The sequence below is a fragment of the Miniopterus natalensis genome, chromosome 5 (assembly GCF_054644295.1).
Source record: "Miniopterus natalensis isolate mMinNat1 chromosome 5, mMinNat1.hap1, whole genome shotgun sequence".
In the NCBI taxonomy this organism is placed as follows: domain Eukaryota; kingdom Metazoa; phylum Chordata; class Mammalia; order Chiroptera; family Miniopteridae; genus Miniopterus; species Miniopterus natalensis.
Genome location: NC_142085.1, coordinates 84696246 through 84829545, shown reverse-complemented (window position 1 = coordinate 84829545; position 133300 = coordinate 84696246). Strand labels below are relative to the sequence as shown.

The following is a 133300-nucleotide window of genomic DNA, read 5'->3' as shown; positions in this document are numbered from 1 at the left end:
GTGCCTGAGAAGTCTGGAGGCTCCTCTGTCAGGAACGTATGGGTTTGTTCAAGGAGCAGAGTGCTTGGCCTGGTGAGCGATGGGGACAGAAATATTCTCTGGTGCATGTGAAATACACAGCGGACTCCGCACACAGGGGCCTGGCTGAGCCAGCGTTCTTAAAGGGGGCCCGGCCCGTCTTCTACGTGGGTCTTTCACCCCGTCTTTCCTCTACCTGTGCCTGACTCTGTGTCCAAATTTCCCCTTTTTATAAGGACAACAGTCACATTGGAGAAGAGCCTACTCTAATGACATTTAAACTTGATTATCTATGTAAGGACCCAACATCCAAATGGGGTTACATTCTGAGGTACTGGGGGTTAGAACTCCAACATATTATTAATTGGGGGACACAATTCTACCCTTCCCAGGCAGGCCTTCGGGGATTCCAGCTACTGGGAGTTTGGTCTACAAGGGGTTGCGTGGGTTCCAGATGGTCGTGTCCTCCTGGCTCCATCAATGCCTTCCCCTTGGAGGGAGGGCCAGACCCAGAAGAGGACCACAGGGGCCGAGTGTCTCTGGCCCCAGGAGCCTGCTCTGTGCCAGGGAAATTCACACACAACCCACGACTGAGGACTGTCCGGACATCAGTGCCTCTGTTCTCTCCTTGTGAGAAATAATTCTGAGGAAAGGGTAAATGTGTGAGAAAACATCGACGACTTCCCCCCCTTATTTTAAAATTTCATTAAAAGATATTTGTTTAGTGTGAAAAAATTAACACTGAATAGCATATATATATATTTTTTCATTATGTATGTATGTATGTATGCTCTGTCTCCTCCGCATTTAAAAGCAAGCTCCAAGAAGATGGGACTTGTGTTTGCTTGGCTGGCTGCTTATGTCCAGGCCCACACAGGCCTGGCCTGTGCTCGTGAGCAGCGCTGTGGGATGTGGCACAGGAGAGCAGAGAAGGGCAGCACCCATGGGACACGCTCGTTATTATTATGGTTATTTTACATTTGTAGTATTATTGTTATTACTCCACATTTGCATTAGGAGGCAAAGATCGAATTACCTATGACGCCGCATTTCAGCATCTTGTTTTGTTTTACCATGATTTTCCTTCTCCCAGTGTTATGATTATTTGAGAGCTGTTTGTACCTGGCTCATGATGTTTATGGGTATTTAAATTTCCAAAATAATTGGCCGAGGGAGAAATGTGGTTGTTGCCCGACTGGGCCCATCATAGTTACCACCTGACCACATACACATCCCCTAACCTCCTCCCTGCAGTCCCTCTTCCAAACATGAGATCATCCAACAATTGTAATTCTTTCCCCAGGCACCAACAATTCATAAAGAATCAATCATCACTTTTCTATTAAAGGTGGAATCCCCTTATTAAGTCTTTTTTATGTAGCTGACTTATTTGTACACTATCATTTTTCTCTGTTCATTCCCTTTCTTTTTATTTCCAGGATTATTTTCTTCAGGACATGTAAGCCAATCCGGTGTTAGTTCAAACACATGGTACAAGACCTGGCATTAAACTTTTCTCCTTCTGAAGTGTTTATCTACTTCTGATTTCACTGAACTTCTACAGTTTCCAGCCAGAAAGCTGAATTAATAAAAAATTCCCCCAATTCCCTGACAGAAGGTGAGTGTGACTATCTTGTCAGCTACAGTAACATTTTGTGGGGTGGGTTATATTTTCTTTTAGAAAGTATTTTCTAATTTTTCAAATATTATTTCATTTACCTCACCTAAAACAATGGGAGCTTGTAGTAGATACTCAACTCCTTGTTGAACTGCTCATCACAGACCTTCGAAGGCTGTCTTGGGTCTGAATGGTGAAACAGCCTAGCCATTTACTGAGCATTTCTTTAATGTCCAGGGAGTACAAAGAAAGTAAAAGGACACAAAGACTGCCACGGAAGAGCACAGAGGAATTGTATCACTTGGACAAAGGGTCAATTTAGTACAGAAGGATTCAGTTGGACATGGGTGAAAAATAATGAGATTGATTATATGGATCTTTAGATGCAAATAAGAGAGTATCTAAGAACAAAGAAGACCAAGTGACTGACCTATCTGGCTCTGTAGATACATAGCACAGCCCTAGCTTTGCGGTGTGGAAAGTGAACACTGGACTATTTATTTTGGCTCTCAGAAGACTCACCACATTGTACTCTTGTTACGGCCTCTCAGCATTTTCAAGTTATCAATAGAGTTAATCACATGTTTGTGAGAACTTTTAGTCCATTCTCCCACACTAGATTCTGGGCTGTGTGTGTGTGTGCTTGGTTATTATTTTGATTTTTGTTTAATTTTCCATAGAACTCTCTCTCCTCACACTTGTTTGTTGGTTAACAGGATGTGGAGATTTTAGAATTTTATCTCCAGTTGAGTCTTTTCCTTTTGTCAACAAATAGATTTCACAGATACTGTATCTATCTATACAGTAAAATTATCTTAACATCGCTCTAAGTATTATTACCATTTAGCCCCTTCGATGACATTTATTTACTGATGGAACAATAGTTGAAAAAGTTGTTTATTGTCTACTCTTTACCTGATAGAGATGATGACAAACTCATCAAATGATCAGTACATTCAAGAAATGCTTATTGAGCACCTACTCTGTGCGATGCATTGTTTTTCACTGTAAGTGCAAAACACTAAACACAATGCAGACATTTTTTCTTGCAGTTCACAAATGCTAATGGGATGGGATTGGTAGTGGATAAATGATAACGTTGGAGATAGTGACATATTTTGTTTATGTGATCTTAATGTAGAAATGGTTCAAATAGTCTATATTAGTTATCTATTGCTGCAGAGCTTACGTGTCCCCCCCCCCTCAAAATGTAACAGCTAAAAAAAATAACTGTCTATTATCTCACCCACTTTCCATGAGTCAGGGATCCAGGATCAACTTAGCTAATGGCTTGGCTCACGAGATTGTACTCAAGATGCTGGCCAAGGCTGCAGTTATCTGAAGGCTACCTGGGACTGAGGCATTGCTCCCGAGGTGGCTGACTTCCATGGCTGGCAGGTTAGCACTGGTCCTGCAGGGGCCTCAGTTCCTCAGCATGTGGCTGACTCCACAGAGCTGCTTGAGTGTTCTCACAACATGGAGGCTGGTTTCCTCTGCAAGGAGTGATCCAAGAGAAAGAGGCAGAAGCTACATGTCCTTTAAAACATTGTTTCAAAGTCACATGTCTCCACTTCTGCCATATTCTGTTAGAAGGAACTCACTCAAGGGAAGGGGAATTAAGCTCTACTCTTGAAGGGGTGATATCAAGGAATTAGAGATATTTCTAAAAACCACTCTAAGTACTCTGATGCATTAAAAATATATTACACAAATAAAATGGTACATTTCAGAGATATTTAAAAATTAGTTATGCCATGTTTTATATACATTGTTTGTTAGTATATAATTTCTTATTTTATAGCTGTTGTTTTTTTAATTGCTTATTATTATTTTTGGACAAAGAATCATTGAAAATTAGGTTTCTTGAGCTTGACTCTTTTCTTACTGCTTTGGTTTCTTTTCCACTGTGCTGTCAACACTGTTCAGGGCTCCATTAATGAAAACATTTGAGCTTTTACAAATTTTTTTGGTATCAGTTGATGAATTTAAGATCACTTATTATTACTTTACATTGGCATTGAACATGATTTGTCCAATGACCGGGAGACTCAAATTACATGGCTCAGAAGTAAAATAAAATCTCTGGTTCTCAAATAAGTAACTTTTGGTGGGACATCGATAGTCTATAGAAACGTAGCTCCTATGGAACTCAGGCTTGTCTGTACATAAATGCTGTACGATGGAAGGAAAATTTAAGACCGTGGTGGGCTACACATTAGCCGGGAAACCTGGTGAGAAATTGCATGTGGGACATCAGTAGCATATAGAGACATGTGGGTGAACGAGTGGTTCTTTGGCTCTTTGACTATCATATTTGTGTATTGGACTGGAACACATGAGAAGTTCCCCCTTTGTGGCCCACGTGTGATGACAGTTGCCGGGCTTATCTCTGAATGACTGAAATGGTAAACTTGGAATTCATCAGGTCCAACTTTTCTCCATGACTGGCCTTCCCCTCTGGGCAGTCTTCCATGTGAAGCCTTTAGGGAGCTTTAAAAGTACCGCAGCTGGACTGGAGATTGACAGTGATGTAGCCTCTGGACCCTTGAAGATAAATGGCTCTTGTCAACTCTAAAGGCCCCCTTTTCCTAGAAGGGAATGCTTTTAAGTTTCTTAGGAAATTAATTAGTAACTGGAGATAGTACCATTCTTTGAACTGCTCCCACTTTACAGCAAATAACTGCAGAAACACGTGCCAGCAGCAGAAGAAATAAGAAAAAAATATAGAAGATAATCAGTCCAACTTCAGACCTTGTCAGTTATGTGGAGATTTCATCTCAACTCCTCGACTCTGCTGTAAATAGAAGCTGTGGAAGGAGCCAGATGTTGAAAAGAAAGGGGTGCAGGCGAGGTGCTTCTCCCATTGCACTGCTGGGAGTTTAGTGCGTTGAATGCCTGAGACATTTCCACTTGAACGGAGATGCAGACTGAGGACAGAAGCTCATTGTTTCAGAAAGACATCAGATTTTATACGATGGGTGTAAGATGAAGCAACAACAACAACGACAAAACCTCAGTGCTGGTTAGAGCCATGTTTGTATCTGAAAATTCTTTTGGGTTGGAGGAGGCAAACCTCAGATGTATTTATGCTGATTTTTAAACAGTGGTAAGCAGTTAAATTGGTGATGACCTAGAGCCAGGAGAGACCTTATAGGTGGTTTGTTTCCGACCCCAGAGAGATGAAATGACTTGGTGAATCATTCCTTAGTGAAGGGATGTGGGTACAGCTAGGACCAGAACCTTCCAGCATATTATTATTTTTTTTTTTTTTCTGGAAAAACAAAACCACGAACTTTGGATTTTTACTCTTTGTAAAATAGTAACTTAATTAGAGGTCATTTTGTGGATATGTTTTCACCTGAAAAAAAACAAAAACAAAGGAGGAGTGAGGAGAGCCACAGGACTCCAAAGAATGTAAGTCGTAAAAACAACCCAGTGAAATTAACTTTCAGGCTCTATCTGCCTGGGAGACCTTCCGGGGGTGGGGCAGGCAAGGTGAGGGTTGCAAGTGAGTCAGCAGCTTGGGCCCTAAGTGAGATGGGGGCACCTCACTGCACTCCAGGTGACATTTCTCTCTTGGGGAGCTACACCCCCAAGGAAGAGCCGGGGTGGGCTTCTGATGACTAGGAGTAGTAATAAGTGCTTCTCCATGCACGTGACATTTTTATTTATTTCAACTCTGACCTAAGTGACACCCTCAGTTTGACAACCAAGTATGACTTACTGTCATTACATGATTGATAGCCTCTGATAAGCTGCATAACTTCATTTTATTTTAAAATCTATAAACGATACAAAGTATTAAATCTCTTCCTTTTTCTCCCATTATCACTATTCCATTTCCCGCTTTCAAAGCCTATGTCAGCAGGCGAGGCTGTACAACGTGGTGAGCCCTGCGGACTTAACAGCGGACAGAAAGGGATCCATCGAGGCCCGCAAGCAAACCGCGTCCCTCTCTTCTGTGCCCAACAACTGATGTCTCGGGGCTAGAAAGGAGGATTTTGAAGCTACAAGGATTATGAAAGGTCTTTTGAACCTAAACTGTAAGTAGATGGTCCCACGGAGGCTGACTTGGTCAAGGTTACATGGCCAACTTAGAATGGTTAAGACGTTGGGATAACAGAGTTACTTGGGACCTGAAAGAGTCCCCCTTTAAAACATGAATTCTCTGCGAAAAGGGGCACCTGAGTGCAGATGAGGCCATCTGACCACAGGCCATGGGCACAAAGGGGGCCAGGTGGTCCTGGAAGAGGGGTGATGCCGAAGGCACAGCGGGCCTCCTCGGGGGTCGGCGGGGTCCGCACAGCCGAGGTGAGCATCACAGCTGTATTTCTCCTTGCTTCCTGCTCCGCTGGGCTGGCCACTGAGTGGCACCCACAGGGCATGTCATTTGGAGCAGGACAGAAGCGAGGCCTGCGGCTTACCTCCGGGCGTTGCACGCAGCTACGCTCTTTGTTTCCTTCCACCCAGCAGCAGGGGTTTCCTGGGACTCAGGTCACAGCTTCACCACCACAGGACTTTCTATTGGCCTCTGAACTGAGGTTCCTCCAGCTCCTGGAATCTCTCCCACCCCTACCCCTAGCCCTAGCCCTGGCCCTAGCCCTAGCCCTAGCCCTGGCCCTGGCCCTAGCCCTAGCCCTACCCCCACCCCACAACTGGGAGAAAAAGTGGGAAATGAATGGGTATAACCCCCCTTTCTCTGTGACTATAGCAAAACTTGCATGGAACTCAAATGGAAAAAGGAGGTTCGATCTGGGAGTTTTTTCCAGAGCGGAATGAACGCTGTAAACCAGTGGCTGTTGCTATCATTGGTGAGTGGTTGTGGGTTTCAGCAACCATCCTGCTGACTTCCTGGCAACAAGTGTGAGTTTTCCTGTTCAATTAGAGCTCTGGGAGTCTTAAAATCCTGTGGAATCATCTGACCCCCGCAGGAAAGCGCTGCTTGGTATTAACTCGCATCCCTTCCCTCCGCTGTTGGCGTGGGCCGAAGCACTTCCTGCCTTCCTCATCTGTTCGCTTTCTCACCACCTTTCCCCGCCCCCAAATGATTATAGTTTTTCCAAATACAAGGGTCTAGTTGTGGAAAATTAAGCAATACAGGCTCAGATGTCTAAGGATTCCAAATGGGAGGCATAAATGTGCTGTTGGTGAAAATCTGGATGTGTTGATTAGCAGTGGCTGCAGAATTGAAACGCCCTTGATAGAATAATATGAAATTTTCCTTCTCTTTGTGCAATTGTAGCGAAGTAATCAAGAGCAAACATCTTTTAGACCAAACCCAAAGTTCACTAAAGCTGCTGAATTATATAGTCTGGAGCATTTGTATGTACATAATCTATTTGATTTAAAATGGCATCATAAAATACTCCTGTTACACCAAACTCAAATTCAGAAAACACAGACTAGTAAATAAACAATTACTTTTTGTTAACACTTTAGAGAATTTTGTAGAATTTGGGCTTAGTGTGTTCATGATACTCAATTCTGTGTCTTGTTTCTCATGTTACAAATTTACTTGGCCTGATTAAATTATGGTTTTATTTGAGGTTTAGAATGCCTTCTATCAATTTTTTTTTTCCTGCCTGTTATTATCAGCATGGAACTTAGGTCTGAAACAAAAATCGTTGAGTCTGAAACTCTTGGCATTATCTGTACTTGTTTGGAGATTGAGTCCCACAAAGTTAAAGGGACACTGTGAGAACAACTGGTGAGGTAGACTCTATTCTTGTTGGACATTCTGCAACTTGATAGCTGGAACAAAAAGTATTATAAATCCATGGGGGATCTGTAGGCTGGATGGTTCTTCCTTCGTCTATAACGTGCACCTTTGTTAGCTGTTGGAGCACTCGCAGGAAAGGGAGCTCAACTCTTCTGTAATTGCCTCATGGGACCACTCTTCAAAAATACAGCTCTAAATCCTGGAAAATGGGATTTACCAGTGTCAATGTTTCTCTTTTGTGTGAGAACAGTTTAGTCAACTTCTCTTATTCTGATTTAAAATAGGTGAGGTTTTGGAATGTTTGTTGACTTGACATTGATCCTGAGTTACAGATAGGGCTCAGGGGAAAAAATAAAGCCAAATATCAGTTTTCCAAATGTAGGATGACTTCATGAAATGACCTCATGATCAAAAGAATTCAAATAAGTAGGGCAGCCCTTGTGAGATTTAAGAAAACAAAAAAAATGGCAGACTTACCACCTGAATTATCCGATGGGAAAGTTGGCATATTTAGGAAGAAAACTATATTACTGTGGTGTAAAAGTCCAGGCCAAATGGAGTTAAATGAAAGACAGGATCAGCAGCAGCCTGGATAATTTAGTTAACCAATGATTTTGCAGTGAGGTGATGTCATAGATAAGAATGGGTCTCTCTCAAGATAAGAGATAACATAAGGTAAGAGACATACAGGAGACAATCATATGGGAGGCAACTATTACGTAGTTTTGGATGTTCTGAAAATAGTAAAAAAGCAATGCGATGGGAAGAAAATGATAATCTTAGATCGTGAGATAAACAATATTTCATCTTGCTTATTCATATTTTTTTCATTTTGGAAAACATTGTTTTGGACTGGGGAAGGAGACTGGTTCTTTACAGGTTAGTAATTTGTTTAAAAGGTTGCTTATTTTGCTCCTCCGGTGTTTATCAAATAAATTCTAGTCATACCCACTAATCCAAAATGCTCCATTCCTAGTTCTCAAATAAAAGAAATAATAAAATATGGGCTGGTTCAAGATGAGAATATCACCCCCATCCTTGAAATTCCCTTGTCTGAGTCTCCCAGGGTATTTCCTCTCACTGAAGACTGAGAAGACCCCCCCCCCCAAATCACATGACGCCTTTGATCGCTAAGGGCTACTTGCATGTGCTCAGAATCCTCCTTGTGCCTAGTTTATGTCTAACAAGTACTGAATAAATAGTTCATGATTGAATAAATGACCTAAACAGGTAACGAGACCCAAAGTCAGAAAAAGCAGGAAACGAAAGAGAAATCTAGGGTTTCTAGTATCAGTTCTTCTACAAGGTCAATTCTATTTAAAATTCAGCTCCTGGTTAAGCGTCAGGAACGGAGGTGAACATCAAGGTGCCAATGAGGATGCCTGCTCCTGAAGATGGCAGAGCTGGGGCGTGGTGATGTGGGCACATGTACCATGTAACAGCACAGCTACAAACGACAGCTAGAGAAGAGATCTCAGCAAACTATACTCAGCGAAGCTGTAAGTGATCATTTCACATCCACCTTAATTTCTAAAGCTATTTTCCTAAGATTTTGCCTTTGTTATATGCCCTCAGTGACTTTGGATGTCTTCAAGTTTGCCTTGCAGACAGGAAGGCAGGCCTCCCTAAAACTTTCACATGCGAACAGCTGTAATTAAGGTAGAAGGCCTTATTTAAATAGTAATTAGCCTTCAGGACTTGAAGTGTAAACAGGACGCTAATTCATTTAGATAGTTAATTGGTGTTCCCTTTAGAGATCTTAGCACGGCCTTCCTCTTGAGCTATGATGTATTTATGTACCGAGCGCAGACAGTGTATTGACTCATTGGGATAAAGTTCTGCAAACTCTTGCTTGACTCCCAGAGTTTTAGCTTTTAACTCTCCAGTAATGACTAATGCAAATGCACTTGAAAACACTTCGAAAACTTCAAGTAAAATTCTGTAGCAAAATCATTAACACTTGACCTCTCTTCATAATTACTGGACCATATGTCCCAATTTAGTCATGTTTTTCCAATGTAAGTATTGATGGATCCCCTTTCACATTCAGGAATATCTTGGTTTGGAGATAAATTATGTGGTCACTAATCATCATAATAAAAAAAGACACAACATCTAGTGATTTCTGTAACTAAAGGCGTGGGTAAGATTTGTTACTTTTTCCATGGGATCCAATGACAAATGTCAAGGTCCTTCTCCCTACTTACTGCCACAAAGATACTTAACAACTGATGTTATTAAGTTTAAAAGTTGTGTTTTTTTTTAAAGGACTACTCTACCAGAAATTTTATCATTGCCTTTGTAAAGTTTCCAGATCTGCCAATAACTCTTGCTCAAAAAAATAAAAAAATAAATGATTGTATTCTATAGCTGCATATATATGTGTTGTGGTTCCTTAGTCCTATAGATAAGTTTCATGGAAGGTGGGTCTGGAGATTCCTCATAAAATTAAGAATACAGCTACCATACAACCCAGCAATCCCTCTCCTGGGTATATACCCCCAAAACTCAAAAACATGTATTTGCAAAGATATATGCGCCCCTACGTTCATTACAGCATTATTCACGGTGGCCAAGACATGGAAACAACCAAAGTGTCCTGCTATAGAGGCTGGATAAAGAAGATGTGGGACATGCACACAATGGATACTACTCAGCCATCAGAAAGGGTGAAACACTGCCATTTGGGACAACATGGATGGACCTTGAGAATATTATGCTAAGTGAAACAAGTCAGACGGAAAAAGCTAAGAACCATATGATTATACTCACATGTGGGATATAAAACCAAAACTCCTGGACACAACCAGCAGAGTGGTGAGTGCCAGAGGGAAGGGGCTGGGAGGTGAAGGGGGTCTTAATATATGGTGACAGGAGACGATATGACTTTGGGTGGTGGGCACACAGAGCAATATACAGATCTTGGAACACAGAAACCCATGCCTGAAACCTATGTGTTCATATTAACCATTGTCACCTCAATAAATTTAATAAAAAAAGTTTCTTCTTCCTGTTTATTCTAGCTCATCACACCATACAGCAGATGCTCAGGCCTGCAGCTAGCCATTTTTTCAACATGTGCATCCAAACAGACCTGTATAAACAGTGCACATCACACTAATTCAACAAATATTTAATGAGCACAGTGGTTGGCACACAGGAAGAATTCACAGATATTTACTGAATGAATAAGTACCCACCACACCTTTGAGTGCCTACTAGGTGCTACCAGCTGGGTGGCAGGAGGTGGGAGAGGAGAGAAAGCTCTCTATCGGGTAGGGTCTGCCCGCAAGGGGCTAACAGCCTCCGAGGGGGGTGAAGTATGTAACCACAGTTGAATGTGAGAATCATTAGTGCCCAAAGAGTCTCTAACTATGAGTGGGAGGTAGTGCTCCCTGGGGTGGTAGAGGAGATGGGGGGCGCCTTGAAGGAGGAAAGGTAAATATTCCAATTTTGGATTTTGTCTGGGCTCAGGGGTAGCTCGGGGCCCAGATTGAGACCCGTGAATGTGGAAGGGCCCTCCTCCTGTCAGTCGCTGAGTTGTGCACATGCTATTTTTTTTGAGTGGGGGTTAGTGGCTGACTAATCCAAATGTGCATTAGCTCACTTGGCAAATAATATGACTCTATAGCCAGTAGCATTAAAAGAGAAGTGAGTTTAAGTTGTCACTCTGCCATCCACAATATAAAGTAAAATAATTTTACCATAAGAAATTTGAAACGAGGAAGGCCTCATTGCAGAGCAATAGCGATACAAAGAGTTTAAAACGAACAGGACGTGCAGATCCTTTTTGTTTTCTGCCTTCTGTTTTTTTGCGTATTGCTGCTCACACCGAGACAGGCTGTTTCGCTCCGAGTGGGACGCGGGCCTCGCCCCGCCGGCGGGCTCCGGGGGAGGCGCGCGGTCTGCAGCCCGCCCCCGAGGCGGGAAGTGCGGCCCGGGACGCCCGGGGCGCGCGGGCGGAGGGCTCGGGAGGGAAAGTAACCGGAGTCGCGCGCTCGGGGCGGGCCCGCCCGTCCCACGAGTTTCGCCGCGGCTCGGCCCCGCCTCCTCTTTTATTCCAGGAGCGGCGACCGGAGCTGAAACTTTGTAACCCGAGCGCCGGCTCCGCTCAGCTCCCAGGCTCCGCGCGGCCGAGAGGGAGGCGCGGGAGGTGGGACCTGCGGGCGGGAAGGCTCGGGGACGCCGGCGCACGCGGAGCGGGCACCGGGGCGAGCGCGGCGCGGCGCGGGAGGAGGGGCCGGAGCGGGAGCGGAGCGCGGCCCGAGAGCCCGAGGAAGTGGCCCGGCCGCAGGCGCGGAGCCCGAGCGTCCCGCGCGGGAAGACGCCCGGGGTCCGGGGTCGCGTCCCCGCAGCTGCGATCGCCCGGGAGCCGCAGCTGCGCCGGGCTCCCGGCCGCGGGAGGCGGGGGAGGAGGGGCAGCGGCCCTGGACCGTGGCGGCCGGAGGAGCAGCCGCCCCGCCGCCCCGTGTGCCCGGAGAGGGCCGCGCTGCGATGACCCGCTGACCGCGGCCATGCAGCCTTGACGGGGCGCGGGACAGTCGCGGGGCGCGCCCTCCTGGGAAGGACAGCGGACGCGGGCAGCAGGACTTCGCCGCCGACTCCAGCCCAGCTGGGAGCGACCCTTTGACCATGGAGCCCGTGACCAAGTGGAGCCCCAAACAAGTGGTGGACTGGACTCGAGGTGAGCGGCCGGCCCGGCGGGGGAGCCGGGGCAGGGGGTGCGCAGTCCCTTCTGCAGCTGAGAGCGCCGCGCCGACAATGCAAACTTCAGAGTGGCCTGTGCGCCCCTCGCTCTCCTGCGGGCGTGTGGGTTGTGGCAAGCCTAGGGGAGCCCCATCTTTCAACCGGGGAGTAGGGATGGCCTTTCGGTTGAGGGTGAGTGTTGGGGGTGCCGGTGTCGGGACCGGGGGGCGCCCTCTCTGCCCTGCCTGGGTGCGGTGCCCGGAGCGCGGGCTGCCCGTCCGGGAGCTGGAGGCACAGGGCGCCTTTGTGTGGGTGGCTCCCCTCGGACCTCGTAGATGCCCCTGCCCGAGCGGTCGCCGGTCTTCGGTCGCCGGGGCGGCTGGGCAGGTACCGGGAGGCTCGGGCCGCGGGAGCCGCCGCCCAGGCGTCCGCGCCGCCAGGAGCCTTGGGCCAGGCTCGCCGGGACTCGGTAACTTTTGCTCGGGGAAGGCGCCGGTACCGGGGGCGCTGCACGTTTAGGCCACAGTGAACCCTGGGGAGAAGAAATCTGTTTGGAACCGCTCCCCGAGTTACGCTGCGTGCGCGAAGAGGGGAGGCAGTGAGATGGGGGGCGTGCGTCGCGGAGCAGGGGCGCAGGCTTGTCCTCCGGGCTGTCGCGCTGACTTTTTACGCCCTCCCAAGGTTTCCAGAAAAGGGCGATAGAGGTTTCCCAGGCCTCTTTGTACTCTACCAAGAGAGGGAAGCCAACCAAGACCAATCAGTATTTTCTTGGGTCCCTTCCTGCCCCCTCCCCCCTCCGATACCCCCCCCCCAGCTCAGCATCTCTGTTTCAAGTTGCTGCTTTCCCCCCCTTCTATCTGCTCTCCTAGGTGAGGAATGATGCCCTTTCTCAATAATAATGAGAATTGTATAGCGCTTTACAGTTGCTAAGAGCTCTCTCTCTTACTGCCCTTGGTCGTCAGGCTAAGCCTGTGAGGTGGGTGACACTGGTAAGGTGGGGTCACCTTTCAAACTGTCTCGCCCCCGGCTGGGGCGCAGGGAGCCCTGGTCTGCTCTGCACCTCCTTTCTCCCGCCTGCCCTAGGCTGGGCCACGTGGGATGGGGTGCGTGGGATGTGTCAGTGGGGTATGTCTGCCCCTGGCCTGCTGCTCTGGGAAAGGGAAAGGATAGCACCCCTGAGAAGAGGTTTGTCCAGTGACCACAATGTCCTGGGCGCTCACCTAAAATGAAGAGGGAATCAACAAATAGTTGTACACTGGGCAAAAAGTCAGCAAGTCAGTGGCGTTGTCAGTGCTGGGTACCAGACGTGGACTTAAACGCTGTAAATCCCCGAGCCTGTTTTGACGTGGAGTTTGTCCTGCCCTTCAAGGTACCACCAGCTTCCCCACCTAGCGACTGGCCCAGACCGAGGGGTGGGTCTGTTTTACCTGTTCATCTGTCATAGAGACGACCTAGGAAGCTGATGGTCTTGGCAGTCTTTGAATTTGAGAGCCGCTGTCTCCGATATGTGGCCACACGTGCCCATCCCCTTAGTAGTTCTGAATACTCGTTACACGTTGAAATGATGGTATTTTGGAAACATTGGGTTAAATAAAATTTATTACTGAAATTAACTTTACCTTTTTATTTTTACCTTCCTAAGTGTGGCGCCTAAAACTATTACGCATGTGGCTCACGTTTGTGGCTTGCATTTCTGTTGCGCAGTCCTGCTCCCCGGTAAAGAAAGGGTGACCCCTTATCGCTCTGGCTTTCCTGAGCCTCCGCCAGCCTGCTTGATAATGGACAACCAGAAAAATGCTAACAGGCGCACAGGAAGATTATGGAGTGAGATCTTCACACCCTTGAGATCTGTGTCTTTTTTTTTTTTTGGTTCCTCTTGGGATTGGGGGAGAAGTGTAAATCCACATCTTGTTATGTTTGTTTAGCCTTTAAAAGCAAGAGCAGATTAAAGTGATTTTGGCGTCCAGTTGCCTTGACGTTATGACCTGGTCGAGGTTGCTTTCATCCCAGGGAAGTTGCCTACTGACCTGACAGCGATTATAGGTGTTTGACTATCTTGGTGCCCGGAGCATTGGATCCTGATTGGGTTACATACCTGTGGTTAGCACGCGGCTACTTTATACAGAATGTCTGCGCCCTTTTGGACCCTTACGTACAGCCTCGTAGAATGATCGATAATTTCTGTGTTGGAATCTAGGAAAGATAAAAGGAGCAAGTATGTGGCTAGCTCTTAGATGGCAAGAGGCTGCATGCTCCCAAGTTGCATGATACATTTCTGGAATATTTCTCATAAGAGTGATATGAAGGTATTGACTTTTTAACCAACTATTGATGTATGCGAATGTGTGTGCTTATAGGACTATTTTTAACTGTCTTTGCCAACCTCTTTTCTCAACCCCCATTTTATAAATACATCCTACTGATAAGCAGCCCTTCCTGTAGACTTTGCCACTCTCGGTATCGCCCTGAGTGTGGCTGTGGAGATTGTGAGCGCTGTGGAAAGCTATAGATTCAGAACTATCGAAACCCGAGTGCAGTCTGCAGCTTGCCCTCAGTGATGTCATTGGGCAGATACGTGCATTAGGGGAAAGGCTGATGTCTACAGAATGAATGAATTCTCTGGTTTTTATTATTATTATTATTTGTATGAATCTTTAGCTATACTGTCACCAACTTATAACATTAGTATATCCTCACTAAATATGAGCAACGTGTTGGGCACGGGTCTAAGCATTGTGTAAGTATTAGCTCATTTAATATGCACAACCATTCGAGATAGGAACTATAATTTCCATTTTGCAGTTGAGGGAACTGAGGCACAGAAAGGTAAAATGCCTTGACCACTGTCACATAGCTGGGAAGTGACAGAGCCGAGTTTCGCCCCAGGCGGTTTGGCTTCATTCCATCTTCTCAGGAGGCCTTGCCAGGATCATGCCCTATGGGACTCTGGATCTTCACCGCATTCATGACTAGACCTTCAGGATTCCCACGATGCGAGTTACTGATACCATGCGTTAGTGTAGGAGGGTCATCCAGTGTGTGTCTTATCCACATATTTGGTATATATCAGGAAAGTTGTTTGTAAATCAGATTAATTCATAGTTCATGGCACCTTGCCTTTCAAATAATTCAGTAAAGTTTTCTTAATCCTAATGATTGAAAAACACTCACTGAAGCATTTATTATGTGTCAAACACTGGGTTAAGTGCTCTATTTAGACTTCACTTAATCCTCAGAAAACCCAGTGAGGTGTATGAACCATTATGAGTGCATATTAAAGATGAAGAAATGAGGGGCGGGGGAGAGGGAGAGGGAGAGGGAGAGAGAGAGTTTGCCCAGGGTCCCATATTTATAAGTACCCGTGCTCTTAAATGCTGGCCTCCCCGTCACTTTATCACATGGCCTGTACCAGGCAGTGGAATTTAGTGGTGAGAGTGTGGGCTCTGGAATGAGACCCTGGGTTCACACCCCAGTTCTACCCCTGACTGTGTATCTTATGTGAGCTCCCAATAAATTAGCACTCCTTGTTTTTATTGCTTCCTCTCCTCTTTTTCCTATGGCTCCAGGACATAAATTCTTCTCTCTGAGCAGCCAGGCCTGTCATAAGGTTGATTCCTACCATTCAGGGGCACCAGTCAGTGCCCAGGAGATTTTCCTGCCACCTGCCCGCCACGACCACTTGCAGCTGGTCAGGAAGGGTCCTGGTTAGCAGAATGATAGATGCCTCTTGCCAGTATCATAAACCTTCAAAACATATTTTCTCAACTTTTTTCCTTTTAAAATATGTTTTTATTGATGTTTTAGAGAGAGAGGAAGGGAGAGAGAGATAGAAACATCGATGAGAATGAAACATTGATTGGTTGCCTCTTGCACACCCCCTCCTGGGGGTCCAGCCCACAGCCCGGGCATGTGCCCTGACCAGGAATTGAACCAGTGACCTCTTGGTGCACGGGAGGCCACTCATTCAACTGAGCCACACTGGCCAGGGCTCGACTTTTTTCTTATAGTCACTGGACTTCCAGTGAGCGTAGCATTAGACTGGCTCTTGCTGTCATTGGCGACCTGTCTGGCACCTGGTCCGTGACTGGGCATCTGCGTCACCTGGAAGACTGTTAGAGATGCAGAGTCACAGGCCAGTGAATCAGAGTCTGCATGTTAACCCGGGTGATCCATTTGCTCTGTGGTGTTTGAGACGCACTGCTCAGCACACAGCTGCAAACACATCTCACACTTCACTGGTAGGTCCTGCTATCCCATCTGACATGGGCTTAATTTTATCTGTTTTCCAGTGATGCTTGACTGGCCACTAATTAAAGCAAAAAGGCAGTCTTAGGATGTGTCCTTATATTTATAAGCAGCACCCAGCAACAATGTCAGGTAATTCTCAGGAAACTAACTGAGATAGTTCCCCTGAGATTCCTTACACGCTTTGTATTTCTTAGGACTTGAAGAGTTCTCATAATAACTTCTCTAAGACAAATAGTAAGGGCCACGCAGGGTGGTCGGTGGGCACTGTGGTTGAAGTTTGTTCTCGGGATCCACAGCGGGCCAGTCACACTCCTGTCGTCTGTTACCACATGGTGTGCACCACACTTAGCTGATTCTGGGGGGAGATTTCATCGTTGATGGAAAATGACACAATGTCATTTCAGGAATAAATGACCAGGGCGGTTCTCAAAGTGTGGAAGCATGGATTGCACCGAGGTCAGGTGTCTCAGTGCTGTGTCCTTGGAGAGAGGGAGGTGACGCTTTGTGCTCAGGCGTCACCTGCATGCCTCCCTTGGGGTTGGCATCATTGCCTCGAGCTGTGGGGGCCCGTCTCTCTGTCTCACCGCTTCCGTGCCATTGCCTTGATTTTTGACCCTCCCTAGCCAGCTGTGTTCTAGCTCTGGGATGTTCGTGTTCTCACCTTGCTTTCTGTCTTTACTCTCATTTTGTGCTGTTTCTGGAGTTTTCATCGCTGGTGTAGCCACACTCCAGGCCTTCAGTGAATGAAGCGGGTGTTGTTTGCGTGGGCTCAGCAGAGTGCTTTCAACTCTTCACAGGCCCACGAGGTGCACAGGGAAGGCATACCTCCCTCGCGGAGGAGGAGACTGAGGCTTTTGGATATTAAATGAGTTGTCCAAGGTCAAAGGCCAGGAGTGGGGAGCAGACTCCACAGGCTTCCGTCCTGTCGTCCCGTCCAGCCCCTGGTTCCTCCGCTGGCTGAGCTGGGCGCACTCAGTTGTCCCCTAATCACCAAGTGTGGGAAAGGGGTGACCTCAAAGACTTCTGACTTGTGTTTCCTGATGTTCCCTTCAGGATTTACACCCACAGGACACATACCTTTTCTTAATTTTTCTGTCCTTTTTTTTTTTTTTAATTCCACAGCTTAAGCAGGGAGCTGTTTCATTCCCTACATATTTTGGACCTGACCTTTTAGCCTTTGTGATACTGCCAGTTATTTGTTGTTATTGTAGTTTGTTGTGTTTAATTGTTTCAGAATGCATCTCAGGGATGGAGTGAATCATTTCTCTTTTTGGTCATTTTTATTTTGAATGTTATATTACAAGCGTTGTGCCTGATACAGTTCACATTTGCAGTTGGTAGAGTCACACACACACACGCACACACACACTTTCCTAAGCAACATCTGCACCTTTTATGGTCCCACTCCCTGCTGCCTTTGGCTCTTCACAGATTCTTCATTTTAACCATGGGGCGGGGGGGGGGGGGCACTCAGGCGCTTCTGGTGAACAACACGTAGGCTTTGAAATAAGATGGAACTGGGTTCAAATTCTCTATCTGGCACTAACTGGTTCGAAAACTTAGGTAAGAAAATTGCCTTCTCCAAGGCTTCCTTAGTTTTCTCATCTGTAAAAGGAGACTGGTAATAACCAACTCACAGGGTTTTAGTTAGAATTAAAAGAGGTAATTTGGGGACAGCACTTTGCATAATGCACAGCGGATAGTGTTCACAGTGTTAATCAATAATAAGTGTGGCTGACAGTCACCTTTCACATGCTTACTAAAAACTGATGACAATTCCAGCCTCCCTTTTGTTGGTATATAGGTGGTGAGATTTTTCAACTCCATGGTCTGACTTCTCATTGATACTTTCCCTCTCACTTCCTTGGGGACCTTGTGTGTCTCAGGTGAAGGTAGGGTCACAGAAAGATTCAGGGGTAGCTCCCTTGGAAAGGGATGAAGAGAACACTTGTGTTGATGACAGAGTCCGCCCTGTAGTAAAAAGAGAGTTTCATTCACTCAGCATGTAATTCCTGAGGAACCGCTGAGTTCCAGGTATTGTTCTAGGTGCTGGAAATCCAGCTGTGTTCCAGGTGCAGGGGTCGAGCTGGGTCCCTGCTTTAATGTGGTAGATGGGGTGGGAAACCACAACAGAACAGATGAGCAAGAAAATATCAGCTGCTGATAAGCTCAAAGTAAAGCAGAGATGCGAAGGCAGGTGACTGGGGAAGAGGGGGACTTTTTTGGATGATGTCATCAGGGATGCCTCTCTGAGAAGATGACATTGAGGCATGATGACAAGAAGGAACCATCCATTGGAAAACTAGGGGGAAGAGCATCATAGGCAGAAAGACAGGTAGTGCAAAGGCCCTGAGGTGCAAGTGAACTTAGAGCGTGTGGTGGAGTCACGAAGAGCGAGAGTGGTGAGGTGGTGGTGGGTGGAGATGGGGTTAGAGAGACACACAGAGGCCAGATCATGTAGGGTCTTATCTTGGTCAGGCCTTTGCGTTTTTTTCCAGTGGTTTTGGAAAGCAGAGGAGTGACTTGGTCTGATTTGCATTCTTGGGGCAGAAATGAATTCAGGAGTCCAGCTGGAAGGCATTGGGATATTCTGGAGATGATGGTATTGTGGTGGCTCCAGCATTAGAGAAGCCAAGTTCTAGGTACAGTTGGTTCATTGATAGCTTCACAGCCCAGCAATTTTAAAATTATATTTGAAATTGGGATCAATCGTTACATATCTATTTCCTTTCCCTCCAGTGCTGAGAGAGTCCCTGCCCTCCCCTCATCCCGATTACCCTCCTGTCCTTGGAAATCGAGAGCGGCAGCCTGTCTTTTTGCGTTCACACGCTTTGTTCGCGTCATTGTTGTTTTCTGGCACATTTTGCTGGGAGCTATAGTTTCTGAAGCTGTTTATTCAGCTATGAATGGGGTTTTTGTGAAAGTGGACTTAGCCTAGTTTGTTTTCTTTGACATCAAATGGCTGATTGAACAGTTTTTTAACCTGGGATCACAAGGGCAAATGCGGTTGTGTTTACTAGAGCAAAACAGTTCCTTAGAATGCAGATCAGTAGGTTGGAAAAATAAGAGAGTTTTTTCCGTATGAACGCTTGAAAAATGTTTGAATCAAAGGAAGTGCCACAGATCCAGTTTTAAATATTTTGCTCCATTGACAGACTGTCTTAATTTTGCTTTAGAAAATAGAGCCACCGTGCTTTGGGTTGAACGAATCGATGGTATTTTGAGAATTTTCAAGAGGGAAGAGTTGAACACATTTTGAAACAATGCATCACTTCTCAACAGCTTTCACTCACTACACACACCTACTTCCCCTGCCCCCACCCTAAGGATAATTTGTCGGTCCCCTTAGAGGAAAACCCCTAGGAGTTCTCTATCAGCAGAGGCCCTGATTGTGATAATCTGAGTCATGCTTTCCTGAGAGAAACCTTTTTGGTGAAAGGAAACATTCTATTTCCTATTTTCAGAGATTTGCAGCGGAGGGGAAATTCAGTGCTTTTGGGTTTAGGCGTGGATGTGTGTGTGTACGTGCATGCATGTGTGTGTCACTGCGTTTCCAACTTTAACCTGTGTTAATCGAACATTCTTTTATGTTCTCAGAGTGATTTTATAGCACAGCGTCCTAAGGACGACCTGGAGCAAACTAGTTTAGTGTGGGGAGGGCACCAGGCTCCCAGTAATGTAGCACCTGTTACATTGTTACATCCAAGTTGTCAGCACCGACTTAACATGAATTCCAACTGGAGTCTCAAACTAACCATGAGCAGATGACACGACTGTGAGCAGCAATTGTGCAAATGACTGACTACACTAGAGCCTCAAATTGTTTGTAATAAGTATTTGAAAAAACAGAAATATTCCTTGCAAGTAAGATGTCTAGAGACATTGTGGTCTGAAGTGGTTTGGTTATAAGTAGCCCTAGGCCAAATTGAAGAATCTTCTAAAAGGCTGATCTGTAAATGTAAAGAAAGACCCCTCCTCCCCCTTTTTTTTGGTTAATCGTCACCTGAGGATATTTTTTCTATTGATTTTTAGAGAGAGTGGAAGGGAGGGAGGAAGGGGTAGAGAGACAGACAGACAGACATAGATGTAAGAGACACATCGATTGGTTGCCTCCCGCAGGGGCCAAGGATCAAACCTGCAACCCAGGCAAGTGCCCTTGACCAGGAATCTGACCCTCGACCCTTTGGTGCCGGAGCCGTCACTCTAACCCCTGAGTCCCACCGGCCAGGTGGAGTCTTCATTCTTTTTCGGCACCGTCAGATCGGGACACCTAACGAGCACCTATAAATACACCACTGTTGTGCCTGGCCCCTGATGTGTGTCCGCTGAGCTGGTCAAGAGACCCTTTTCCAGCCACACACGTGGTGCCTCCCAGCCCTGACCTTACTTTTTCAGCATCAGCGTCACCGGGGCACTGAGGCGTGGGGATTCCTGGGCCCCCCCAGACCCGCAGAATTGGGAACTCGGCTGTGTCCGAAACTCTGGGGTGGGAACCGGGTGCTGTGTTTTAAAAGGTCCCTCAGGCGATCCTGCTGCTGGCCTAAATGTGGAACCACTGGCCCCTACCACGCTGGTGGCGTAGGTTCGGCCGGCCCCCGTGATTCCTGCCTGCGGCTGGTTTTCAGCTGCTGAACAATGATGGATTGGGACGGGGTCCAGTAGGGATGGTGGTTACATGCTCCAGCGGGTGAGTTCATGCATCCAGGGCTGTAAGTGTCCTTTCCGGAGGGCGGGCAGGGAAGAGTTAAAGCCGTTAGCCCCAGGGGTTCCACCCCAGGCCCCTGGGATCCTCTGTTGTGTTCCTCTGAGTGCTCCGCCCTAGGAAAACCAGGAGGGCAGTGCTTCAGGTCTGCTTAGGTTTTGTGTGGAATCTCCAGACCTGGCCCTGATAGAGGAGCAGAGTGTACCCCCCTCCCCCATTCCATTTTGAGAGAGTGGATAATTCTCTTACTTAGCACTCAGGCTTTGGCTTTGAACAATGCAAGCAGATACAAAGAGAAGTGAGGGAAAGAAAAAGCAGAAAAGGGAAATACTTGGAGTGGCACATGTGTTGCAGCTCCAGGTAAAACGCTCTCTTGTCTTAGTACATGGACATTGAATCCAGGCAGATGGAGTTTGGGAGCTCCCTGCAGTTGACAAAGGCCAAGGGAGTCCAAAATAAAAAAATACGTACAGGAGTGAAGGTTGAAGACCAGGAATGGCACAGAGACTTATAACAAGAGCTGCAAACTCAGAAGGCCAGGCAGGCAATGTCAGAATTTGAAATGTGCGGTATGTGAGACAACAAGGAATGGTGGAGACTGTGGCAAATACAAAGACACATTTATTGCTCAGTTTCTGCTGACTGTGGACCTACAGTTTCTAGGTCTTCAGATTTTTCTTTGTTTTAAAATAAAGCTGGAAATTTGGATTTCTCTGTGACACTTCGCAGTTTTTAGAAAACTGTCTGTAGTTTGGTTTTGGTATAGGACAAACAAAATATGTCTCTTGGCCAGTGTCCTCTGTAGACAGTTGTGATCAGGTGTTAATTTTCCAAGTGAGAAATATACCTGTAAGGTGTGAATGCAGTGAGCTATATAGTAATTCATCAACTATTTAGTAAATCTGTTCATTATTATAATTTCATTTTACTACTTACTAATTCCATTATTTCTAAAATTGCCGTATGCAGTTCCCTGCAGGTATTGTTGAGCCAGAAATACTCATGTACATTGATGAACCCAGCAGACCATTGCGAGTTACTCTTCAGTGCAAAAACAGGAATTTTCAGGTGGCCTGGGAACCACAGTTGGAGAGCCACTGACTTTTAGGAGGTTTATTCGTAATTCACTGGGTAGTGGGGAAATAATATAGCGGTTTGAAAGGAGGCAGATTGCTGCAGAGCTATGGGAAAAGGGGAGTGGTGATTAGAGGCTGAAAGACCAGCCCTAGGAGGCATTTGGGGTGGGCTCTCCGTGGGAGCTGAAGAGGCCTGAGCTACAGCAGAGGCCTTGAGAAAGAGAGGAGGGAGGAAATGCTGAGAGAGGCATGGCCCAGGAGTAGTCTGAAACCCTCGCAGGGTCTGAACATGGGAGTGTGACAGGGCCTAATGTCCAGGTTTCGTGCCTCAGTGCCTTAGCATGGCAGTACCCCTAAAAATGTGTTGACTTCTGAGGGGAGCTGCTTTTCGGGTTCAAGAGCGGGCACACCTTACAGACACCAAGCTCAAAAGCCTCTCTAGTTTGGAGACGATACATCTTGCATGGTACCAACATCTCCCCTGATTTAAATACTTTAAAACCAGCCTTTAGAAAGTACCCTCTCTCCTTGCAGCACTATAATAGTCCCATGTTAATGAAGTGTAAATATCATGCAGTTTGGCACATGGAATGTGTTAAAATAGGATAGTGTGAGCTGAAACTCAGGCCCTCACACTGGGTGTGAAATGATGCAATATGCATGAATGTGACACCCAGAATTATTCCTGTGCGGTGCTTTCTAAGCCATAGGACACAAAATAAAATAGAGGGGATTAGGACAGCCTTTATGGAGACAGAAAGTCAGTGCTGATAAATGAAAAATGCATGTTGGAGTCCTCCCCGAAGTCTCAGTGAGATAAGCGGCCTGGCTAACATGTCTGGCTGCAGTTGCTGTGGGCGGGTGAACCGGTTCCCGGAGATTGGTGCCGCCTTCGGGCTGCCAAGCAAGCGGGTGAGCAGAGGCCCGACCGGAATAGCACCAAGGATGTGCAGGGCCCTTGGAGGGCCTGACGGGACAGGGAGGGGGCGGCAGGTGCTTTCTCAACAGGCATGACGTGGCCGCTTCCGTTTTTATCACGGGCCCAGCCAGCCCTTAGGGACAGGTGTGATTTCTTTTGTGATTTCCCTCAGGCAAAGTTAGCCTGATTCTTTAATTAATAGTAACGAGGTTCTTTATTCAGTAGGATCAGCTATAAAGTGGTAGATTATTTTTCTTAAAAAAGGCTTTCCCAGCGCTCTGCATGGTGACGTTTGCATTGAAACTTGCTAATTTCTCATCTGTGATTTTTAAAATGAGCACCAGCTCCACGTGCCTCGTTTTCTGAAATGGTGCTGCCTGTCTTTCACATCCATTCTGGCTCTGGAAATGGAGTTTTCAATGAAGCGATGTGTCCCTGGGACACATCGGGAGAAATACACTCTCATTCTTTATACCCTCAGTGTGTCGCATAGAGTGACTCATTCACTGACACTTTCCCAAGTCCGCTGAGGGGTGAGAGTCACCACCCATTCATTCAACAGGTATTTATGGAGTGCCCACGGTGTACAGCACTGTTCCAAGAACTGAGGAGACAGCAGAGAGTGAAATGGGCAATAGCTCCCGTCTTCCAGGAGCTGATTTTCCAGTCGGTAGACAGGCAATAAGTAAAATTCGTAGCACAAAGAAAGGCTACATGCAGGGGGAAGGGCTGGAGGTGGGTACAGGAAGGGAGAGGGGATGTAGTTTAACTAGGGTGACCCGGGAACGGTTTCAGTGGGCAATGCAGCTGACTTCTGGAAGAGTGTTCCTGGCAGAGGGAATAGCAGGTGCAAATGTCCTGAGACAGGAGAGTGCCTGACACGTGGAAGGAGCAAGGCTGCCAGTGTGGCTGGAGCGGAGTGAGCAGAAAGGAAGAGCAGCAGGAGAGGGAGACCAGATGGTGCAGAGCCTTAGGGATCTTTCCATATATTTTGCCTTTAACCTGGTGTTCTGGGGAACCGTTGGAGGGCTCTGAGCCAAGGAGTGATGACAGATTTGCATTTCAAGATTACAGCAGCGGCTGTGTTGAGAAGACTGAGGGGGCAAAGGTGGAATCAGGGAACCAGTTAAGACGTGATGGATTAAGATGTGCAAATTGCCAGTTATAAAAACAGGTATGGAGATGTAAAGTACATCATCAGGAACAGAGTCAATAGTGTTATAATAACTGTGCATGGTTCCAGGTGGGTACTGGAAGTACCGGGTGATCACATCTTAAGTTATATAAATGTCTAACCTCTATGTTGTTCACCTGAAACTAATATAATATTGTATGTCAACTATAATTGAAAAATGAAAAAAATTATTTAAAAAGTAAACTGAAGAAAAAAAAAGACACCATGGCAACGATGCTTGGACCGGGGGGTAGCTGTGACCACCGTGAGAGGTGCCGTGTGTTGGGTATTGGAAAAGGCCAGTCGGCTTGCCCAAGAGCGTGCATTGGGGTGAGAGGAGTCCCATAAAGTTTTTGGTCTGGGGGGTTGGAAGGACTGATCTACATACGGAGAGGTAGAAGCATGCCGGGGGAGAAAGTTAGGGAATACCCAGATTTTAGATACGCAACGCCTGTTAGTCCACCAGATGAAGTAGGCCATTGGGTGTGTGTGTCTGGATTAATGGGGGAGGTTGGGACTGGTAGAAATTGGGTGGCCATTCTTTGAGACTGGATGGTGTCACCAAATGAGTAGATACAAGGAGACAGGAAATCTGGGTTGTCCCACCTTTAGAAGTCTGGGAGATGAGCACCCAGCAAAGATTGCTGCAAGGTCGCTTCCAGTGAGTAGAAGGAAACCAGGAGAGGGTGGTGTCCAGGGCGCCAGGGAGGAAGTGCCCCCAGAAGGCGGAGTGATCGGCTGGGCCGGGAGGGGAGGGCTGAGAATTGACCATTGTATTTAGCTGTGTGGAGCACCTTGGTGAACTTGACAAGGTAGTTTTGGTGGGTTGAAGGGGTCAAAGTCTGAGTCAATTCAAGAGCCAGTGGGAGAAGAAGGGGAATTGATGTCCCAAGAGGCCACCCAATGTCAAAGCACCTTCATGAATGAGCACAGAGCTGTTTTTATTCTCAGTAGGACATGTACTGAATGCATTTATTTTAATTCTTTAAAATCTGTAGTCAACTTTTGGAATAGATAACTGATTGGTAATTAGATATTTGATAAATTGGGGCATGTTACGCCCTCTCTGCACTGGGTAACAGTACACTGCAGATTGTGCATTCCCTTATTTTAATGCTAACAAGGGCACTCATTAGTGAATGGCTATACACTGGAAGCTTCCATAGAGAAGAGCTATTCAGCAGAAATGTGCTCTCTCAACTCCATTTTTTTTTGGAAATGAGTGTAAACAGATTTCTGCCTGAGTTCTGTGTTATTCCATACTTTAGCCATTTAGGTAGGAAATTTTTGTTCTGGCAGATGCAAAACCTTGGAAGGATTTCTTGTTGCTGCTGATGTACTTCTTTGTAAGATTTATCTAAAATATTCAGAGTGCCATGAAATCACATATAAATAATATCTGTTATAGCCCATAGGTGGAAGCCATTTGTTAACAGGAAAATTGGTATAGAGATAAACCAGTCAACTCTAAATATAAGTCATCAAATACTGAGCACCTATCAATTGTAATGTCTCTTCCAGGTGCAATGAACAGAAGGGTCCCTGTGTCTTTGGCACTTTCTATCAAGTGGAGTCTACAGACAAGTCCACAGGCATTTAAGCTACAAAGGGCATCCTAGGAGCACCGAAGAGGAGTATTTAACTCATATTTGAACGGGCACAGCCTGGAGGGCTTCTTAGAGGAAGTTCCATCCAAATTGAGACCCCCAGGATGAGGTGGAGGTAGTCAGGTGTAGACTAGGGGAAAGAAAATATTTGTGAGAAAGCTGGGAGGCAAGAGAGAGCATGGCATTTACGAGCAACTGAAAGAACTCGATTGTGCTCAATCGATCATGAGGTGAAGTGAACAGAGATGAGGCGAGAGGAGTGATGTGTGGGGAGGAGGCTAGATCGCCAGGGCCCTGTTCATGCCTCTGAGCAGGTGGAAACCAAGGAAGAACTTTATTTCTTTGAGTGGCCTGCCTTTGTGGAGGAAATGTGTGTGTGTGTATACGTAGATGTACATAATACATATATATATATATGTAAGCTTCTAACTATACATATATGTGTATGTATTTTGTGAGGTTCCTGTATGTGATTTGGTTCAGGGTGCCATTAGGGAGGCACTGTGCCTCTCTCTGTGGAACATCGCATTATACTGGGTTTTAGACCCCAAGTGAATGAGTCCCTCTAAAGCAGAGGAGCCTCTGAATCTCAAGGAGAAATATCAGTTAAAGGCTCTGTGGAAAAATTAACTCGACTTCCTGGGTATTTATTTCCTTTGATCTGTGAAATGTGACACTGATTGGACTTCTCACATCAGGAAACATAAAAACTTCATTAAAAAAAGAAGGAACTATGACTAAAACATTGACCTGAGTTAACAAGGAGATAGGAGTTGGGCTGCCTGGCAGTGGGGGAGACAGGGGGGCAGTGAGGGATGGAGAGAGGAACAGCCTGGGGACAGAGGAAGGGCGTGCGGAGGGGGTGTGCCTAGAGGTTACACCTTGAGCTGTGGGTGTTGTGTGGGTGTTATCTCCTGTAATCTGCTGCCCTGCCTGTGGCTGATTAATGATTAATCACTGTTCCTAGCTCAGCACATAATATAGTCTTTATGTGTTCAGAGCTTTCACTCTATGGGGTGAGCCAGCGTTCAGCGAAGCATTTGTAGGAAGTTACTCTCTAGAAGTGGTCAGAAACCTCATGCAAGGGGGAGGAAGGCCCCCCACCCCCCGACCCCAGAAGCGTGTCCAAGTATGTAAGACACTGCCCCCTCCCCCGGTTTGCATTGTTAGCTTGGTGCAGCCCTGCTTAGTTGTTGAAACCATGAGCATGGACGTAGACCCAGGCCCTGATGAATCACTCGCTGCACCAGCTCCCGAAGCCGCCACGTGGGTTCACCTCTGAGGTCCTGAACTTGGAAAACACGCAGATTATACTTGGAACTAATGAGCTAGATTAGGGGGGAATGAAAAACGACATAAGAGCCCCTCGCAGGGCGTGGCTGCTGGCTCTCCCCCCCCCCCCCCATTGTTTCCCGGCTGCTTGTGGGCGGTAGACGGTGCCACGTCATTCCCAGGCTTAAACACAAGCTCGGGCTTCGGAAGCTTCTATCTTCAGCAGTCCACAGTCGTAATTCAGTGGAATGTGGTATTTAAAATAATTGGACATGGTAAAATTTTAGTTTTTAATAGTTACCATTTAAGACACCAGGCAGTTTTTTCTCCCCCCCCCCCCCCCATGATTTGGAAGTATGTGATCCCTTGGGGGACATTTATAGCTATTACTTTTATCAATTTAATATCCTTCTCTGTATATTGTGGCACTTTGAAATCATGTTTTATAACTTCTTTTTGCATCAGTGGGTTTGTTTCACATCCCGGTAGTGATTTTGTTTACCTTCATCTTTTCTTAAAAAGCACCAGAATGGATATTACAAAAATACTGTATTACGGAAGCACACACATTGGTATCTTTTGTTCTGTTTTTAAAATTCACTTTAACTTGAGATCAAATGTAATGTTCCAGTTCTGCCATAGAAATCCCATCTCCTGAAATCATGTGTTCTAATGAATCAAGGAGTTAAGATAGTTTTCTAAGACTAATACACAAAAGAAAGAGAAGTATAAATGCCTCTAAGCAATCTTAGGAATTCAGGGAGAAATCTAAGGATCCAAGAAAAATCTATCGTATTAAATGCAGTTGTGGTAGACTTCTTGGAAGTGATAAAAGCAGGGAAACCAATGTTTTACAATGACTTTAATTGTCGGGAGAAGATCTGAAAACAATTTTGTGGGTTAAGGTAGGTAATTATCATCCCTGGAGATAACTGTATAACTATAATGTTATAAAAGCATTATAAAACTATTTTTCCTATAAAAGCAGACTGCATGTGGTAGATCCTGTGACTGTAATTGTTGGTTTTATTTGCTTTTTACAAATCCAAAGTTATAATGAAAGTGACATATTGCAATGAGATGTAAGGAATAAAGTTTTATTTTTGTCCCATGTAATTAACATAGTTAACATTTTTTATCTCTTTTTACAAAGATCATTTTCATCCCAAAGCCAAATGATGGGATTAACATTTGCATTCGAGATGGTCAGGGGTGGTGTCTGTGTATCTACTCAAATAGGTTCAGGCTGTGCAATAAAGGCCTTTGATAAACACTTGATAGGGAGGAAGGTAAAATGTGGCCGTCAGTGGCCCGTGTCTGCTTTGGATGAAGATAGGAGCATTTGCTTGTAGTTCATTGACTGTAATGGAGGAACAATTGTTTTTCTCTTAAGAATTTTGCCCGGAAAGAAAATATATTCATGCATTCATTCATAGTCCCCCTTCCCCCTCTCTCATATACTCTGTGTGTGTGGGCCGTTCCTCATGCCGAACATCTGTGGCCACTATAGTGTTACATGGTGGTTAAGACCAGGCTTGGCGCCTGAGTGGGGATTCTTGATCACTTATAGATGTGTGACGTTGGCCAGTTTGTGTACATTGTTTAGCCAGCTAGCTTATTTTTAAATTTGGGGTCACTGTAGTGCTAAACTTTCAGCGTTTCTGTTGAAGATTAAGTGTGAGAATGCAGGTGAAATACTGACCACAATAAATGTCAGTGCTTAATAAAAGTAGCTGTTGTTTTGTTGCGTAGACTAGGGGGATAGCATGGGGGGGAATCACATTTCCAACAGAGTAGTTTCAAATTAAACAAAGATACCCTGCCCTGCACAAATGGTACATTGCACGTCGGTGAGAATGGTGGAGAGAGGATCGGGTCGCCTAACTTTTGGGATGTCTGATGATATATAAACGACTTTAAAAAGAGGAGACGCCAGTCCTCTCCCTTAAACTTCAAGATGTGGATGACTTCTTAGATCTCTCTCGCTGGTTATTCCACTGACAGTGCTCTGAGACCTCACAGATGCTAGTAGTGACCTGTGGAGCACAGTCATTAAAAGGCAGGAGGGAAGGTGTCACCAACTCAGGCCCTTTCTGTTCCTATCTCTCGTTTTATCACAGTTAAAGCTCACGACTTGCTACATTTCCTGCCTCACCGTGGCTGTTGATAACCAGTGGGTGTGACAGTGATCCTTGGGTGTGTCCACGGTGTAGCGCATGTTCCACTGAGTAATCGTCCTCTGTCACCACCTGGCCCGCCAGCCCCGCACGGAAGGCGCTGCTCCTCGCCAGGCCCAATTAAGGAAACCCGCCCGCTTGCTCCCCGGGAGCCAAGTGGTTTCGTAAGACCTGCTTCTGTCCGCGCTGTGGGAACGGCTCTCAGGATGGGGATTATTTATGTTCTTTAGACACCAGAGTGGTTCCCCTCAATTTCAAAATCACAGAAAGTTGCAGACTTCTCAAAGGGCTTTCAGGTTGCACGTGCGGAAGGGAGCACGGTCCCCGCAGGTCCTGAAGAGGCACCTGCGCAGGCCGCCACCTGCGGGGATGGGAAACCTGCCCGCTCGCAGCGGACCTGGGTTCCGAGCGACACTCACACCTGATGTTTGTTTTGGGAGGAGTGCGGATTAAATAAAAAGCTTAAGGGTTTACCTGGTTCGCTTTTCTGTGGATGGAGTAGACGGCGAGGCACCTTTGGGCGGGCACAGGGCTCTGGGGAAGCTTGTGTACCTTGGGCCGGGCGTGCCTGCTTCCTGAGCAGCACTGCAGGAGTCACTGGTGTAGAGAAGTTGTCTTAAAACTGGATAAATCTGCGTTAGCCAAAGAATGCTCTTTTCCCTTGAGAAACTTTCTTCTGGATCAGCGATTTTCCACCTTTTTCACCTCATGCCACATAAACCAATTTCTAAAATTCTGTGGCACGCCAAAAAAATATATTTTTTGCCGACCTGACAAAAACAATAGGTATAATTTTGGCTCATTCGCACCGGAAGGCTATTGTTGTGTTGGCTGTTGTCATTTTTTTCCTTTGTTTGACAATCTAAGGGGAAAGAGGTCAGTGCTCCTGACCAAATAGTCAGGTATTTCATGTTTTCTTTTGTTTGTTTTCTTTAAAATTGACTTGAGAGACAGAGAGACATTGATTGGTTGACCCTGACTGGGGATTGAACCTGCAACCTAGGTATGTGCCCTGACCAGGAATCGAACCTGCTACCTTCAGTGTGTGGGGCGATGCTCCAACCAAGCGAGCCACTCAGCCAGGGCAGGTATTGCATGTTTTCAAAATTCTTGTGGCTTACCAGTATGCCGTGGCACACCAGTTAAAAATTGCTGTTCAAGATCAACTTTTAAGAATATATTTACCTAATTCTTTTATGTTTATACATTACTTTAAAAAATATATTTGTAAGATATCTACACCCTCCCCCCAACAACATTATAGCTTTAGAACTCTGTGTGGGAAGATGTGATCTGTAATGAGTGGTTTAAAGCATAGTATATTTTAGACGCTATTATTAATTTTCAAACTTGTACACCGAATTTAAAAGCTGAAAAAAATCCTTAGAAAATCCTATAAGGAGAGAGTTAAAACCCAAGCTAATTGGAGCACTGTCTTCCTTGGAACTGGCAATTTTGCTTTCTAAGAAAGCAGGGCTGATGAGTCAGGCTAAACCCCCCTCCAGATGCCTGAAACAATCAGGCCAGGAGCTGCCACCAGGCCTGTGTGGCTAATTTACGGCCTGTTTATAAGCCCGAAGGACCCAGGGTTGGCTCTCCATGTCCTTTGCTGCTTAAATTTGCAACAGAGGCCTTTGCCTCAGTCAAGATAACAGCAGCTTCTTTTTTATATGTTTATTCATTTTATTTGGGGGAAGGTATAGGGGAAATCTTACTAGGTTTGAGATCAGGGAGACCAGGAGGAATCTCAATAGTGAAGAAACATTAGGCATGTGGTGGTGCTGGGGTGCTATCCTGTGGAGGTTTGTGAACCGGAAGAGGGCCTGCATTTTAGGAAAATTGGGGTATTTCTTGATCTCTCCCAGGACTGTGGTTCCAGCACTATGATTTCCATGTTTATTCCCTCACTAACTATAACTTTGAGGGTTGGTGATAACCCTAGATCATGAGGTCCCAGTACCTATGCTTTTGAATTAAAAAATTGTTTCATTTTATAAAGCAACTGGCCCAGAGATTTTTGTGGTAGAGTCAGGTCCTAAACTAGAACCAAATTCTCCAGACTCCCAGTTCTGAATGATTCTGATCGTACTGTTTTCCCAGCCTCACCCTCATGGCCCCCACCCCCAAATCCTGTACAATGTACAGCCTTGTAGGTCCCACCCGCCAGCAGTAGTGTGGGCACCGTAGCCCTTTTCCTGCCTGTTCGGTAGCCCAGATCCATAATCCTGTTAACCATCTACGAGGTACTAGACTCAGTATTGGTTTTTGTGGGCCCTGTGACCAGGAGCTGTATGTCAGTGTAGCAGGGAAATGCCAGCACTGATTATTGCACAATAGGATGTGATACATTCCGTAATGGACATGTCTGCAGGTCATGTTGTTCAGAATGCTGTGTGTGTATGTGTGTGTGCGCGCGCGTGTATGTATAGCTTAGGGTCAGTTGTGTGGGGATGGTTTCAGAGGATAAGGGGAATGTGCCAGCCAGAAGGGGGCTGAGGGTAGGGCCTTCTAGGTAAAGAGATTTAGGAAATCTCTGGCAGAGCTGGAGGGGAAGTTAGTAATGGGATCATGGCCAGTTGCAGAAATCAATGGTTGTATTCACATGGTCCCGCTTCCCTGGCCTTCTTCAGAATGGAAAGAGGCATGGAAAGTTCATCAGCGATCCTCTGTTTTCTTTGAGGCTGATGTTGAATGTCTTTGCATATGACGGCTGGTGTCACGGTGAGTGTGGCTTGTCAGGTGTCCAGAGGCTCCGTGGCTGAGATGGGATCAGGGAGGAAGGTTCAGGAATAATGCTTCTCTGGCACTCAGAAATCTAGAGGCAGAAGGTCTGTCGGGAGCCTCCCTGCCCAACCAAGAGGCCACTGGGGTGAAGGTGTGGGTGCAGGTCTCCATGCTCAGCTTCTGAAACCAGACAGAACTTCCTTTCAGGTCTCACGGCCTTGGAGGAAACAGATAGCGAGTGATAGGAAGCAGCTGCCTCTCACGTGGCGGGCGGAGATGCAGCCTCATGGAGCAGCTTGCTCAGCACAGGGATAGTCACGGAAAGTCCTCACTCACTCAGCCTTTGGGGGCTGTGGATTGTGATTTGTTTTCATATATTTACCCTTGTCCCCATTGTCTATCTGTTACCTGCTGATTTTGCTTTTTTTTTCAGCGATACAGAAATTATTTTTCAAAAAATTGAACATTATAACTCTAGATAATTAAACCATTATTTCATTTTCCCCTCTCTGCTAAACCTTCTCGTTTTTCAGAGTTGGGTGTGAGCGCCTAACAGAGCCCTTCCTAGGCATTTGCATAAATGTCCATACACGTCCATGTTTAATTGCTTTCATTTCTGTAAATGGATTCGTGCATAGTTTGAATCTGATCCGTCTTTCTTTTTTACATTTAATACTGTCTTAAAGATCTTTCCGCGTCCCTCCATTTAGTTAAACCTCAAACATTTTAGAAGTGATTTTTTAGACAATCAAACTTAATTAACTTTATCAGTAATTTAGGAACGGCTGTATGAAAATCCAGTACCTCTTAGGAACAGGAGCGGGTCCTGGCCACCCACGTGGGTGCTGAGCAGCAGGCTGAGGCTGTGCTGTGGGGGCCTGGCTGGCACCTGGCAGAGTGTCTTGGGTCAGCCTGACGAGAGAGCACTGATCTCTTGCTCTGAGAGTTTATTACTGTGGCACCAGCTCTGCTTCACACAAACATTCAGCCTTTTCTCATGCCAGGATCACATTAAAGTGAGAGGTGACCCCATATACAGTTGAGATCTCTGGCTAAGAAATCGGGAGAATGTGGGACTTGTATCTTTCTCCAGAGCTTGCTTCATAATTTCGCAAACCCTAAGATAGGTTGATCAAATTTTGACCCGAAGGCCAAGGTGACTTGTTTGACTTTTACCGCTAAGAAGTGGGACCCAGAATTGATAAGGGAAACCCTTTGGAGGAGGGAATGGGTCAGGTCAGTGTTTTGATACATTCACGGGCTGCTGACGTCATGGGAAGCGTTTGATGGCAGCTTGGTAAAATTGTCTTGTACCTCTGAGCTTGCCAAACCCCAGCAGACCGTGGGCATTGGGGGCTGCTCCCCAAAGGGCAGGAGCAGCCGTCCCAGGAGCAGCAGTTGCTGCTGGAATGCTGTCATTATGACCTCAGTGCGTGTTGTTTAGACAAAGGGGGAAGGCGCCTTAATGGCTTGACAATTTGCCAGCCACCTGCTGCCATTCTTTTTCTTCAGTGCTTTCAAAGCCATCGGAACCTGGTCATCAGTTCACTTTTAAAAATAACCCAGGAATGCATAAAATGATAAAATCTTAAAAAATGATGTAATTAGGAAGGACACATGGCAGTAGGTGCAATTTTCCTAATCTTCTTTACTGAAGGCATCCCATTTCTTTTTTTAAAAGATATATTTTTATTGATTTTTTTTTTTTTTTTGAGAGGAAGGGAGAGAGGAATAAAGAGAGAGAAACATTGATGAGAGAGAAACATTGATCGGCTGCCTCCTGCGCCCCCTCCTGGGAATCGAGCCCACGCATGTGCTCTGACCGGGAACTGAACCCGTGAGCTCTCCGTTCGTGGGTCGATGCTCAACCACTCAGTTGCCAGTGGCTGTCTTAAAGAGGGACGTTCTAGAGGGGAGATGGATGTTAATGGTCAGTTACTTAGGTCTTTTATTGGAACTGTTATCAAATAAGCACTAAAGGACCTTCAAATTTCTTGAGGACGTGGGCTTATGTCATGGCCTTCTAAAGAAATCATAGTCTCTAGATGTCATGGCACATACTCAGTTCATTGTTTCAATCTGGCTCTCAAGGAAACGGGGGTCTGTGGGGCATAAAAAAGTTAAGAACATGGTGTAGCTTCTGTTGGATGTGAAATTGCCATTTACCGCCCAGTAGTGTCACCTCTTTGACAGTGGACCACAGGGATGCGCTCGCTCTATGGTGAGTACGGGCTCTTCAGAAATAGATTTACACTCTGCACTTATTCATTTATTAAGCACTAGCCAATCTGATCACACAGAGGACAAATTGAGGAGACAGCTGTTCCCCATATCCATATCCTGCTCATGGGGACCTACCCCCCTCCACCACCACCACTACCACCACCACCACCACCACCACCACCACCACCACCACCACCACCACCACACACACACACACACACACACACACACACACAGTTTTACTTCCCTGGGGAAGTCACACAGGAGAGGAACTTCACCTGCAGTAGAGGGGAGGCAGAGCCAGCTGGGGCAGAGCAGAAAATCTGCACCCCAGTGCTTACTGGTGGTCTGACCTCAAACACAGCTCTCCAGAGCCCCCATCTGCAAAATGGGGCCAGTAACCCATCGTCTGGTTATTATGAGGATGAATGAGACACGGGGAGTGAGAGCCCAGCTCATGTTAGGGAATACAGAAAGGCTTAGGAAAGGTACTTGTGGTTTTCTTCTTTCTTTCTCTTTTGCACTCCTTGCTCGTGAAATGAAATGGCCCCTAGCCCCAGACGTCGGGGTGTTTGGTTCTCAACACCAGGGCTAACTTTCTGTGGCTGAGAGTCAACAAAGAGAAAGTTTCCTTCTCCAAAAATTACTCTCCTGGAGTTGCAGCCTCGCTGTGATTTATTTGCCTCCCCTCCTCCCCCACGGTGATGGCCACCCTGCAGCGAACCCAGAGCTGTTCGAGGGCAGGACTAATCTTAACCGCAGCGAGAAAGAGTCTGGGGGCACCGGCCCTCTGCAGTTACAGTAAGTCGCAAGGACAAAGTCTCCGATTACTTTGGCCCGAGTTTTACATTTGAAAGTCTCTTCCAGGTGCTTCCTCTCGAACCAAAAAATTTAGAATCCCACGGGGAAGGACACATAGTTTCTAAAAATGCCATTTGGAGATACGTAAACAGCAACGCTTCACGGCGGGGCGCCCGTCGCCCTGGTTCCAGGGCGCGCGTCCCCGCGGGATTTTCAGCAGGGCCCGAGTTGCGGGTAATCATTGTCAGCCCTCGTTTGACTCATGCATTCCTCGCTGCTGCAGTAAGACGTGTGTTTATGTGAAATATGGAAACGATTTCCCCTCCTCTGGCTTTTGTGCTGACGTTGGGATGGAGCAGCTGAGTTTTGCCTTCGCTTTGTTTTGAAGGGTCTTCAGTTTCAGAGGCCGGAGGGGGGACAGCTGGCAGCGTGGCCCAGGCCTGTCCTCCTGAGGTCTCGCTGACATGCCCCCAGCTAAAACCCGACTCTGAACCCGGCATCCTTACCCTGGAACGGGAGACCCTCCCTTCCAAAGCCTTGAGTTGCCCAACATTGAAAACAAGATAGAAACTAAAACAATAGCAGAGGAAGGATTTCTTACCCTGGACCTGTCTCCTCTATCAGGAGTCCTGTGTCTTATGTCCTGGTCTCTGCTTTTTAAATTTTTCTTTCAACTGCTCTTCTGCTTGGGTCCCGTGAGGCTGGGGAAGGTGTAGGCTGAGTTTTTAAAAGTCCAGAGTTTAGCTGTAGACAAAGAAAAGCCAAAGAAGAGTGTGTGATCCTCCCCCCCTTTAAACCATGTATCTGCCTAAAAAAAGAACGTGTTGTGAAAATGATCCCAGGCCATAAAATAGAGTCTAAGCGGCTTTCGCTGCGTCCAGCCCGACATTCTCATTATGTCTTGAGCAATCCTTTCAGTGTCTTGGCAGATAGGGTTTCTTCCTTCGCAGCACAGTGTTTTTCCAACTTCTTCATGTGCCGTGACACATGGCCAGGTGTCAAGATCATTTTATAGGGGGGGGAAAAAACCTCAAAAAGACTTTTGAAACATGCAGCTTTCAGAGGGGGAAAAAAAACCCAGTCCGTTTTGCAAGGAGTTTAAATAAAAGGGCATTCATGCGTTTATGCTTCCTTCATGGGCAGATCTCAAAGATGCCATAAAGAGAGGACATGTATTTTATTCATTCATTAACTAGTCCCTAAAGGTGTGGCTGTTGGGCAGGACCTTGAAAGAGCTCCATCTTACTAAGGAGTCAGAGGCATGAATGAAAGCACATGGTCCAGTTGGCAGGAAGGGGCTGGTGAACCTTGCTGGGTGGGAGGTGGTATGGCTGGGGTCCAGAGAAGGCCTCCTCGAGGAGAAGCTCCAGGTGAATCTTAGGGGATCAGGTTGCCAGATCAGATAGGAGTGCAGGAGGCCTTGCAGAGGCATGAAAGTGGGAAGAGCAAGGTGAGTTAGGGGAGCGAATCCTAACTCGGGGAGGCTGCAGCTGGAGAGTGTAAGAGGGAGACAGGCAGGTAAGGCACATGGCCAGGAGCCTAGGGCCGGCTCCGGGAGGCCTTCGCGTGCCATATGGTTGTGCTAGTGCCTTTAGGACTTGGCTCCGCTCGCCTGCGAGGCCTTCTCTGATGAGTGTCATTCCTTATCCCCTTTCCCTAGCACTCAGCACCTGACTGGTTACAGGTTAGTGTGTTTGTTGCCCTGGTCCTGTCACTAGGATGGAAGCCCCACAGGAGCATGGACTTTCTGCTGGTATGATTGTATCCCCAGAGCCTCAAAGTGTCTGGCGTTGAGTGTTGAGTTTGGACTTCATCCTCTGAGTGTTGGGGAACCATTAGTTAGGGGCAGGGGGTGGGTCACATGAGTATATTTGGGTGTCAGAAAGAGTAGAATGAATCACACATTGAGTTGATGACAAGTCTTTCGGAAGGGAGCTCCTTGGTGCACATGGAGGGCCAGGGAGAGAAGCATCTCAGAGGTCCTGCTCCTCAGACAACCTGGGATTGTTGACAAGCTTTGTTGACCTGGTTAATTCTCAATAGCTAGTACCAGTCTCATTCTGAGGTGTTTTAAAACTGTACTAAAAATTATAGGGAAGCTCTGAGAATTATTTTTCCTATTCTACACAGCCCATAGCTACTCAAGCTTTCCAACAAAGGTCATGGTATTATAATGTTGCACAGTCACTTGCCCTATGACTACGTTTTGGTCAACGACAGGCCGCATGTACTATGGTGGCCCCATAAGATTATAATGGAGCTGAAAAATTCCTATCATCTAGTGAAAGTGTAGCCATGGTAATGCTGTAGGGCCACGCATTACTCACGTGTTTGTGGTAGTGCTGTGTAAACAAACCTACTGTGGGCCAGTCCTCTAACTGGCAGTACAGTATATGCAGCTATGTATAGAACATAATACTTGATGATGGCAATAAATGACTATGGTACTGGTTTGTGTATTTACTATACTAAACGTTTTTTTAAAGTGTATTCCTTATACAGATATATAAAGTTTGCTGTAGAACAGCATGCCATGTTATGCCAGCAACAGCCTCATAAATCTCATGTTTATCGGGTCTCTTGAAAGGAGCGTTTTCTCTTGTGCTTGATTCCATCTCGTGGTGTTTTGTGTGGAGCGTGCTGTGCAGGCTTGTAGGCTAGCCCACAGCCTAGGTGTGCAGTGGGCTGTACCAGCTAGGTTTGTGCAAGTGCTCGCTGTGATATTCACGTAAGAGAAATGCCTAATGGTGCATTTCTTGGCACAGATCCCTGTTACGTGGCAGGCACGTGAGTGTGATTATCTTCCTTTATTTCTAGTTCAATGACAGAAAGATTTGAAAAATCTCAATGATCTGTCTTTCGAATGCGTTGAGTGCTTTGATAGATGAGTTCCTTATGTAAAAATAGGTTTTAATAGACTTTAAGACAGCTGATCTCATACCTGTTTCTGTCTTGCAGGTAGGTTGTGTGCAAAATTAAAAAAAGATAAGAAAGTGAACATTCTGCAGTTTTTCTGAGATAACTGATATGATGTATTATCCTGTTTACTGGGCTTGGGGGAATGAACTGTTCCATAAATTTTCCTGATAACTGAACTTGATCACTTTAAGACTTTAAGATTTTTGATTTCCTATTCATTTTGGATAGAAATCTTTCTAAAGCAAATTGTGTTCTTGTGTTCAGAAACAGAGAGTGCATTCATTCAACATTCTGTGAGTTTTGCATAATCACTGAAGCGTATGATTACCTAGGATAGTGTGGTGACCCTTGTGACTGTCTTGGTGAGCGACTCCAGAATGTCATCTATTCTGAGTCTGCCCCTGTTTTTAGGTAGCAGATACTGCTACCTAAAAATGGGGTGCAACCCTGAATTTACTCAACTTGTCTCTTTGAAGGCTGGGAAACAATAACTTGCTTTCTGCAGTGAGAGTAAGCAGGCTCAGGGTTGGGGAGCGCTGAGTGAGAAGTCCCGTGTGAGTTCCATGAATGCACTTATTCATCTAGGCTTAACATTTCAAAGCAAGAGAACTCATGCTTTTCAGTTCTTCCTAATATTAAACCATCCATATCTGAAAAAAATGATAATATTTCTAGTGGCAGTGCTGCTGGGTTTGCAGAGTGAAAGAAAATCCCCAGGCCTCTTACACTGTTGTCTGGAGGGCTCTTGGCTTTCCTTCGGTTCCGAGGTGTGTGAGGTGAGGTCGCTGGAGGTGTTACTATGCTAAAAGTTTGTTTTTCATCATCTTGACAGCAGTGATTGTTTATTGGGCCTCTACCATGGATAAGGTACTGTGAACAAGGCGGGAAATGACTTCTTCCTAGAAATTCACATTCTAGTGTGGAAAACCAGGTAGTGGAAGGGAGTCAATTAGAGCACTGGGAATTTGTCGGAGGGCTCAGCGAGCAGAGCCCTGGATATGCCCATGGCTGCAAGAGTCATCCTCAGTCCAGAGGCTCACCTTCAACTGAGGGGTCAGCTGCCGAGATAATTCAGTTGGAGCTGAGGGGAAGGGGCCCCGGGGAGGGTGCAGCAGTGGGATCAGCCCTGCTCATCAGAGGTGTTGCGTGTGTTGGTGTCCAGGTTAGCATGCCTAAGATCAAGATTGTCTGCACACGCCAGGCGGTGGGGTGGACAGCAGGACCTACGGGGGCTGGGACAGGTGACCACCTCCACGCCGGGAGCGGGAGTGGGGAGGATTGGTATTGGATCTTGACTAATGCTGTATTGCAGAAGGCGAGGGAGGGCTGCCCAAGAGGAGCGTAATGCCCCGGATGGGGGAGGTGGAAAAGGCCAGGTGTGTGTTGTAACTCTGATTTGTTCTGTTCTCAGGAGAGCTTGTTGATTCTCCTGGCTTCTCTGTCTGAGCCTCTGGGTGGGAAGACAGTGGGTTCTGGGGTGGGATGAACTTGGATCTCAAGACCAGTTCTACCACTTTCTAGGGGTGTCATCTTCAGCAATTTTCTTAGTCCCTCTAACATCAACTCCCTCATAAAAGGCAGGGAGATAGTAAGACTGATGGCGTTGACTCTTTAGAAAAACAAATGAGACTTGCATGTGACCGTGTATTGTAGAAACCCAGAGCATGCTCAATAAATGGTAATTTTCCTGGGCAGCCCTTACTCAGGGCCCCTGTCTGGAGCCTCCTGGGGCCCACAGGCTGTGCCCACTTACTGACTCACTCAGTCAGCTCAGCAGGGGCAGGAGGAAACGTGCTACCACATTGTCTCCCTACACTGCTCTCCCTTTTCAGATCTGTTCACCCTTTTATGTTGCCATTTGCAGTCTGGTAAGAGTTTGAATTCTTATAGTTAACCTAGTTCAAACTCTTGTGGTCATCTTTGATTAGTTTTTGCCTTTCATGTGACATTTCTAGTCTGTCATCTGACCCTGTCCATTTCTTTCTCTTGTGATGCCGTAGTTCCCACGTGCACTTCTCAATGGATTGCTCAAGATTCCCTTGTGTGTTGGAATCTCTGACTTGACTCAACCTCTGTATATCTAGCACGTTCCTCAGATACTACCCAAATCCCCTCTCCTTCCATAGTCCTTTGATTTGGCCACACCAGTTCCATCTAACCTTGCTTTTCATTACTTCTGCGCATAATTATACGTAACGTTATTGGTGCTTCCGGTGTGCCCGGTACGTGTTAAGGCCTTTATTTATGTTAGCCCATTGTTCTTTTTAGCAGCCCTATCAGGTACTGTTACTCTTGCCATTTTGTAGTGGGGAAACTGAGGCACAGGGGAAGTAAGTGATTTCCCAAGGTCGCATATCTAATCGGTGTTTGAATGCAGGCAACCTGGCTCCAGACCCTACATTCTTAAGACCTGCTCAGTCTTCCTTGGCTCTCACCCTTATAAACTCCCGAGAGCAGGGGCTGTGTCATTCACCTCCGCTCAGCACACTCCGTGCACCATGTGGTATACAGCAGGCACTTACTAAATGGATGCACTGCATGAGCTCCTCCTTTCTCCTCCGAGACCTAGCTCATGCTGCTCTCTCCCAGCATCATGGTGGGAGGAAGGAAAAGTGCTCTCTTATCGTCTCATGCGGTTTGGGGTTCAGGTCTCAGACATTTACCAGTGACCTGACCTTGGACAGGTTGCGTCCCTTAAGCTACTCTATAAAATGGGGATAGAAGTAGTGCCTGCCTCATAGAGTTTGCAGGAAGCGTGCCCGATGCTTTAGTCCTGTGTCTAGCACGTGGGAGGTGGTCAATAAACATGAGCTTTTACAAGTAGTTGTACCATATGCCCTCCCCTGCCTCCTCAGCTGACTTTTGTCTGTCCTTTTAGGCCTGTCCCAGCTCCTGTGTTCTCTGTGGCACTTGTGTACCTTATTCAACATCCAAAGAGCTCTACACTTGTTCTTGTTTGGCTGCTTCTTAGCTGTGTGCCTTTGAGCCAGTCACTAAATTTTACAAGTCTCAGTGGTATCATGGTGATAACAGAAGGTTTTTGAGGATTAAATAAGGAATATATGACTGATTCTAAGCACTCAACAAACTTCAATTTTCTTGCCTTTTGCCTCCCTTGTCACCAACTCTTCCTCTACCGACCAAAAGAAACTGCGTAACAGCTTATCAGTAGGCTCAAGAATTGAACTTGTTTGGAAACTACATTGAAGAAAGGGAGGCTCCTGTTGTATGGGATGGACCAGACTGTGGCCCATTTGGAGGAAACTCATGAGGTTGAAGAGCTCCTGCCCTGTGTGCTTTTGCCTTTTTGAAAGGTTCTCTTGGTGGCCATTCTAAATACAGCCAACCCTCACACCGAGTGACACAGTTTGATGTCCTTTGAATTCATTCATTCAACAAATAATTCTTGAATATCTATTCAGTGCCAAGAACTATCCTAGATGTTGAGGATATGACAACAGACAAAACCGACGGTTCTGGTTTCCATGGAGCTTGGCGTGTTGGGGAGACAGACACCAGCCACCAGCCGTGCAAATATTAAATTATAAAGTGAGATGTGTTATGAAGAGAAAATGAAGGTGCTGTGACCCATAATAAACCAGAGTTAGGGTCGAGAGCCAGAGAAGTATTCCCATTGGAAGGGATGTGCGAGTTGATGGATGAGCGGGAGTGTCCAGCCAGAGTCAATGGAATACCTTTAAATGCAACACTCGCTCCTTTTCTTTACTATGAGATGCTATTTAGTATTTTATTAAGTTTGGATGATGACAAATGATAATTAGTCTTCAAATCTGGAGGTGCCCAAATATGCCGTCCCTGGTTGTTTTTTATCTAACTTGTATATAAATGGTGTGTGTGTCGGGTCGGGTGAGGGATGCTGAAGCTGAAAGTATTTGATCACAATCACGCATTGTGTTTTTATTACACTCGGGGCCAGTGCTGTCAGTCAAGACCATCCAAGCACTTTGTCGCATTACAGGTTGAGTTGTCTGGGCTTGCTTTACCCAAAGGCAGGTGCTCTTTATTTTAATCTGTATTATGTATATTTGCTCTGAAGGTTGTTTTTGTTGAAACTTGAAGAGCCAGGTGCTTGCAGCTAGAGCATGGTCAGACTTATTGGAAACTTGAACACAAAGAAGGGACACTCCTCAGCCACGTGTAACAGGCTATGGAAATATGACAGCTGTTTCGAGCATTGTCCTTTTACCGCTCCCCTCCCCCCTCCCGCCCCCAGTGTAATTATCACTACAGAGCTCCTTTTCTGACCTTTTTCAGGAAAGCTATTTCCTGAAATGTTACAGCCCTTTTCCAGAGGGAGGAGCCTGTGATAGTCTCAGAGATGAGTTTAGATTGTCTGACTAGGTCAAGGGAAGACCGTAGCCAGCATCTCTTCAACACCCTGTGACTTGCTGTTTCCCTCTTAACACAAAGAAGCAGGCCCCAGGAGGCAACTACATCCAGCTAACTTTGTTTTTTCAATTATATTTATGTTTGTGATACGTTCTATGTATGGCTATACCAATTTATAGCAGTGGTTTAAAGACTAACAATGATGTTTAAAATGAATTTTTAAAAATTAAGTACATAATAGTAGAAATGACACTCAAATTTGGCAAAATCATAGAGTTGGTTCTTGAATGACCGAAGCTTGGCAATACTACCTTGGTGTAATCTAGATTTATTGTCCTGCTATCTGGCATTTGGTTTCTATTTCTGAGGGCCTATTTAAAATTTGGATGTTAAAATCTGATAACGCCATAAAATATGACTTCATACCCACTAGAATGGGTCTAATAAAAAAGATAGCTAATAACAGGTGTTGGTGAAGAGATGAAGCAATTGGAATCCTCGTAAAGTGCTAGTAGGAAGGAAAAGTGGTGCAGACACTTTGGGAAATAGTTGAGTGATTTCTCAAAAAGTTAAACATAGAGTTACCATATGACTCAATTATTCTACTTCTAGGTAGGTATATACTCGAGAGAATTGGAAACATATGTTCACGTAAAAATCTGTACATGAATGCTCATAGCGTCATTATTTATAATAGCCAAAAAGTAGAAACAACCCAAGTGTCTATCCGTTGATGGGTGGATTAAAAAATATGTTATAGTCATACAATGGGAAGGCCATAAAAAAGAGTGAAGTACTGATACATGCTGAAATATGCATAAACTTTGAAAACATTGTGCTAAGTGAAATAAGCCAGACACAAAGGCCATGAACTGTATGATTCCATTTATACAAAATGTCCAGAATAGGCAAACTCATTGAGGTAGAAAGTAGGTCAGTGATTGCAGGGTATGGGCAGAGGGGGGCGGAGAGTGACTGCTGATGGGTGTGGGTTTCTTTTTGGGATGACTAAAATGTTCTCCAGTTAGATACTAGATACTGGTCATACGACTTTGCGAATATACTGAAAATCATGGAATTGTACACTTTAAAAAGGTAAATTTTAGGATATGTGAATTATGTCTTAATAAAAAACCCAGGCAGCATAAAAATGTGTGACTGGCCATAGAAGCCCTTGTGTTGACACCACTGCCAGTGGGATGGGATTCCCGCCATCGCTTTATCCAGTAGTGGCCATGTCGCCGTTGGAGAGGTCCCATAGCTATGCTGTTCTCACAGCCATGCTGTATCACAGTTGAGCTGTTTGCCCTGATTAAGTTCCCTGCTTCGCCACACCCCAAAATGGGGAATTCTTTTGGCATTGCATTCGCTAGAACAATCACCAGTTGATGCATAGATGGAGTTTTTTTAGATTGAATGGGCAGGGAGCCCTTCTCTGAGAGGTGATATTTGAGTTGAGACCAGAAGTACCTAAGAAAGTCAGCCATGAGAAGAAAATGGCATTCTCCGTCGGCCCTCCCCAAGACTACCTATTAACCGTATTTTTCATGGGGATCCCTGAAAGCATTTGTAAGCCCCCTCCTCCCACCGGTGCTATAGGGCAGTGTCTAGTTAATGCTATCATCTATCTATATCTATCTATCTATCTATCTATCTATCTATCTATCTATCTATCTATCTATCTATCATCTATCTATCATCTATCTATATCTATCTATCATCTATCTATCATCTATCTATCTATCTATAATCTATCTATCATCTATCATCTATCATCTATCTATCATCTATCTATCTCTATCTATCTATCTATCTATCTATCTATCTATCTATCTATCTATCTATCTATCTATCTATCTATCATCTATCTATCTATCTATCTATCATCTATCTATCTATCTATCTATCTATCTATCTATCTATCTATCTCTATCTATCTCTATCTATCTATCATCTATCTATCTATCTATCTATCTATCTATCTATCTATCTATCTATCTATCTATCTAGTTGACTCAGATGGAATGAACTCTTTGTTCTGGGGAAAATACTATATTCATAGATTCCCAAGCAGAAAGGTTTTGTTTTGTTGGTGTTGCCATGCCTCTCCAAAACAAGAAACAGGAAGTGAAAGGATGCAGGTGATTTGAGTCTAATACCCTTGAGTCTTGGGGGGGTGGTGGTGGTGGTGGTGGTGGTGGTGGCGGTGGCGGTGGTGGCGGTGGTGTTTGGTGAGGGTGGGGTAGGAGGTTCCATGGAATAGGTTTCAGCACCTGTTGTCTCACTTAAAGACTGGTCTCGGTAATGACTGTCTAGGCTCTTTGGGCTCTCAGTGGAAGCAGAGTAGCCATCTAGTCTGCATTTGCTCTCCCCAAAGCTTCAACCCCTTCCTTGCTGTCCTGTACCCGCTTCCCGCATTCCTACTCTGTTCTCTCTTTGGTCAACCTTTTTCATAGAGCAGCACTCCCACATTTTCTAAGCCTCTGTAAAAAATAAAATACAAGTAGAGGAGAATTGCCTAATGTATCTTTCTTCACACATCCTTTGTCTCTTCCCCACACAAGTTTTCTTTCAGGGAGTTGTCAGTTCATTCTCTTAGGGCAGAGGCCGAGTCCCAGGCCGTGGCAGAGTGGGCCTTCCAGCCTTACCGTGTCCCCAGTTCTGCAGCCCCCTTGCTCGGGTGGGCTCCTGCAGGGCAGGTGCTGCTTTCACCGTTGTTTGTGGTGAGATGCAAGTTGGTACATGAGCCAAGTGAAGTGGACTGTTCTCTACTTAGGGAGCAGACCACAGACAGGGTTTGTTTTTTCTTTTTTCTTTCTTTTTTTTTTTCTTCTTTTTTACAGGTAGGTGTGCACCTGAACTGACAGCCACTTCACATTTTCTCCTTTTCGTAGTATTGTTTCTCTCTGCCTTTGTCTTTTTCTGGGATGTGAGTGGCATAGAGAAAACTTGTCTTTTTCTAAATTCAGGTTTTTAGAAAATAACTTTGGTAATATAGGTGGAGAATTTTGTGAATTCCACAGATATTTAATCCTTTAAAGGCAGCCAATTTTATGGATGTATCACTACCCTCTATGGTCACCACTGACCTAAAGGACCAGTCTTGAGAGCCACGTCCAAGAGTGAAAGAGCCACAAAAGAATTCTATCCAGATTTACTGGGGACAAAATAGAGTCCATCTCACCTGTATTTTAGAGAGTTACTAAGGAACATGGGACACCAAATCCTACAGACTGCTAGTTAATAACGTACTCCCGTGTAGGAGTTGGTGTCCCCAGTTTCTAAATTTTCTCATTTGACCCATCTAGGTGGGAGAGCAATTTGTATTTACATGGCCATTAAAATTTCATTAAAATTTACTGCCAGTAAACCAAGTCAGCTTAATGACTTGTGTAATTTCCTGGTACTTAGAGCTCTACTTTCCTTAGGTCGGTTAAGGGGCCACCTGCGAGCCTTCTACGTTGGAGGACGGACAGGCCGTATCTGGAGGTGAAGAGCCGAGACCCTGGCGCCAGTCCCCATGTGTGTGGGCCCCGGTCCTGTGTGACCTTGGGCAAGTCGCCTCACCTCTCTGTGTCTCAGCTCTTCGTCTCCAGGGTAGGACACTTACGGTCCATGTTTGCGGGGACAGTCGGAGAATGAGGGACTTCTGCACGTTCTGTTTCAGAAAGGGGAGCGTTGGACAGGTTCACTACGTAGGATGTCGGCAGGTTGCAGGGACCATACGGCCTCATCAGTTATAGCTTCTGAACCGTGGTCTTCAACCTCAGCTGGGCTTTCCTGCTCTTTTGCTCTTGTATCCAACCAACATTTCAGTCCCTGCTCTGTGCCATGTAACGCACGAGGTGTAATGGTGACAGGACAGGACGGCCGCGGCCCTGCGCTTTAGAGAGGATAGAGGCACGTGCAGGATGGTGAACACACGCGCGCACACACACACACACACACACACACACACACACACACACACACACACACACACACACACACACACACACACAGAGTCACCGAGCCCCATGAAGGAAGCGAGCAGGACACGCGGGGAGGAAGGGGTTGGGGATCAGCAGGGCCTCCCTGCGATGCCACATGTGAGCTGCGCATGAGAAACGGGGAGGCAGGAGCATGTCAGGGAAGGAACCCTGCAGACAGGCCTTGAGGTGGAAGGAGCTCGAGGTCTCGGAACAGCAGCCATAGCCAGGGCCAGCAGGCTGGGGGAGACTGTGGCCCAGATGGGGCTCCCGAGGCAGGCAGGAGCCAGGCTGGGCCCTGCTGGGTGTAGGTTTCCCCCAAGCGCAGGGGAAGCCAGCAGGGCTTAGGCGGGGAGTAGCATTAAAGCTGGGTGTTACGGCTTTAATGGGCCTTGAAAACATTTATGTGAAGTTCTTTGACTTTTTTCACGCATTCGTTTATTTCACAAATGTTACTGTGCTCCAGGGATGTCTAGATGCTGGGGGAAAAGTAGGAAACACAGAGAAGCCGGCATGTTCATGGCGCTTATGATCTGATATTAATCCTCCAACAGGTTTAGGTGGAATCCATGATTTTGGCAGTTTCCCAAATCTGGGAACACTTTCCAGGGAAGGTAGTACCATGGGCTGTTCAGATTTTGTTTTATCTCCAGTTTTCTCTGGTCCAGAGAGGGCTTCCTAAGGATCTGGGAATTCTGTGTCTCTCTAGTAACTTTTATTCTGAACACTTGGAAAATTGAGGCCCTGAATAAATTACATTTTTTTAATTTCACAAAATGTATAGAGTCTCATGTACTTCATCATGTTCTAAGCTCTTTTATAAATATTAACATTTGATTTTCATTACAGATCTGTGTAGTAGGCGGGATTATTACCCCCATTTTACAAGTGAGGCAGCTGAGGGATTGGCCCCAGGAACCCCGGTGGCAAGAAATGGGACTGGGACTGGAGAGAAGGCTCTTAGCCATTGCCCTGGCATTTTCTGATATAAATCATAAAACAGTGTTTTTTAAAATCATAAAACATGTATTTCCTTTTTGCATTTGGGATTTCTCTGGAGGTTTAGGGCTATTTACAGCCAGATTTAGCGACAGCAGGGGAAGTCGGGTCCTCTCTCACTCTCGCTCTCATTCTGTGGGAGCCCCTGCTTTCTCTTCATGATTCTTTTCACGTTGAATTATCCGCTTAACTTAATTTGTGTAAATGGAATGTGTTTAATTTCATTTTATTTAATTATGTGTTTCTCTCAATCCTGCTAGATTTTCTTTAAGTTTCCCTTGCAGAAAGCAAAGAACTGGCAAATAGGCAAGTAGGTAAAAGTGTATGGTTTTTTGCAAATGCTAAACCCGGTTTACTCGAAATTGGAGATTTTGTTTCCCTCTTTTGTGGGATTGCATAACGGTTTGCTGTAGCTATTTATAAATGTTTAATTGTATTTTAAACAATAGGATAACCAAACAATAGGCCATAACTATTGGAATAATAAAACTGGTAGCAATACTGTTTAAAAGCCAGCATATGCATATATGTGTCCCTTGAGGGAGAAGTCTTTAGCTCACTTTGGATTCTGTTTTTGGGTGGGTAGCAATGGGATTTTTCTGCTTGGTAATTCAACTGCATTTCAGGGATCTTTTGATTAGTTGAGGTTAGGTCATTCATATTCTTTCAGAACCCTCCAGGAGGTTCTGGCCCCCTTTTCGGGAAATGTTCTGTATCCGTCGGTTCTCAGTCTCTGATCATTTGCATCCTTGGGTCCTGTTGGGAATCCTGATCACACCTCCCATCTCCACCTCTTCTCTGTGTCTAAAATATTTCTTTAATGCTCTATAGCTCCTTCTGAAACCCTGTTTCCTCAATGAAGCTTTTTACAGTGAGTTAAAAGAGAAATCTGGCCTCTTCTTTATTTGTACTTCTTACTGTTCAGGGATGAAGTTTAATGAACTTCCATTGCGCATGGGTTCTTCGCTTTAATTGACTTATTTATTCTGCACATGAAAACTAATATGAGTCTCTCAGTTTTATGCTTATATGTGGAGCAATGAACTTGTTTGGCACAGCGAACTTGAATTTCAATTCAGTTGGTCATTGACCCTTGTTTATTTTGTTTAGGAAAGAGTTGATCACATGTGGGTGAGAATATGAATTAAAATGTTACTAAGTTTATGTTGGTTTGCTAGGGCTCTGCCATAACAAAGCCCCATAGACTGGGTAGGGTGAAACAACATAAATTTATTTTCTTGCTGTTCTGGAGGCCAGAAGGTCAAGGTCATAATGTCAGCAGGGTTGGTTTCTTCTGAGGCCTCTCTCCTTGGCTTGCAGACGGCTGCCTTCTCCCTGTGTCTTCACATGGTCTTCACTCTATGTATCCCCTCTTCTTATAAGAATATCAGTCATATTGGATTCGGGTCCATCCATATGACTTCTTTTTAACCTAATCTCCTCTTTAAAAATGCTTCCTCTAAATAGTCATCTTCTGAGCTGCTGGGGGTTAGGACTTCAATATATGAATCTTGGGGAGACTGTTCAGCCATAACAATAGGCAAGGGAAGAAAACATTCTGAAGGAGAGGAGTGTGGGATATTGGCCATGACCTGGCTTAGAACTGGCTAAGTGATTTAGGGTGAAGTTCACAATAATTAGTCTTTTGTTTTGGACTCTGAGATCTGAAGTACCTCTAATATTCTGTGATACTGCTTATTTAGGAAGATGCTTGGAGAGGAGTTTTTATAATCCTGTGTTTGCTGGGTAGAATGCATAAGAAAAGAGCTTTTGTCAATTAGACGTTGCTTTGAATTCAATCTCTTTTCTTCTGTATGAAGCTGAAGAAACTGGCTATAAAAATCCTTCTCTTGGCATTGTACAAGCTCCGTGACTGTGGCCAGGTTATGTAGTATCCACGAGCCCGAATTAAGCTACCGATGTGGTGGGCATAGAGTTGTTAGGAAGTCTCCTTGGCTCTTGGCCATTGTTACTGCTGCATACTGCAGATGGATACTGCCTCTCTGTAGATGCCCTGGGTGGCCCCAGGTGCTGAGACCTAGCCCCTGCAGCCCAGGTGGGACATCGCTGTAAATACCTGCTGACTTGTGTGGCCACCACTGCTTGCATGACTTACATGTCATGGAGACCACTTGTGTGTGGCTCAAGGTGGTCCAAGTGGAGCAAGGTTTATATCAATTTTCCCAACCACACTTCCTGTGTGATGGACCCTTCTGCTAGACAGATGTCATTTCAGGGAAGATGGATTGGTTCCAGCTCATCTGGTTACCATAAATTAATTCTTACCTCTTCTTTCTATATTAAATAGCCCCAAATGGTTATCAGGAAATTGTTTATCTTCCTATATGTTATCATGAGGCAAATGGGGAAACTTTGTGGGGCAGAGATATCGTTTAGCCTAGCACATTAGATTTTAAGATCCATGACCTTTAGTATTGTCAGAAGTAAGGGCTAGACTTTTGTTTACTTTTTCTAGTCCAGAGAGTACCCACATACAGAGTTTTTGTGAGGGGTAAATGAAATACCTGTGTGTGCTTGAGGCAGGGACGGGACACCAGCTTGCCTTTTACATATATTGTTCTAGTTAAAAGTTAAGCTGAGTTTTTATCCTTTGTGTTGGGATTGAGTTTATATAAATCTAGTTGTTCAGAACACTAGGTGGCTTTTGTTACTAGGCTTCAATAGTTCATTTGATTTAGGTAAAATTTTATTTCAGCAAAATCATTAAAACAAGTTGACCAGAGAGTTCTCTGTCCAGGAGTAAAGAATCCCAACTTCTATTTGGCTTACCTAATCATTATATAAGAACATTAGAATATAACTCTGTTGGCAGTGGTATTTGGCCTGGAAAATTCCCCAAAGCTAACCTATTTAACATTTTCTTTCTCTGGTACCATTGCTGGTACCTCCTACTTTGGATTCTGTATGTATCAGAAGTTTTTCAGTTGCAAGGGACAGGCATGTAGGATGTTATTGGGGCATTTTCCCCCCTCTCTCCCATGAATTTATTTCCAGAAACTGATCAGAAGAATGATTGCCAGCATCCCCAAGGTTGTGTCCTTATGACTTCCATTTGGAAAGGAAGAAAGAGCCTCTGTCTTCTGTGTCCATATATCAAATATCAAGGAAGATTTTAATTGGTTCTTCTTAAGTCACATGGTCATCCTGGAACCTAATACTGGCTGGTAGATGAAACATTGTAGCCAAGCATCTTGATTGGCAGGCCCAGTGGGGATCTCAAGGGCTGGGAGAGGGATGAAGTCCCAGAGGAAGAGGTGCTTAGCAAACAGTCACACATGTGTCTAGTCCAGATAATTGGCACTTCAAGTCATCAGGGATTTAGTGTTTATTCTTTGAGTTGAGAGGGAGTGGGAAGGTAACTCATAAAACTTAATGGGATCCATTTAGAAATTTTAAGCATTTAAAATGTCTGAGCTGAGACGATGAGGACACACTTGAAAGGTGCCCATCAGGTGGGATACATGATACATAGACAATCAAATAGTGCAGCACGATTGGTGATTTCTTAAAGGAACAAGATGACATTCATGGCTCTTCTGCTTTTCCGGCAGGGTTAGATGACTGCCTGCAGCAGTACGTCCACAACTTTGAGCGGGAGAAGATCAATGGGGAGCAGCTGCTTCGGATCGCCCATCAGGATCTCGAGGAGCTGGGCGTCACGCGAATCGGACACCAGGAGCTTGTGTTGGAGGCTGTCGACCTTCTCTGTGCACTGGTTAGTTCAGGAAAAGGTGATCTGTGCTGGGATGCTGTTCTCTAGAACTGTGTTCTCTTAAACATGCATTGTTTCCCATTGAGCATATCATGTCTTCTTAATGATCCATTGATGTGAGCTGGAGAAAATGTGAAGAAAAATCATTTTCCAGATTAAGAGTTGGCACATTATAGCCTGTGAGTTAAATCTGGTCCACTCTCTATTTTTGTAAATAAAGTTTTATTGGGACACATTCATGCCCGTTCATTTATGTTCATCTGTGCCTGTTTTTAGGCCACAATGGCAGAGTTGAGTATTTGTAGCAGGGACCAAGGGGTCCCCCAAAGCTTAAAATACTATCTTGCCCTTTACAGGAAAAGTATGCCTATTACAGAAAAACTCTGTATTAGTCTTATTTTTTAAATCTTTTATAAAGATTAAAACGACAGGGATGGTCCTAAGTGAAAATGCGTTTTAAATTGCAGTGACAACTGGGTTCCAATTTCCATGTCTGCTTTTGTTCCTATAAAAAGCATTTTTATGCTTCACGGGTATTTGTGATATTTAAATAACTGATGCCTGTGGTTGAAGTAATCAACCTATGACATGGCAGCTAACTGGGGACAGTGTGAACTTAGTTCCATTTCCCAGATGACTGAGCTTTGGCTTGACCGTGACCGAGTTCAATCCTGCCAGGTTCTGACGCTTGCCTTACACCCGTGGCGGCAGGTGTGGCTCTCAGGTGTGGGCCGAGACACCTGTAAGGGGGATGTATTTATACACTGGCTGGCCCAGGGTGGGAGCCATCTCTGTCCGTCCTGGTGCCGTGCTCAGGATGCAGTTTCCTGACCTGTCAGGGCTGGGCCGGGCTGGGCAGCATGGAGCTGGTTAGTAATGCCATGAGCCCGAGCCAGGGGCATATACAGTGACATCACCGGGGAGGGTGGGAAAGAACGCCTCCCCACGGTCTTGCCGTCGCGGGCCTGCAGTCCCTTGATTATATAACCCTCGCTGCATTGTGCGTATTCTTTTGCTTAAAATGGACAGAGCCTTGTCTCCTGCTCTGGGATGCGCCGCTCTTGTTTAGAAAAGTAATGGGGAAATTATTTGTGGGTGATAAATGAGCTGCCACGAGGGAGTCGCTGTGGCCAAGTGGTGTGAGCGTTGGCCTGGGAGGCAGGCGCTCTGCGTTCTGCTCCTGGCTCTGCTCCTCGCTCTGTCACCTCCAGGGAAGCGGGGTGTCTGCTGTTCCCATCTGCACAGCAACGTCCCCCAGCCGTAGCTGGACTAGCGTGTTTTTGCAGTGCCCAGAAGATGTCTAAGGGCCCTGTTTATTATTAAAACTGCATTTTTAAATACAGTGAAACATGTTTGAGTTCTCGATATTGTGCTCTCCGGGAACAGAACAATGCTTTCCTGTCTTTTCTGCTCTTTTGAAGCATCTCTTTCAACTTTGCAGTGGGAGCCAGAGGCCAGGTAGATCACTCTGGAATCCAGTGTGAGCGGGGAGCGGGAGGGGGCGGAGGCGTGTTGCGCACAGCAGGGGCCGTGACAAGCATACCGGCTGCCTCTCGCCGCTTCCCCCTTCCCTGCGCCTTAAACTATTAGACTGAAGTGAACAAAGCTGGCCCAACGCCAGAGCCAAAAGCTGCGTTTTATCTCCTACAATTTCCTTCTCATTTCCTCTGTAGACAAAGTTCTGACCTCAGACGCATTCTGGACATGCTCAGTGTGCAGCGCGCCAGTGGACGCCTCTGACAGGAGGGTCACGTAGGCCTTCTCCGGGCTGGGGAGGGCTTTAGAGAGTGTGACTAAAATGTCTTTTAGTCTTGAGATCATCTCCTTTTTAAATATTCTTATTACAATGAATATATTAATTATACTATCTATTTAAATGCATTTACACCATATAGATCTTTGTATCTATACATTGGTGATCCTTTTTAAAAAATACATCTGTATTGTTGAAAGTATTATCGATGTCCCCTTTTCCCCCCCATTGACCCCCTCCTCCCCTCTCCCCGCCCCTCCCCAGGCCTTCCCCACACTCTAGCCTGTGTTATGCATATATGCATATAGGTTACTCTCTTCCCCCACCCCTTCCCTCTGAGATCCTCAGGCTGTTGCATGACCACTTTTTGCCTTGTAGAATCCATCCCTTGGGCAGCTAGTTAATGTGTGCTGGCGCTTGGCCCTGGTGTCATAAAAGGGGTTTTTATGTAAACGTAGTTTAGCGGATGTTGATGTTATGATGGACAGGAAATGAATAGAATTGGAAGTGAGGAAGGGAGGCGGGGGAGGAAAAAAACAAAACCATTGGAAAGTTTTGGAAAGGGCAGATAGAATGAATAGGAACCTAAAATAGGGTCCAGCTACTGGTTAAGGTGCCAAAGCCAATGAGCAGATGGACTACAAGTACCTGGTAGGGGGAGAGAGTGAGGAGAGGAACCGCCTTTTGGAGTGTTGACCTTGGCGGGCTGGAGGGGCTTAGGACAGTGACTTGGGTTATGAGACAGAAGCAGGACCATTTCCCAGGACTGAATTCAGAGCCTGAGCCCAGTTCCCTCCCTCTGTCCCTGGGGCAGAGGGCAGCGGGGACAGACCCTACAGCTGCTCTTTCCAATAAGAGAGCTGTTAGCCACATGTGACTATGACTATTTCAATGAAAATGAATTAAAATGAAATACAATTCAGTTCCTCCGTCGCACTGACTGCACTTCAAGTGCTCCGTAGCTGCTGTGGCTACTGGCTCCCCTGTTTGGACAGTGCAGATAGAGAGCATTTTCATCACTGCGGGAAGTTCTGTGGAGCAGCGTGGGCCTGGAGGGTACAGTTGAGAGTCATAGTGTACAATTGTAACCCATTTCCTTGGCCAAATAAAATAGACCCTAGTTACCCAAAGACCAAGGCCCCTAGGGACAGCTGTGTTTTCTTGAGGTTGATGCAGGCAGAGAGAGTGAACAAAGTTGGAATTAGTACACTTGTTAAGTGATGCCCCCTAAGTGTGTGATTGAATGAAATACCTGTAATGTACCTGCCTGCCCAGGGTGCTGCTGTGTACCCTGTACCCCTAAGATCGTTCATTGTTCATTTACCCACGTGCAGATCATTAAAAAACGTTACCCTTTCCTATGGGGACAAATCACGCAGGAGGAGTAATCTTCGCTGGCAGTTGGTATTTAACTCGATCTTGCTTATTTATGAGCTTATTAAATGCCTTTAGGAAACTGTGAAGTGTGTTTCTTAGGTTGTAACCTAATTGACCAAAGTCAGTAAGATGGTTTTCACTATATCTCTGACACTCCTTAATCACGAATGTTTTTAGAGTAGGAATGGGAAAAGAAGGTAGAAGTTGTGGTAAGATTTCCCTTTGCTAAAGTGGGTATAATTTAAGGCATCAGAAGACTGAGAATCTGCCTGTTTTCTTTTCTCCTGTCTCGTGGGTCATTTCTCTTCCAGACCAGGAAATGACTCCTGATGGCTCATTTCTAATGAAGTGACATCTCTGTGGAGTTTTTAGTGTGTATGTAGATTTTCGGAGGCTCATGTCATGTCTTACCTCGTTTGTATTTTCCTGATACCTTCCCTTCAAACAATTTCTGAAGGAGATAGGTTTTAGGGAAAGGATTATTGCAAATAATCAAATCTGGTCTGAGGAATTATTCATTTTCTGTCTTTCCTTGTGGGACACTTACGTCAATAATCCTTTCCGGGTACGTTTCTACAGTAGAGGCCCCTTTGAGCTAATATAATCGGTTTCTTGTTCTCGTGGAGTGGGGTGCGAGGGGACGGGATTTCCCTGCCTCACTTACCTCCTTCCTCCCGTCTTTTAAAAATTATTTTCTGTTATAGCTATATCTATTCATCCTTCCAGACCCATGGTCTGGTGTGGGGGGGGGAGGGGAGAAATAAAAAAAAAACAGAGCAAATTGAGTGGAAATGAAAAGAACCAGTTAATTAGAAGCTACGCGCCCCCTTTATTTTAATATCAAAAGCGGTAGGTTTGTGGGAGATTGAGGTTTAAAACTCCTTGCTACACTAACGTGCACTTAATCCCCTTCGAGTTGGAGAAGTCAACGTTGTGTTGTTGTGAAGGTTCCCAGTAACTTATGGTGAGGCTGATGCACAGCAAGCTGACCTGCCTGCTTTTAGTTCAGAGCTCTTGATACACGTTGGCGGGTCGAGTGACTGAAGGAGGGGACAGTTCCCTTTAAGCGTAGTCACCAGGCCTCCGGGACAAGCTGTGCCTCGTGGCTCCTTTTCCAGTCGCTGATTCTCTGCATTGAAAAACCGTGATGCAGATCCGTCCTTCTGTTTCCGTGTTGATGGAAGGACAACATTATATCCTAGTCTCTACAAAAGGACAGTGAGGGGAAAAATGAATGAACGCACGGTTTAGATAGAACATTTCTGTTAATACAGAGCACCCATTTTTATTACAAATTACAGCTTATGTTTATTTATTTATTTGCTTACTTGAAATTTACAGTTTAAGGTTTGCCAAAGAGTTTTCAGTTCATGGATCTGGAAGTTTTTTTCTTTATATTTGTACTTAACTCTTTTCAAAAATTCTATCTAAATTAAAAAAAAAAAGCTTTTTATTTGACTAGGAAGCAACATAAATTTAAACATCAAATAAAATCTAAAGTTTTTACTAAGGTAAAGTCTTTGATGTTATTGTTACCACTGGCCTTCTTGCCAAAATAAAAATGAAAAGTACTCTCCGTATGTTTATGCTTTGTGTATCTTGATTTCGAGATGTGGCTCACCCTTCCTGGGGCGTTAGGGATTGGGGCTGTAAGGGAGGAGGGGCTGAGGGACAGTCCAGATGCTGGGGACAAAAGCATTGCTCAGATCCAAAGGGGGCCTGCTGGCCCTCAGAAGAGTGAGGTCTGGCTGGCTAAAGGAAAGCCATCCGAGGGAAGCTGCTGACATGGTGGCGGGGGTGGGGCAGGTCAGGGTAGAACTGGGGGGAGTTAACCAGCTTAGCTTGTTGGTTTGCGCTGGATCTAAGATCACTGGCCACTTTCCTCATTTCTTGTCCAGTGCCCATCCTGTTTTCTGTCATATTACTTGGCCCTTCCTTGGGCAGGAAGTGTGGAAGGGGGGGGACATACAGTATCGTGATCAAAAGCTTGTGTCCTTGGTCAGATTGCCCGGATTCGAATCCCACCCCTACCACCGGTTAGCTGTGTAACGCAGGATTTATTTAATGTCTCTGTCTCCCAGTTTTTCCACCTGTGAAATGAGATAATATCATTTCACCTGCACCGGCTGTTTACCTGAAATAATTCTTGCCCAGCGCTTAGCCCAGTTCCTGGCTAGAGGACATGTTCAGTCATGTTGCCATTATTAGCCCCAATGTTTCAATGGTACCACATTCTTGCCTTGGGATGCTGTTGACACAGTATAATATACCCCAGAAAGATCTTTACTTTTTGTTAAAATGATTAAACAGATGATAATATAGAAATTCATCTCCCACCTCCTGCCAGAGTCATCTCAGATTTATGTGTTGTTTGCTGGGATTTGTTCTTTATTTGTGAGCGAATCTAGGCAATATTGTCATATGAAATTGATTTTTTTAAAGCACCCAAGTAAGATGGGCATCATTCAGAAAGAACACAGGTTAGAAGTTCCCATGACAGAAATCATGTTTCAGGTGAATTGACATTTAGTTAGTCCTGCTCTGTTTCTGTGTGCAAGTCTCATCCGATGGAAATTCATCTACTCAATCGCTGTTTTATTGTCTGCTGTCCTGGAGACAGCAGCAAATAAGCTGTTCAGAGAGGTGACAGGTGAGGTGACAGCTGAGGGGATATTTGGCAATGTCTGGAGACATTTTTGGTTGTCACAGCTGGGGAGGGGGTGCTATTGGTATCTCGTGAGCATAGGCCAGCTAAACATTCTCCAACATACAGGAAGCTTCCCCCCAAAATCCACAGAATCATCGGACGTTCAATGTCAGTCGGGCCCAGGTGGAGAAACACGGCTCTAGATAGTCCTGGAAGCCTCAAAGATGGGGGGAGGGTGGCATTTGGTCTCATTTGGATGTTAGTGGAAGGGCGCTGTCCCTTCCAAGATTTGTCAAAGGAGCATTTAGGAAAGAGGAACTAATGAGAACAAAGTCCCCAAGGCAAGAGTAGGCTGTGGGAAGGCCAGTATGGCTATTGTAGGTGAGATCAGCACTGTGGGTAAACGATACAGGGTTTTGTGGCTGTTGTATGAGTTATTCAAGTTACTCAGTGGATTTTGAGTTGTGAGGAGAGTTTGGACATTGCTGATTGTTTTGACCTTTTCCATTTGATTTTATTTTCCACAGAATTATGGCCTTGAAACCGACAACATGAAGAACTTGGTTCTGAAATTGCGAGCGTCTTCCCACAACTTACAGAATTACATAAGTAGCCGGCGGAAAAGTCCAGCTTATGACGGGAACACGTCCCATAAGCCCCCCAACGAGTTCCTGACTTCTGTGGTGGAGCTCATAGGCGCTGCCAAGGCCTTGTTGTCTTGGCTGGACCGGTGAGTTACGGGGGTGCTGTACTGTCCTGTGACAGGAGGGCCCGAGAGGCACAGACGCCTGTACTTTGTCTTAGGAAAATGAACCATTACCCCTTCCTTGGCGCTTCCACTGGACCTCTCCACGAGTTCTGGATCAGTGGGAGATTTTCAGGTCCTTTTGGAAGCTATTGAAAAGTGGCCAGCAGGAACAAACTAACCTCAGTTTAGAGAAGAGAGAAACTGCTAACGTTGTATATTACTGAGGTTAAATATTAATGAATATTTGGTTGTATGAAGGCTGCTAGTTGACTTCTGAAGGGACATTGATTCTAGGCTCATTTTTTAATGTGTTGTTTTTTTTTTTATAAATCTAGCACTTCTCTATTTTCTGTTCAGATTTCCGTTTTGTGTGTTACTTGAGGAAATGGAAACATAACAAATTAAGCTAGCCTGTTGAGGAGCTCTGCTTGTCGGGATAGTGTGGGATCCCCGTGGGTTCCCCTCCCTGACCCCCACACTTTTTAAAGAGAGTTTTTGTTGCTTTCCAGGGCCCCATTCACAGGGATCACCGATTTCTCAGTCACGAAGAACAAAATCATTCAGCTGTGCTTGGATCTGACCACTACAGTCCAGAAGGTCAGTATGGCATTGTCGCCTCTTAACCTGTCTTTCCTCCCTTCCCCCTTTCTTCTCTTCAAAGGGTTTACATGCAGGTATGAAGTATCATGCTTCTCTCTCCATTTCCCCCCATTAGAACTGGGGAGAGATGGAAGCCTTTAAATTAGAGGCATTGCATAGATGTCTTCTGAGCAAATAACTAGTGGCCTTTACCTCTAAGATTACCTTCATTTATTTCAAAACAGTGGAGCTAATTGTCCTATACTTTCTCTAGAATGTTAGAGCACTTAACTTTTTTACAGTAGAAATTCGGGAGTCACTAAATTTCACTATAATCTTTGTTCTTAGTCTTTTCTTTTTGACCTGTGGTGGTTGAGTTTATCAGTCAGGATGAGCTAGGTTATGATGCAGTAACAAATAACCCCCAACCTCAGCTGTTTATTTCTTGATTATCTATATCCAGATGGGCCATCTTGGGGATCTGCTCCAACTCTCCTCACTTCAGGATGTAGGCTGGCAGAACAACCAGTAACTCATGTTTCTTGTCCCTTGGCAGAGGGACAAAGAACCTTGGAGGATTTCACACTGACAAATGTTCTGGTTTGGAAATGACAAGTGTCAATTTCACTCACAGCTCACTGTGAGCAGATTTATATGCATCTGTAACTTAACTAGTTTCTGTAACCTGAACTTTAAAAAAATTTCTTATTAGACGATCAGCTCTTAAGATCACTTCTCGTCATAGTCCCTGGCACCTAGCAGACACTGTAAAACATTTTTGAATTGAATTGAGGCTATAAAATGTAAGGAAGAGATTGTTCTTTTTTCACATTCCACTTGTTTCTAAAATTCTGATTACACATTTGTTCCCACCACTGATTTGGCAGAAAGTAAAGTGTGTCATTTCCTCAGTCCTGTCCATGCCATATGACAGGCGCAGTCCTGAAAGCAGTGTGCTTTCCGTCTGTTCCTGGATCGTGAAGAGTGAAGTTTGGCTTTGCGCAGGGCAGCTGTTTGAGGTCCAGTCCTGAGCAGCCACTGAACTTCAGGCACATGTGATTCATCACATGCTTTCGAGGCCGTGTTCTTAGAAAGGAGCTTGGAACCACTAAAGTGGCCCTGAGTTTTTGCTCTGTTTTATGATGTGTAAAGTAATTTTGACAAAAACAGTCTGATAACCACTTTTGATACATAAATTAGCCAGCCCCCAGCCACCAACACCTTGAGCCTTTTTTTTTTAATTCTTCACCCGAGGATATTTCTTCCATTGCTTTTCAGAGAGTGTGGAAGGGAGAGAGAGTGGACGAGAGAGAGAGAGAAACGTTGATGTAACAGACACATCAATCGGTTGCCTCCCACACGCATCCTGACCAGAGCTGGGGATTGAGCCGGCAACAGAGGTACGTGCTCTTGGTTGGAATCGAACCCTGGACCCTTCAGTCCACAGGCTGACGCTCTAACCCCTGAGCCAAAACCGCCTAGGGCTTGAGCCTTTTTTTCTTCTCGGCTTCCCTCTCTCCACTATATTCTGCCTGTTTTGATTTTTAAAAGAATTTACTTGTGATCAATTAAAATGACAATGTAAGAGTTGAACATTGTAATTAACAAATGGGAAAGTTTTGCTCATGGATGTGTCAACTGATGGTCATTGATGCCAGTTCAATGCCAACAGGAATCACCAATTTGGGGTGTTTTAAAAAAGGAAACTATTCAGTGCAGAACAGCTCAGTTGTGATACAGCTGTGAGGCAGCCCTGGGGCCAGCGCCCTCCGGCTAGACAGCGCTGCTGTGTGCCGCTCGGTTCTGTGCCAGTGTCCTTGGGCCTGCAGGGGTCTGCTGCTCCCCTCTGCTCCAGCCAGACATCTCTGGTGGGTCAGCTCAGCCAGGGAAACTGAGTCTTCAGAGTTCCTTGGAAGGGGAAAGTAGCTCTCCCCCACCACAGGGGAACTGACTTATATAGACAGAAGTCCTTGCCTCTGATCCCTGATTGGTCTTTCTTTATGCAAATGAGGACTCCAAGTCCTTACAGTTTGATTGGTTCAAAAGGCACTGTCCTGATTGGTCAGAATAGCGCTGCTCTGGTTGGTCAGAGCTGTGCAGCTCTGATTGGATGGGGAAAGCCTCAGTCCTGTTGGTTGAAATAAGATTCTAGGAGCTACTTTATAAGGGCTGCTCAGCCAGGGGAAGGCAGGGCAGGGGGGCAGTTCAGTGCAGGCTTTTCCCTAAAGTGCAGGTTGTGTGAGTGACCCCTGTGTAGAAATGGCTGTTGGGCTCCGTTTTTCTTTTTTATGAATTTTTTTTTAAAATATATCTTTATTGATTTCAGAGAGAAGAAGGAAGAGGGAGAGAGAGGAATATCAATGATGAGAGAGTCATTGATTGGCTGCCTCTTGCACGCCCCCTGCTGGGGATCGAGCCTGCAACCCGGGCATATGCCCTGACCGGGAATCGAACCATGATCTCCTGGATCCTAGGTCGATGCTTAACCGCTGAGCCATGCTGGCCAGGCTAATGATGATTTTTAAATGTATGTTTAAGTGAATGAGGTAACACCTCTGATGAATAAGCTGATTGAGAATTTGTCTTTTAGGAGAAATTTAACCTGTATTTAAAGGATACAAGAGGTATTGTTTTTGTTCACTTGTGGTTCATTTTTTTATTTTGTTTTCCCTTTGGTGGTCATTGAGCATAGGCTTCAAGGAAAGAGAGGTTCCAATCCTGTCTCTACCATTAATTGGCCCCGGGACCTCGGACAAGTCACTGAAAACTTATGAATCTCAATTTTTTTCCGTCTGTAAAATGCTGATGTTTACCTCACCAGATGATTTGATGGGATTTCTACAAGGTATTGTTGAGAAAGAAAAAAGGGAAAAAGTGTAATAGGAGGACACATAGTGACCAAAAAACATTTTAATGTATGTATACATGTATTTGGAATATATAGATGCATGCAAAGAACTATACACAAAGGAATATATAAGCACAGCGGGCAATTTGGAAGAAAAATTGAGTTTACCTAAGTAGGGAGAGAAGTGCAGAGAAGCCGTTGATCTATGCTCCCAAAGTTTTGGTGACATGAAAACTGGGAATCACAGTGGTGAGAGGCAGGATGACAGGGGCAGGTGCTGACTTCCAGTGGGAAAGAAATGAGAAAAGTGGAAAGAAAACCGAGTGGAATCAAAGACAGCCATGAAAGCAGGCGAGGAAAAAGCCAGGAGGCCGTTTATTGCATGTGGGTTATGAATCAGTTGTGTACTACATACTTAACGTGTGTTATCACATGTAAGTCTCAACAGTTCCCCGAGGTAGAGTTTAATGACCCCTGATTTACAGGGAAGGAAACAGAGGCATGGAGAGGTTCAGCAGGCTGCCCGGGGCTCCCGTGGTAGTGAGTAGGCCGGGTAAGGAGAGCGTGGAGGGAAGGGGCACCTGATGGCTGCCCGGGCTGGGTCCCTGCCTGCCTGCTGGTCCAGGTGACCAAGCAGTGTGACAGTTCTCAGCCCATTGTCTGGCTCAGGAGGAGGTGACTGGGTCCAGTACTCTTTCCATTCTATGGCCTTCATGCCAGCAGCATGACGTCACGCCTGCAGCTGCTTCCTCCCAGTAGGGATGGGCGTGGGAACCCACGTGCATGACCGCGGAAGCCATGCTCAATGACGTGAGCCATTCGGGGAGGCGGGAGAGATCCCCTCACCCAGTGGCCCTCTCGCCACAGTGAGAAGCCGTTTACTTGGTGGCTTCTCGGCTTCATCAAAGGATCAGTATCATCGAGGTCACACATCCACCTGAGTCTCGGGCCCTGGTGTATGGAGAGGAGCGCTCTGCCTGAGGGTGACTATCTCATGTGACGATGGTGCTCGGTCATTTCGGGATTTGTACTGAGAGATCATAAATACAAAGTATCAGTTCCATCTCCAGCCTGAGACCGCACAAGCGGTTTTCCTGAAGTTGACCTCTGCTGAGCGATTCTGCTCTTCGCTGGTGCTGACAGGTGTGTGCGTGTGCACTGTCATGGTCGTTTCTGTTTTGTGCCACGCTCACTTTGGAGGAGGGAAAGCACATTTCTGCGCTCTAATTACTCATGTTTTGCAGATGCTGTTCCCATCGTTTGAATTTATATCAGACTCACGCATGTAAAAATGCATTTCTGAATTTCTTTTTATAACCCTTTTCTCACCTGGCTGCTCTTTTCCTGAGAGTCAGTGTGAATTTTAGGAGCAGTGAGAAACTATTGTTGTTTCTCTCACATTTGTACCAGGCAGAGAAAATTTTGAAAAATTTTAAGAAGACACTGAAAATCTGATAATAAAATCCCATGGGGTAGAAATTGGTAGCTCTTTCCATCCCCACTCCGGCGTGACCGAAAGTGACTTTTTGATGGAAGGGAAACTCTGACAGTTCCGACAGAGTTGATGAATATCCTTCATGTACATAAAACAGTTAGCATTTCCCCTAGAATGTCCCAGTTTGGGATTATACTGAAGGGCGCTGAGCAGACTGAAGGACGTCGCTGGCCTCCCTTTCCTTCTGCGTGCACCCCGCCTCCTGGACTGGAGTCCTCGGCTGCAGGCAGGTTCCAGAAACTGGGGGAGTTTCTCGCTGGTGGTTTCACTTTGGCTGCTTCTGAACAGGACAATGGCCATTCCTATAATCAGCTCACTGGGTTCATACAGTTTCAAGTCTTTTGTTCTTAAGCTGAGTAAATAATGCTTTGCATTCCAGCCCCTTATTTAATGTCATTAATAGCATACCTCGAGACCACATTTTTGGCACTGTGTTAAATGAATGTTTTGTCGAACCTTTCTCATCTATTAAGGACAGAAATACCTGATTTAATCTCAGTGGTGCTTAAAATAAACTTTTGTGGCTGAGCCCTTATTTGAAAGCTGTTCTTATAGGCAGGCCCAGAGCTAAAGACGCCTGGCTGGTTGGCCCAGTGCTGGCTGAGCCCGGGTCACATTTGGGAGCCATCAGAGGTCCCATGGACTTTGACTTCTGGCTTAGTAGTCTCTGCACAGCCTGGATAGCAGCAGGTGCATTTCAGCTCAGTGATTTTTGTGGGTTTTTGGGTTAATCGGTCAGATGGGTTCCTGGGTTGATAAGCTCCTGGGATCAGGATTGAGCAGAGCCGCAGGAGGAGTCACATGGTCACTCCATTCGCACTCTGTCCTCTCTCTCCCCAGGTCTCTCCGTCCATCCGTCTGTCCGTCCATCCAGGAGTGCTCAGGCTGCAGGGTGGGGGATATGTCAGGGACCATCTTGGCTCCAGGAAATATCTAGAGCGCTTAAGCCAGCAGCTTCTGAAAGTTTCGAGTTCTTGCATTTAGTTTTCATTTTTCGTCTTCTCTAGGATTGTCTTGTAGCAGAAATGGAGGACAACGTTCTCACCGTGGTAAGTACCCGTCTCACCGTTATTTTAAAATTCCCTTTCCCGAAACAGTGAGAATTACATAACGTAAGGTCCATGCCCTGTGGTCAGTTATTTCAGGGTATGCTTTGAAATGTTGGCTTTGGGGATATGGGTCTATTCATTTAGATGGACAGGGAAGAATAAAAGTTATTTAACAACAAGACTGACTACTGTGAAAATTCCTGTGCTGCTGAACTTGGATATATTGGGATCTCTCCTTTGCTTTTTTAAATTTTCCTATGAACATTTCATCCATGTGCAGTTATACTTAAATTGATGGCTAGCCTGTTAATTAGGGTTAAACTGATCTGCAAATTTTGCTTTAGACCGTTTTGATTAAGAAAAAAAAAAATCTTGGCAAAAGCCTTCTGATGGAGGGGAAGGCGGGGGCTGCTCAGCAGTATTTTGTAGCTATTAATCATTGCTTCCTCCTTTTGACAGGAGCCAGCCTGTGCTCTTTTGATAAGGCCTTCCTCCCTCTGATGCTGAGAAATTTAGCAATGAAACTGCTATAAATATATTTTCCATAAATAGGGAGGCCAAACAAACTGGAGGAATTTAAAAAGTGTCACTTGTTGGATTCTCCCCCTTGGGGGGAAAAATCACTCTTTGGAATTTCCTGATTTTTCTGGTGGTTTAATTTTGAAAGGTTAGATGGATCTGATTGGGGGAAGTAACCACATGGAACTACTGTGGTTTCTACACGGAGGCCGTTTAATAGAGATCCTCACATTGTCTCTAGAGTTTTACTTTGTCAGTGTTTGGTATTCAAAGAATGTGAGCATCACCATCATAAAAAGAGATCGTGAGACCTGAATTTGAAATACAAAACTATAAAACTCCTAGAAAAGAAACAGGAGAAAATCTAGGCGACCTTAGGTTTGGTGATGACGTTTTAGATGCAGCACTGAGAGCATGAACCATGAAAGAAAAATCGATGGGGTAGACTTCGTGAAAATTTAAAACCCTGCTCCATGAAATGCAGTGTTAAGAGAAGGAAAAGATAAGCCCCAGACTGGGAAAAACTATTTTAAAACATATCAGGTAAAGGACTTGTATCTAAAATATACAAAGAAGCCTTAACACTCAATAATAAGAAAACACTATTAGAAAGCGGGCAAAAGATCTGAACTGACATCTCACCAGGAAAGATATACAACTGGCAAATAAGTATCTGGAAAGATGTTCCGCATCATGTTTCGTTGGAGAACTGTAAATTAAAACGACACCACTGCACACTTAGTAGAATAACTAAAATTCAGAACATGACAGCACCAAATGCTGGCAAGAATGTGGAACAACGGGAACTCTCTCTCATTGCTGCTGGGAATGCATGGTGCAGCCACTTTGGAGGACGGCCTGGCAATTTCTTAATAAGTCTACACATACTCTTACCTAGGATCTAGCAATTGTAATTCTAGGTATTTACCTAAAAGAATCAAAAACTTACATCTACAAAAACTTTCACAGAATGTTATAGCAGCTTTGTTCATAATTGTTCAAACTTGGAAGCAACCAAGATGTCCTTCAGTAGGTAAATAGATAAACAAGCTGTGGTACATCCAACGATTTATTACTGAATTCAGCAAAAAAGAGAAATAAGCTCTCAAGCCATGAACAGATATGGAGAGACCTTAAGTGCGTCTTACTAAGTGAAAGAAGCCAATCTGAGAAGGCTACATACTGTATAATTATAATTATTTGACATTCTGGAAATGGCAAAACCAGAGAGACCGAAAAATTCAGTGATTGCTGGGGATTCGCAGTGGGGGAGGGGCAGAGAGCTGACCAGGTGGAGCACGGGATTTTCAGGTCGGTGAAATGATTCTGTATTATCTTGCAGTGGTGGATCCATGACATTATGCAGGTGTCAAAGCCCGTAGACCTGTACAGCACAAAGGAGAACCCTAGTGTCAGCTATGGACTTTAGTTAACCTTTATCGGACGAAAGGGAACTTTAGTTCCCGGCAAAATGTAATTTAAATTGTAAATGTAATTTTTATATTTTTTAACATCAGTAACATATATTAAAAGATAACTTTAATAATAAACAATACATTTACTTCTCAAAAAGTAGATAAGATAGAGGCAAAAAGTAAATGCCTGCAGAGCTGAATTTAAATGCCCAAAAAAGCTCCGGCAGGGAGACCCCACTACGGGAATTTAAATGCCGTCTTTTAAAGGTTAATAATCTCTCAGTATTGGTTCATCAGCTGTAACAAATGTAACACACTAATGCAAGATGTCAATAATATCTTGTTATCATTACATTATAATAATATAACTATTGGAAGCTGGTTGGGAAAGAAAGTATATAGGAATTATGCACTTTCTGTTCAATTCTTTTATAAACCTGAAATTGCTTTAAAAAATGAAATTTATTAAAATTAAACAGGCGCAGGCAAAAATTTTTAACCCTGTCAATATTTGATATGCAGCGAATGTGAGTGATCACTGAAAAATCACACATGTTTGGGAATCAGTGATTCTCCTTAACTGCCAAAGGGGGTTCCTGCCCAGCTTGTGCCCTTCAGTGGTTGTAAATGAGATAATATAAAGCTGCACTTGTTAAGCAGAGTGGAAATAGGAACATCATTCCTACGGGTGGCAAACATGGGGTTAAAGTGCCATGTGCGCACCAACCAGCAGTATCAGAATGACTGCTGACCAGAGCTAAAGATTATAGGTGACGTGCATTTCTTTAAAATCCAGCTCGAGATAAACCTGGTTAATGATTGAGCCTGTCCTGACATTTTGCCTCTCCTGCTCTAGGTCAAGGTTTTAAATGGCATCTGTGACAAAATAATCCGCTCTACCACGGACCCTGTCATGAGCCAGTGTGCGTGCCTGGAGGAAGTCCACCTGCCGAACATCAAGCCCGGAGAAGGCCTGGTAAGACCTCCAGCGGCACTCACTTTATTTTCAGATAGTCACACACTCTCATTTACTGAAGCTATTTTCACACTAACTTATTGCTTCCACTATCACTTTGAATGGAATTAAATGAGACCGTCTTCCTTCATGTCCCTAGGAATTTGCCATCTTGAACTGTTTGATAGGTTTTACATCTTCAAAGTATAAAAATAAATACAATTTTAAAACTGCCCACTTGTATCTTGAAGAAATTATCTTAACAGTTTTATATTTAGGACTTAGCAATGCAAGGAAATACAAAACATTTACACAAAGGAAAGATGGTCTCTGGGTACAAAACAGCATGAGCTCTGAGAGTCACTTGTTAGCGCTTAGGATGGAGGTGAGAAGAGGCTGCTTGGAAGAGATGATTGTTGAAAAAACACACTCAGAAATGTTTCACCAGTAATGTGCAAGCTCTGTAATAACAGGCCTTGAAAATACACACAGGTAGGTGCCTGGCTACCTAGATCAGCCCCTAGACACCCAAATCTCCCAGTCCCTAGCATGTGGCCAATGAGATTAATTTGCTGAAATCTAAGGGAAGAAACTGTGAGGCCCATTGACGAGCTTAGAGGCTTTGAGTCCGGGTTTAATTTCAGCCCTCAAGTGACTCAACCTCTTTATGTATCAGTTTCCTCACCTGTCAAAAGTGAATAATAATAATTGCCTCCACGGGGCTGTTGAAAGTATTAAGTTAGATGATGGATGCTGAGCGCCAGATGCCGGACACATAGTACATGTGCAGTATTTGGTGGCTATGGCCACTGTAGCTGCTGTGGACAAGGGGGCGGGGGCGGGGGAGGGAGAGTGCCTTGCAGCTTTGGGGGTGACATCAAGGCAGTCTCTGCTCTCAGAAAACCAAAAAACAACCAAAAGTCGACAAGCCCTCATTCTTAGTAAGTAGAAATATATATACGGAGACGGCTTGGCTTCAAAGTAAGTGATGGATTGTAGCAGACTGGGCAGGAAAGGCTTATAGGGGTGAGTGTTGAAGCAGAGCAGTAGCCCGAGTGGGCAGAAATGGAGTTGCCCTTTCAGATGGTAAAGTTCTGCAAGCAGGTGCTCTGGGCAGAGGAGTACCGCGTGTAGGGAGAAGCCCATCGCTCTGGGCATGAAAGGCACCAGGAAGGAGAGGAAGAGGGAGAACCTCCGAAGGTGTCATATTTGAGGAGATTCTCATTGGACCGTGGTGCGGGTGGCTGAGCAGGGCAAGTTCAGGGTCCAGATGACTTCTTGGGAGAATCTATGTTACTGTGGTATTGGTACCAGGGTGAGCAACGACTCTTTGCTCAGTCTACCCTTTGCTCTCTCTCCCCATCTTATAAAAGTTTAACAAATGTTTTTTATACATGACATGCCAAACTGCAGAAGTGTGTCCTCGATGACACGGCGAACTCCCCTCTGCCTTTCCCTCGCTGGCCTTTCAGGAAGGAGTGTATTTATCTTCTGCTGCCCTCAAAATGGAAGGGTGCCTGCTTCTAAGTTGTGTTATTTACTTCTTAAGTTGTATTATTTAACGATCTCCGTTCACACATGATGGTCTGGGTTGTTAGTGGCTTGGGTCAGTCACCCTGCAATGACGGCTGGTACCAAATTTAACTGAATCTTTTGTGTCACTGGACAAAGAGATGGTCAGGGGAGAACAGCCCTTGTTCGAAAGGCCTCATTCACTCTGCAGGGCCGAGAAGATTCCTTCCGAGTCCCCAGAGTTGTGGCAGAATTCGGTGTGCCTGGCACACAAAGGACAGCATCAAAGAGATGTCGCTTTCTGATTTCTTTCAGGAGCATTTCGGTGGGTTGAGTTGCCCTCCACCGCTCTCAGGATCTTGTTTCACAATGTTTCAGGAGGCTTAACAATGAGTATTGTTCTGCAGGGACTGCCTTTAATGTTTTATAAGTTCAAGTTGCACTTGCGGCTGTATTTCTACACGTTGGAGTAATGAGTTAATATATTTGTGCCTCACTCTAGGGCATGTACATCAAGTCAACCTATGACGGATTGCACGTGATTACGGGAACCACAGAGAACGTAAGTGCCTGTCCGCCAAATGTAAAAGCTGTTGGATGTTTAAACAAATTAGACACAGAGCCCACACTTTCCATTTGAATGTGCGCACGCTGTTTGATTCTCGGTGGTGAGGGTGTGGGTGCCTGTTTTGCTTATTTCTGTTGCTAGCACACTGCTTATCACCAGCTGTTGTCAATTTATTATTTAAATTGTCCCTTATTGCTGTTGTTCACATACGTTGCCCAGTTGTTACCTCCGCCCTTGTGTTAATTATTTCTTTTGCACCCTGGAAGTCTTAATGCATAAATACAAAAACCATGATCTCTTTGCTGTTGAGAATCACTCTTATAAGAACTGGAATTATTAAGCATATGTATAAAATATGGTGTTTTTTTGGTTCAGTGGAATTTATATGTGTCACCAAAGCAGCTGTTTTGGGATTTTTGCCTGACATAGATTCTTTTTGTAGAGTTGTATATGATAATATTTGGCATGATACTGAGATTTAGGAGCTCCCCCCAATCCTTTGAATAGAAAGATCAAGGCTCTTGTCTGCTGTGAGGGACGTTGGACACAGTTGTCTGTCTTTTGGAAATTCTGCTACATGACTGGTATTTCTTTAGCCCCTCAAACATTTTGAATTTGTGGAAAGTAGCGCTAAGGGAAGGCTTTTTTTTCGCAGCCTACACTATGGCTAGCTTCTAAATGACCTTGATATGCAGCTTAAAACGTTCGACTCACTTCCAGGATCTGTATAAAGGAAGCATGTGTCTGTGGAATTAATCTACTATTTAATCAACTAAGATGAGGAAATAAGTTCTTAAAATAGAAGAAATTTGGTAACAAGTTTCCTAATCTCTTTGATGGAAATACATTGGTGAATTTTAAGCTTCAGCTGCTAGGTCTTTTGATAAAATAAATTGGCATGATCTTTGGTGGGGATTTGTGACACACACTTGATTTTTGTAGTAATGCTTAAGGCAGTCAGTGGATTATAAATAAATTGTGTGTTTCTGGCAGACAAATGAGTAAAAGATGGTAGTGTCTTTAAGCATTCTTTGTTGAGCTACGTTGAGAACACACTGAGAACCAGTAGGAATTTTTTAAAACTGATTTTAGTGAGAGAGAAGAAGAGGGGGGGAGAGAGGAAGGGAGACACCGACCTGCTGTGCCACCTATCTATGCATTCTTCGGTTGATTCTTGGTTGAGTCTTGATTGTTGTGTGGACCCTGACCGGCAATCTGACCGCAACCTTGGTGTATCGGGATGACACTCTGACCAACTGAGCTACCCTGCCGGGGCATTGCTAGGAATTCTTATACCACCTCACCTGATAGGCAGTAACAGCGCAGGAAGTTCTGCTTTTAGGCTGGAGCGGGTGCAAAAGAAAAAGTGCATAACGCGTTATACAGTTGGTCCCTTACGCATATCCCAGACTGTACGTTTAGCTGAACCATGACAAGAATATACTCGTGCACCACTCAGCGCATTGTTTTAGACTCGATGGATTCAGAAGGATGGTGAATTTATCTCAGTTTTTAGAGGCGAAGTTTTCACCCTGCAATTTGGTGATCACATTAACCACCAGACCTGTGTGGTTCCAAATTCTCTCTGGTCTTGAAGCAATTTCAATCTTGGATAAATGTGTAGGACACTACAGTATTTATCAGAAGGCACACAGATTTTTCATCTTCAAAATGCACCCCTGTCTTTTGTTTTAAGGATGAGAGTTGAATGAGAGACTAAACAAGCTCCTTTTGAGTCAAATGAAGTGTCAAATGTAACGATACATCTCCTAGAATTCCTACCAGGCTCGTAAGATGGGCTGATTGATTCAGGGTTTTCCTGGATGGAGGTGATCCTAGCAATAGACTCTCTGTAAGTCTTCCCGGAGAGAGGTGGTTTCTGTGCAGTTAAAGATCAGAAAGTGAACGCTTGTCTTACCTATTTGGTAATCCACTGGAGAGCGCCACTCATTCTTTCAGACACTCAGCCGGATTCACTGAGTCCCTGGAATGTGTTGACCCCTCGCTAAGGCTTGTAGATGGGGGTGGAGGTGAGGTAAGAGTCCGCTTCTCATGGGCTTAATCTGGGTGTTTTACAGTTCACACTGGATGAAAATGCCAGCCACAGGGCAGCGTTCCAGCTGTCACTTAAGGTCGCTATGACCTCAGAGTCAGGATGTCTTAATGGAAGCCTAGTGTGGTGGGTGGTAGTGGACGGAAATCACCCATTGCATTGCCAAGTGTCTCTGTATTCCTCTATCTTGGACTCCAGGCTGAAGCAGTGCCAAAGGCCATCTCAGTCCTCCAGTCCTGTTTTCATCTGGGAGGTTATCTGAGAAGCCACTATCATTCCAAGGTCAGACTGACCAGTATCTAGTGATTCTCTATCCAGCTTCTTTCTTGATGTTGTTCAAGACCTTGACAGGATCCCATCCATACTCCTGCTCCCCGCCCCCCCAAGTTGAGGTGGGAATTAGATTAGCTTCTGAAGAATGGCTGCATTCTTCTTCAGGTCATCACCCTGCTACTGCAAACCAGAGTAAGCATCGTTTTCAGCAGCCTGCTCATGGTGGAGATAGGCAAGAGCTATTGCCCAAGGGCGAAGTCTGGTATCAAGCTCTCTCTTTACCGGTGTTCTGCCAAGCACAACTCTTAATCACTTGGTAGGACATTTGAGAAATGAATGCAGGAGGATCCGTAGGAAGGGAAGTCAATTCAGGACATTGGCTTATTTTTTAAGATAGCACATCTGTAAACAGGGACTTCCTGGCCATCTTTTATCATGTGAAGCTTACCTTAAACGAATCTTTAGCCCAGGAAGATGAACTGGACAAGTTGGTCCGTAACTGTGGGTCAAGCATCTGACACACAGGGGCAAAAAGGAGCGTTGATACGTGCATTTATTTTTAAGTGCCTCAAGAGAGAGATTGGAGTTAGGCCATCTCCCTCTGGTACCCACGACGCTAGTCTCTTAGGTGAGGCACCGCTGGTTGTTATGGCAGCATGTTAAATGTTTTTAAAAATAGTGGTCACACCTGTGCTTTGTGTCAGACCTAGATAAATCAAAGGGAATTTTCTATAGCTCAGTGCTGCTTTTGCTCATTCCTGTTGAGCCTATCACAGCAGTTGAGGGTGAAAAAGTTCAGCAGATGTGTCTTGAGTTTAGTTCAGACTCCCCTTGCCGTGTTCAAAGGTGCTGTATGTTTTTTAAGGATAGTTGTAAATTGTTTGAGATTCAGCAAGTTACGTAAAGTTACCAAATAAAACACTTTGGCCTAGATAATATTTAATTATCATTTGAAATCAAAGCTCTGTCTTTTCCTTCTCTTTTGCTCATATAAGATATCTTAATCATAAACAATTCTAGTTCGATTAAATGAGCAAGAATACTATGGCCAAAATATTTGACAAGTAGATTATATCAATATATCTATATACACACATATGTGAATATATCTATGTATTTGCAGATTTTTAGTAATGCATTATTTGGGAAAATAAAGTCTGGGAGTTTTTTCGATATTGGAAATGTGTTTATTTTGAATTCAACCTGAAAATGAAAAAAATTTAAACTCGTCTCTGAAAAAATTTTCTCCTTTCCCCATCTTTCTGTTTTAATACCATTGTGATAACCTGTAAAACAAGGTTGAATAAAAATAAGATTTGGCTTTAATACCTGCTTGGTAGGAGGTGGGATGACAGTTACAGTGATGTTTTACATGTTAAACAGGGTCAGCCTTTACAGGATTAGTTTTGATAAGAGTAAGGTAAGGTGGTTTTTAGATGAACTGATGGCTTTTATCAGCTCATCTTGCAGACAGTGGGTCCCACTCTCTGGCAGGTGACGTGACCCCGGCTGTTGTCACTGACACGATCTGTCCTAACAGACCACTAATGAAGCAGAACACACAGTATTCCTGGGCCAGGTTCCACAGACGCTGTAGCTCAGGGACTCATGGACACTGCGTCATCTTTCTTGGGAAAATATTTCCAATGCTCATTGTCTACAGGAGGAAGGAGAAGTAAAAGCAGAGAGCAATCGAGAGTTTAAAAAATAAGACGGGCCTCTCTGTTTGTTCCCAACAGTCTCCTGCGGACCGATGTCAGAAGATTCATGCCGGCGATGAAGTCATTCAGGTGAATCGGCAAACTGTGGTGAGTTTTTCGTGGCGACTCAAGACTTAATCGTCTCCTAGAACTTTTAACTAAACCCATAGCCATTTTGCTTGAAATTTTAAAATTTGCAGTCTACACCCAGCTTTCCGTAATTGTAAGCAGGGCTAAGGTGAACGCATCCGTATGGGCCTATTTGTATCTATTTGCTCACGACCGGTGTCCTTGAGATACATTCATAGGTTTGCTTATTTCTTCATTCATGAGCAAGTCCCTTCTCCGCATTTTCTTTCTTCGAAGGTGGGATGGCAGCTGAAAAACCTGGTGAGAAAATTGAGAGAGAATCCCACAGGAGTGGTGCTGCTGCTCAAGAAGCGCCCCACGGGCTCTTTCAACTTCACTCCCGCGCCCCTGAAGAACCTGCGGTGGAGGCCGCCTCTCGTGCAGGTGGGTGTCTGGCCTGTCCCACTGCCTGCCAGCTGCTTGGCCCACAGAACAGATGCTGGGCTCTGAGGGAGGGGAGATGGGGGTGGGCCGGGTGGGTGAAGTCGCCCTTTCCGTGGAGGTGGGAGCACTCTGGAGCCTGGAATGCTAGGTGCAGTTTGGCAGATGGGAGGGCATGTCCCAGAGGAGATGAACACTATTCTTGAGACACACCCACAGTGCCCCTGGGGATGGGTGTGTCTAGGCAAGGCTTCCTAGAAGCAGAATGTATGACAGATTCTTGTGAAACTGATTTCTGAGGACGTGTGTTTCAGGTGGAACTTAGGGCGGGAGGGAGACAGATAAGGAGCCAGGAAGCCAGCAAGGTGGTGTCTCAGGGACAGTCTAGCCTTGGCCTGTTGTACAGGTGTAACCACAGAGCCACAGGCGCCTGTAGCTGTGCTCAGGGGAGGAGCTGTCAGCCGAGGGTGGTTCTCCAGGGAAGGGAACAGCCGTGCGCTTCTAGCAACCAACTCCTGGCAGCCCGGTTTGCTAGCTGGCAGAGGGGCTTAATACCTGCATTGGTTTGCTGGCGTTGCCCTAACAAAGGACGACAGACTCGGGGACTAAACCTGAGTTCAGCAGACTAGAAGTCCAAGATCAAAGTGTGTGCAGGGTTCGCTTTTCCTGAGGCCTCTCTCCTTGGCTTGTAGATGGCCGTCTTCTCCCTGTGTCTTCACGTGGCCTTTACTCCATGTGTCTGTGTCCTACTCTCTTCTTGTAGAGACACCAGTCATATTGGATTAGGCCCCAAGTGCATGAGCTCATTTTAACTTAATTATGTCTTAAAGACCTTGTCTGCAAATACAACTACATTCTGTGGTCCTGGGGGTTAGGACTTCAGCACATGGAGTTTAAGGGGACACAGTCCAGCCCATGACACAATCTAACAGCAGAAACACCAGGTGGGAGCTGTTGTATGTCTAGATGGTCGTGATGTGGTTCTGGGAAAGGCTGGTGACGGGTGATTCTAGTGAGAGATGAAGGTGAGAGGCTCTTAGGAAGAAGACACACAAAGCAGCACAGTGTAGGGGTCAGGAGAGGGGCTCCGGAGCTGAACCCCTCGAGTTCAAATCCCAGCTCTGCCCCTTGTTAGCTGTGGGACCTGAGACAAGGTCCTTCATCTTTCTAAACCTCCCTCCTCGCTCATTATTAGTGTTGATGTTAGAAAAGGCTTTGGGGTGAGGGGTGAGGAAAACTGGCAGGGCAGGCGTGAAATGTGACTGTGAACCTGGGTGGCGATATCAGTGACAGAAATTAGACTGTGGAAAGAGCCATTGGGAAAGCAGAGATGATGGGTCTTCTGAGCACCACAGAGCCTGAAGTGATAGAGGGAAGTTCAAGTGGATGTGTTCAGCAGCTAAGCGAAAATTGTGTCTTAAGTTTAGGCTGGGGTTCATCCCTCGACCTCGGGAGATCCACTTAAGACAGGTGCACTGCCCTCTTCTCCGGCTTTGTGTGCCTTCATGCCAAGTTCCACTAACTGTGGGGTGTGGGGGGAGAGGTGAGGGCGAGGGGTGAGACACCCTATTTTGCTTTTGATCCAGGGAGAGAACCGCTGTCGAAATCAGGCAGTTTTACAGATTAGGTGCCACGTGTTCGGCAGAATCTAAACCCTGAGAGATGAGGGCTCCAGAGACATTTTCACCCCTCCCCTTGGGCCAAAAGCAAAATATGTATGTAACACTAAACAGCATAAGGTTGGGCGCCTACCATGTGACAAGCAGAGTGCTAAGCCCCTTACATGGATTCTCTCACTTAATTCTCATAGCTACCCTGTGTTGGTTCTGTTCTTGTCCCCACTTACTTCTAGTTTTAGATAATAGAAAAGTTCAATGATTTACCCAGACAGATGCAGCTAGTGCCCCCTTACCCAAGGTTTCAGTTACCTGTGTTCAATCATGGTCTGAAAAGATTAAGCGGAAAACTGCAGGAATAAGCAATTGTATTGTTATAATTGTTCTAGTTTATTATTACATATTATTAATCTATTACGGTGCCTGATTTAGAAACTAAACTTCATCATAGGTAGGTATGTGTAGGAAAAAAACCTAGTATATGTAGGTTTATCCTAGGTTTCAGACACCCGCAGGGGGTCTTGGAACGGTATCCCCGTGGGTAAGGGGGGCTGCTGCATAGCCTGGTTGGCACCCAGCTCGTCGCCGGTCGGAGCCCACACTCCTGGTGCTGATGGCGATCGCTGGAGATTTGCGTTCACGGACTGGTTTAATCCTCACTGCCACCTGCGCCGTACGCCCTGCGCACTGTCGTGTGGCTGTGCTTCAGAGGAGGAGACCGAGGCACGGGTGTTGCAGTGACTCGCTCAGCGCTAGAGTCTTAAGCCAGCCCCGGCCCCCGAGCCTGTTTCTCACGCAGCGTGTAGCCTCCCGCAGCCACAGGTAACCCTGAGCGTCCGCAAGAGGAACACGCGGGACGCGGCCGACAGTGGAACCGCGCCCCCACCTGGCCGCCTGTTGGCCAGGGGGTGGCGCTGGCTCTGGGGAGGGGCACGAGCCCCAGGAACAGTCCCCGAGGGTCCCTCCACCCTGTCGCCCTTGCTCCTGTTTCAGACCTCGCCTCCGCCCACCACGTCCCAGTCCCCTGGCAGCACCATGGACACCTCGCAGAAGGAGAAGCCGGCCATCCTGGAGCTTTACATCCCCCCGCCGCCCGCCGTGCCCTACTCCCCCCGGTAGGTCCCCGGCGCTTGGCCTGCGCGCCGCCTGGTCCCGGAGCTTCTAAGTGGTGGCGGGAGGACCCCGGGGATCCGCAGAGCAGAAGCTGCGGGATTCCAGCGTGACAGGGTTGGGGGTCTTAAAATTGCTGTTAAAGAGGGTGATTCGGGGTGCAGATTTCCAGCTGTAAGACAAGGCCTGCCCCGCTGGGTGGCTCAGTTGGTTGGAGAGTCGTCCCCTGCACCCAAACAGGGTGGGTCCGATTCCCGGTCAGGGCACATGCCTAGGTGGCGGGTTGGATCCCTGGTCTGGGCACATACACAGGAGGCACCTGATCTCTTGTGTATGCAAGTTGCTGAGAGAGGAGATCTTCAGAACTCTCATCACAAGAAAAAATGAACTTGTAACTATGTGAGGTAATGGATGTCATTTGAACTTACTGTGCATTTCTTATTTGAACTTATTTGAGCATTTCTTTCTATCATCTACCTACCTGTCCGAAATCATTAGGTTCTACACCTTAAACTAATATAATGTTATGTCAGTTATATTTCAGTAAAACTGAGGAGAGAGAACTGGGATCCTTCAGGGGGAAATGGAGGCACAGATCCAGGTTGCACAGGCCTTGCGCCTCTATAGCTGGGTGGGGAAGGGGCTCTTCATGAAAGCACGAGTTCTTGGGAATGCTCTGGCTCCAGCCTGAACATTGGAAGGGGCTGTTTGGAGGTCCCCAAAGCTGAAGTTTCATGAACTGCATGGTAAATTCATCTCTGGGGAGGAAGATAATAAATATTTCTGGGACATTAACTTAAGTTACAGCTTTATTTTGCTAGGAGAGAGATGTTCTTCGTAGCACGTAAAGAGTGTGGGTGTGGGTGTGGGTGAACTGTATTTGCAGCGCTTGTGTGTGCATGTGTGTGTCTATTATAAATTCTCAAACATTGCTTTATGATGGTTATCTTAAATGTATATGGTATAATGAGAATGGCCATACTTGATGTTATATAGGGGATGATTTAGGTACGAAATATAGGCTTATTTGTATCAACTTACATATTTACATATGTTGGTGAAACTAGAGGATCTGGCTCATTCATTCAATATACATTTAATTAGTGTCAGGCCTGGGTTACCACGTTACACAAAACAGATGTGCTTTTTGCCCCCAGACAATGGCCAATGTCTTAGTCAGCTGTTCAAGAATAAGTTGAGAAATACTCATTATGGTATAATATTTCATCAGACAAAGTTCAGGCTGAACTTAGAGTGATGCTTAACTTTATATTGGAGTTTTTCATTCACTTGTTCTGTTGTAAGCCAAACTATTTGCTTCTATTGTAGTTCTTCTGGCACAGAGAAGAATTAATGCCATTTTCCTCTTGAGTCTTGGTTTGCCCAGAACTTACTACAGCACGTAGAGCATTCACCTTAGGTGATCAGGGCGTCTGGCTGGTAGACAGGACTCTTCCTTAGAGTCGCAGACCAGAGTCGGGTGACCATCCTTCATTAATGGGGGGTATGTGTGTGGGGGTGCATGTGTGATATTTTCTGAGGACTGAGCAATGCAAATGGTTACAGAGAACGAATGGTGAGGCAGGAAAGCTTAGTGAAGGGGAAGGTTATGTGCCAGGTTGAAAAGTGTAGAAAGAGACAGGCTCATGGGGGAAGGGGCGCACAGGCTGCCGGCTCGCTGGGAACGCCACACAGGCAGGGCTGACCTTCGGATTGTTTTGGACTCAGTCTATTCTGTATTTTGTCTGGTAGTTTTTACAGGGATCACCTAATGGAATTTACTAAATGCAGAAAACAAACAAACGAACAAAAAAAAAAATGTAACCAACTGGTAACTTGGACTTATTCAAATTAATTTTAAATTTTAGCATAAGCTGACATTTAGAAAGAATTAAGTTGCAATCAAAGATCCAACTTTTGCCTGTTTCTGTACTTAGTTCAGAAAATAAATGCTTTCCACTGGGGACTATAAAGGGCCCTTTGTATTTTTAGACATAATTTTCAAATCTAACAGCTCCATTGCACATCAAGTGTCTTTTTTTCCTGGATCTTGGAAAAGACACTACTCTGGGCATGAGAAAAATGGCCCAACAGATCCCACCTGAACTTGAGATTCCTGTAGTAAGTAGGCGATTCAGCAATGGGACAGATGTACAGGGAAACCAGAGCTGTCTTTTCAAAGGTATATGTGCACCATTTGAATACATATGAAAAAAAAAATTATTTTCCCTATTTAACTCGTAGGACCATGGTATTTACCCTTATTTAATAGGATCTCTATGTATCTGAGGTGCAACTGGGGTGAAAAGTGGTGCTTTCCCCCAGTGGAAAGGTGCTTGACGTTTCTGTATGCGCCTCCTGAGTTCTGCGGGGCAGGGCCTTCGTTACCGCCGCTGTCTGCGGGGCAGGGCCTTCGTTACCGCCGCTGTCTGCGGGGCAGGGCCTTCGTTACCGCCGCTGTCTGCGGGGCAGGGCCTTCGTTACCGCCGCTGTCTTCCAGGGACGAGAAGGGGAGTTTTGTTTACGGAGGACTCAGCAAGTGTAAGCGGCCAGCGCCTGGTCCCAAGGGCTCCGAGTCCCCGAATTCCTTCCTGGACCAGGAGAGCAGAAGGCGGAGGTTCACCATTACCGACCCCGACCAGTTGCCGGGGCACCCCGTGGAAACCAGCATCCTGCCCGCGAAGATGCGGCAGAAAACGCCGTCGTATGGTGCGTCCCCCGGTGTTGGTTTCCTCCCGCCCTGTGCTGCCCTTTTCTTCCCCACCCCCGTCCTTATTTGGAACCGTTGGATGGATTTGGCAGGCTCTGAGGGTGATCCGAGGAAAACATAAACCTCAATGAAATTCTAAGTATGAGACCTTTATTCATCCCTCTAAAGCGAGGCCTTGTTGAGTCATTGCTGCGCCTGGCATGAGAGCCCGGCGGGTGAGATCATGTTCCAGTTTTAACTTTCCGGGCCTGGGTTTTAGCTTCGAGTTGCTTTTCTCTGTATACCCAGGGACTCAAGTTCAGCTCGCCCCTGTCTTGATGGCTTGCTACGGAAATGCGATGCTTTAAAATCCTTTCCTTATTTTAAACTATGTTGCTGCTTCTGCTTAAGTGAGTGTGACATGGTGGGAGTGGGGTAGGGTCTAAGTTTCAAATAAAGGGAAGGATTCTCTGAGCCAAAAAGTCATCCACTGTCATCTTTCTTCTCCCCCCACTCCCCCTGAAGGCAAGCCCCGGCCTTTGTCCATGCCTGCGGATGGGAGCTGGATGGGGATCGTGGACCCTTTTGCCAGACCTCGAAGTCATGGGAAGAAAGGTAACTTTAAGCAAATCACATCAAATAAGGAACTGAAAGACCCAGGCCCAGGTTTCAGCCCTGTTCCTAAATGTATTAGGATAACTGGATGGAGGACTTGGCCTTTCTGAGCCGAATCCTCCCATCTATAAAGTCAGGAATGCTGAGCATCTCAAATCCTACTTAATTCTAGAATGGCAGAATTATGCAGTCCTGTTAGTGATTGTAAATCTACTGTTAGCAGAGTGTGCTTTGAAAAGGCTGTAGACATTAATGGCTGGGTTTCTAAACAAGTCGAAATAAGTTACTCATTAGGTAATCCCATCCTAAATTTTTGACTGTCTTTATTGGAGCCTGTTTGATTTTTTGTGAACAAACATGGATTTTCCCCTCCCAAATCCTCCTTCTGTTAGAGAGGAATTACTAAATTTGTGTTAGAAAATAAATTTGTTTTCCATTCACCCTGGAATTGGTTACTGGTTATTGCACTAGTCTTGAGGGAAATGTTTATACATATTCTTATTTTCTGCCAGTTTATATTTGATATATCAGCACTGGTAGGACATTATAACATTGCTTTTGCAGTGCTAAAGAGCAACGCAGGAGACAGGTTCAAGTCCAGCAGGCTTTATAGTAAAGGGAAGAAGAAAAACATTCTGGAGGCCCCACTTTCAAAGTAATCAACCCCGGGCATCTCCCTGGGTCTTGGTAAAGTTTCTCACCCAAGTACCCATATCACCTGGATTATGCTAATGTGGAAAAGGGAGAAGACACCTGTCTAAAGTCCAAGGCGCTTCTAGCTGACGTGTGAAAATCTGTGGAGCAGTCAGCAGGTGGCAGGCTGTCCTTTGTTTAGATTTAGAAATTCACCATCTTTGTTGCCGTTTTCTGTAGCTTTTTCAGCTCTGATTCAGCCTTTTATTTCCTTTACATACTGAGAGATGGGGTGAGGGCTGTGGCAGGGAGTGTGAAATCAGTAAACGGAAACATACTTGACTACTCCCCTCCCCTCTCCCACATTTTTCTTGCATGATCGTGTTCGAATGAAAGGTGTCTGCACAATGGGCACTTAAAACAACAACACAACTTTATTGAGACGTAACTCACCTTTACATAGAGCTCACCATGTGAAAGTGTACAATTGAGTGCTTCTTAGTATAGTCATAGAATTGTGTGTCCATCACCACTGTCTAATTCTAGAATATTTTATCATCTCAAAAGAACCCTGAGGCCTGTAAACAGTCACCCCTCATTCCTTCCTCCCTCAGCCAACTGTTAATCTACTTTCTGTCTCTATGGATTTGCTTGTTCTGGACAGTTCATATTAATTGACTCATATAATATGTGGCTTTTTGACAATGAGGACTTTTTAAAAGTAACTTTTCCCCTTTGACTACAAAAGCAAAACAAGTACTCAAAGAACATCTAGAAGGTACGAGAAAATAAAACTCAGCTGTAGTCTCCTCCCCAGCCTCACATTTTGTGTATCTTCCAGTTGTTTTCATATCTGTAATTATACACTTAGAAAAATGTGCAGAATGGAAGAAATAGGTGTTCACTAATACTATGTACACGGAATATTATCTAGAACATTTTTTAATAGATGCATTAGTAATCCATCTTACGGTTGTAACACCTACTATTCAAGTCATAGTTGGACATTTAGGTTATTTCTGTTTTTATCTCCACCCCCAGTCATAAATAATGCTTCACTAAGCACCTTGTACATACATCTTTGCATATTTTAGGAGTGGAATTTTATGGTCAAAAGAATGCCAAAGTGCCCTGCATTGTAGGTTTCTATTCAGTTTCATAAATATCCGTCACCAATCCCAGGGCTCTAGTGGCATCTAGGGTGGGGATCAGTCTTCCTTGCTCAGAAATGTCCCGATCATTGTAGAGCATTAAAAGTTTTGGACCCCTTCCATTAAAGATGAATAGTGCCTGCCCTTCATTCAGGGTGACAACCAAAGGCACCCCCACCTTTCTGAATGCCCCTTAGGGTGCTCCAGGGTAAGAACCATGTTCTAGAAGCAGGTGCTGCCTGCTGCAGGCATTGTGGAAGGAGTGATGGGATTATACAGCTTTCTCTTTGGTTTTTGGTCTCAAGTGAAATTATGAAAATTGTTTCACTGGCAGGTTCTCTGTCTCTGCTCTGCCCACTCTCAGAGGGCCTCAGAAGTGTAAGCAGGCTTTGGGCCCACTTCACAGGGTGGCGCGGTGGGCGGTTATTTTAATGGATTTGTCTTTGTCTGAAAACAGGCGAGGACGTCCTTTGCCGGTATTTCAGTAATGAACGGATCCCCCCGATCATCGAAGAAAGCGCCTCTCCCCCGTACCGGTTCTCCAGGCCCACCACGGAGCGGCAGCTGGTCCGAGGCGCAGACTACATCCGAGGCAGCAGGTGCTACCTCAGTGGAGATCTCCATAGCAGTGCCACCATCCCGTTCCAGGAGGAAGGGACCAAAAAGAAAGTGTCCTCCGGGGCCAAGTCCTCGTCTGCAGAGCCCTCCCTGCTGGTCAGCTGGTTCACGCGCCTGAAACTGTTGACTCACTGAGCCCTGCCCTCCCCGACTCCCCACTGCTCCCAAGTGCCTTCCTTCCTCAGCGGACGACCCGTTCTGACTTTCTTGCACAGTATTATGTAGACACCTTTTGCAAGTTCATTATTTTATTTTTGGGAAAGTTGTCTGCCGCCCCTCTTGGAATGTTGAAGTAAGTGGGTGGGAGAAATCCAGAGGGTTCAGGCGCTGGCTTGCGGAGGCAGAAGGAAGAGATGGGTAGAGCCTGCTTCTCTTGCTTCCACGGAGACACTGCAGGCCGCAGCCTCCGCCGGGAACGTTAGGGGCAGGCGGAGGACCTGGGTGTTGCTCATTTTGGGGGCGGGATGAAATCGGTGGCCATTGTCGCACAGATGGGTTGGTTTGTGGTCCAACTTCTTCACCTGAAACAGCCAGAGGAGAAAACATTGTGGGCTTGCCTTTTCCAGCTGCGTATCACATCTGTAAGTGTAGCGGCTTTGACTGGGAAAGAACGCGTTTGGGGAGTGTGCCCAGCGCAGGGGTCCCAGTGCAGCCGGTTCTCTTGGGTGGTCCCCTTTCCCAGCAGCCTCGGTTCAGGTGGGTTGATGCAGAAGCACGTCGGGTAGGGCTTAGCACCCGCCAAGCGGCTTTCGGCTCGGAGGGCGCCCTTGCTTATGTGTCACTGTCCTGGGGAAAAGGCGCTGAGGGTTGGCTGACAGCCGAAGTAGCACTCAGAGAAAGGAGGCAGCGGGACTTAGGTTTGTGAAAGAGACGGCAGTTGGCATTTTGACCTGTTCGGTTCTGTCTGCCAGATAGACGGACGGTTCTTCAATATTACACGTTTTGCTAATTAGAAATATCTCGGGAAGTCTCACGGTCACAGATTTTCAAGTAGCATCAGGCATTTTGGAAAAGTGCGTCTGGGTATTAACTCCTGTTTAAACTGAATGTATGATATTTTGTTAGAATGGAAAAGTGCTATCTTGTTAATTTAAGTGTTTTAAATATAGTTGTATATTTTTCTTATTCTTAGTCCCGTGTGGCTGAAGTCTTTGTTTTGCGCCGCACACAAAGCGAACAGAGAAGAGTTCACGGAGCTTTCAGGTTTACAAGCGCCCACCAGGCCGTGGCCACCGTGGCCGCTACTGTCCAAAAAGAAAAGAAACCCTTGGGACTTTATGGATTAGCAATGGGGGCGTTGAGAAGCGTGTGTAAAGGAACATTCCAGTTCCATTTGGGGAGCTTTCTGGGGCACATTTGTAGGCTGAGCTGGTATCCCCTCCTCAGAAACCCCCCCAAATGGTTCCTCCGCGGAACGTCGTGGAAGGCAGTGGACAGGTGTCACAGGTGTCCTGGCCTTAGCAAACACCTTCCCTTCCGGAGGGCTGTGCTGGGGCGAGGGGCGAGCACCCCGCACCTGTCACCTGTCGGTGTGATTGAATTCAGGCCGCCCTGGCCTGTCACTCTGAGGCAGCTGCAGCCAGAAGACGGGGGTTCCTGGGGGGATGGAAAGGACCTGGCAAACCAAGGGTGGAAGAGGCTGGGCGTGTGACCCGCTGGCATTTGAACAGCACAGTGTGAGGGCCAGGCGTGGGGGCGGGGAGCTCTGGATTGGGCCCTGGTGACTAGGAGGGGGCTGTGGGAAAGGGGGAGCCCCAGCCTTGTCCATTTTACTGTTAGCGTGAGCTGGCCTCATGCCCAGAAGTGGGGAGGCAACGCTTCCTCCCGCTGCCTGGATTTAGGGGCGGACTCAGCGCTGCAGTTGGGCTCAGGAGTGAGTAAAATGGCTCTGGAGGCCTGAGCTGCAGATGAGCCCCTTTGCTGTGGAGAAAGTGCCACTGGTGACTGTTCTCGAGAATTTGCAGAAGTCGGTCTTAACTAGAGGCGGTGCCCAACTTAGACACCTGTAGCCAGTGCTTTTCAGACTGGCCCCTGGAGTCCCAAGGGAAGGCCAGAGGGGTTTCTGGGTTCTCTACCTTCGGCCAGTCTCCGCAGGTGCATTTTTTAAAAATTTGGGGTTTTCTCCTGAATTGTGTTTAAGAGAGTTTTAAAAAAGTTTGTATATATTTTTATACTGTGAAGCTATAGAAACAGTTTAACTTTGACTTCTCAGGAACTAAGGGAAACTGCTTACCTCAGTGATAAACCCGGGTTTCGTGGTGGACAGGTGTTAACATATGAAGATGCAGAATGATCCTTTGTGACGTGTACTTTATTTTTTTGTAGGGGGGAGGCGTATTTTAAAGTTTTGATTAAAGTGAGTCATATAACATAAAGTGAACCATTTTAAAGTGAACAACCCCGTGGCATTTGGTGCACTCACTGTGTTGTGCAGACATCACCTCTGTCTAGTTCAAGACCTCATCGCCCCAAAGGAAACCCCCTGCCGTTAGGTGGGTGTTCGCCGCCTCCTCCTACAGTTGTCCCTGGTGACCACAAATGTGCTTTCTGCCTCCATGGATTACAGGTAAATATATTTATCATTCTATTTTCCTGGTGTACTAGCCTGTTGTTATACATTTTTTATTTATTTTTAAAAATATATCTTTATTGATTTCAGAGAGAGGAAGGGAGAGGGAGAGAGAGAAACATCAGTGATGAGAGAGTCCTTGATCGGCTGCCTCCTGCACGCCCCCGACTGGGGATCGAGCCCACAACCCGGGCATGTGCCCTGACCGGCAATCGAACCCCGATCGCCTGGGTCCTAGGTCGACGCTCAACCGCTGAGCCATGCCCGGCCCGGCGTTATACATTTTTTAAACTCTTCTTTTAGTGGTTACCACAGAGATTACAATACATACTAATAACTGACTAAATTTTACTTTAGTACTTTGATTGCTTCCAGGCCAAGGGAAATGTTTTAGATGCACTTGATACTTTAACATAGAGATTTTTAAAAATACTGCCAGAACAAATTCAGTGCACACCTCGTCTTATAAATATTTTTATAACATCACTGATCATTAAGAAACCAAGGGTGATAAAAGCTGCCTTTGCACATAAACGCTTCACCCCATTTACTATTCCAAAATGAAATTAACAGGCAATTTAACTGGTCTTTATACACACACAGCAATTTAATGTCCTAACTTAAATACAGGGTGTCCCCAAAAAACCATATACATGCTTTGAATAATTATAAAGGCAGTGTTTATAAAAACACATTTCATTTTCAAAATGTAATAGAATCAGCTGTTAAAGTGTGTATATATTTTTTGGGACACTGTATATAAGCATATGTAAATACTTGATAATGAAATAATTATTTTAATATGTAAATGCATGATTATATTTGCTTTTCCTGTTTCTAACCTCCTCAGTCTATTCTATTTTTTTATTTATTAATTTTATCATAAAATTCACCTTATTTTCTGGAAGTTTCTTAACTGCTAGGTTTTGTCTTAGGGCCTTTATTTTTGGTTAGCATTATTGCTGGAGTGTGCTGGTTTGTCAACATTTTGACAAAAGCGAGGTTCAACATAAGGAGAGAGATTACATCGAATTCAGATTTGCCGTAGTGCCATGTGTTTCTCTAGTTTTAGGGATGTGAGGTCTGAACCAAACTCTGCGTGTGTGTGTGTATGTCTGTGTGTGTGTAGAAGAGAATTTCTTCTTACTATAAAATTCCTTCTGCAATATGGCCTACGTCATACTGATTTGGAAAGAGGAGAGAGAAGATTTTGTCAATAATCAAAATAATGTCACTTGTCCCGGAGGCTGTCATACAGTCTTTCAGAAGCTTTGGGGCACCTACTCTGCTCCCCTTACATAGACACGCATGTGGTGTTGGGTTGTTAGGAACTGGATCCTGGTAGTAACCCGATCATCCCTCGGCATATTCTCACATTGCATGGCAGTGTTTAAGAAGCTCACTTTCTGAGCTGATTAACTGTTTATGCATGCTGCCAATTTGCAACAGACCTCAGGGATTACAGTGTGTGAGGCGACAACTGCAGAAGGTGGGTCTTAATCCTACATTCTCTGGGTGCCCACCAACCACTCTGGCGTCTCTGCTCCAAGGAAGAGAGTTTGCAGCCCGAGGGCTCCTGTGAGGCCCACAGCCAAGTATCATACACACTCTCCTTTACTGAGCTGCTCATTTCTCTGAAAAGCTGTGAGACTGAAGCTGTAGGGGATGATGAAGATATAAACCTCAGAGGTATTTTAAGAAGAAGGGATATAGCCTTCCTGAAATCCTGGTAGCCAAGGATATGAATAATCTCACCATTTTATCTCCTCCATCCTGGAGCAAATGTTTCTGCAGGGGCTAAAAGAGAGAAACCATAGGGGGAAACATAATTTCCCCTTGTTTTTCCACTGGCTTGACCCATTAACAGGGACTTATAATGTAACTTTACTTTCAGGGTGACAAAGACTGGATTTTATGATATTCCTTCACCATTTTGACAGATCGCGGTCTAAACATTTTGATGAATCTTAAACATGAAAGAGCTTTAAAAATGAAGTTGAATGTAAGGTTATAATATTGTCTTTGAAGTAAGAAGTCCTTTCACTTCTGTAGGGTTGGGTTCTGTTTTCTTATAAATACACCTCTCTGTCATTGTAGCCGAGGCCAGGCCAGGATAAGAGTGGATGGATTTCAGGAATTAGTACTAATTTAGAAGTCTTTGATTTTTGGAAGTTGGTCTTCAAGTAGTTAGATGCAGTTGGTGGCTCAGCTTTTGAAGTCAGATAATCCAGCTGTCCCATTTTACCCCTTACAAACTCTGAGACTTGCAGCTGGTTACTTATCTCTGCCCCCAGTTATCTATGAAATGGGCATAATAATAGCATCTACTTCACAGGCTTATAGGATTGAAGGAGCTAATGTTTGTGCGGCCTTTTGTGTAGTTGAGCACCCAGCACTTAAAGATCTTGACTCTTGTTGGAATACTCTAGATGCAGTGTTTATGCCTCTCTACTGCTAATAAATAAGCCATTCAGATCTGGTCAACAGGGAATTGCTCTTTCTTTGTCCCTAATCAGCAAAACAGTGCCAGTGCCATGCTGTCAGGAGGCTGCTATGTAGTCTGTGGCCTGAAGTGTGGATTTTGGTGGTATAAATCTCAGAAGGTTTGGCTGAGTCAGAACTCAAGAAATGAAAAAAGTCTATGATTGGACTCAATCAGAATATAATAGAATATTATTTTAACATTGGCTTGATTTATCATTAGCCTATTTTATCTCTTTAATCTCCCCAACTTTCTTCAACAAAATTATGTCTGAAAACGAAGGGAATCTGTCCATTTTCCCCGTCTTCTAAGTGGCTGAATGACTTTGGCCTCCCATCCCCAACTTGAAGTGGTACCCCCAAACTTACCTCTGTGTTTCATATGGCCAGAAAAAAGGAATCATGTAGAATGGTACGTATTTTTGAAATTCTCATGAAAAAGAACTCTCACATAAAAATAAAATGAATGGATTGTGTTGCCTTCATGGAAGCTGAACAAGACTGTCCTTGGAGATGCCTCCCCCAATGAAAGTTTTGGTGGGTTCAGAGAGAAACAGGTAGAGAAGCTATGGGAGGGACAAAGGGAACTGGAAAATGGTTGTTTGGCTCAGCTTTCATCTGGTTTATCGAGTTGTGCCTGACTTTCAACCATCTGGGCACGTGTAGTATATCAGCCAGGCCGTGAGCACACAGACCCACAGATGCCTACCTAACACAGATGCAGTAGTCATGAGTGTTGTTTCTGGAAAGGCTTTTTTAATATGTTTTTTATTGATTTCAGAGAGAGGAAGGGAGAGGGAGAGAGAGAGAAACATCAATGATGAGAGAGGCATTGATCGGCTGCCTCCTGCACACCCCCTACTGGCGACCGAGCCCAAAGCCTGGGCATGTGCCCTGACCAGGAATCAAACCTGTCTCCTGGATCCTAGGTCGATGCTCAACCGCTGAGCCACGCCGGCCGGGCAGAGTCGGGTCCTGATTGCCCATGAGTTGCTGTTTGTGCCACGGGAATCGGGTAGAGCTGAGGCTGCACTTTTTAAGGTGAATTTCCCAGCCTCTTCCCTGCTGGGCTCGTGTTCGTCTCCCTCCTGAGCGGACCCGCAGGAATGCGTGCGTATTCAGCTGAGATACAAGCGTACCCAATCCACAGTCCCTGCCGTTCAACCTAGCAGGTCGCAGATGCAAGGGGATCAGATTTTTCTCTTCCTTCTTTCTGACAGAACTCAAATCTGTTTTGTCTGGCCTCACAGTTGCATTTTGTGCTAATTGTCTCCCTACCCGGATCTCACCTTCACTCCCTGAACACCGAATGATACCCCCACATTTGGTTTTTCTCATCTGTTTATTTCCTAGAACATAATCTGTTCAATTCCTAGGAAAAAGGGAAGACAATCATGGTGGATTGACTGAACTGACATTTTCTATTACTTGTGTTCACAGCAATGCCAATGATAGACAAGGGTAGCCGTGGGCATTCAAATCAGGTAAGCAATTAAAACAACAACAGCAACACACACACACAAATAGCAAAGCTAACAACAAAATCTAGAACCCAGTTTTTGGAGAAGAAAATAATTAAACCAAGGCCTCCCAGTTTGGTTCTTCTTTTACTCTTAGGGCATTTAAATAAGTGAAGAACATTCACTCTAATCTTGTTTAGGGGACTGTTACTTGGAGGTGCCACCCATTCAGGTTTCTCCTCAGTGAAGTCAGTCAGCTGAAGCCCGCGTAGAGTGCATTCTACTTGATGATAATAATTGAATTATAATCTTTAGATGATATAAAATACAAATGCCTGGGTGCAAGATTTGGTTTGTATGCTAGTTTCAACTGACACACAACTAGATAATTTTAGCTAATGCTCTTCCTTACACCCCTTCCTTGGCACTTAGTTCTGTATTTTTAAGTCCTGAGGACGGGCTCATCCTTCTTTGTCCCATCTCCGAGGTGACTCCCAAGGTCATCCCTATGAGGCTCTCCTTAATTCTGCTCTAGACAGAATCCATTGGTCTCTCCTGTTTTTCTATGGCATCCACTCATCCTGCTAGTTAGATGTTTGCCTCTCCAGCTTGGATTAGGAGCCTTTCTAAAGTCTTTCTTTGTAGCTCACATGGTAGGTAGAGCAAATATTATTAAAGTAACTAGATGGTAAAATTAATGACCGAGCAGGCAGAAAAAATTAGAAAAAAGTATTAAAGTTTTCTGTGAAAAAAGATTTTATATTTGGGTGTTTTTTCCCCCAGACTACTACATATAGAATTTCATTACATTGGCTCTCATTCTAAAGAAAACATTGTCCCAGGTGTCAGAACTCAACCCTATTTATAGGAAGAATAAACCTTGGCCCTCAACAACAGCTTCTCTGGTTACAGGATTACAGTAACTGCTGAGAATGTAAGCACTTTCAGGAGTCTACAGAGGATTCATTTAGGACTTACAAGGGCAGTTTCAAATTAGACATAGAAAAAGTAGTAGTGGAGAGGAGGGGCACTAGAAAGCGCCTGTGAATTTAGACAAGACCGAGGGCCCTTCCAGTTGTGTGATGTTTGGTTGAAGGAGAGGAATCTGGACCTGAGAAAACCAAGGGTATAAATACTGAGGCTGTTGACTGGATAGTGAAATATTGCTGAGAACCTTCATCCCAAGGGGGTGAGTGATGGAACCACTGAGAATATTGTTGCTGTGTTTCAGAGACAACCAGCTGATACCGTCAGAGACTCGAGAGCCTGGTTTTAAAACAATGTCCTTTGCTCACGGCTACACTGAGCTCCCCTGAGTCTACTTTGTGGGTGTATAAACACAAGCAGAAATTCTGCTCCCCCAGGCACCCTGCACTCCAAAAAGATGACAAGTCGCAGGAGGCATTCAACTCTGATGCAGTTCAACAAAGGAAAAAAAGATAAAAGGAAGAGATATCAGATGATTAAATAAAGAGGCTCCTTTGCAAATTGCAATTAATGATAATGAAGCTTACTGGACCTCTTTATGGTTGTCTTTTCCCAATGAGTAACATCTGGGTACTTTTATCAAAAGCACTCTTGTAGAATTAACTAAAAATGTGAACGACTCTTCCTGTGTGGGGAATGGGACTGGATCCTGTCCTTGGCAGTGGAAACACGCGGCACAAACAGATGACAATACCCTGCTGTCGTGTCTCCTCGCACGGCGGGCGCCGGTCCTGGTGCCCAGGAGCCCCTGCTGCTCGTGTGCCCTCCTTCCTCTTGTCCCTCTTCACCTTCTCTGACTGTCGGCCTCCTGCTCTGCTCTTCTACCCTTTGTCTCCTGATGCCACCCCTGTTCCCCGGACTTGCGCTCTGCTCAGTCTGTCTCCCACCCTTGGACGGGAGAAAATGCGGCACATTTATTTGGCAACTGGAGAACACACAGCAAAGAGTCCAGCCCTTACAGCTGCACAGACGCAGGCTCGCCACGGATTCTTCTTTGGAACAGGGAGGGGAGATGAGAAGACATTTGCCAAGGAGACTATAAACAGTTGGCCAGTTATCTGATGGCTTTTCTAAAGTTCAGGAAGGGACAGCTTTCCCTTTGTTGAGCCCTTTTTACTGCTTGTTTTTCTTTCTTTCTTTTTTTTTTTTTTTTTAATATCTTTATTGGTTTCAGAGAGAGGAAAGGAGAGGGAGAGAAACATCAATGATGAGAGTCACTGATCGAGCCCGCAACCCAGGCCTGTGCCCTGACCGGGAATCGAGCCCCGATCGCCTGGATCCTAGGTTGACGCTCAACCGCTGAGCCACGCCCGGCCGGGCTGTTTTCTATTTCATTGATTTCTGCTCTTTTATTTCCTCCTTCCTTCCCTTTTCTTTGGGTTATTCTGTGTGTGTTTAGACTTGTACGAGGCTCATGCTGTAACAGCCTCAGTATCTCAGTGATACAAGAGTTTAGGTTTCCTTGTGCAAAGTCCGCTGCGGGTGCTCCAGGTTGGGCAATGCTCCGTGACAGCGCTCCGCCAACTGGTGACTTGGGGACTCAGGACACTCCTATCTTATGGTTTCTCCAACTTGGGGCTTCCAGCAACCCTGGCATTCCCCACCTTGTCGGATGGGATGTGGGACATGGAAAAGTGGAACTGCATAACCGACTCGGCCTAGACATGACCGTCGTGGCCACCTTAACTGCAAACGAGGCCGGAAAGGGATATTGGTGAGGACCAGCGGTCTCTGCCATGTGCCTTTTTTTTTTTTTTTTTAAACACAAAAAAGCTTTACCTTTTTCATTAAATTTTTTTTCAATTGCAGCTGACATTCAATATTATTTTATATTAGTTTCAGGTGTACAGCATAGTGGTTAGACACTTATTAATTTATGAAGTGATCCCCCAATAATTCTAGTACCCACCTGACACCATACATTGTTATAACAATATTTTTGACTATATCTACCATGTTTCTTAAGTTGGATACTTAGCTCATTAACATACAACTTTTCTAATAGTAACACTTAAGACTACAAATTGCCCTCAAAACATGTTTACTTTTGCTGCATTTCACAAGGCTTGCCGTGCAGTGTTTTCATTATCACTGAAATCAAGCTAATTTTTAATTTCCATTTTTATTTACTCTGTGGTCCCTGCCTCATTTTTAAGTTTGTTTATTTTTATGATACTGGGATAGGGAAGGATTTCTTACACAAGCCAGTGAAAGGGCCGCCTATAAAAGGAAGGACGGATACATTTAACTACATTAAAGGTAAGTTCTGTTCGCCAGAAGACATTGTAAAGAAAATAAGTGGGCGACAGACAGAGACTAGATAACAGACCAGCACAAAAATGAGCCAAAAGCATTTCACGGAAGGGAATGAAGTGGCCCATATACACAGGGAAGATATTCATTAGTCATCGTGGAAACCTAAATACAGGTCACAGGGACACATTCTTTTGTACCTAGTTGACTGGCAAACATGAAGGAGCTAGAGACTACTAGGAGGGTGTACTTGGAGGGTCAGTGGGACCTCCATGCATTGCTTGTGTAAATTAGCTTTGAATATTCATATATCGTAGGACCCAGCAATTTCACTCCTGGGCATATATTCTGGAGAAGAAAATGCTAACATGCCAAAGACCGATCCATTACAGGATGGTCTCCCAGAAAAGGAGCTGGGCTCCTGCAGAGCTCCATGGAAACTGGCTATGACCCATTATTTAGGGTAATAAAATCTGATTGAATGCAAGACTTAAGTCCTGTTCTTCTGGGGCTAGTCCACCCACTGCAGATGTTAGTGAAGCGAATCCAGCTGCTAGTTGGCAGTGCCACACTCGGCTGCAAACACATCTGCTGGTCACTCCAGGGGAGGGCCTGGTCCTTCCTTCATCCCACAAGGTTTAGGGACGCTCTCCTGGAGTCTGAGTTTGGGCTTTGGTAGGCCTCTGTCGACTGCCTGAGATAACAGGGGACCTGCATTTTCTCTGCTGCTTTTCTTTTGAGTGTCCCCAACAATTAGTCTCTAGGAGGCCTATTTGTGTTGCTTGGCCATTTACATTTGCACCCCGCAACCTAATGTCCATCAACAAAATAACGGATCCATTGTGGCTTATTCTTACAACGCAATAATCTGCAGCAAGTGAGAATGGATGAATTATAGTCATTCACAGCGAAGAGAGAGATGCCCTGGACTGAAGGGTCCTGGGTTCAGTTGCAGCTAAGGGCACGTTCCTTGGTTGCAGGCTCAATCCCCTGCCCTGGCCCTGGCCCTGGCCCTGGCCCTGGCCCTGGCCCTTGTCCCGGCCCCAGCCTGCGTCTCTCTCTCATTAGTGTTCCTCTCACTCTCTCTGAGAAGCAATGGAAAAAAAAAATCTTCAGGGGAGGATTAAAGAAGCAAAAAACAAAACGAAAACAATGTTGAACAGCAAAATTCCTGAATTCAACATGCAGTGTAACACTCTTTGTAACTTTCTAAATCAGGAAAAACTGAAGAAAATATTATTGCCAAAATCTATAAGTAATAAAATGAAGAAAAAGGGAACGATAAGCACCAAGTCCGGGATGTTGGCTGCGTCTGGTGGGTTGGCAAGGGCAGGGGAAAGGAAGGGACCCACAGGTGGGTGGGTGGATGGAGGTGACGGATTGTCGCATTGGCCCGATTCTTGCTGGAGTCAGGATTAAAGAACTGGTGCCTTACCTGGGGGGTGAAAGCCCAGGGCAACAGGAGCGAGAGAAAAGAGAAGTGAGGCCGAACAAGATGGGAGCAATGCAACCGTGATGGGCTGGACTGTGCCCCCCCCCCCCCCCCCCCGCAAATTCTCACGTTGCAGTCCCGACCCGTCGCCTCGGAGTGCCATCGTATTTGGAGACAGGTTCTTTAAAGGAGCAATGAGGTCTTCAGGAGGGGCCCTCGTTCAGTATGACTGGTGCCCTTATGAGGGGAAAGGTGGACACAGACGTGTGTGGACACGTGGAAAGGCACAGGGAGGAGACAGCTATCTGTAAGCTGAGAGAAACCTCAGGAAAAACCAACCTTGCTGACACCTTGACCTCAGACTTCCAGTCTCCAGAACCGTGAGGATACATATTTCTGCTGTTTAAGCCACCCGGCCTGTGCTCCTTGGTTGTGGCAGCCTGAGCAGACTAGGACACAAGGTGACACCTAGCCTGACTGGCCACCACTTCCAGACGAGCCACGAGGAGACACGGTGGCCGCTAGAGAGTTGTGTCCTGCTCAGTGGGGCTTCTCTGGAAAGCTCTCCAGAGGGAAGATGAAGAGGATATTTATCTTTGGGGGGCCTCCCATCTCCGGTTTGCCCTGTGCTTTTGCGTGGTGTCACCTCGCCTCTTTGGAGGCTACTCAAGTTGCTAGAGCCCGTGCCAGGCCTTTCACCTGAGTCCGTAAAGGGCAGAGGGAGCCAGAACCTGGGAGTGCAGGGGGTTGGCCTGGCTGCATGGTTGACCATCAAGGGGACGCCTGGCCCTGCTCAGCCCTGACCAGGGAACCGGGTGGCCCAGGCGACTTGGCCAGGAGCCGGTAAGCGCTGAGGCAGAGCAAGTGGCGAGGGCTTGAGACCTGGGGAATGCCGAGCAGATGGGAGGAGGTTTGTGACGGGCCATGGATGCTCTAGTTCTTGGTTAGGATGGTGGGTATTCGTTTTATTATGTTTAAAACAAAATAAAAACATAAAAGAAGGACAAGCATGACCCAGTGATGATGATGTTTACAGAAGCAAAAATTTAAATTGTGAATCATTCAATTCTGTTTTCCTGAGTTTGTTTTTCTACAAAAGAGAATAGCAGTTGCTTTTCAATTCTGAGAGCCCCTTACTCTTCCTTACCCCCAGGAAATCAACTGGTTATTTCAAAAAGCTCATTTAAACCAGTTTGGTGGAGAGAAAAAAATCTCCTGTAAAAATTCAACAATTACTTCCCTAACCAATTTTGTTCATAAACTATTGTTTCAGAGATTAACAAAATAATGCACAACACATTTGATTATAGAAATCTTTCTTTAAAAATCAGGCCTAATAAAAATAATTGAAAACATGTGTTTCTAATTTCCAAGGCTTGCCAGTTTCCCCTGTTTTATGAAGAGTAGAACTGTTGCATACGCATGCTCATATCTGTCGTGAGTTGCTCGCACGGCTATGACATGCAGCAATCTGTGATTATCAGGGACCCTGAACTTGACAAGCATTCCTGCTTTCTAACATTCCTTTCCTATTGCCTCAATTAAATAATGTGCACAATAAAACATCTTTCTTTCATTTTCTTTGCAGCAATGCCTACATTATTTTATTAGTTATGTAAAGTTGTGCATCCTGTGGTTGGCTTTGCTTTTCTTCTGTAATTTACTTTTCGTTTGGAAAAGAGTGAAATGCCTGATGCATTGATATGAAGGCTAAACATGTCAGTCACCCTCAGTACTGGTCATGGTCACTGCAGGAAGCAGATGGCATCCTCCAAAGGGGTCATGGATGAGAGTCTCGTGAATGGGTAATTCACAAACATGTCAGCAGATGCAGAGATTCCACCAGGGACAGCAAAGCATCTCAGGATCCGCAAGAAGGACTGAAGGTTAGTGGAAGGAGAGGTTCCTGGGACCCAGGAGGGGAGGCCCATTAGGAGTCATGATCTTTGGTAGAAGATCACTACCAATGCACAGAAGCAGGGAGGCAGGGAGGGAGAGAGAGAAAGAGAGAGAGAGGAGAATATGTGTCCTGACTCGTCTCTCCTTATGCCACTATCCTCTCAATTGGTGGGATCCAGCCAGAAGCCAGAGGGCAGGAAAGCCCCTCAGTGGAGAGTCCATGGAGAGCACTTCCTGTGGCCCAAACCGGGGTCGGGTGGTGAGGAGCTTCTGGGGAGTGACAAGTAGATCTGAAGGGACAAACAGAAAACATCTGGCACCCTGACAGGGCAATTGCTAAAATGGTAAACACATTTTAAATCATTCTTTTTCAAATGAAATGAAGGACTTTACCCTCCATGTTTTGATAATTGCCATACAGGGCGGGGCAAAAGTAGGTTTACAGTTGTTCATATGGAAAATAATACAATAATTAATAAATAATAATACAGGAATAAACTGTGTTTCATGTACTCACAACTGCAAACCTACTTTTGCCCCACCCTGTATTTGTTCAGACTTTCCTTTTTCCCTTTAAACTGTTAGGTTTTGACAACTTAGTCCCACTTGAAAAGTGGAAAGCTACGCCGGGCAAAGTTGCCTTTGGACCTTGGGGGACATCTGCTGTCTTTTTTTATCTTAGGAACTGACAGGTGGAAGGAAGGTGTAGGCAAGCGAGCCCCTCATTAGGAAATGGGGACAAAGAAGGGAAGAACTGATGCTAACACCTTTGTAGGAAACTTTGTATTCATGTAATCCGTACATGCTTTAAAGTTGCTTTTAAATGGAAGGTGTTAAGATTGTTAATCCACAAAGATGTCTTTAGCAAATACCATATGATCACACTTACATATGGGATCTTAAAAACAAAAACAAAAAACAAAAAACAACCACAAACTATGCTCATAGATACAAAGAACAGGTTGGTGGTTTTCAGAGGTGGGAGGGGGGCTGTGTGAAATGGGTGAAGGGTGTCAAAAGGTACAGACTTCCAGTTATAAAATAAATAAGTCCTGGGCTGTAATGTGCAGCATGGTGACTATAGTTAATAATACTGTATTGTATATTTTACAGTTGCTAAGAGAGGAGATCTTAAAAGTTCTCATCACTAGAAAAAACACACCTATAACTATGTATGCTATGGATATTAGACTTCTTGTGGTGATGATTTCCCAATACATGCAAATATTGAATCATAATGTTGTATGTATGAAATGAATATAATATTTTATGTCAATTATATCTCAACTGAAAAAAGAAGGATGTCTTTAGGAAATTTAGCTATTTCAAGATGGAATAGACCAAGTGCTCTGCTTTATCAAATGACTTTGTGACTTTGCATTGTGACTTGTTCTTTTTACAAAATTCTGAGGGATTCGAGGGGCAAATAGGGGAAGGAGAGTGCACATAAATAGAATAGGAAAATTTAGTGAGTCTTTAGTTTGGATGGAGTAGGATTCCTTTTTATCTTCCTCAGGAAAAGAAGAAAGTGTCTAGGATGTATGTCAGCTCAAAGAGTCCATTTGAAAAAGCTGTTGCTTCTGCCACTCCTGCTCTCCTTTCCTGGGAAGGCTGTCCTTCTTTGTCCCCAGGATAGACACACCCCTTCTGTGTGAAGTACCAGGGGCCGAGATTTGCTTCTGGTTGCTATTATATCATAAAACTGCAACATCTGCAGGACAAAGAGTCTAAAATATGAAAATAATGCTTGAGCAGGCTTGCACAATACATGTTGAGTGGATTTGGGGAAAAATTAGACAGAATGAGACTCTGAACATGTAAGGTTTGAAAGGAGAAATATTCCTAGAACCAGGCAATAGCTCTCCAAAGGTGTTCTGTTCCCAGAAAGTAGGGGGTGGGGGAGGTAGAAAGGAAAGAGGATGGAAGAGGCTTCTTGGTTCAGTTCCTGTACAACTAGGCTTTATTGCAAGTTGATGTAACAGTGGAAAATTGTAACCCATCCCACCATTACTCTTGACATTGTTTTTGTGAATGCTGACTCTAACTGATATGCATCTTAGAGATAAGTATCATGTTTGCATAAGAATTCTAGGAACTAACTTCAGAAGATACAAACTTGGACCTTCAGTCATCCCAGTTCCAGATTTGCTGACCCTCAGCCATAGAACTGGATGACATACAGCCAGGATGGCAAAGATCTGGATGATACACACCAGACCATCATTTGACCAACTTTGAGGTCCTTGTTGGAATGGACTGTGCTGGCTGCACGTAGAGAACTTTTCAACCCCCTCCTCTTGATTTCTTTGTTCTGCTTTGCCTCTTCCTCCTTATAAAAACCTCTGCCTGCACTGAGATGTTGAGATGGGCTTTGCGACAAGAGTCCCCTATCTCCTCAAGTGACTGGCACTTGAATAAACCTCTTTCCCTTTTCACCAGCATCTGTCTCATGAATTTGGTTTTTTGTGGGCAGCAGGCAGCCGAACTTGGGTTACAATGATAAAGAGGAAGGGGTACTATGAAAACCTACCACTAGACCTAAGAGGTTTCCCACAATGAGCAGAGATCTGCTCACTCCTGGAGGACTGGATCTTTGCTTTCTTGATATCTCCTAGAACCCTAGAAAAATGTTTGGCACATGCTGGTGGGAGATTCTGTCATAATCATCTCTTGAATTTGATTATTCAAGAGAATAGAGGGCTTAGAAAATATTACTTGGTGATGTTGATGAACCTTGTGGAAAAAATCCACCGGTTCTTCAGGTGTTTGGCAACTAAACAAGGTTTTACTGTATATAAATATTTTAAAACCACTGCTTTGTTGAACTTTGGCAGATTTTTGGCTTGCTAACCTAGCAGTGACAAGGCTAACATTGTTTTATAATTAGACATATGGCTTTCTACCTCCTTAGAAGATTGTAAGGAAATTCCAGAAACTCTGTGCTATAATATCAAACATTCCAAAAAGCAAAGCAAAACAAAATGAAATGTAGTCTACTCTTATTTTTTGAGGACAGTTACTATCAGACGTAGAAAGGCAAGAAAATTTTTTATTGAATGGGACTTACTATTTTTTGGAAAATAATTAAACCTAATGGCTCTAGACTGTTCTGCCTTCCCTCAACCAAAGCCCAGGGTGAGTGGCTGCAAATGAGATTTTGTGAGTTGACCTTTTAAGAGAGTGCCTGTGTTTCTAGCAGACTCCTATCTCCTCCTGACAGACAGAATCCCTGCTGATTTTCACAGCCAGATATTATGTGGGCACCTCTTCCTGATATGGTGCTATGGGCTGGGGAGCCTGGCATGGGGTTGAGACCCCACACTCTTCAGTGGGAACCTTTACAGCTGAGATAGCCCTTCAGATTCTCAGCTGCTGCATGTGGTACAGAGCCAGCCCTTTTCATGTGTCTGCCCTTCCTACCAGTCTCGTTGTGGCTGCTTCTGTAAATCCTTAGTTATAAGACTTCTGTTCAGCTAGTCTTCAGTTAGTTATTTAAGTTGATTGTTCTATATTTTAGTTTTAATTCCAGTTTGGTCCTGGGAGGAGGTGAGTGTAACTTCCACCTACTTTACTTAGTCATCTTGGATCTCTCCCCAAATTTCTTAATAGAAACAAGGTAAGGAAATAAATTTTTATTGCTTTTTCAAACTATTAAATTTTAAAGGATTTGTTATACAGTAGTAGCTACTAATATACCAAGTGATGATTATTAACTAGGAGTAAGAATTTGTCATTAAGAATGATCAGAATAGGACATGAGATGAGGCACAAGTTTAAATAATAAAGCGTTTCTTTACTGCATAATTTGCTAGAATTTAGGAAATCAAGGTGATTCAAGGAGCCTGAGTTTGGGGAGGCAGATTTGTAAGCAGTGCATGAGTTACAGCAGAGCATGAATGAATGAAGGATGAGACAAGAGATGGGGTATGCCCAGCCAGCGTGGCTCAGTAGTTGAGCGCTGACCCATGAACCAGGAGATTCCCAGTCAGAGCACATGCCCTGGTTTCGGGCTAGGTCCCCATTAGGGGGCGTCCAGGAGGGAGCTGATCAATGACTCTCTTTCATCATTGATGTTTCTATCTCTCTCCCTTTCCCTTCCTTTCTCTGAAATCAATAAAACATATTAAAAAAAAATAGGGTAGGAAAAGAAAATGTTTGTTTTTAAAATCCCTACAACTTTATTAATGGCTAGGGCTCAGAAGGTAGATGTAACTAATCCTTGAAGAAGAAAATACTAAGCAATATACATTCATTTCAAAAAATGCAGAGGTTGGGTCTCAAGTTGTCAAGGCTAAATTCTTGTTAGGTTGTCACTCATCACATGCCTACTCATGATAGAAATTGAGCATGCATTCCTGAAGAGTTTAGAAAAAATTCTCAACTTCTTCAAGACAGAATTTCAGGGAACCACTACCAGCTACTTGAAACTATCATAGGGTAGAAGCACTTGAAATAGGATCTGTTGTAATCCTTTCTTAGACTATAGCAAGGGAGGGAGATGCTATCGAAAGACCAGAGGCAAGAATTATGAAACCACAGACTTCCACTCCCAGCAGTTTCAGCTACTAGGTACAATGAAGAACCCTCCTGCTACACTACAACGAAATCTCACGTTAATCACAGTGAAGATATTTTATAAGGCATTGATGGGCTTCTAAGAATGTATGAAATTTCCATCAGTGAGTCAAAAATGGGCAGAGCTCTGGTCTGGCGGCTCAGTTGGTTGGAGGTTTGTCCTATACACTAAAAGGGTGAGGGTTAGATTCCCAGTCAGGACACATACTTGGTTGCAGGTTTGATTCCCGGTTGGGGTGCACACAGGAGGCAACCAATTGATGGTTCTTCCTCACATCAATCTCTCTCTCTCTCAAATCAATAAAAACATATTCTCGGGTGAGGGTTTAAAAAAATGGACAGGAAAGTGTTCCTGAGGGCAAATTCTTTCATCAGCTCTGGGATGTGGAGCCTAAGCCTTGCCCATACAAGACAATCTTACTCATTAGGACTCAAAGGAGGTAAAAGTGGCCTAAGTAGTCACCTAACTCTCAGCGATTTGAACACACACCCTCTTTGGAAGAGTCTTGGCAGAAAGGAAGGGGCAGGCTCAAGCAGGAGCACACAGGTAGCTTCAAGGATATTGCACTATTCTGGTTCTTAAGTTGCAGGGTGGATTGTGCTGGTGGCATTGCCTACATGTAGTTTACATATACTTGTAGCAGTTTTATTTAAAGCAAAATTGCAAAATAAATAAGACAACACAATCTGCCTCCCTGACCTGTCCCCTCAAAGAACCCAGAAAACAGATTTAAGGGTTTGGGCAGGTGAAATGCGGTGTAGGAGCTGAGTTACCTGATTCCAACTGTAAAATATGGACATGACTTTGCTGCCTTACTGCGCTTTCAGGGAAAAGCAGGACCCCGGGGGCGGGGGAAAGCAGGAAAGAGCACAATAGGGCCCCTTAACGGAGGGTAAAGATCTTGAAACCTTCCGGGGCAGAAAGAGTTGGTAGCTGTGACATGTGCTTGGGTGTAAAAATGGAGTTGGGGGGCAGAAGAACCTGGAACTAGTAACGATGGGCAATACACACTTAACTCCTTCCACCCCCCCTTACTTGATAGATAAGCTCTCCGCTTCCATAGTTGTCAGGAGAGGTCGTGTGTTTGTCTCCTTCTGGTGCAAAAACAATGGTAGTAAGAAAACCTGTTTGTTCTTCTGGCCTTCGCTATTCATTTAATTCTGATTTTATAATTCAGCCTCTTCATCTCCAACTTCGTAGTCCTTTAATCTTTTTAACTGATTATTTCCCCCCTTCTTTTTCTAATTAACGTTTTTAAAGTTAAATTTATTGGGGTGACAGTGGTTAATAATGTCACATAGCTTTCTGTGATATATTATCTGTATATTGCATTTTGTGCTCACTGCCCAAAGGCAAATCATCTTCTGTCTCCACGGATCTGATCTCTCCACTAGCTTTCCCTTTCGGCGGGTAACAGCGCACCGTTGTCTGTGTCTCTGAGTGTTTGTTTGTTTGTCTTGTTTGGTCATTTGTTGCTTTCAGTTTTATATCCCACACACGAGTGAAATTATATGGTCCTTAACTTTTTCTGTCTGTTAAGTTGTAAAAATGAGTTTTAATCCTTAGAGACATAAGCTGGAGTTATCTTGAAAATCACCCTCTTGATTGCCACATTCCCTTCAATGTCAAGTAATCAAGGTCTCATTGAATTTTGCGAAGTTGAATATGGAAAGCGGAAGGAAAAAAATAACAATTTCTACAGTGAAACTCACCACTATTGTTTTCCCTGCTTTGGTATCAAAATCCTACAAATTGCGTTTCTCACCCTTAGCTCCTCCCTGGGCCCATGAAGGTCTGAGACACATTTTGTGGCCTTCCCTCCACATCTGAGGCTGTGACAGAATGAGAAGAGGCAGCTGTGTCATGTGCTTGCTCGTCCAAGTGACAGCATTTGCCACTTGGTGGCAGCAATCAGTTCAGTCCAGGCTGAGAGGTCAATGACAAACCCCTGTGATTTACCTTCTAAATCTGGGCAATCTAGTACTATCAATATGACTCATGTGAACTAACTCACCAGAGTCATAGGCTTTTTTTACAAAACTGACACATGTAGTAGAAGCAGGTGAAACCCAATCAAAATAATGTCTCACAAACAAGGACTGAGGTAGCAGATCCCAATGCAATCACAAGGATCCTTCCAAGACGGAGGCAGAAAGTCAGAGTCAGCATCTCCAAAATGTCCCGTAGGGAGCGGTACCAGCTCAGTCAGAACAGCTGAGCTGATCATGAACATGCTGATCTCATGAACCTCCTCTCCTGGATAGATTGTCATCCCTGCCCCATCTTTCCTGTCAATATGTCACCTGTGTGTCAAGGACCAGAGCTTATGCTGTCTCCTCAGTGAAGCTGGTCCAAGTAAATCCAACCAGCTTCCTTTCTTCCCGCTCTGAACCTCTCCCAGCCCTTCTATTTGGCATCAGTCCCATGGCATCTACCCTGGGCTTCCTCCTGTTCTCCTTGAATCTTGGGGTCTGAGCTCTCCTCCCATCCTTGCTAAACTGCCTCAGGTTCTAGCACAGTGTCTTGCCCATTGCCACTCAAGAAACATATTCCATAAATACATTGAATATTGAACAAGCAGGTATGGGTTTTTATATGGATTAGTGGAAAAGCTGAAAATGTTTCAGGCATAAATTAGAGATGATGTTACATGGGTTGGAGACAATATACATTTTTCAAAAAGATCTTGAGTATTGATATATTTTCATGTACAACATTAAAATTTTCACTTCACTGCTTTGCAATGGCCAAGGCTCAGGAAGCCATTTGAATGACTTTTGTTCGTGCTTTACCTACATAGTCCCCAATCAGTAGGACAGGTGTGTGTGACACGTTCAGAGTGTGACCTTAAAATGAATTTCCTGCTTTGGAGAAAGGGCTGGTTCTGTCTGAACTAAAAGAATCCTACAGATTCATCTGAGTTAAGGTTCACTAGTGAAGCTTAAATTCTCTCTCCCAGAAGAAATGACAACGCGAGAGAATAAAACCCCTTAAAAAAAGGAATGAAGCTATAATGACGGCATTTCAGGTGTCAGAGAAAGAGCCAGAGATGGTTTATGGATGGTGCGAGAGTGACTCCTGGCGCGCCCCAAACCATAGCTTTTCTGAGGGATGAATTACGTTCCTGGATCTTGGAACATAAAATTACAGCCCTCTCAAGTAAAGTATATCTAAGTGTCGGTTAGGCAAATGGTCATTTACTGAGGGCCCTGTGCTAGTTCATTGGGGTACAGATTTCAAAAATGACTTATCCCTGCTCTCCAAGAGCTGACAGTCCAGTTAGGAGCCAAACTTACAAACAGGGCAGCTGCCTCAGTTGCAGGGCCCAGTTCAAAACGCAAACACGGGGCCCTCCTTCACCGATGATTAAGAATTTCAAAAGGGTAACACCAGAGCCTTAGCCCAAGCACACGCCCTTCTAAGGACAGGGACCTGAGAAGGCACAAGAGACAGGTGCTTATAAACATAATAAGATACGATAATGTTTGTATAGATTTATGTACAGAATGCTGTGCGGCAGAGGAGGGAGTAGCTGGGTCTGCGCGACGGGAATGCTTCTCTGAGGAACTGACTCGGGGCCAGACCTCGAAGGATGGACAGCCTGGGGAGCTGGGGCGATCCAGGCAAGGGAGCTAAGGGACAGCAGCTGTCCTGCCACGACCCTCTCCGCTCCAGCTTGCTCACAGCTTCCCACTTAGTTCTTCCGTTTTTAACCCTTGTGATTTCCATGCACCGTGTTCAGGCTCTTCTTTATCAATTTCACGTGTTATCTAATGACCTTAGGGAACAAGAGATGGGGATTGGGCCCCCTTTAGAATCCCCCTCATCTCCATCCCCTCCCATTATAATGAAATCTTCAGTTTAGGGCTTTCATCAGTCACCCGGGTGGCCTTGTAAATGATATGCTTACACTTGGTATCTTGTCCATAGACTATCTCCCTCCTGACTCCTCACCTTAAGCCTTTCCTTCCACTCCCCAAATTCTCCAGTGCTCCCCAGTGGAGCTTTCGGGACGATTTCAGTGACTTTAGAGCAGAATCTTCCGTGGCGGCGCGGGGTGCGGGGTGCAAGGCTGTGGGAAGGCTGGGCGGGGTCTCCTGCAGGCGTCCTGGGCCTAGTGCTGTGGCTCTGCTGCGGGCCTTGCCTACTCCTCCCCCGTCCTCCCAGCGCCCAGAAACCTGCTGGCATCTCTCGAGCTCTCATTTTTTCCCTCCAACTTTACTTTTGTTATTGTGGGTTTATATAATTTTTATACTTTTCCTATCATTTTAATGGAGTCTTGGGAGGGAGGGAGGGAGGGAAAGGGGCAAAAGAAGAATCTGTGATCAGTCCATCTTTTTAAAAAAAATTTATCTTTATTGTTGAAAGCATTACAGATGTCCCCTTCCCCCACAATTGACCCCCTCCCCAGGCCTTCGCCACACTATCGTCTGTGACCAGTCCATCTTGAACTGAAAGTCCAGCCACCTTGAGGATCATTCCGCTTCTGTAAATCAGGCGATTATGCTCTGAGAATTTAAGTGGCCCCAATCCTGGCCCCATAATTGTAAATTACGTGCCCTTTGAGGATGTTTTCGAGGATGACATCTGATAGCCTGATGAGAAACAAGGCCCTGCGAGGAATGTCCCTGAACACCTTTGATCCCACCTAGTATTTGGGGTGCTCCTAAGGCAGTGGGCAACTCAATGTGGGGACCAGGCGAGGCAGCCCTTTCCAGAGCCAGAAGTTTATGGAAACAAGAAGCCCCCAGAGAACTTTCACCTTATTTCTGGTCAAAGTGTCCAGCGCCTTCTGTTAGCCCTTTCGCCCCTGCCCAGATTTAATTTAATTCTTACCTTCTCATGAGGTGAATCTAAAGACAATGAGGGGAAGTGTGAGCCCAGAGACTGAAGTCGTTTTCAAACATTAACCATTTGCCAAAGGAAAGCTCTCACCCACGTGTAACTTGGTTATATAGCCTCTTTCTCTGCTCCCCCAACAGCATTATTTGTTTGCAGTGTGGTTGTTACTGACATTTGGATGGTGGGGTCTGACATACGCTGGGAGCTAGGCTATGTTTAACCTGTAAGTTTAAAAGCTTCTGAAAAAGCAGAGACACAAAGCATGTCCCACAGAGGATTCTCACTTTGCTTTTGAAAATGTTGCCCTCGCATCTCTGGGCAGTTAAACTGCCAGTCGAATGCCGCTGGTTTTTCTCAGCTCTTATGAGCACAGCTTCAAATCAGGAAGATTTGCAGTCAACCCAACTGTTCACTTCTCTAACCAGAAGGGCCCTTTCCCCTCACCCCCAGTAGTTGGAGGCCAGGAAACAGACCTTCCTTTGCTCTGGTCTAAGCAGTTCGTGCTTGCAGAGGGGTGACCTGCTGTTGCACCGTGTGGGGTTGGTGGGGCTGCCGGCAGGGAGGCCCTGCCTGGAAGGAGCGGGTTCGCTGAGCACCAAGTGGAGAAAAGCCGGTGTCAGGGAGTTCTGATCCTAATGATTAGGGTGGCTACAAAAACTCCCTGAGAAAAGTCCACCTCTGGGTTTGTTCTGAGACTTTCTCATGCTCGTGGTCAGGTGAAAAGTTATTCTTTTTACTGAAATTGCTTCCGCCGCCTTCCAGATTCTAGGCTAGTTTTATGGTGTGCTTTAGGCTTTTGCTTACATGTTCATGTGTCTGTTTCTTGGAGATGGGCTAATGAGGGTCATTAGGTTATCAGGTCTGAGCAGGACAGTCTTGGTAATGACTAGAGTGGCTGCAGGCTAATATAATGCCTAGATGAAAATCTCAGATCTTCTTTTAGTGGTTCAACTATATTTATGATTTTCTCCTTAGATGAGCCTTCCCTTTTGTTACTGTTTGGCTGGACAGGGGCAACTTGAGTTTGGGTAAAGTTTTCTAGACTGGATCTAAACCTGGAAGACAGCCCCCTCTGAGCCCCACCTCCTGGAATGCACACTTCGTGTAATCCCTCCCTCTGGAGTGTAGACTGGACCAAGTGGCTCGCTTCTAAGTAACAGAACGTGGCAGAAGTGATATGATATCACTTCTGAGAATAGGTTACAAAAGACAGTGAACTCTCTCTTGTTCACACTCTCAGACAAAAGGTCAACTGAGTGGGGCAAGGGAGAGCTGAGCTGTCAGGTGCTGGAGCAGCTGATTCAAGTGTGAAACCAATAATGAAAGAGTTAAGCCTTTGCTCACTCACTGTGCGCATAAGCAAGTGCCTGGAGCTGGAGGAAGTGCCCACTCCCCGTTCCATTTTCCCCGTGGAATGGTGCACTCGTGGGGGCTCAGGTAGATCAGCAGGCCTGGGGGTTGCCTCGCTGCTGAGGAAGTCCCCAACCAAAGGCTCCGGCAGCTTTATGGACCCTGAGGTATGTGTCTGTGTGGGAGGGGGCCTAGAATAGAAAAGTGTTGCCTGAGCAGTGGGGCGAAGTGTTTGGTTTCCTGCCTTCCTTTCACAAGGACACCTCAGCAGAGATGCCTGAGGAGGACCGTGGCCCAAGGTCTAAGATGAAGACACCTGGGAATGAAGGCACCGGGGCTGGCAATGTCAATGTACGAAACAGCAGGACTGACCGGGGCGCCCTGACCTTCACTGCACTCCCCTCAGAGACGCTGGCTGCCCCAAGCTTGGCGTGAGGAGGGCAGAGGAAAGCCTCCGTGATGACCGATGGGCAGGTCTGAGAAACCACACGTAGGATTTTCACCGGGAGCTGGACTCTTCGGTCTCCCTTTCACTCCTGTTTTTTCACCCCGAGGTAGCCAGGGCCGTGCTGTGAGCTGTCCTAAGGAGAGACCCTGTGGTAAGAAACAGAGGGTGGCTTCGGGTCAACAGGCAGCATTAAACTCTGGCCCTCGGTCCCATAGCCCCTGAGAAATGAAATCCTCGCAACAACTGTGTGAGCGAGCTTGGAAGATCGCTTTTCCAGCTGAGCCTTCTCATGGCTGCAGTCCCAGCGGACAGTAAGCCCGCGTGAGACCCTGAGCCGGGGAACCCAGCTCAGCTGGGCCCGGATTCCTGACACAGAAACCATGCGGCAGCAGGTGTTTGGTGCTTTGGGCCTCGAGGTGTCCGGGGTAGTCTGTTATGCACCTATAGATAACTGTTACGCAGCTAGAAGTAACTAATACCCATGCTCATGAGGTAGTGACCACATTGTGGAAAATGGCCTTGGTCAGGAACCCGTTTCTAATGATGTTTCATTTTCTTTGAAAGTAGAGTGTAAGCATAGTGAGGTTGTATTGCTTTCCCAAGAAGGTATGAAGAAGCAGGGTGCTGGTTCTGAAAAGGAGAGGTGGGAGGCCAGGAAGCCATTGGTGATGAGTTCCAGTACCTCTAAACTTCAGTCTGCTGTCTTCCCTTCCACACGTCATGGGAAAGAAAAGTTTTGAAGTTAGAGAATCTATTATGTGTGCTGTGAAAGAATGGCAGGCGAGGACTTATTTTTATCCTAAAATACTTTTTGAAAATCTACCTGTGCTCTCTATTTAGTATAGAGTATTATGAACTATGGGGAGGAGAGAAAGAAGGGGAATTTGAATGAAGATTGAGCCTAAAAGAGGTTGATGTTAAAAAGGTGGTATCTCAACGCAACACACCAAGAACAGCTCTGCAAATGACTCACCCTCCGTGCCTGTCATGAAACGTCTTTGCCTGCAAATCAGGAAGGCAAAGGCATGCAACAGTCCCCGCACGCGCCCTGGGGATCGCTACACTGGGGCGTGTGTAGTGATCAACGCAGGCCGTCAGATGGGACGGGCCTGCTTTGCATGGATTGTGCCCTGCACTTTGGAATCAACGTCAGGCTCAATAACAATAAGGAGGAAGAACAATAAAATTGGGGAAGTAGAGATGACACTTCCCCTTCTTTCAAAAGAGCTTTGCTCTCCCAGCAGCTTCTCATGGTAGCCCTGTGCGCACTGCGCTCGGAGGTGTGGCTGCTCAGAGTACTATGAGTTTTCTGAACTCGGGGAGAAAGAGCCAGCTCTCGGATTTACTGTCTTTTTGTTGCATGTAAGTAAAATCACTTCTAAGCTGATGTGTGAGAAGTCATTGCTTGCCGTTTTAAGATGATAAGGCAACCGATGCCCATCCTCTGCAGAACAGTGAGTTCTAAAATGTGACTCGTGGGATATAACATTTGTGCAGGTCTCTGTGAACCTGCTGCTGTGAGGCCCGGTGCTAACGGCACGCCTGCCATCTCCTAGAGGCTGGGAGGAGAGGCTGTGCTCGCTCGGCTCCTTAAAGGGACGTTGTGTTGATGGCTGCTTGGACTGCAGACCACGGGTTTGATTTAGAAAAGAACAATCCAGCGTCTGTTCGGGTGCTGAGGAGTTCATCTGGGGTAACCCTCTGTGGCCTCCCTCCTTTGACAAAGTGTCTTCTCTGTGGAGAATCCCCCTTTGTATGCAGGCAGCTGGAGGGGATTTTACATTTAGGTGAAAGTCACAGGCTTGACAAAATACCTCTCTATGAAAATGAGATCTTAGGTGATGTTGGTTCAAAGCTTTTTGTTTCCCCTGGGCACCTGGAGCATTTTTTGTTTGTTTGTTTGCTTTGCTTGTGTATTGTGTACATGTGAAAAGAATTTACCTGTGGGGGTGCGAGTTGTAACCCACGCAGGCATGCACCCTTCTCTATAGCAGTGGACCTATTAGTCTCTAGGCGCCTGTGCGCTCCTGACACCGCCCAGGGCATGGGACAGTCACGCGTGGAGCCTGATTCCTCTACAGCTCTTTAGTTTACGTAGAAGACAAACAGAAGGAAGACAGGTGCCGTCCTGCTCACATCACGCAAGTGAGGAGGGGAAGGCCTGTGTACTGGTTGGTGTACTCATTCATTAATGGGGTTTTGCATTTTCTTTTGTATACATGAGCGTCTTTTCTGGAGAGGGTTCATGTATGCACTGTTGCAGGCAAGCTGCATTGAGCAAATACGCGTCATCTGCGCGTGAAAACAGGAAGCTCTTTCCTGTGGTCGCTCGCTGTGGCAACGAGCGATAAGAAATTACTTCATGATTATTGCCCGAGACTTTCCTTTTGACTCGTGGATCCTTCTTGGCCGGCTCACTTCTGCTTTCCATGCAGCCTGAAGGCCAGGCACTATGAGCTGGCAACCCGAGCACAGGTTGACAGTTTCCAAGCAGGTGAATATGGCAAGCGGCGTGTGAAAACAAATCCTAAAAAACAAGTTCTTTGGTGTTGAAAAAAAATCCTGCAAGTTGGGGAATTGTACTCTCAGCACTCAGAGCAGCGCCTGCCACAGGGAATGCGCTCAGTTGGTGTTTGCCGAGTGAATGAATGACTGGGATTGCTCAGGAGATGAGTGTGGTAGGGTGGCCTCTGCTTCATCTCTGGGACCCAGGCACGTAGGAAATGAAGGCGGGAGGTGAAGGCTGCAGGAGAAGTGGTGATGATGGGGGGTGTCGAGCTGGAGCTGGGGGTGGAGGCAGAGGCGATGGTGTGGGAAGCATTGGTGACAGGAGTGGTGGTAGAGATGATGGGTGTGGAGGTGGCTTGTGGTGGAGATGATGGTGGAGGTGGTGGAGGTGGTGGTGGTGCAGGTGGTGGAGGTGGCAGAGGCGGGGGCGGAGGTGGTGTTGGGAGTGGTGGTGACAGAAATGGTGACAGTGGTGGAAGATGCGGCGCTGAAGTAGAGGTTATGATGGGGAAGGCAGTGTGATATAATCGAGAGAGAACATAGCTCTGGGGTTAGACACATTTATTCAAAATCTGCATTTACCACTGATTAGCGCTGTGACCTCTGAACCTGCAAAGGGGTGATTATAAAACTGACCTTTTTGTGTTGAGTGGGAATTAGAAATATTGGAGATATGATTGCATGGTGCCTGCCACCTCATGGATCTTCATCACATGGCAGTTATCAATATATTTTCTTCAGTTTTCAAATCACCACAGCCATACTTAAAAATTTAACCACCAATTTATCTTGTCTTCTTTGTGCTTTTTGGTATTTTCTAAATTTCCTGAAGTGAGCATGATTTTTAAAAAAGAATTATTTCTTAAAAGTAAATGTTATAAGACTAATTTATCAGTATGGTTAAGCCTATCGTGGTATATTTATATAAAGGAATACCATCAATTAAATGATATTTGTGGAAATATTATTAGCATTAATGCTAAGTAAAAGAAGCAGAAACACAACATTTTCAACTATGTAAAAATATTGTAGAGAAGCAAGATTGAGGTAAATATGTTAATATGTGACTATATGATCGATGGGTTTATAGCTCATAGTTATATTGGTCTTTGTACTTTCCTATTTTTCCCCCCAAATTTTTTATTAATGGAGCATATCTGGACTACCTTAGTAATCTGGAAACAAAATAAATGTTGAATTAAATAAAATAAGTGAATAAAAATTAACCATCTTTTAATTTTCCACCAAAAATATAACTAGTGTAGCTTTTTAATTATAGTGTACTAAAGTTTGCTGTTCATTGCAATCTAAGAGATGACTTGTGTTATTTAATCTTCATGGGGGATCCCCTTTGAAAGTAAAGACAGGTGCAAAATCATGTGACAGCTCTAAAGTAAGGACACCGAACAAGGTCCCACCTGGGGCTGACTGGTCTAATTAGTTCCTAGAATCACACAAAAATGGCTTATTTTCTCTGGATGATTTATAATTATCTCTAAACCTGTATAGGATGACTTTCTAGCAAGTTCAATAGTCAATTCAATAGTTAGATCGAAATTAAATTTAGATTTGCCATCATAAGAGTAATTAATTTTTTAGGGAATGTTGAGTTATCTTTACCCTCTTGACCTACATGGGGAGAGATCAGAAAACCATTTTTCTGGAGCTAAGAAATAATTCTTGCTGTTAGGGCCTTGGACATCCCACCTCACAGTGCTGTCTGTCACTATGGCGGAGTCCCTTATCAGACACTTAACTGGAATCAAATATTTTGGCTTGTAGGTATTGAAATGAATCTCCTGCCTGTCTCAGATGTGATCAAATGAGAGAGAGTTGGCAGACAAAGAGGCAAAAAGATGAACAGGTGTGAGCAAAAGACAGGGCTCCTAAACCACCACAGATGTTAAAATAAAAGTAGTCAAAGGTGGGAAGTTAGCCAGTTTCAACTCACCCAAATTACTAGAGTGTGGATGAAGTCTTTCAAAAAAGCCTGAATAAAATTAAAAAAAAGACCAGATCTTCAGTGAAAATTAGTTAGAAATGAAAGAATTAATTAAACAAAGTAAATGTTATGCCTAGTGGTAAAAACCAAATTACCGAGAATATGAATTAAACTAGAAATAGCCGCAGAGTAGACTTTGACTAGATAGCCCATAGCAGTTGCTGACTATTTCATGGGTGGAGCATTGAATAAAAACCAATGATATTATTGAACACTTGCTATGTTCCAGGCACTGTAATCAGCACTTTTATTTTTACTTGAACAATTCTCAGAACAATCGCTTCTCAAAACAATCCTGGGAAATAGCACTGTTATTTCCATGAAGGGAAAGCTAAGGGAGGTCAAGTACCCCATCTGAAACCACCCTGTTAGGCAGAAGCAGAGAGGGGATCCAACCCTAGACCTTTGTGTGTCTCCGAGCCTGTGGCCTTAACTACCATCCTACACCTCAACCACCAGAAGCTGAGGAAAAGGAAAGGAAGGATTTTGCCCTACAGGTTTCAGAGGTGCAGGCCCCTCCCGCCCTGCTAACACCTTGACTTCAGACCTCTAGTCTCCACAACTCTGAGAGAATAAATTTCTGTGAGTTTAAGCTACCAGGTTGGTGGTATTTTGTTACTACAGTCCTAGGAAACTAACACAGGGGTTAAAAAATAAAATGCTAGCGATAGACTCATTCATATTTAAAAATGCTAGTGATAGGCTCATTCATATTGCTGGCAAGCACTTCTAGGGACCAAATCTAACATGACTCATTGCTCCGACTTGAACCTGTGGCCTTGAGCCTGCAACAGTAGAGTCAGTTCATCATTAAATGGGGATGAATTAATGACAGCAGACAATGAAACACATTTACAAAATGAAAATCAGGCTATTGTGAAATGGATGGAAGGGTGACCTTTCATAAAATATGAGTCTAGCTAGGGGTTCCAGATTATTATACTGATGCGGTCATTTGCCAGACATGGAACATTAGTGCCTATTTTTTGGGGGGCCAGGCGGTATTTACTTCCTTAAATTGTATATTGAAAGAAAAGTTTAAATATTCTGAGTTGGAAAATGATGGCATTTTGTTCACGCATAGAACCCAACACTCCAGTCAAAGCATACAGCAAATGGAAACTCCCCAGTTAATGGAAACTTGGGTCATTTTAGTGGTTTCATTTATAACCATTGACTCCTTTCAAGCGTAAAGTTAGTCTGCTACCTGCATTGTTACTCTAATGAGAGCATAAACAGCCAGAATTTCAAGCGGGCTCTTAGGTTTCTCTGCAACATGAGAATCTCTTAAATCCCCCTTTCAGAGGCGTTAAAATTACCCTAATTCCTATCACCATAACGATCCCTCGCAGAACAACATTCTTGCAGCAGGAAAACAACATGGTAGTAAAGGCAATTCATTCAGTCTGCTCAAAACTAAAAGCATCTTTTTGCTTCCCCTCTTCATTTTAACTTTCTTTAGTCTTGTTATTAATTTTATATAATATCTTTCAAAATCACAATGGAAATTTGTAACTGGATAGAGTCTTTCAAATTTGAGCAGGGTACAATTTCTTTTTTTCCTGAAAGCATGAAGGAAAATGCTTTCTTGGGAGTCTTGTGCACTGCTCTTTAGTGTCAGAGAGAGGACATTTAACCATTTATGGGCGAATTTACACAGTGATATGGAACCTTGGTCTAAAATACAGGCCTCTCAGGAGGGGAAGAAATGGACCTGACTTGAACTGTTCCCAGGAGCCTCAGTTTCACACTGTTCATACCTGTGGAATGAAATTCGGTGTAAGGTGTCACGACTTGCCCAGAAGACATTTGGCTGCACTTCCACTAAGTCATGTATTAAAGAAGAAACTTTTGATTCTTTCCAAAACTGAGCAAATGTCTATGATCGTGTAAACCATATTTTTTAGGCTTTTAGTTTATGATTATTCTGTTTGGAGAGCTCAGAGTACAGCACAATATGGGGGAAGTTTGCAACAGTCTTTATGGGCCGATGATCACATGGAGTCTCACTGCTTTCAAGAACATGTTTGAAGATTCTACGTTAGTAAATTAATGGTTGCAGCAGGAACATTTTATTCATTCACTTAAAGAGCAGCTCAGTTATGACAGCCTTGTTCTTCCTACCTGTTAAAAGCCTGAAGCAAAATATGGGAAGGCCTTATTTTCTGGCTCCTTGTCAGATCACACATCCCTACCTCTCCTACCATCCTAACAAAACAAGCAAAGAATTGCTCTCAGTCGGGAGGGTGAATGTTAATCATATAATATGACGAATGCCCACTTTTCAACAAATGCCTGTTGAATACCAAACGCTTTCCAGGTATTTCACTGTAAGAAAAAAAACAAGATCTTTAAATTCCCTTGTAATCATGTGAATTAATAACACCTTTTCTTAGTTAGATTTGATTCCAGCCACTCTCTCGAAGGGAAGGATCTGAACTAGAAATCCTGGTCAAATACGGCCAAGGTTTTCCAGCTAGAGCTGGATTTCACCCCAGAACACCAGGTACTAAGATTTCCTGCACTTGGATTTTCAACTTGATTAATCAACTAGAGCGCTTTTGCGTAGGTAAAGGGGACTTAAGAGGGAATTGTCGAGCAAGGTTTGAGACAGGCACTAGAGCGCCGTTTAGTTTTATTTTGTGAACACTCAAAAGCATTCCAGTTACGTACAAATCAGTTGCCTCGACGGAGCGCCAGCTATTTGGAGCCCAGACGCCGGCACAAGGGGACAGACACCAGAGCCTTTGGCAAAGCAGGGTGAGTGAGCGGAGCATTAGGCTCAGCGAATCCCTCCAAAGTGACTTTGCTTTAGGTTGTGGCGCTCCTGGTGGTAGCAGAGTCCCGGGCTCGGGGTATAGCCATTTCCACTCTGCATTAAATCCTTACTCCTGTGTGCTTTGCGTCGGGAGCAGATCAGCAAGGGATTCCCCTCCCTTCCCAATCCTGGCCCGAGTTCAGGCCTGAGCCCTGCTGTCTGGTCCCCACGGGCTCATGTTTCTCGCCATGTGGACGGGAGCCTTGTGCCAGTGGAGGGAGGCCCCTGGCCAGGGAGGAATTGTCATCAGTGCTTGGGGCTTCCTGGGCAAGCCTTCGAGCGAGGGCAGGAAACAGGGCTCCAGAGGGCTCCTGGTTTCGGATCGTGTTTCTCCAACGGGCTGCCTGGGGAAGTTTCACTGTCTGCATCTTAGGAATGGGCAAGCAGGAAGCTGCTTTCCCAAAAGTCTTTTTCCAGACTTTCTGTTTGCTTTTGTTCTATTTGAGAAGGAGACCTCCTTCTAAACCCTGTTCACGTGGAGCCTGTGAGCTACGGCTGCTTTACAGCCTTCCGAGTGCACTTGTGCATGTTTTCCCATGTGGCTGCGAAGGACTCGGTGCTGTCTGCGGGGCAGGTAACGCGCTCATGGAGGGGACTGAGGCTCAGCATGGTTAAGGGCTTGGCCAAGGCCGTACTACGAGCGAATGGCTGAGCTGAGGCTTGACTCTAGTTTGTCTCTTACAGAAGCTTTTCCCTCTTTGGAGTATTCTGTCCTGATCTTTATTAGTAAATTGTCTCTACTGATTTCTCACCGAGGTAAAGTTTGAACTCAAATCCAATCAACTGCTCCTCGGTGTCTCCCAGCCTGGTCCACCCCAGCAGGCACGTGTTCTGAGCCTTACAAGTGGGTGGTTGGCAGGCCCCTGCTCGTGTCTTGGATGTGCGGTGCCACAGCTCACTCCATAGAGTCGGATGCCACGCCGATTTCAGCGAGGAGGGAACCGAGGTCCTTAGGGAGTTTGTGATTCCCCAAATGTGTACAGCTTATTAGAGGTAATGCTCAGCTCACTGCCTAGATTTTCTGACTCCTAGACTCCTTCCATTGTGAAATCGGGGTTAAAATAAACACATCTTGGGCAGGAAAGGTCTTTCAGTTGTTATGAGCTACTAGCACCAGTGTGTGATTTAACCAATCAAGTCTTCCCAACTGAGAGCTGATTGGGATTCGCAAACCGTCTGCTCTACCTGTCCCCCAACGCTGAGCTGATAAGTGCCTAATCTAGGCCCTCTAAATGTTAACTGCCCAACCACAAAGCCGCATCACATCTTTTTGAAGATTCTTTCAGCTTTTCTCATGTAAAAGGTCCTTCTATAATATGACGAGGTATTGTTTGTGTATGAAGATGGAAATGATGTATTTTATTTCATTCTTCCTCTCTCCTAACTTATACTCTCTTCTGCCAAGACTTTGCACGTACAGCATGCCAGGGTTGAGGGGCAGTCAGGCCTGTCCTTCTATAAGGCAGGAGTTCATGGTGGCTTTTCCATTAATCAAATTTATTTAAGTATCCCTAACCACAGTCCCCTCCAGGGTCCCCACCAGGCCTTCAGCTGAGCATTGAGATCTTGTAAGGCTCTTGGGGCATTGAGATGTTGTAAGACAAGTGACAACTTTTTTCTGACCCTGTAATACACCTGTTTGACAACAGAGCCCCTACCCAGCCTCCCTCTCTCTCTTGAGCCTCTCATTAAGTGACAATTTCTGGTGGGCTCAGAGGGTATTTGTGCTGACTTCCTGCCTGCTAGATTCTCCAGTGACTTAAAAGTCTGCATGGGATGGGGGTGGGGAGAGCACGCCTAATGGGCACAGAAGACGTGAGAGTTCAAGCAGAACCTCCACAAAATGCTCCGGTCTCCAGTTCCATTTACCAAAGGACAGAATCTCTTCAACATTTTTCAAGACTTCAAAATGTTTTTAAACACACTCGCACAAAAAACCAATTTTAGCTTCTTGGTGTATTATGTTTAGATTCTCAGATAAATATTTGTCATTCATGGGCTTTCCCCAGAAGGTGAAATTACCTTATAAAAAGTTATCAATAGGTCAAGTGTCTCATAGGGTATGAAGTATGAAAATGTCATGCTCCTTGACTTTTCAGTTGCACTTGACCTACATATGAATTAACAAAATTGTAGCAGGGTTTCCTCAGTGGGAATGACATCTTTTAAATACGGGAGCAAAGGATTCCTTTATTAAGCTCACCTGGAGCTAGTAGACTGTAGAAAATGCTGTGTCAAACTTCAGGATGAAACTAGGATTTTGTGCCCCTGGGAGCCTTGGATGTAAGGAATGGTGATAAAAGTCGAGAGATGGTCAAAATTTAGGAAGACCCAGTTCCATGCTGAACATACTTATGAGGGGCACTGGGAGAGAAAATTCTTGGATCCAATAAGACTTCCTTGGGCAGAGTGTTAGTTGCAAGAGAGGCTATAATTTTAAAAGTCCTGATGGTATTCTGTTAAAAGGAAGGTGGTTTCCCATCACATTTTGATTTGGGGGAGTGGTTTGAATTGGATCTCTTTAGTCCCGTATTAGAAAAACAACACTGGATTTCGCATCTGTTGTTATTGGTTAGAGCTGTGCTCTATCCCAGAGGATTATCCTCGTGAGGGCGTAATTTGGTGGGTAATATTGGATTTCAGTTGTCCTAAACTCACACATACTTAGTCTTTTCACTCTCTTCTTGCCAGGGGACCAAGAGTGTGCTCCTTGCAACAGAGGTATGTTGCGTGTGTTCTTGCATGTGGAAGCTTCATGTTAGCTGGGCGCTAATAGGAAGTTTTTACAGCGCGAATTCCACAGTGGGGCCAGGAAGTCCTCTGGAGTTTACCAAGAGGAAAACAAAGATGCAAAACAGACATTCTGATTTGAGCTCAGGTTATAATTTCCCCTGATGTCGGGAGATTTATTCTTTTTGGTCATTTGCTTCCTCAGTCTTTCTTAGCACAAGACTAGCTACAGAACTTTCTTAACACAGGCCAGAACAGATGTTTGACAGTCAAATGAGCAGGGCCTCCATGAAAAAATAACCTATTTTCTTATTTGCATGCCTGTTTAGGAAGTCATGACAGAGTTAATGTGAAGAGTTACTTAAAAATATTACTTTTAGTTGATTTTAAAAATAGTAATTTTTAACCTTTCCACCCTGTTTCCTAGAAAAATTAGAACCTAAACTCAGATTTTTGTGTGCATGTCTAGTCTGGTGTCTAGGATTATTTCTTTGTGTCACTTTATGAGACTTATGCTTAGTAGCCTTGAAAAAATAATTCAAAATATTATTTCTTGCTATTCATAAGGCACTGGTGAGTGTTTTAGGTTGAGTAGCACTTCATATCACATTAATAAATCATAGAACATACACTGGAATTCAGTAATAGCCGGTTATTATTTATTTGGCTGTGTTTCAAAACAGTAACATTGAATGCTTCGGTTGCTTAATTTTCCTAAAGTGAGACCAAGAATCTAGAGTAATAAAGAAGAATGGGACCTTAAAATGTCACCTGGTCTCAACTCTTAGATTTTAGACATTAGAACGTTAAGGCTAAAGAGGACCTAAGTCTTAAACAAAGTCACAGGGCTAACTTGCGGGAGAGTGACAAAGAGAGAGTTATTCAAAAGTTAAGCAAATTTCTTCACCTAACATACTAATGTAATGTAATATTGCAATATTACAGTGCCAATGTACATTGTAAATCTCAAACGTGGGAAAATTTTTAACTGTGGAGAAATTTAATAAGCAGCATTTCCCAATTCATTGACCAACTAACCCCTTTCTGACAGAGCATTGAGCAAGCCTAGTGTTCATCAACCATACTTTAGAAATATTGTTCTTTAGCTTACCCAATCCTTTAACCAACATATTGTAGTCACTTGAAGCAAAGTCTTAACAGCTGTGCTTTTACATTTTGCTGGCATAGTTGTTCCAGAGATACAATAGAAATGAGAACTTAGGACACTGATGGAAATCTTATGTATATGGATGACAATAAAAGCCTTTGGGATTGTTTTTGTTTTGAATCTTCAGGCCATAAGTTAGATTTGAATCCTAAAGTAATGAAATAAGTGGTAAGGGGGTAAGAGGCTTAACGTTCAATAGGTAAACCATAAAATGAAGGCAGAGAGTTTAGAAATATTTTGTTGTAAGGAGAAAAAATTCTTAAATTATACAGATACATATGGGGGCATGAACCATGGTCTTCTTTTTGCCTCTTCTCACTCAACAAGGCCCATCCAAATTATGATGAATACCATCATGTCAGTTCCAAAGAATGTGTTTCTATAGTTACTATTTTATGTAAACTAAATACATTCACTTCTATGAAAAAATCACATCCAAAAAAAACATTGTTGTTACAGTCAAGACTGTATAGACCTAATAGAATTCATTTGAGATTTTTATTATTCCTCCCCCAGGAGCATGTTAGAGCTGTAAGAACAGAGATTTACGTTGGTCACCCAAGCTGTATTCCCAGCACTTGCAATAGTGATAGGCACAAAGTAGATGCTCAGTAAGTATTTTTTGACTAAAATAATTTATTTTTTATCAAGTAGTTACCTTTTATTGAAAAGGTAATGCAGACATACATTTAAAACTTTAAACATTGTAAAAGGACACACAACGGAAAGTTACATTTACTTTTCACTCGAGACATCCAGGTTCCCACCATAGAAGTAACCACTATAACCTGTTTGTACAATGTGCTTCTAGAATGTTCTATTCAAATATAAGTGTGTATATATAAATATGCATATACATATACGTAGTTATTTTTACAGAGGTAGAGACATAGAATGTAGATTATTCCATCTAAATATCTATCTTAATGACATACATCTGAAAGAATTGCCTTCCGATAAATGAAATATCTCATTGACATTTTACTTTTCATCTCTTTAGGACGGAGGCTGACTTTTCATCTGTCCTAAACTATTTGAGTTTCTCCTCTATGAACTGCTTCTAAGCTCTTTGTTGATTTTCCTATTGGTTTAATGGTCTTTTATAACTGATTTGTAAGAGGTCTTTATATGTTAAAGAAATGAGGTCATTGTCATATGTGTTGAAATATTTTTCCCAGTTGATCATTTTGTCTTTTGACTTTTTATGGTAATTTTTTCTGTGCAGAAAAAAAAACCCTTTTTTAGGTAGTCACATTCACTAATCTTTTTGGAATTTGTCTTTTGTTTATTGCTTTGAAGAGCCTTTTTCTTGCCCCAAAGAGATACATTTTCCTATATTTACTTATAATAGTTTTTAAATTTTATATATTAAAATCTTTGATTCACTTGAAATTTATTTTAATGGAAGATAGCTTTATTAGATACTTGCCACATGGTTAATCAGGTGAATAAGGCACATTGTTTCTACTGATTTGAAATGCTAACTGTTTCATGTTCTAAATTTCAATGCATTTAAAGCATTCATTTAAAAAATTTTAACTTTGTTAGTATGGAAAATTTCAAACTTATAAAAGTAGATAATGAATATCAGTGAGGAAGATGACTCAGTAGGCAAGATTTTTACATTTTTGGCCTTAACCTAAAACTAAAAAATTTCATTTCTTTCAATCTAATAACTTCACCTGTATAACTTGGAAATAGCAAGGGTTTGTACAGGGGTAGGGACTATGTGGATTCTCTCTGTACTTTGTGCTAAATTTTTCTGTGAGCCTAAAATTTCTCAAAAGAACAAAGTTTATTAAAAATATAGTCAATGAAATTTGCATTGATCTTGATATTATGGCATATTGCTGACAAAATTATTTTTATGAAAAATGAGGAAATTTGGTACCTGTCCCATCCATAGTAATTATTCAATAAAAGATTGCTCTATGATGTATTTCATGATAGAATATATCAGAAATCTACTCAGTCCTTCACAAAATTCTATGTGAATTGGAGAACCCATTTCGTGGTGGAAATTGCCACAAGGGATCCTTCTCTCCAATCTTTCTCTATTTTCCACATCCTTGGGCAACCTCTGATTCTTTTATATTACTATAGATTATTTTGTATTTCCTAGGATTTTATGTAATCTTTTTTGTCTGGCTTATTTTACTCATTATAATTATTTTGAGATTTATCCATGTTGCTACATGTATCTATATTGTATTTAATTTATATAATGGAGCAATATTCCATTATATGGGTTATACAATAATTTGTTTTTCCTTTCATCTGAACAACAGCCTTCTGATCCATGGACATGGTATAGCTCTCAATTTATTTAGGTCTCATTTAGATCTTTTCTCAGCAATGCTTTGCAGTGTAGAGATCTTGCATGCTTTTGCTAAACTTATCCCTAAATATTGTTCGATGATATTATAAAGGGAATTACATTTAAATTTTATTTTCAAATTAAGTTTTTGCTATGAAATAGAGCTATAATTGAATTTTATATTAATCTTTTATCTTGTGACTATGCTAAGTTCAATGATTAATTCAAAGATTTTGTTGTTGTTGTTGTTGTTGTTGTACTCTAGGTGAAACTTCTCTAAATATACAATGTAATAGCTGGATTTGAGCAACTTTTTTTATTATTTCATAAAAAGGGCATGTCTAAAAATGTACTGTTATGCTTTTTAATCCGTGTGATAAGAGTTAAGAACATTAAGGGTTACTTAAGTTCTCATATGCACCAAGCGGTTTATTAGAGCCAGGGTTTCTGGGCTTCTTGAGAACGGAGCTCTTCCTCAGGTCTGTTGCAGCAGTTGCACTTGCTTTTCTTTTACCCAGTCACTTTCTCCTCTAGAGTGTGATGAGCTGTGAGTGGCCAGAAGATAACCAAGAATAAAAAAGAAAAAAAATCAAGATCTTGAATTAGGCAAAAACTGGAAAAATAAGTCCCCAAATTGTTGAAAAGGATTATTCCTTTTATTTTTGCTCCTTTGATACATATGAATTCCGGTCAGTTTTAGGATGTATAATCACTCAGGAGTTTTTGTTTTTGTTTTCATTCTTTCAAATTTTGCTTTGTTACTTGCCTGTGAGAACAACATACAAATAAAAATGAGAAAACAGATGTGTGGATTGAAACCCAAAACAACAAATGAAAGTCAGACAAGGTCAATTTATTCTAAATTAGAATTTTGAAGAGAACATTCTTATGATTTAATTATGCTTTATATGTCTGGAAAAAAGTCTGAATTTAAAATATGATTGAGTTAGTTTGAAGTCAGAGTTAGAACAGATGTTTGTGTTGTGACTGGAAATTTTGGGGACCTAGGAATGGTGAGCCTCTTGAGAGCCAGGAATTTTCTGTTCTTGTGTTTGGAAAGCCCGTGCTGGAAGTTGGGCACTGGGGGCCTGAAATGGACTTCAGACATGTTTGTATCAGCATACACTTTCTTCAGATGCAGCCTTGACCTTGGAGTAGCATGCCCAAAGCCAGTTGTTGCTTTTGCAGGCGTTTTTATTTAAAAAGCCTATTTCCCCCCTTCGCGTCTCAATTTAATTTTGTGCTTCTCACACACTGATAAAAAGAAGACCTGACCCATGCTTTGGTTTGACTTGGAAAGTAATGACTGATAGCAAGAGAGAATCCTGAAGCCAGAGAAGGAACCAGCCTGAGAGGGGGCATCTTATCTTATGTTTTCTTTAAATAGAAATGTCTCAAGACAAGAGTAAAAACAATGTTTGGGACAAATCTATTAAAAATGTTTAGTAGGCACATTTTCCAGTCATGTTATGATGAGAACCAGATGTGGGTGCTGTTAAATCATGTCAACTATGAACTGCCTGTGTACCCCGCGTATATGTGCAAATATTTAACTAGAAAAACAGTCACATGAGAACTATGGAGTAATCTTGGAAGCAGGAAGCCACAAATTATAGGTCTGGAGTTTACCATGCATGGCTTATGAGTCCAGATAAGTAAAACCAAATGAAGAGACAATGAAGGTTTTATAAATAGATCATGTTTTTTAGTGTGGTGAGGGGGTTGGGGGAGAGGAAGAACTGGGGGGAATTTTAATATACTTCAAGTACAATCAATATATTTAATTATAACCAGAGCTCTAAGAACCACATGATAGACATTTAGTTATACATTCGAATCTAGAGTATATTATCCACTTACATAGGAAAAATTACTGTGGAGTCATAGCTTATCCTTAATTAGGTTCCAAAGTCAGCATGTAAGTTAAGCATCATCTATATTCAGATGTATCCTTGAACCTCTCCCTGGAAGGCATTTGTTGGAGACATTCATAGTTCTACTAACACAGCTAGTGTAGGGACAGATCCCTAAATCGTCAGTAGGTCCTCGGTAATGAATGAGGTGGGCTTTAGTTTATGGGGCAAATGGGAAAAGAAAAGGTAATTATGGTCATCAGGAGCACGTCGTATGGAAAATATGTATCTTTAAAACTAGAAGCACACTGTGATTCCAGTCAGGTGGAAATGAAAACAGATTTGTGCCTCCATCTCACCCACATCTGGGATTTATGTTTCTTGAGGGGATGGATGGAATGAATGTACCCTATTTAATTGCCTTATATGTTTTCAGGTTTAATTTTCATTTCATCAAAATAATACTGTCTCATTACCTTCTATGCTTTAAGTTATTTTACTGAAGAGTAGTCTCCATATAGTGAAACGCACAAGTCGTGAGTTTTGACAAATGCATATACTCATGTAACCCACACTGTTACCAAGATACAAAATATTTCCCTCCATGCCCTGTTATAGTCACTCCCGCCACCCTCTGAGGCAACCTTGGCTCTGATTTCTTTCTCCACAAGTTAGTTTGTGTTCCAGAATTTCCTACCGATGGCATCCCGTGGCCTGTACTATTATGAATTTGGCTTCTTTTGTTCAGCATAATGAGATGAATTGATACTTTGTAGGGATCACTACTAGTTAATAGACTGCTGTCTATTCTAGCACACGACAATACCACAATTTGTTTTCCTCTTTTCCTGTTGATGGATCCTTGGGTGGTTTCCAGTTTGAGACTATTATAAAGTCACTATGGATATTCATGTATGAGTCTCTGTGTGGATACGTGATTCTCCTCTTAGGTAAATACTATAGAACAGAGCTGGTGGTCATAGGATACTTGTGTTTAACTTTATTATTATTATTATTATTTTTTAAATACATCTTTATTGATTTCAGAGAGAGGAAAGGAGAGGGAGAGAGAGAGAGAGATAGAAACATCAATGATGAGAGAGTCATTGATCGGCTGCAGCCTGCAACCCGGGCCTGTGCCCTGACCGGGAATCGAACCCCGATCGCCTGGATCCTAGGTTGACGCTCAACCGCTGAGCCACGCCCGGCCGGGCTTGTGTTTAACTTTATAAAAAACTGCTAAACATTAAAAACAATGGCTGTAGCCTTTCACATGCCCATCAGTAATGCCTGAGCGTTCCAGTTGCTCTTCATCTCGCCAACATCTCTTCATTTTTGACACTATTGTGGTATCTCATCCTGGTTTTGTTACGTTTTTCTGAGTTGAACACTATCTTATGTACTTATTGGCCATTTGTACATATTTTGTGTAGTTCAGATCATGTGCCCTCTTTAAATTGGTTGATTTGTCATTTTATTATTGAGTTGGAAGAATTCTTTATATATTCTGGATATAGGTCCTTTGCCAGATACATGTTTTGTGAATATTTTCTCCCAGTCTGCGGTTTGCTGATTTTATTAATGTCATTTTTGATGGGCAGAAATTTTCCGTTTTTTTTTCCTTTTTTTTCTTTTTACTTAGTGCTTTCATTATCCTGGGTAAGAAGTTAATTTTTTTTTTTTTTCAAATGGATATCCACTCGTTTGAGAAGTATTATCGAAAAATCTTTTTTTCTGCATTGATTTGTTTTGGTGCTTTTTCAAAAATCAATTGACTATAAAAGAGTGTATTGATTTTTTAACGCTCTCTTTTCTTCCATTGTTTATTTGTATATTTTTATTCAAACGTCATGATGTCTTGACTGTTACAGCTTTAGTGTATATCTCTTTTAGTACTTCTTAGCCATGTTTTGTAGTTTTTATATAGAGGTTTTAGGTATTTTGCTAGATTTTTCCATATATATTTTGTGCTTTTTGATGCTATTGTAAAGGGTATTATTTTTTAAATACTGTTGTTTTTGCATATTGACATTGTTTCCTGAGGCCTTGATAAATTCACTTCTTAGTTGAGTAGTTGTTTTGTAGATTTCTTTGGATTTTTCTGTGTACGTAACAATGCTGTCAGTAAATAAAATTTTTTTTCTTTTTAAAGATTTATACTTTCTATTATTCTTCTTGCATTATGACACTGCCTAAACCTATCAGAAAATTTTGAATAGAATAAGAGTGAACATTCTCGTGTTGTTTCTGATCTTAATTGATGAGTGGTCAGCCTTCCACCATTAAGTATGATATTAGCTGTAGCTTTTCGTACATGTCATTTTTCATATTGAAGAAATTTCCTCTAGTAATAATTTGCTGACAGTCTTTTTAAAAATGTTCTAATAAATGGCTGAGTTTTGTGAAATGCTTTTTTTCTGAATTTATTACAGTGATTATATAAGTATTCTCTTTTATTTTGTCAAGGTGCAAATTAAATTGATTAGTTTTCAAAAGTAAAAACAAATGTGCTGCTGGGATATATTATAGTTTTATATATTGCTGAATTTTACTTGCTAATATTTTCAATGGACTTTTGTGTTTGTGTTCACGGGGAATATTTGTGTATAACATTCTTTTCTCATAACTTCCTTCTCTGTTTTGGTAACAGGGCTATACTAGCCTCATAAAAATAGTTTAAAACTGTTTCCTCTATCTTTTCCTAGAAAATAGAGTTAGTAACCCTGTCTATATCACAGCGTTATTTTGCAAATCAATTGAACAAATGTATATTAAAATCTTTAAAACACATGTGACATACTATACACAATTAAAGCATAATTTTATCATTTTTGTTAACCTTATAGTAGTATACCACATAAGCATTCTATTAAATGAAATTCTGTATTCTGATATTTCTAAACTGTGGCAACATCATTTATTTTTTTATTTAACATAGTTAATTAGAAGACAGCATATTTAGTTCCAGGGTAATAAAAAATAAATCAGATATGGTCTACTCTTTATAAAACTTTTCATAATTACACGTAGAGACATTATGAAATCCAAAGTTCATTCTGAAATATCAAATGTATCTCCAATATGGTTTCATATTAATATTTAAATGTATTCTAATTATTTAAATTGGTGGCCCATGTGTGGAGGGATTTATGGCCATTATCTTCCAGCAGATTATCTTACTGCCTCATACTCCCCCCGTTCCTCGATGGAAAGTAGAGTTCATACTGGCTGTATGGCTGGAATATACATACTTGGTTACATAGACATTTCCAGAAAACATTCTAGAATCGTACGTACTCTCTCCAAAAGGTGATGATTAAAGCACAACTTTATTTGAAAGCCAATGCACCCCACTCTCATTTCAATAAAATGAAAACTATTTTGTTAGTGTGGCGCGATTTTCACAGGGGCTGGTGGGGGAGGAGAGGATTGTGTTTGCACCTAGCATCTGAAATGCAAATAAATATATATTAATTAATCTGAAATTATTTATTTCTTCATCTAGAGACACCTTTGAATCAGTTAACAATCTGTTTTCTCACCTAAGGTCACAGTTTTTCCAGAGTGGAAGCACAAGGCGGTGGCAGGACTTGCCAAAGATAAAGGGACCTCCCCTCACTGCAGGACAGGGCCCGCATTGGGGCAGCCCAGCCAGCATTGTCCTAGCGCTGCCTACAGTAAACGTTAAGAATTTAGACATTTTAATCTTGATCCTATGTTTCTGTATTTTGATTTTCATTAATTTCCCACTAAATATTTAGTTTAAAAACTTGAAATTGACTCTGCCTTCCCTATCTGAAGGCGTATAGGGGAATCAGTATCCTGTGGCCAAACGCAGGGCCTGGTGGGCCCGAGCTTGGTGCAGATACACAGGATTGCGACATGAAATATGGGACTTAGGACACTGTCATCATCAGTGGTGGGTACCGGCCCCTTCCCATCTGTGATCCTTGCCCCAAAGGAAATTGGCTTAGGCTTTATCCCTTGCTCTTCACTTTGCCTTATGCTTTAAATAATAATTTTGTTTGAAGTAAAGACCTTGTCATTTGAGCTCCACACTGGGCATCTGAGGCACTTGTAACTCCCAGTTTATTCATATTAATGAAAAAGCTGTCATTAGAGAAAACCCTTGGTTTGCAATATGTAGAAATCTTCCGATGCCTGAGGATTCCCACTCTCAGAACCTCACCTCTGTACTTTTCATGGGCACTCTCTTTCCCTGTGGAAAGGTCACATGCACAAGAATGCTTTGTCCCCTGTCCCACAGACGTGTCCTATAAATATTTACTGAACACTGACTATTAAGTGCTTAGGGTAAAAGCAAAAACACTCACTGCTTCTGTTCCCCTGAGGCTTTCAGGCTGATGTGACAGCTGTGAGTCAAATAACCAAAAAACTTGATGCTCCTGCTGTCACTGACCCAGGCGAGGTCCCCACACTCTACTCAGCTTCTCCAGCTCTAAGATGAGCTGGTCATGCTCCAAGGGCTTGTTTTTATGATCAAAATAAAATCAGATGAACTTTGTATAGAATATACAAAGGTACGTGGTGTGATGACTGGCAGAGGGCGGGTTAGCTCCCTTGGTAACATCAGAGGCATGCCGAGAAGCGGCCAAGGCCACCTCGCGAGCTGGCAGGCACGGGCCCAGGTGAGGCTGCGGCTCCCAGGGCTTTCTGGCCGCTGGCTCTTTGACACGTGTGCACACACAGTGACACACTGTCCTGGGACTTGTTTGCTTACGTAATAGTACAGAAACACGTTAGTGACTGGAACAGGGATCGGGCTTCGCAGGGGCTGGATTTAACTCAAAATATCTTCCCTTAATAGATGCAATGGTATGGGCAAGTAATAAAGGGAAATGTTTCAAATACTGAACAGAACAGGCCTTTCTAACCCCTTAAAACGTTTTGGAGGCATAATTTACAGAGCGTTAATTTAAAATACCATCTATCTATTCCTTAGATTCTTTGAGACATTTTTGTGGCATTGCTTTGTTTATGTAAGGTAAATAAAAATAGATGCTTAAAAGTAATTTAAATATGATTTTCACAGTTTAATTGGATAAGTTATTTTTATATTTAGAAATCCCTATATCAATTTATTGATAATGTAAAAATAAAGAAAATAAGGAGATATTGGATTAGGGGATGGGGTTCATCAAGAAGGGGACAAAGAGCACATTTTTAAGGGAAGATAATGAGTGTTTTTTTTACATATTTAGGAAACTGTGTTACGTAGAAATGGGGGATGGCCAGTGGGCCATTGGATGGATATCTCTGGAGCTCAGAATGTAACTCTGGCTTGAAATGTAGTTGGGGGGCTTATTGAGACTGGTGATAAATAAGATGTCACATGAGAAAGTAAGAGCATGACCAGGACCCCCCAAAATACCAATATTTAAGAGATGAAAGGAGACAAGAGGGGCAGGAAGTCTGGAGACCACAGGGAGGTGGGGAGAAGACTGGGAGAGCGTGGATTCCTGAGAGCCCAGCAAGGGGCAAGGAGACGGGCGCTCGTGCTGCGGGGGGCGGGGGTTAGTGACGGGGGTGGGAAGTACCCACTGAGCTCAGCGTGAGGAGCTGCCCGCCAGCTCTGAGGGGGACCCCGCAGCCACGGGCCTGAGGCCACTTGCAGCTCTTTGGGAAACAAGTATGTGGTGAGAACTGGAGCGAAAAGAGCAAATTCTTTCAAGAAGTTTGACTGAAGGGAAGGTTAAAAAACGAGCAGTGAGAGAACCTGGCTTTAGCAGGAGTTTATTTTAGAGGTAAGTGGGATTTAAAAATGGTTGTGCACTGAGAGGAAAGAGTAGAAAGGGATACATAATGTCTAATAAACATTAGTTTTTCATTTTTGCAAATCATATTATTTGCAGAAAGCAACAGTACATTGTAGCAAACATTAACTTTCCCCATATGTCCCTTTTCAAACTTTCCTCATCGAAGATGACTTGACGTACTTGTAAGGCACTTCCTTATTTTTTTAAAAAAATAAACGTACATGTTTACACTTTTAAAATGAGAACTATGGAGAATCACGTAGCCCATCTCTAATGGACTGTCCTTGTGTCCCTGAGTCACAGATATCCCAACTAACCTTAAATTGAAAATATTCTCACCCTATAAAACTGACAACAAATTAGAACATTCCAAAGTATTACCACCTTATGAATAATCTAGAAATTACAAGTGCATATTACCTTCCCAATGTATTACAATAGGGTCTGGTATATTTATAATTCTTTTAGTAATGTCTTTTTTCAGAATGTCTGAAATTCAGCTAAAGTATGCCTTGCTCTTTGTCAGGTATGAAAGTCACTGATTTGGGAAGGAAAGTTGACTTCTGGATAAGTTTTGGAAAAAGAATGAATTAAGTGGTAAATTTTTAAATTTGTGGACCTCATGATAATATTTTAGAAAGGACTATAAGCACATTCATCGTACCTTTTGGCCCCTCCTCATTTCTTCCCACAATTCACTACCCTTTCTTTTCATGCCTCTCCCCTAAAAATTGCTGAAGCTCCTGGAGAGCTCTTTATATACTTAAGAAGTAGCGATTTTCCAGGAACCATGGGGCCTTTCCTTTTTCATTGGAGGGATCTTATGAGAAGTGTTTTGTTTGCTTGCTTGTGGTTCTATTTGCCCATGAGTTGATGTGAGAGTGGTGAGTTCGGAAGAGTAACTCAGGATCTAACAGTCTAATGGTGTAGTACTTAGCACACAGATGGAGCTCAATGCTGTCAGCAGACATTAATTTTCACTCACTGATTTCAGAGAGTGTCTGAAGTAAAGAACAGGGTTTAGAGACATGGCACGTGCATATCCAGATTCTTCTCACATTATTACATTAGTGATGCTAATAGAGTATATTATTAATAATGTCAATATAATAATACATTATTAAATGTAGATCTGCAAAAGATCTACATACTAATTTGGGTGATTTTCATTATAATTTGGTGAAAGAGATGACTTGGGAGGGGGTGAGATTAAGGGTAACAAGTAGAAGATAAAGTTCTGCACAAGTGCTATGGGCTGAATTGTGCCCCCCCCCCCAAATTTACATATTGAGGACCTAGCCCCTCTCTCAGAATGTGACTGTGTTTGGAGATAGGGCCTTTAAAGGGATTACTGAGTTAAAATGGGGATGTGAGGATGTGCCTTAAACCAAACCTGGATCTTAGACTTGAGCTTCTAGAACTGTGGGAAAATAAACTTATGTAGTTTAAGCCACCCAGCCAGTGTTTTTTGTTATGGCAGCCCCAGAAAACTACATGAGCACCCATGTAAAATAACATACACAGAGGGACATAAATACAAATGTGACTTTTATAGAGTGTCTGCAGGAGGAGGGAACAGTGAGATGTAGAAATAAAGTGAGCTTTGAGGGCTTACACAAACCTAGTTCTGAAAACAGTCTGACATTTGCCTTGCATTCTTGGACTCAAACCCAAGCATATATTTTTAACTCCAAAATGTTATAGTTTTAAGAACTTTAAGGAAACAGGTTTGGATGAAAAGGTGAGAAAGGAGATTCTGGGTAAGAAGCGCAGTGTATATGAGAGTATTAAGAAATAGTGAGGAAAGAGGCATGGGTGAGGCCAATTTGACTGCCCTGGAGAGCTTGCTAGAGTTAGAGGCAGGAGCCGGCAGAGAGAGAAGGAAGCTGGGGATGGTTTCACCTGCTGAAAAGGAGTGCTAGAGACAGAGAACTATGGCAGATTTTGTTAAACCAGCGAGATGTAATTTTTGTGAGAAAGTGTTCTGATAATTATGTGTGGGATGGATAGGTGCAGAAAGAGGCAGAGGCAGAAATGAAGGGAGAAGGGAGGTGGTGGTGGAAATAAAAAACGCCTGGTGAAGAAAGCACTGCAGATGTTGCTAAGAGGTGGGTGTTGTAGGTGAAGGCGGCAGGAGCCCAAGTAACTGACAGGCAAGTGTGCTGAACCAGGCTACTCGGTAGCAGCTGGTTTTTTCTCCTAGGAAAGCCACCAGACTGGGCCAAGGTTGAGATGGGGAGGCTGAGTGGACAGCCAGGGGGCACCAGTCCTCTCATTTATTTTCTTATAATTTAAAATAGACTAATTTAGACATAGACAGATGGACTGTCTCGAAATGCAGGCGAAGATTTTTTCTTTTCCGAGTTGAAGATCAGTGGGGATTTTCCCAGGTTAAGGTTATCAACTGAGTATGGCGCTAGGTGGTCAGCAGAGAGCCATTGGTAGGTGACTGTCTATGGATTTGGTCACTTTGGCCTCTTGGTTTTTCAGGATTTCTGGCTGCCAATTCAAATTTTTACTATATCAGGTAAGGGGTCTTCTAATATAAGCAAACTTTCATTTAAGATATCCAAATAGCAATTCACTCTTTCATTCATTTATGAAATGCTTGCTAATGTCCTGAGGGTTGGAAATGCAAAGATAAATGAGATGCCAATCCTCCCCTCAAGAAACTCCTGGTCTGGAGGCTGACAGATGTGAACACGAACGTGTTCATGAGACAGTGTGACCGTGCCATCCTTATACAGCTCCATTCACAAATTATTAAGCATCTACTCAGTGCCTGCCATGGAAACGATGTCATTTAATCCTTACACACACCCTGGTCCTAAGTTACGTTCACTTTACAGATGAGAAAGCTGAGACTTGCTAGAACAATGGCTAGTTGGAGGCAGAAGCAGGATTTCAATAGGTGTCCACAGTCCTTCCACCACATCGTGTGGTTACGACTAAATGAGACAAATAAAGCGCGAGGGAAAGAGGAAGTGGGTACGCTTGGCTTTGCTGCCTCTATGAAAATGAGTGTATGACTCAGAGATTTCTGACAGTGGGACCTAGTGGTTTGGGTAGTCAGGTCTGTAAATATTTCAGTTACTAGATTCAGGAGATTTAAACTCAACAACAGAGCTTGCTGTTGGCCAAAACCTGGGATAAACATTTCTTTGAGTTGGTATGTAGACGCACCTATGAGAGCAGAGAAGCCTCTCTGGAGAATTTCCACAGAAAAACAAGTATAGCTGGATCTCATTCATTTGGAAGTTGCCTGCACTGTAAACTCACACATTTAGCACATAACAGAATCAGCAAATAAGTGAAGTTCTATGGACACTCAAAAGATGTCATGAACAACAAATGATAAAGGTCATGCATTGTACCATTTAGGCCATTCAAAATGCCTTCAAGCCCTCAGTCTATTCATTATTTTATATTTGGCTTCCAAATCTATTGCAGGATAAAAGAAACTCATTGTTAGGATTACTGAAAACAGTGGGAAGTGGTGTCTGATGAGAAAAGATTGAACAAAAAATAAAAACGTAGCCGTAGGAACTCAAAGGCGTCAGCATCAGCTCCTGTCAGGCTCAAATACTCTCAGTGCATCTTGGCCTTACCCTTGTAACACACCCATGCAAGAGAGCAGATGTTTTCAGTGTTGGCCCAGAGTCATCCATATAAGATGAAACTAATTTCAGGGAACTTTTCTAAGTATGTAGGAGGTAGATAGTGTATTTATCATGCATTCGGTTGTGTAAAATAGCTACATGAAAGAAGTGTCATTGCTTAAAGGGGTAAGAACTCAGTCACCTGGAAAACGTAGTAGTTATACAAAGTGGTATATAGTCGAGGGTTGTGGATGGTCTGGTGACTTTTCCTTTAATCACGACCTCCAGTTTCCAATTACAGCTTTCATGGGAGGAGAGGCAGGTGGCCCAGGGATGGCGTCCTCCTGTTGGCCTGAAGGAGAGAGAGGAGGGGCTCCACCACCCAGGATCCACTGTCCCTCCTTGCTCCCTACAGCTTCCCACTGTAGTCACAGGTGCTTAGAGAAAATCTCCCCAGTCAGTCTTTGCTTCTTCTCCTGGAACTTGGGAAGCAGGAACAGGGGCCCTTCTTGGGGTGGTCTCACCATATGCATGCTGTACCCCCAACACACCCACACAAACACGCACACTCCTTTGTACCAGTTCCTATTCGCAAATATAACAGAAATAACTAGAAATACATGTTCAGCGTGTGGGAAGTAATTATACGGACAGCCTTTTGTTCTACTTCCTTTTTCTTGCCCTATCCCAACTGTGTTAAAAGTGACAAAGTGTCTGACAAAAACTTAAAAGAAGCCCAACACAACAGGGGAGAAAATAGATGAAAGAAAGGGGCTTGGATAATTTGTAAAACAGATAATGAGTTTTTACACGACTGAGTCTTGAACCAAACTACACTAAGTCTGGAGGCAGATGTCGGGGTGAGGATTTGGAGAAGAGCTGACGTAGGATCGGAGCCAGCAGATGTCAGAAAAAATAAGGAAGGTTGAAGGAGATCACCCAGAATGGCTTTGTTCTCTTTCAGTGATAGAGGTGCAGACCCACAGTTTTTTTGTTCTTTAAAATTTGTATTGGATTTATTGGGGTGACCTTGGTTAATAAAATTATATAGGTTTCAGGTGTACAGTTCTATAATATATCATCTGTTTTATTGTATTGTGTGTTCACCACCCCAATTCAAGTTTCTTTCCGTCGCCATTTATTCCCCCTTTACTCTCTCCTACCTCCTCCCACCCCCCCTTTCCCTCTGGTAATCACCATATGATCTCACTTATATATGAAATCTAATGAACAAATAAAGTAGCAAACAAAACAGGAACAGACTCATAGATACCAAGACAGACTGACAGCTGTCAGAGGGAGGGCTGTTGGGGGCTGGGTGAAAAAGGTGAAGGGATTAAGCAAAGGAAAAAAACCTCATAGACCCAAAGTTTCACACAGCTGTTAAATGCCTTTTCAGAAGTACAAACACAGACTTAAGAAATAGACTTATTGCGTGTGAATTTACTGTGACCATATATTGTCAAAGGGACTGCGAAGAGTCATGCAGCTCCTTATAGTCCCTTTATTTAAAAGAGAATGCCAATCACGAGAAACCACCCTTCCCAAGTCATAGTACAGATCTAAGTAAGACATTTGGAAGCACTCTGTGAAATGCTACCTAAACAGTTTGTGTTTGTCAGAGTTTTACTTTCTTTTATGCCCTGGGTGCCCTTGGCAGTCTGAGGAAGCCTACAGACCCCTTTTCAGAAGTATAAAACAAAATATAAAGGATTTTAAAGAAATAAAATATATAAAAATATTTAAAAATGTGTGGTATAGTAATATATGTGTCTCTTTATTGATGCATTAAGTAACAATGTAGCAGCAAGTCTAATGACATTTTAATGGTGATGATGAGCATAAATGACATTGGAAAATAGTTACAGCAACCATAATGGGAGATGAGAACACTTGTAATTTCTACAGGAAGCAGAATCACAGATACTGCTAGTGCTTCTATAGTTTGTGGCCAATACTTATATTTGAAGTTAAGTTTCAGTTAGAGATCAGTGAAAATGAAAATGTGTTTTCCCCATTCAACTGTATAGTCTCCTTGATTTCTGCCCACAGGCCCCTTGTTGGGCCCATGAGCCCTAAGTTAGGACCCCTGGAATTGGAAAATTGTTCTAATAGGGTTATGAGCATGGCTGAGATAAATTCAGTTTCTTCCAGTGAATATTTGTTTATGATTCCAAATGCAGTTATGAACATTTATATTTTTAATTCTGAAATGGAAACACATTCATTCATCATTCATTTATATTCTTACTTATTACAAAGGACTTGAGGTGACTTGCAATATATGCACATAGCAAAATATAGTAAAATTATAAGTAAATGGAGAGGAAATAAAGAATTTGTATGAAAAGTGAGAGGTGTCTTAAGATACAAAGTGTATGTGGGAAGGTTCTGACCTTTACTAGGGTACAAGGACAAATTTGGTTCTAAATTTAAGACATTCAGTGCAAAGGGTAGGAAAAAATTAGTTATAGACTCATGACTACATCTTCTGTAAAATAAAATGACATTCCCAAATCTTTCTCTACTAAACTAGAGAGAAATCTCTTCCATAGGCCTTACCTCATAATGACTGCCTTAATCAGCTCAAGCTGCTATAGCAGAATACAACAGGCATTTATTTCTCACAGTTTTGGAAGGTTCCAGGGTGCCAGCATGGTCAGGTTCTGGTGGGGATTCTCTTTCTGGTTTACAGATGGCCGTCTTGCTGTGTCAGTACAGGGTGGAGAGAGAATGATCTCCCTTATTTCTTCTCTAAGGGCACTAATTCCATCATGAGCTCTCCACCCTCATGACCTAATTACCCCTGAAAGGCCCATCTCCAAACACCTTCACATTGGTGGTTAGAGCTTCAACATATGAATT

The 133300-nt window shown here is 44.2% G+C and overlaps 1 protein-coding gene across 1 annotated transcript; it reads left to right on the top strand.

Annotated features, from left to right (window-relative positions):
* The first annotated feature begins 11775 nt into the window (after nt 1-11775).
* CNKSR3 (CNKSR family member 3) lies at nt 11776-82497 on the top strand. The gene is made up of 13 exons (XM_016200670.2): nt 11776-12039; nt 50773-50936; nt 57238-57440; nt 57968-58055; nt 63388-63429; nt 66220-66339; nt 68333-68392; nt 72464-72532; nt 72791-72937; nt 75544-75665; nt 78161-78369; nt 78875-78964; nt 81206-82497. Exons 1-13 carry the CDS (start codon nt 11988-11990, stop codon nt 81499-81501), a joined length of 1662 nt encoding a protein of 553 aa, XP_016056156.1. The 5' UTR covers nt 11776-11987; the 3' UTR covers nt 81502-82497.
* Nucleotides 82498-133300: the final 50803 nt, after the last annotated feature.

What these genes read in the sequence shown, in the direction of transcription:
- CNKSR3 (XM_016200670.2), top strand. Translation starts at nt 11,988, where the DNA reads ATGGAGCCCGTGACCAAGTGGAGCCCCAAACAAGTGGTGGACTGGACT. An exon ending in TTGTTGTCTTGGCTGGACCG is followed by an intron (nt 57,441 to 57,967) that starts GTGAGTTACGGG and finishes GTTGCTTTCCAG; the next exon opens with GGCCCCATTCACAGGGATCA. An exon ending in TGACCACTACAGTCCAGAAG is followed by an intron (nt 58,056 to 63,387) that starts GTCAGTATGGCA and finishes CGTCTTCTCTAG; the next exon opens with GATTGTCTTGTAGCAGAAAT.